Source organism: Homalodisca vitripennis, chromosome 1 (genome assembly GCF_021130785.1).
Source record: "Homalodisca vitripennis isolate AUS2020 chromosome 1, UT_GWSS_2.1, whole genome shotgun sequence".
Classification (NCBI taxonomy): domain Eukaryota; kingdom Metazoa; phylum Arthropoda; class Insecta; order Hemiptera; family Cicadellidae; genus Homalodisca; species Homalodisca vitripennis.
The window spans coordinates 191,092,118-191,236,296 of NC_060207.1; the positions used below are offsets into that span (position 1 = coordinate 191,092,118).

Here is a 144,179-nt window from a genome sequence, read left to right on the forward strand (position 1 = left end):
TGTCACTTTGAATTCAAAAGAAAAATGCTCTAGTACAAACAGTGAGATTGTTGTGCTCGGACCTGCATACGGACATGTGTGGCCTCACGGTAAACCGAGCCGAGCCCGCACCGGACAATCGGCCGACTCACGTGTCGGGCACGGTGCGGTTATGTGTGTCCCAACCTTAAGAAGGAAGAAAAAGAGATTATATCATTAGTTTTTTCTTGAAAGGCATTTATATAATATGTGAACACTTGTTTTACCATTCTCTTACCACATAACAGTTTGGTTCCATCTTGATCTTCGTTGAATTTCATAACTTCATTTGCATACTTACATGTTAATCATATTATTAGAAAGCCAAAAGAACGCAATAGCAAGATTGTTTCAATTACAGTATTTGGAAAAATGTTACTATTCTGCAATAAGGCATTATGCTTTTTTCATAGCAATGTAACAAAATTAAAAATCATATCCAATTTACCAATGTTTTCAAGAATTTGATATATATTCACTTTATGAACAAATTGGTTCATTTTCAATTGAAATATTAATGAAATCCTATTTTTTTTAATTTATTGACACCACAGCAATTCATATTCAAATATTAAATAGTAATGCAATGCCCTGTGGTAGTTTTCTTGCATTTCATTATCAACATAAGCACTTTTATTCTTTATTCTGCAAATATGTTTCATAATGTGTTACACATTTGAAGTAACCTTGCACAATATTAAAATTACATATGATCCAAGAAAACAATTTAATTTGAAAATGTAATCATCATTTTTGTGATATCATATAAATGAAATTGTGTCATAGGAAGGTAGGGTTGAAATAACATAACCAATTTATGATTGTTTAGAATCATGTATTCCTACAATCCAAAGATGTGGCTAATATATACCAATAATGCATGCAAGACATAGCAAACTGTATGTGTTAAATACATGTAGTACAATGTTCTTAATATTATCACTAAAAACAAGTCGGAACAAAATGGAAACAATAAAAACCTTGTAATGACCAGAAAACAGAATAACCATTGGCGGAATAACAATCTTAATGAATAACTGGGGTTGTTTTGCGTTGTGGGTCTCAAACGTCAACAAATTGTGCTCTTGCCTCATTCCCCCGGCCTGTTTTGGTTATGTACGAATGGTCTATGTAGGGCCGTTATCAAATTTCTAAAAAAATCAATTTTTGTGGTTGAAGGCACTTTAGATCGGACGAAGTGGCCCCTTGTGTGTATTTTTGGAATGAATGGATTTCAAAAATCAAACTGGATTTCGTATCACAATTTTTACATCCTGTGAGATTCATGATTTTGAGTTGCCTTCATACTATTGCTGAACTGTAGTGTAATGTGTCCATTATAACGAGAAGATAACCAAATTTACAGGCTATTGCAGAGTTTGAGAACGGGCCGAGGGAATGAGACACGAGACACAATGTCCTTGCATCACTTAACAACTGGAAAACACAACAATAAAAGAGTCTTATACTCAGGAGTATACCCCCCAAGGCTACTCGGATGAACTAAACGGCAGGAATTATGTTCAGTGAAACAACTAAATACATGACACCAGAAATACGTCCGTGTAGCTTTGCTGAGGGGTAAGCCACTAACCCAACGATAACATCTATATTGAGTTGCGATAAAAAAATAAATTATTATTGTGTGTGTGCGCGCGTATTATATTACAAATACACAGTCTTATATGTCCTGTAACAAAAGCGAACTCTCCTATATCGTACGGTTCACTGTAACTTATTCTATCTGTAAAATATAAAATCTATTATGCTAGTTGCTTTGTACAGACCCCCGTGAGAGGGTTACGTATGTCTGGTGTGAAGCCTTGGGAGGTATCGTGTGCCTTAACGAGATAACGTAGGCCTGAGGGGGACCCAAAACGCAGACACGTACCAACAAGGTTACATATACTACATAGTCAACACTCAAAAATGAACTGACTATCTTAATTACGGACTAGAAGTATGCTGAACAAAATGTTGTTACGCTATGTTAACATGACTAATATAGCCCGAGTGGGGGCCATAACCTGTTATATATATCATTGTAATGGTGGATGGCTAAAAACTGAATACACTTACTGACTGGAAATGAAAACATCGATAATAGTAACAGAATATAATAATCATTCCAAAACACGTGAATTTTTGACTACAGCAAATCATTAACACTAAGTAGTTAAAAATTTCATTTTCGTCATATATAAGAAAATATAGAATTTAAGGCAGATTCTGGTTAAAAATTACACACAATTTTCACTTTTGGCTTAACGATACTTTTAATAGATAAGGCGCGAAGGTGCTTCTTTTAATAAGCTTGTACTCTTATGTGAACAGGGACCTTTTAGTCGTCATTTTTGATCAAGGGAATGTCCTAAACAGTGTGCCAAGATGTTGTGATGTCTCGGATCTGTAACTCAAACGGGAAAAGTGAGGACTAACCAAATCCGAAATGCGAGTGAGGACGAGATGAAGAAATAAAGAGGACTTATAAACGGGAGGAAACAAACATAAACAGCACCCTTTGTGTAGTTGGGAAATCCAAAAAATGTTGTGTGCAAACTAAACCTGGTAAACCGTTAAATCTGTGGTAACTGCCTGTAAATAAAAATAGATGTCAGAATTGCCATTGCTATGAACTGCACTAATAATAATTGTACTTAAAGTATCGATACAACAGAAACCATTGTGACAAAAACTGAACATTACAATCTTAGCAATGCCATCTTGAAAAAGAAAAGGGGGCTCAACACCCCTCCCGATTCGCTATACAACAATCATTAAGAATAAGAAACGGTTATACTACGGGGCAACAATTACATGGGAGTGGTTAACAATAAAACTAAGGTTATGGCAGAGGAACAAAACCATTCATGACACAGCTTCGTGGAATGGAAACTAAAACCGTATCTAGAAGTATTTTTATAAAATACAATAATTGTTACGTATATATGAGTGTGAGCCCATCCGTTGTTACTGCCTCACTTCTGAGAGGCAAAACGGCTAGACTTGTCGAGTTAGAGTAACGCATCCCGTCCACCCAGCTCTCTCTCTCACTCTCTGTCTGCTCCTCGACTTCTTTCGAAATCTTCAAAATGGACTTGACACTTGGGGAAAGCACCATTCAGAAAATATTTTGGTGTAAAGTCCATTCCAAATGGTTTCAAAGAGTCTGTTGTATTCAATTCATAGATTTTAAAAACTATTTTCAATATATCAGTTTGTAGAACAAATATATTTCAGGTTTCTGTTTCTTTCGGTATTTTCTTAATTGAACTAATAAAGAATAGGTTTTTAATTGAAACAGTATCCTTACTAAAGCAAAAGATATTACTTTCACGATTTTCCTCCATGGGAATTAGTATTTTATGGTTTCATACCTATCGATCAATTATTATCGGTCAGTATTAATATAACTTATTCTCTTTCTACTATTGTTACTATTTCTCTACTGTTCTTTCCATTGATTCATAGGTAATTAAAAAATTTTTCCATGTTGATATTAGGTTAGTATTAAGAACTACTTTGGAATATTATCTTAGTAGTAAATATACTTGCGTATAACACCAGAATATTTAAAATTAAGTTCCACAATTTTCTTTATTGTCTCATGTTTAGAGTTTATGAAAACTCCAAATCATGGAATCTCATTATCTTTTGTAATTTCCCATTTTTTACACTTTACTATTACAGTACATATACTTACCATCGTGCAAGTGAAATGATGTAACATTCAAGGTCCTATGCATCATTCTATTCTGTTTTGGTTTTCATTATTTTTTCTATTTATACTGGTTATCAAAATTGTTAATGGTATAATTTGTGTACCTTTAATTTATATATTGTTTATTTTTATACTTAGAAATGTAGCAACTGTTCAAAAATATTTGTTGCTCTACTAGGTTTCCTAGTTGTTTAGTTGAGCTTTTTTTGAATTTACGAGGATTCAACACTTTCACCCTTTTGAAGGGACAAACCATTAAATGAGCGCTTTTACAGATACTTAAAAACCTTACATTAAAAAGATTTTTGTTTCAGATGCTGAAAGAATTTATCTAAGCTGGGATTTTTAACCCATTTTTTTAACATGATAATTGTGTTTTGTGTAGTTGATGAAAACTGATACATATCAATATCACGTAAAACACATTCCTTTCCTTCCAAATAATGTTCACTGTTTTTTCTAAAATGAGTATACTTTGTTTTTAAAATTTTAAGCATTTAGAAGGAATACATTACCAAGTTGATTGCAATACAGGTTTGTTTTTTCAATAATCCAAAGAGTAAATAGTTTCAGAATAAATATCACATCATGTTAAAATCTCTCCTTTGATCCGTACTTGATGGGAAAATGCAAGTAATTGAAACTGGTAGCGAATTCCAAAATGCCCCACATTTCAAGGTCACATTCACCCAAGAAGTAAGGACGTCAAGAAGTGATGTCAGATGATGCTCATGCAGACGATGCGAGAGAGCTGCGAGGAGAGGACACTGAGCTGTGTGATCGCGGAGTGGCCAATAGGAGCTCGGTCTGTTGTTTTTGGCTTATCCTTAACTTAAAGGTCACTTTGGTTTCAATCTGTTATGGTACAAAAGTGTCTTTCAAGTGATCGCGACCATGGCCTCGAGGCTCCACGTCACTGTTACGGTGTATTGGGGTCTTCGAACTGCTGTATTGAGTTTACATTGATATTACCTATTTAATGTTGTTCAGGGCAAAATTAAAACTGTGGCGTACAGCGGATGTAGGTGGAGAGGCGAGGAGTATCGGGCGTCACAAGTCGGGGAACAAAAACTTTGACAAATCGAACCGAATTTAATTTTACCCTGAACCGTATAAATTATCGGGCATAGTGGAAAACTATACGAAGGTAATGGAGAAGAGCATCTGTAAACTGTATTCGCTGATTGTAGGGTAGGGAGTCCCTGGGTTCTGTAGCAAGGTGGTCCCGTGCCAGTCCAGTCTCTCACAGAACCGAAAGCACACACACTTCATCGTAGTATATTTATATATCATTAAATTACTTTGTCTTATATATATAAACACATATGCGTCATTTAAATATTAAATTCAATAATTTTTTATTCGCTAACTTCACTGTACAAAATGTTCACAATTTGACACTAAATCAAGGAGCATTCGTTTTAATTTGCGAAAATATCGAAAACCTTTCAATCAAGCTTCTACTCGTAAATTTTACATAAAAACGGGAGTTATTATCTTGTGGATTGCAGGTATCAAAACATCTTCCTTTCGATTTCATTCTCAGCAGTGTAAAACGTATCACAAACTGTCAAGAGGTTCGAGTTGGAGTCGATAGTATGGACTAAGCTAGTAACAACACGTATTGTACTGGAAACAATAGACAATGATAACACACAAAGAATCACTGGTATCGAATAAATGCATGTATTTGACTAGCAAAAACTCACCACTCCACTGATACAAATTATTGTTGATGTACGAAACTAAAATAACAATAAAACTATAATAAATAATAAAATTGATTTGCAATAAGTGAGATCACGTGAAATCAGAACTAAAGCAGTGCGAATGGTGAAAAATAAGGTGCGATAAGATATCGTAACTTAACATACATAAGAAATAAATATAAAATTATACAAAACAAAGAAAATTTCATATAAAAATTTTATTTTTGGTGGTATGTTATCACTATCAACTTTCTACTCCATTCATTTTGTACCAGATTATTGTCAATCCCAAATACACAAAATAAACTTTTTTATACAAATCTTTATACTACAATAATTTTAAAGCCATATTTATAAAAATTTATCTATATATATAAATAGGAACATACGACTTGGCAATTTTGATTCTATGGTATAATTTATATATTAATAATGTGATACAAAATGAATGCCTTTGTAAAAAATTGGCAGTGAACAGGTGTACTTTATACAAGTGGGCTCAAGAAACCGAAGACAGTTTCCGAACTGGACTAACAACGGTCAATATCTACTGCAGTTAACAAACAAATATTAAACAGTCTTTATTCTGTCTGGGACTAGGTCACACCGGGAATAGTGCCATACTTTGAGCCAGGTTTTCAACCAGCTCCAACGCCAACCTCGGTCAAAACAAAGCTGAAAACACATCCGACACAAAGGACGAGAATATTCCAAAAACACCACTTAACAAATAAATACGCTTAACTACATAAATTTTAAATTTAACTTAAAATTAAATAGATTTCTTTTCAACAGGTCCAAAGTAAAACTGCCAAAATTCGGCAATAGCTAGGACATAAATTAAAACAATATATTCCATAACTTTCCAAATGTCATATAAATTTTTAAAATAATATAATTATATTATAATTTTCTTTTTCTTAAAAAATAATAATTTATACAACGTAAATAATGTAACGTCCGGTGGAGAACAGTCCTCGGGGAAAGTGAGAGAGTCAACAATATCACTGAGCGCTCCATGTCTGAAGTCTTTCTGAGCGTTCACGTCTATTTGATAGACCACAATAGAGAACTTTGGCTCACCCCCGTAGTACTTCTCCAGACGACTCTATCTATGTACAAACAACCAAGAGGGGGTCGGGATATTCACAACACATATATACACGGCTTACTCACGCACTACACGAAACAGCTTACAGATTTATCCTGCCGGTAACAGGTTTTCGTTTTGTCTTAATGAAGAATTCGAGAAGGAAGAGAACTTGAGAGTAATGTCTTTGTCAGTTTATTCGAGCTGCTCCAGGAAGTTAGGAGACTTGAAGTACTCAGGTACTGGGTCGTCCATGCGGGAGATGATCTTGTAGATGGATTTCTTCCAGGACTGTTCGCTGTCCTTGCCTCCTTGGATAGCCTTGAAGAACTCCTTCAGCGTTTGTTCCACCACGTACCTGAAGTTCGGTGGAACCTGTGAAAACAACAAACGTTAGAGTACAGTCACCACAATCGTCCTCTCTTAAAAACCAAAGGGAAAATATGTGAAATAGGGATGTATGTAGTTACAAAGTTGAAACAAAATTAGAAAATGTAATAATCCTTGCTGGAGTCAATATTAAAAATGTTTTTAACACTTAGAGTGCTAATCCCGTAATTTTTACGGAACGGCGAAACTTCCGAAGAATGCTAATCCCGTAGTTTTACGTGGTTGTCATTTCAATTGGCATTATATTACATTGTCCGTATTTAAACGGGTTTTGCCTACTCTACAATGTTATTTGGGTTTTTAGTAACACAATTCACCGCTAGAAAGCGTCAGATGTATTGTATGAGCTTAATGACAAAGCAACTTCGGCCGCGTTGTTTACGTGCCGCTGACGTGACGTTCGTTGCAACCGGCAGTCGATGTCGCAATCATGGCTTCTCGCAGCTTGAACGACGTTGCGATCAGTGATGTATTAGATGAAGATAGTTTTATTGGTGTAGATAGTATTTTTGACGATTCTGACATTGATCCTGATTTAATGTAAGAAGATTAGACACATACTTCAGGTAAGAATAAGTAAGTCTATTTATCATATAAACATCAGTCTAAAAGTTTGGTTATGTTATTGTTTTCGTGAATCAAACTATAATTTGTATTATAATAAATTAACTTTATTCAACTAATATTTTATTCTTATGAATAAAATGAAAATATATTCATATTTTACATAGTATATTATTATGTTACAGATGCTGAAAACAGCGCTGACAGCGAAAGTGATGCCGACGCATCAATATGACGGCATAGTTTTTTTGTCAAAAAACTACAAAACATAAAAACATGATTTGTATTATTCAAGGGACAGTTTATATTTGTAAATGGGTCATTGTAAATAATTGTATACATGCTTAGTTTTAGTAAGTTAGATAAAAAAACTGTCTCAAAAAATAATTTTTTTTCCAAAAATATATGTTTTAAAAAAACATTTTTTATGTGTAGTTTTTTAAAAAACCACTAACAATCTCACGTTAAAAGAAAGACGAAAGTAAGCTGAATTAAGGCATGTAAGTATTTTTTTCATACCTTAAATACTTTTTTTTAAATAAATTTTTGAAAACCACCAAAAACGCCCAGCATTCTACAGAGTTACATGTCATTTAGGGCCAGCACTCAAAGTGTTAAAGATAATGTCTTTTTTTACTAAGATTGTTGACAAATACTTTAAAATTTGTTTCGTGGTTTTTTAAATTTAGCATGTATTTAGTGTTAAACCATAGAATCAGTTTAAAACTTATTATACCTTACTCAATAAACAAATAACGTGTTTTAAAAACTGCTGTATAACGTGATAAATGTGATGTTGTAAACAAAAACCAAAACCGATGTTATTCCTTTATAGAGGTAGAAACGGAAATAGATAACTGGAAATGTTGATAAAGCCTGCGTCTCCAGTTCTGACAAGTCTGCAGCCTAGATGAAACTGAGCTGCGATTTTAATTAACGAAATGAGCCTACATGTCGCGTAATCCAGAACACAGCTACTGGAGGCCAATAAACGAAGACTCAAAAGGTGAAATCTTAGTCTAATTATATAATGGAGAGAAATATGAAGAGAGCATGAGCACGGAGCAGGTAGAGAGAGAGCATGCACCTAACCCTTGTTCTGCACATCAAAGCCAAACCACGTTTACAAGCCCACCTCTCCCAAAGATGCATTAATTAAACAGTGCAATCACAGTGTTATGTGTTTGTTTATGCATTTTATATTTTTCCCTCTCATATAATTTCGATGTACAAATTAGCTTTGAATAAAAACACCTGGGGAAAATAGGCTCTCGCTATTTAAGTTGGATACGGTTCTGTGCATGTATAGTTGTTGTTTTGTTTTTTGTCAGGAATGTGGATGGCGGAAGGAGGGTAGACATACATATGTTAACTTTAATAAAACATTTAAAAGCTGAGGAGTTTAGTTGTTTAGTAATAAAGAATCTGTGAGTGAGAAATTGTTCTAACTTGTACTTGTGAAGGATACCATCGGAATTCAAGCATTTTAAAGCATTAAGAGAGGAATTTTCAAACCTATTTTAAAGCAATATCACAGAAGATATATTATATTTATGACAGTATTCTATAAGATTTCTCCTTTTCTAGACTTCAAGGCTCGTTCAGCACTGTACCTTGCACGTTTCCGTGCAAGAAACGGATAGCACACAAGTGGTAGCGAACTCGCGATGATATTTTTATCAATCACGTGATACAGACGATGGGTGCTGAACGGCCAAGAAAGCGAGAGAGGAGAGAGAAGAAAAGTGCGCACCTGAGGCCCCCATACCTCAATGTGGTTGTTCCTGTTATAGTGGAGGTTGAGCACCCTGTAGATCTCGCAGTCACCGCTCACGTGCAGGTCGTCAGCTGATTTGATCCCCTCGCTGACCGCCTGTCTCGCGTACTTCTCCATCTGAATGTAGTAAAACTCCCTGTAACACAAATAACACATTTTTATTACCACGAAATAACTCTCAGTTTCAAATTTGTTTTAATGGTTCATATGGCACATCAAATTTCTAAATTAATGTTACGAGTTAATTTGTAAAATTAATGTACATTTTTATTTATGAATAAACGCATGCAAAGATGATGTAGACAATTTACAAACACAACTGTATTGCAGGACTTGCGTTTTTTTTATTGAAGGCGTTAAAGTTACTACGTGTTTTTTCGATTCAGCGGAAATACGATTATAGAAACTATAACAAATAAAGTAGTAATACATTTAAAAAGTCCCAAGGCAATTGTAGAAACGAGAAATCATTAAAAACGTTCTAACGCAGTAATGAAATGGAAGAATTTATACCCCAGTGGAAGTGCTCTAATAAAACGGGGTTACGAAGACAATAACTGTGACAAGTACAGGAGTCTTGTCCCGTCTGTTCTTCTCAAGCGAGGCAGGGAGCTGCTAAATGAGCGGAATCGTCGAACCGAAGTCGTTACAACGAGTCGCAGCCCCGGCGGAGATTCTATGCGGCGTTGTTTCCGTTTCGCGCCAAACAAGCGAATGAACGTTCTTTTCACAGCGTCGCATTACACGGATGGCTAAGGAACGTCAAGACAAAAGTCGCGCTGTGAAAGACTCCGGAATAAAAACGCTAAACGCATTAGATGAACGGAAAGACGTGTTGAATATTGTGTAAAAAGCGCGGGACCGGTGAGAACAAGAACAAAACGAGTCAGAGCTGGAAAATATGGAGAAAAGGAAGCTTTCATACTCGCACGAGTCGGAGCAGTACGGGTGAGGGGGGGGGGAGCAACAACGGGAGTAGTCTACTAAAAGACGTCACAAAAAGCTCAGTTCCTCGTCACCTTTTTATTAGCGCAGACGGCGACGCCGTAGCGTTCAATGGGATATTGTACCAGTTGCCATTTGGCTGCGAGACGCCACCGGTGGAGGTGTTAACCGCGAATGCAAATCATTACACAGTGGGTGTCAAACGTCGGTTCGGGCACAATATAAGAGAGTCACGGTGGTTGGTTCCGTTCAGAGTCGCGGCCGCAGTCCTGGCCTTCCCGCTCATCCTGTGTACGTACTCACTTTTCACGAGCCACTGCTCTCTAAAGACTCGGTTAATTTGTAATTGGGAGTCGATTGTTTGAACGTGTAGCGGTTTCAGATTATGAAAAACGTATCATACCGAGTCGAGCTCAGTTACTATTATGTATCGTAAGCGGCTCGGAACAGGTTGTCAAGGACTATGTTCTCGGTTTTTGCTTAGGACGCCCTTTTGGATTCTTTACTCCCGAGATCTATGTTTTCTTTAAACTAACTTAACGACTTTACAAAGTTTTCGATTTTTCAAACGTACAATTCAGTATCAACAGACTTACACAAGCACATCTGGCTGTGCCCTTTTATTGACTATTATAAATGCTTATTGTGCACATTATTGAACCAATACAACACAAACGAGCTGGGAGTCGATATCTCGACCCTCCGGAACGAATAAGGGCCCTTATTACTCATTGACATATTTTGGTTCGCGAAACACATAAGGAGACGTTGCCATTTCCACCGTTACGAATTCAATGGCGGCCGAAGAAACGCCCTCGAAGTGAACATTTATCAAGTGTTCATTCAGGTTTCTAAACCGCGCTTGATTTGCGTTTTAAACCCGGATCACGTCTGCTCAAAGACTTTACTAATAAACCGCGGTTTCAATGGCGCAGTTTGAATTGAAAAGGCTGCGAACTTATTTTCGCGAATTATTCGAGCGGGCGGTATATAATAAACAGGCACTCGACTAGAGCTGTTCACACCTCCGAGGCAAAGACAAAAATGGCGCCCGCGGAGTCAGCCAATCATGTCGATTTGCGCGGGCACGGTCTTGGGCCGTGCTCGGCTGGAGATGTATACGCGATATCGGGCCCAATACCATTGATAACATTGTCTCGCGACACCTCTCTCAATGCTGGGCGTAATTGGCAGCGTGAACCTTGCAGTGCGACCTTACACCTTACCCGTAATTAGTAGGGAGCGCTCACCCGGCCGCCAATCATTGCCAATATATTAATTGGGCTTTTTCAATGGGGGAATTTAATTGACTGCGGAACCTCTTGAATAAACGCAATGATTTGGGATTTCGTTTTTAAATATTATTGAAATGAAATGCGGGTGTCTGCATACAGGGAAACCTGGTCGCAGAGGGCCACTGATTTAGTTGTACAGAGGGTTTATTAATTTATTGTTTTTACTTTAGTGTTTTTTTAATTTTATTATTGTTTAAAAAAAGGGTCCTTTTTACGCCAGAGGAAATTTAATAAGTTTTTAAAGCCTAAACCCATTAGCAACTTCCTATTGACCATTACGGGAATCGAACCCTTGACGTGTCGGTTTTAGAGCAGCAGCCCACCCTGCGGTGAATGTGCATGATGATCTACCAGAATAAATGTGCCTGCCGTCTAAACGTATTGATTTCTAACTGTCTAAACCATTTCAAAGTAGGGCTTTATTTATCCGAAGCAAACCCACTCTTTACGACAGCAAGATTAAACTAGTTCTAATCTGGGTGTTGCCCAAGGATGAGTAATTGGAGCGCAAATATTCTAAACTGAAATATTTAAACACCTCCAAATAATATAATATTTTCATACCAAATTTAGGTGAAAATTCCAACGTAAATTTCCTATTGTAGCCCTATTAAGCCCACTGTTTACGAAAGCAAGATTAAACTAGTCCTAATCTGGGAGTTCCCCAAGGGTAAGTACTTGGAGCGCAAATATTCTAAACTGAAATATTTAAACCTCCAAATAATATAATAATATTTCATTCCAAATTTAGGGGGTAGATTTGAAAGTAAATTTCTAATTATACAATTTATTGGGTTACAATTTCAATTAAATTTATTTGTATTTTAGACTTAGAGACAACAGCTCATAATAATTCCGTAACAATACATTATCAGTGTAGCTAAAATGCTAATTTGAATTTATTTGAAATCGCAGTCCCGACAATATTGCAGCGGCAAATCGTAACCTCAGTCGCCAGGTGTGAATAGCGATTGACTTCTTTGTCCCTATTTTAATTAGGTGGTCTATTAATACATTAGCCAATTGAACTATCCGGAGTTTTGCCGGGACCGCGAACGATATTCATTACCCGTGAACCGTGACGATGCTGCCACTGTGATGCTCCGATGCGACGCGATGCGTGCACGGCAAGCCTCCTTGTTGAAGAGATAATTAGCCCGACATCAGCCAATGACGCTCGCTATCTTATTAAAATCAAGTGTAAACAAAATGGTGAATGGAGAGAGGTCCTCGTGTGTTCAAGAAGGTGCGACACCGATTCGCTAATCAGCAGACTTATTGCCTATCGAGGGTCCTCCACCTGACGCCTCATGTGGCAACGCCAACACCGACACTAAATAATTACCCTTTTTCATAACCAACCGATGCGGAACAGCCGATTCAGGATTAGCCTACCTTGATGATGCCACTTTGTCAACGATGCTCATTCCAACCCTCCTTTCCCGCAAGATGGCGCCCGATTGTCTTCTCTGTGTTTCTGTTCACTCGGCTGTTGTATTTGTTCGTTAGGATTCGTTCCTTTATCGGTCTTAAGCCACTGTGAAAATCAACCCATCGACTTCGGGCACTTCGAATTTCTGACAGTGAATTGGCTGGATTTCGAGTTGCCGTGTGTTAATTAGAACTCGCTCTTTTCCAGTTGCGGCCGGGTGAGTTTTTCAAATCTTTTTACGTTCTTTATTAATTACGAGTCTCGTCATTGGAGTACAACCGAAGGAATAAGTGGGAAATCGCAATTTTGTATATTTTATCTAAGAAACAATATCCAAACAATATGTAACACAATTGAATTCTCTCCCATAAATCAAATCAACACGTTTTAAATATTCCCGACAGCACGTGAATTCCAAAATTCCCGAACTAATTCCACTCCCACAAAATGACAATTCGCTTCGCTTCAGCCACTTCAAACTTGAAACACTTCAGCCTGAGGAGCGCCGTGTAACAGGATGTAAGTGTTTTGAAAGATGTGCCTTTCAGAAACAAACGTGCCATTTGCAATTCACATGAAAGAACTCCTCATTGTTTCCGATTCGCTGTGGGTCGTCAATGGCATATTTGAATGTTGTTACACTTATCGGTGGTGAGCGCTGTTAAAAGATGGGGTTACTGGAGTTGTAAGTGAATAAAAGGCATCTGACGAGTCTGTTGAGTGCTTAAATATGATGAATTCTACGTCAGAGTAAATTTAGTGTTGGCCTTGAGATTAAAATTCGTGGAAAAACTTTTGGTTCTGCAGGACCAATCCTTTGTCTCCCGTCAAGGAAGCACCCAGCGGGAAAGTCCGCGAGCCGCCGACACCAAGGCTGTCAAGTAACGGGGCCAGAGAGGATCTCGAGTATGGGGGCAGTGTTCTTTCTGTGGGCGAAATGCGGGCCGTATCACCTGTGGGGAATATTAGTGACATCTTGCGTATGCCCTACTTGCGACATGCTGGCTGCCGATTTCCCTCCGGCCGTTGCGCTGTATTTGCCGATTACATAGCCCCGCGCAGTTGCGTATTCAGATACCAATTCTGGTAGGGGCATTGGTAAACTTACGCCAATTGTAGGAATTCTTTCCAAGACTTGCGCCATGGCTACGGCAGTCACTTTACTAACTTTACGGTCCTGAAGAAGACTCAAGTCAATACTTTCCAGCAACATTATACACAGTAATAACAAAATTGTATTAAACTACAGTATTCATTACAATAAATACAATTTTCCTCCACTCAGTATTTTTATATTAGTCTCAATAGTACATTTATCTCAACCATTAGTTTTAGTGGATAAACTCTCAAAAGTTTATCCACTACGATAAATAATTCACTTATCTCTTATTTATCAGATCTAATCACCTCTCAGTAGACTGTTTATATTAATAAAAACAATCTATGTCCTCAACAAAAGTAAACACATTAATGTTAACAGATAACGGAATTTATTGTTATACTTTACTATGAGAATAGTTACTTTATAATGTTTTATACTTATCAGATTTAATCAACTACCGATAATTTTGGTTTAAACTAAATATTCCATTTATATATCTTATTTCGATTTTATCGACTCTCAAAAGCTGATATACTAATCTAAATGGTCCATTTATCTATGAACTACCAAAAAGGGTACTTTTAATATATTTATATTTTAACCTTCCACATACAATTTTAAATTAATTGAAAGTTAAATTATGGATTTAATAATTGTATCTATATTTTAAAATTATAATTTACTGGATTGTAAGAACAATTTTCGAAACATACCCTTATATTATCGCTTTGAAGTTGCCGTCAATCAAACTGACGACAAATCTTACATGAAGAAGTCTACTTACACTAAACAGATTATAACGCTATAAGGCTTAAAGGATCTTACTACTATTCATGCTGTTAGTACAGGGTCCTAAATTTACTGTTCATTGTAATAATTAAATTTGAAAAAAATTATTCAAATTCTCAATAAATTTACAGCGTGTTGTACGCTGATCAGTTCGATTATGCTGTTGTAACTAGAGCTGTGACTGTTCTAAAACTGTATCTCATTTTACCTACTCTAATCTAATCTAAACGTATACAACTTTTGTGCCCGATACTTAAATGCGATGGTATTCCATGAATATAATATTCTAAACATTATATAGCAATTACGATTTAAATCCGTACTAATTCCAATATATTTAATTCAATATCTACAATAAATATTATTTTTACATATTAAATAGAGTATTTTAAAGTGATGCAATTATTTAAATAATACATTTTAAAATTGGAAATGGGAAGTTTGTTTGAATTAAAAGTTTGATGAGCTTATTTGAAAGTTGAGAGTAAAGGTTTACTATAAGCGTGATAAGCAACCAGCCTTATTTATTCTCCAAAAATATTTTTTCAGAGACTCCACGTGGTCTCTGGTTAATAACTGAGAAGGCTAACATTTCTACCGTCGGCATGTTACAGTCTGAGCGCTACATGGAAGTTCAGCATTGCCATAGTGTTACAACACAAAATAGCCTTAGTGCCGTTCGTCTTCCACTCAGGAGAACCATAATAAATGCCCCCAATTAAAATTCTGGAAATAAAAAAGGCGTTTTTGAATATAATTTCTAAATTAAACTAGAATTTCTATAATAAAGTGAATAACTGAAGTCACAGAGAGTTCGAAATAGTCAACATTATTTAGATGATACGAGGATTTCGGAATATTCAAAACAGCATCTGTCACCTATTCAATCAGTCCTTTTGAGGCGTAACCAAAGTTGTGCCTTAAAATCCCAAACCAACTGAATCCCTGGAGTGCAAAACAAATACACGGCTACTGTATGTAGACCTCGTCCAAGCAATGCAACCTAGATGGAGATAAAGCGTGATGAATAGCTGAAGGGACTTTAAATGCAAACAAAGGTCGCCCGTCATCACGTCATCCGTGCGCGAGTACGCGATGATTCAAACGAAACTGACATCAGCAGTTGGACAAGTGCATCTGCTTTGTTGGACGCGGATGACCACCACATCGTCCAGTGAACACTCTTAATGCTGCATTTACAGTCAGGGGAGGGCCATGTGAACCCGCCCGGATGATTTGATGGAAGAGTATCAATTGGGGAAACGGCCGGTCAAAGGCACATTTAATTGCAGCCGGTCAAACAGATAAAACGGAAAACAAACAGGCTTACCGCCAACATCCGCGGAACTATTTTATTCGCCGGTCGTGTTTGACGGGCTTTGATTATTTGCATGTACGGTACGTTATTACCGCACTAACTCGAGTGTGGAGTGGGAGTTGAGTGCCCAGAGTAAGAAAGTTTTGTCCGGATCAGTTATGCGAACCCATATTTTTTCTGTGGCTAGGAAAGTGCTTTAATATAAATATAAAGGCCGTGTAGAAAATAATTATAAACCAAACCCTGTTTAGCGCGGGTCACCTCCAAAATTGCAGTGTTTCTTAAACGTAATATTGTACGTTTCTTAACATATGTCCCTGATTCCAGGATAATGTGACAGGATCTGTTCGAGACGTACTTGGGAACAATATGCACTGAGAGAAATTTTAATAAAGCTTTCAGCCTTGGAACTTAACATTTTAATGTTTTTCAAAATCATGCTAAATCCATTAAACTGTTTACTGTACTGTACGTCGAGTGTTATAAGGAAGGACTACACGCATCGATGACCAACTTCATTGTACATTTACGATTTAATTAATTCTAAACACAGCCATGTTTCTAATATCGATTTTAACCGTTTTCAGTTTTTATGCGACTTTTGAAACTGATGTAGATGAAACGGTGTTTTGGTTGGTTTACTGAAATAATGTGCAATTATGTATTTTCTGGCGTGTTTGGTGCGAAGACTTAGTCGAACGCAGGAGATCGAATGCGAATTCTAACTAAAGATTAAAATTAAAACTAAACATATTTGTATAATTCATGAGGTAAACTTATTGGAAACACAAAACCTTTAAAGGGCTTTGAAAATACTAAGCTTTTTCAAATATTTGAAAGAAAATTCATTTTAAAGATAGTTTTATGTGTTATATAATGATTTATATTATTATTCTCCCTTCGTTCACAGAAGCATGGTTTTCCCAGTTTGAATCGGAAAACAGCTGATTCAGTGGAACGCTATATCAGCTGATAGAGAAATGCACTTGTTCACCACATCAAACTCACTTAGATGGACGAAATGGACGGAAAAGCCGCCAACTGACTCGCCCGGGCAAAGCGCAATCTCATCGATTCGCTCGGCTGGAATTGCCAACTGTACAGATGCTTCATTAAAAATGACTCAATTACTACGGTCTTCGCCCTAATTAGAAGCCGTGTCAAACCTGACATGACGTATCCCTCACAGTGGCACAGCTTCTCTCTCTCTCTCTCTTGCAAGCATGTTGCCTTTCTGCAATACCTTATGTACTGGTGCATTTGCCCTGTAGTGCCAGCGCGTAATTCCCTTTGAATCATGCGTGTGTGAAGATTGTATATTTCGCTGCGTTGGAAACTCTCGCCAAAATTTCATGCACCATTTTGCTTGTTTTAGTTCACGGTGAAAAACCGATGAAATACTTCTAATCCCAAAACATGTCAATGCAAATTTTAAATTTGGAAGGTATTTATTTAGTTTACGATGGTAAAAGTAAATAAAGGGTCCAGAAAACTTTCAGATAGAACACAGAAAGAGAAGATAGAAATGTAACAAATGTTTATAGCACAGTTTTCTTTCAATTAAAGTGTTGGCTTTCAGTTTAATACTGACCTACTCTTCATACATTAAGGTGTTCTGTTACTGGGTGACCATTTTTGACAATGGAGAAGCATCAATACGTTGCGTCATCATGAAGAAGTTTGTTTATTCCTTTTCCTGCCGTCTCAGTCATTTAAACGAGAAGAGACGAGGTGTTGTCTGACACACATCGAGATATTCTATTAAAAGTTGCCAACTTGGGCTGCGGCGGAGGTGTGGTGTGCGTCACGCCATCGTTGCCCGAGGACCCGGTCTTCGATTGGGCATCGGCCGCTCGGAAATAGACGAGGGCGGGACTTGGTAATAGACTTTGCCAACACCTGCCGGATTCTTAACCCCTTGTTAAACTGGATCACGCGCGAGTCGTGTGGATCGATCAGGTTATCGGGCGGCTCATCGGTACAACCCGCACGAGCCGCCTAGATTTCGTTGACAATGCGGACAAAGACACACGCATCCGTAATGGGTCGCCTCTCAGTAATTATGGAACCAATTAACCCCTCTGGCGTTCTTTATTCCGAAAAGGTGCAAGAAGGAGATTAAATAAAAATAATTCCACTGCACCTCGTTCGCGCGTTAGATTAATTTTCGGACCCTTCCGAGTCCGTATATTGGCAACGAACGCGGATTTTCATTCGGAAACCGATATAACTTGGCGATCCCTCGGCGTCAGTGACCCGAAGTCAATAACCAATATGTTTATTGTGGCAGGACCTGAAGCAAAAGTAATATTTGAGGTTGGTCAGCTCGGCGCGCGCGGTGCACTCTCTATTTTAATTAGCGACTCTCTGTCTCTCTCTCTCTCTCTGTTTCTATCTCTGCCTGTCTGTCTCACGAGGCAGGGATGTCAGTGGGTCGCCCCGAGCCAACATGTCACCGCCGAGTCACAAAGGATGTACTGCGCGCTTTGGGATGCAGTTTACCCCCGTTCGATGTGCCGTTTTTATTTAACTTTTAGAGCTCCGCGACCCGCAGAGCCCGTCGCCATGGTTACGCTCAACTATATGGATGTTCGAGCCTTCCTACGACATTTAATAAAACTGTCGCTACCCCCTCACCGGCAACACACGCGGAACGACCGTGTAGGCCTGGAGTCGTACAGATGCACCCCTCCAGGCTCCAGTGCTGCAGCACGTTCTCCTCTCTACTAGCCTCGACACTACACGCTCACGCTGCACTCGTAGTACAGTTCTTGCTTTTTATCGAGCTGGTGTGCGACAAGGCCTTACCCGTTATTCAGCAACTGTCGAAACTGCATGAACTGAAACACGGGAGTTCACCTTATGCACGCTGCGGTAGCTTTTACTACCACCAGGCACACCCTATTGTGCAGATCCGCCCCAACCGAGGGTGGGCAGGTACATGAGGCATACCACCATATAGTAAAAAAAGATTATTTAAACATTTAATTAAATTAAACATTAAAACTACCATTATAACTGTCCACCAAATCTAAATTACTGCAGGCTGGATCGATTTATTGAGATCGAACTCGCAAAAAATTATTACATGGAAAACTCACGCCAAGGGCGCAAAAAGCCACAAAGTGACTTTTAAAAATTAAACGCGGTTGAAGTGATATTCATCACATTGACATGTTCCACAAATATTTATATTTAATTAAGTGTTGCACAAACCGTGAATTAAAATGACCAGAAGGTGTAGCAGAGGCATCATGGTGTTCTTGAAATATATTTTACAAGCAGTAGCTCAATAAATTGTAAAGGATTTTAGTTTTTGTTTGTAAACTGTACCTTGAGGTAAATTACTTACATTAACAAGGATATCTGTCTATTTGTTGGTACATTATTTTTTATTAAACCGTTGAAATTAAAATGATTAGTGGATTCTGTAGGCTACATTCTTTGTACTCGTGGTTTATTTTTTTAATTTATCAATGACAGAATTAATTTAGATATAAACCAAAAATTATTGCAAAATCTTGAAAAAAGGAATTGCATGAAAGGCAAATAGCTAGTTTTGAACTGTACTAATCTATATTCTTAGATTCAATATGGACGTATGACTTACCTGAAGTTAGAGAACCATTTGACCAGCTGGGCCGTGTTGTTCTTGTTGAACTTGATGTCTGGGAAGTACATCTTGAGGACGGCGGAACTGGGATACCGCACCCAGAAGAACATCAACTTAGCCTTCCGCAGATGCATCGGAGTCAGGGTTGACGAGTGGAGCTCAGTTAAGGAGTCTTTAGGCAAACAGGAAGCGGAGTCATTTGCGTTTGCGACATATCCTAGCTTTTGTAGATAGGCTAAACTAGAAGCTTCGTATGTGAGTCCGTAACTCAGGGTCATAGGATAGCCCCCGTTCCTGGGCGAATCGTGGCGAATGGGTTAAGGAGTTATCGGTCAACTTGAAATTTACATACAGAACCATCAGAGAATTCTCCACCACCATCACCACAAGTGCAAGCAATTAGTACTTTGTGCAAAATTTACTAAATTTTCAATTGAAACTCTAATTTTTATTGTGAATTAAGGCTAAGAACGTTTCTTCCCTCTATGTGATAATCAATTTTTAATGTACATAGGTTATGCTTAGGAACGGTACCCTACAATTAACCAAGCCGCGCTTATTGAATAAACATTATAGTAATAGTCTACATATATTTAGAACTCATGCATTAAAAAGGTGTATTGAATGTCTTTAGAACTAGTTAAATTTATTTCGATATTCAATATAAACGATTATTATTTAGTGTGAACTGAATGAATACCTACTATATTGTCTGTGACAGTCTTTAACCTTAACAATCTCCTAAATTGATCACTGAAACGCTTTAATATTCCTGAATGTGTTTTTAAACAAGCTATAAAATGTATTACATTTCCTTTGATGACAGTTAACGTCAAGACCAGAACAAACAGGTAAAGGTGCGCAATGAAAGGAAGGAATCATCCCAGAACGACAGTGTAGAGAATGACACGCGAGAAAGGTGTCGACATGGGACACCAACAATCCGTAATCAATAAGAGAATCAGACAAGGAAACCAAATCCATTTAAACAAGAGGTCGGACGCCAGGGTCTTCAATAAAATACTTGGCAGAGATCCCAAGACTGTACGGCTTCTAGTACGGTAGGTAACACGCGACGCGCAGAAAACTACCGCCCAATCAAACTATCACCTTACTTTTGGAAAAAAAAACAAATTACATAAAACTGATTGACCGGAGCGAGCTTACAGCAAGATTTTACACCCTTTAAAATTGTTATAATTTTAATGTATTGTTTATTAAGTTGGCAATTCAAATTAAATATTATTTAGGCAAAATTCATCTTACACAAAACAGTTTTTCTTACTTGCAATATTATTTACGATCGCGAAACTTTCTTAATAAGTGATTGATTTTGTATAGGTTTAAAACTCGGTTGAGAAATAAAGCGACTTTTAGGATAAATTAACGTGACTAGCTTCGCGTGGACTAAAGAAAACCTTACGCTATCTATATTAAACAATCGGATTTACTTGTTAGTTTATCGGTAAGGCTTCTGCGGATCCTTGGGAGGGCGGGGAAACCTCTGTGTTTGCGTTAACCAATTGGATTAGGATAAGATGGGTTATCCAAACCTTACAACAACACTGTAGCCATCTACTTCGAGCTTCGCGTACGTTAGTGAGAGGTTTTTTCACAACAAATTGTTCAATTTAACTTTTATCTAGTAACCACTGTGCCGTTATGCTTTACCTCGAATTGTAATATTAATTACGACTGAATTGAATATCATTTAAACGATTAATATTTAAATTAATTTAGATAGTATATTTAACTTCATAAAATGAAGTAGCCTAATTTGACAATAAGTAACTTTTATAATTGGGGTTTGTACTTTCTAGCTGTTTATTTCTGTGAAATATAACATTATAATTCAAATTAAATTTTATTCCAGATATGCTGTAAACTAAACTATAGTTATTTTAGTATATTATTTTAGTTTGTCTACATGCAAAATGTTAATTAATAGTTATGAATAACATGCTATAAATATAATATAATAATTCTGGTAAGTTGGCGGGTTAAAAAATGTATATTCCTACAAAATATACTCAAACATTCCGAGTAGGGTAAATGTTTTATTGGCCAGGCTTTTAAACCCGATGCGTTCCTTTATCTCTCGCAAATTGAGCACATACAGCCCGGAGGTGTTTGCAGTGTTATTACACTAATCTGCGTGAACGCGTGAGATGACCTCATGAATTCCAGATAGCGGGAGGCCAAGAGAAAGAAATCACATCAGCCTACGCAAAGACGGCCGGAGACTGTCTTTCAAGACGCGACTCACAGGATATTGCTCGTGAATAATACAAACAGCTGTTCCTTTGTGAGTCTTCGGCACACTGACCCATTCTTCGCCCTTTAAACCCTCGGGGCTTTTCTATTGTGCACTGAACCGCGCCTATAAACAATTATTGTTGTTGTTTGCCCCATAAGCTGACCCGACTATAATAAAATACAAAGTAAAATTTTGAGAAAACACTAAATGAACTTTCTACTTCGAATAATTACTGTTACTTTTGTTCACGTATAATATTGAATGAACAAATTGTTTAAGAATAGTGTAATTTTATGTTTACCGAACTACGCTGTAAATAAAAATATTTATTATGTCTAATAAAAATGATTAGTCAATAATGCATAAGTGTTACGTTTAAGATAAGATTATGGACTACGAAATTACACACTAAAACTACAATAGTAATGCTAATTTTGTAATTGCCAGAAAAGGATATTGTAGGAGTGATCCCGTCATAGGGGCCGTCTCCGGAGTTGCAGTCGGAGCTCCGGTCGACGCTGTCGTTGCCTCCGAGGCCGGCGGAGGACGTCCTCATGTTGCTATAGTCCGGGGAGCCGTGCTGTGCTGCCGCCAAGAGGGCAGGGTGTAGCAGCGTAGGTGGATGCAGAGGAGGAGATTCCCGGAGCTCTGCCATTCCGGGCGGACTGGCCGAGGGAATGTGGGGTCCTTGATGATGTTGTCCGTAGAAGGGACTGTATGGAGAGAACACCTGAGACTCGTGTAGGCTGGGATTAGGAATGGCTACAGAAGTCGGTAGGGAGACAGGCAACATGGGTGGTGGCGGTGGATGGTATGGTCGAGGAGGCGGGGAGTCACCACCGTTCGAACTGGTCGAGGGAATCATGTTGAACTTAGGTGGTGAGTCCATGTTTCCTTGAGGAGGAGCTCCGATTCCGTCTTGAGCAAGGATGCGGCTAACCGTTCTGGGGGTGATCCTCGTGTCAGTGACCTTATGCCGCTTCTTCTTAGGGGCTACGACAAGACTTAGCGCTTCGTTCTGTTCTGGCGCACCTTCCCTGGAGTCGTTGACACAGAAGGGGTTGGTGTGTGGACCTCCCATGCTGCTCATTGTGTTGTAAAGAGCTGCAGCAGCGACGGAGTTCATACTGCTGGTGGGAGGTTTCGGTGGCTGGAACATAGCTTGGTTGGGAGATGGCCTGACATGGGGCAGGTTTATCGTGTTGATGTTGTTTTCAGGATTGCTGTTATTGTTGTTGTTCGTGCTGCTTTGGTGGTGAGGTGGCACGGCCATGCTGGGGAAGGCCGTCCCGTTGACACGAGGAGGTCCAGAAGGTACTTGAGGAGAACCGCTCATGTTGCCAGAGGGCGTCCTCTCTGGAGGTCCTTGGTTACCCCTGTCAATGACCTTGCTGCGAGGAGACTTCCTGTCCAGAAGCTGTGACGCCAACAGAAGATCCTTGTTGAGTTGTTCTGCCGCAACCGCTGCCGCCTCAGATTGTTTTCCAAAGAACCGTCGTTGTTGAACAAATCTTGACATTATCGAGTCAATCAGGTTTGATAACGAGGACGTTATCTCAGTCTTTAGTACATCAGCTAGGCCTTCCAAATCAGATCCTGAAACGGGTGGAGCCAATGCGTGATTACGTAGCATATTTAGCCTTTCTGTGAATTCGGTAGCAGTCTTAGCGTGTTGGGCCTGTTGAGGAGGCGACTGATTTACTTGAGGATGTTGAGTTTGTTGGGGAGTCGTAGGTTGTGTTTGGGTTGACGATTGACTTGGTGTTTGAGGATGAGGAGTGGAGGGTTGACTGTGGGGTGTCTGGCTGCCCTGCTGTTGTTGTTGTGGCATGGGCTGTTGTTGAGGCGCCTGCTGTTGCTGGTGGCTAGGCTGGGTTTGCTGTTGTTGGTGATGACTCATCATGTGTTGCTGATGACTATGATGTTGTTGGTTCAGATGTTGCTGATGCTGGTGTTGTTGTTCCGCAGCGATCGCCGCCTCCTTAGCTAACCTCGCCTCCTGCTCCATGTATAGCTTGTGGCTAACCCCCAGGTACATTGCCGCCGCATTACTCAGGGCGTGATGGGGAGGGATCTGCGAGTGAGCATGGGGATGAAGGTGGTGGTGAGGAAGTGGACCATGAGGTCCGTGTTGTTCTTGTAGCACCTGTTGTTGAAGAAGGGACAACGCCCCGTTGAAATTAGGAGGAATAGGGAGGTGTTGAGGTGGTAAATGTGAAGGATTCGTGTGGGGATGAAGCTTAGAAGGCATCATCTTGGAAACAGCGGGTGACATGATAGGTTGGCTGACAGGTGTGGTTGCTGAGGTACTGGTAATATTTTCCTTCACAGGAGTCGACACGGATGTTGAGGTAACAGGCTTATCAGGCATCGTCAAATTACTAGCATCTTGTTCCATATCACTAGAAGCGTCATCGTTATCTTGACATTCGGATTCTTGATCCATCCTAGTACACAGCTGCACATACTTTTGTTGCATTTCTGCTAACTGCTCTTGCATAGTTCTAAGCTGATTTTTCAAAGCGTCTTTCTCTACTCTTTTCTGCCTTATCTCATTAGGTTCGATCTCGTCATCGTCATCATCATCCATCAACATATTCATATTCATATTTATACCTAACACGGCATATCTCTCAGCAGCACTATTGTCGTGTTGCTGAGGATGGTATCGCTTACGTTTCTTACAGCCGTTAACTTGAGACGGAAGCGATGGACTAGACCTCATAGACGATACTATATTTTCAACCCTAGCACGTTTTAATTCTAACTGTTCAGTTTTGATTGTATTGTCCTTGTTACCTGGGTTATCATCTGTGTCGTCCTTGTTGTCAGACGACGGTGTAGGCGATGCCGGCTCCGAGTCCGAACCTCCTCCAGCCATCACATCCTCCAGTTCCGTCTGCTGGTGCTTGTCGTTCACCTCCTCCATCGCCGAGGGTGTCGGCTCGTCGTCCCCACTGTCCGACTCGTTTGTGCCGTTCACCATGGACGTCTTGCCCACACCACTTCCACCGTCGTCACTCACATCACCATTGTTATTCACTACACCGTTTTTCAACTCGTTATTGTTATTGTTATTGATGCTGTTATTATTGTCCGGAGAGGAAGGTTCGGTACCTCCTAACGCGTTCACTACACGCAATTCCTGCTCGAGCGCGAGCAACTCCTTCTTGCGGCCCTGTAGAATGTCTCTGAGCATGTGATGCGCGATGTCACCGGGCGGCGGGGATCCGTCCTCCTCGAGACCGCGTCGGATCACAGAAGAAGCGTTCAGACAGTCGAAGTTTACCGATCCGTCGGCACTGGCAGAGTCCACGGTCATCATCGTGTCACCCGGTGTGGCTGCGTCCTTCACTTGTCTGCCGAGTAACTCGTTGAGCATCTTGGGCCCGAAGCCCTGCCCGAAGATCCCGAACTGTTGTTGATTCTGTGAGAAGAAAGCACCGTATAAACCACCAGTGAAGAAACTCGGACGCGAACTGAAATTCGGGATCGAGGAGTAACTGTTCCGGGGCTCACCGGCGTCCACGCGCTGTCTGGCTCTCTTCGCTTTCTTGGATAGTTTGTCGCCGTACAAACCGAAGCAGTCGACCTCCTCCTCTGATGACATCATAAGACACGCGGCCGCTGATTGGCCGGCTGGGCCGGGGGTCCCCCTCTACTCGCCCATACCCGGGCCCGGACCTGCAAGGTGAGAGCAACTGTCAGTACCCGGTATTGTAGGGCCGTGCGTTATGCGGCTCGTGCGGCAGACTTGGAGGGGAGCGACTGGCCACCTGCCCCTCGCCGCAGCTGCTCGCTCCGCTGTCCGCTCAGTCTGCTCCCGCTCCTGTTCGTAGCAGTTAATGATCTACAACTACAAGAATAAACAATCATACTCATCCTTCATTCCTTCCTTCAATCAATACCATATTAGAATTCCTTGAAAAAATTAACATGCGCAGTTTAATAATATGTTCATATCTGAATTGTTGCTGGTACTTCCGGATGCTATAATGTAGTAGGCCTAATCATCTGCTAATTTACACACCATAAAAAACTAAAATGTTGTAAATGCTCTTAAAATATTTTAATCTACCAAAGGAGTCAGGGGTTTCTTCGACTTGCCTAAAATAAAACAAAAATTGTACATAAGAACACATCATGTCAACTTATTTTCTATTGGCACTACACCCAGCTGCTTGAAAATGTAAATGTTGTAATGTAACTTTAGAGAATTAGAACACACTGTAGATACTGATTCTTGCGTCTGCGAGCTCGCCAACCATGAACAAACAGCAGGTGGTCCTGCACAACCAGACGGAAATTAAATTGGGTTTTTGACAAAGTGAGCATATGGTGGACGAAATCTGCCGGTCATCCTGGGATCATCAAGGGCGCGTGGCAAAGCTGGCCAAGTCATCAGAAGACTTCACCTTTCTTAATTTCCGCAAACAATTAATAACCGGGGCAAGTCGAGGCGAGGTATTCTATCAGCTGATGACTGTCTGCACGGCAAGGCAGCCAGGATCGTTGAACCCGAGCTAAGGAGGTGCGCCTGCCCGCATGGCAGCTGTTCTAAGGACAGGCAAGGGAGGCATTTAACTCGCTAACCTGGTGGAATTGATTATGCAAGAATAACAAAACAGAATAACATTGCTATGGCACCAAAACAATGAGCACACCTGGAACGTTTCAAGTGACTTGAGACAAGAGAATTTTAGATATCATTTCTTCCTTATTTTGAAGGAATGATCCTGAATATAGAAATCAACTCAATACATTCCATTATATCCATTAATATGTTATCTGAAACAGGACGTACAAATTATAAAATTCTGCATTATAAATTGGTTGAAAAATCCAAAATGCAAAAGTACCATACATTTTGATTTCATAAGATACCTGTTTAACATAACATCACTGTTAAATAACATTAGTTCTGACAACACACATAATACTTGTTTAACATTCCTGAACTAATCAGAATCAGCTTATGGTCCGCCCTTACGTTTGCCGAGAGCTTATACGTTCGTGGAACCCGTGAGTTTATATTTAACAATTTTTTAAAGATTTGTTTCAACTCACAAACGAGCTACTTCTTGATAATAAATGTTCATTAAAATCGTGTTATCTGTTTGGTCATATGTAGGTCTACGTGCAATTGTTTGTTATTTTCTAAACAACTGAAGAAGTCAGAATGGTATTGTTGCATAGTTTGTACCCTAATGATTAAACCTAATTATTTACCCCTAAAAATTAATTATTTTTGCAGAAATGTGGATTTATATGGAGTGCACAAAGGAGGTTTGGTCAAAAATATGAATTGTGTTGGTGTATCAAAAAGTGATTGCGGTGTCATTTCGCACCTTACGACTTAGACTAAATCGTTGAAGTTTAACAGAATTATGCTGTTATTACATTTTATTTCATAAAAGGTGTAGGTTTGGATGAAAAATTAGCCATTAAATAACATAAAGCGCTTTAAAACTCCATATACAGGAGAGTTATAGACTATCTACAAGAATTATTTACGGAAATAATCCCGGTAATTTATCAATCGTATAATAGACAGACGAAATTCAGACTTATCTCGATGCGTAACCAAACAACTCCCGTAATGAATATAAGATTTAACTTACGGAAGTAGACTTCATCTGTAGGTTTTACAGTAGTATTCTAGGACATTAATGCTAATTACGTAACTTAAAATCATGAGCTAGTATCTTAAACTTATCCTTGATGCAGTAACTGATTAATCCGATTGTAACAGATTAAAAAGTGAAATATTCGATTTGATATTAATCGATGTATAAAACTTGTTCATGCTGTTGAAATAAAAGTTATAGCGAGAACAACAATGGCAAGGGTGGCAAGTGGTACTACATAAATATATGCAAAAGGACTGTGACATCTATCGTTACCTACAGTACAGATAGTACCAGTTGTATCACTCAGACGACAGTCCAACGAAGAGCATCGTTAAACGCACGTTTCAAAAACATCGGCACAAAAAGGATCCGGAAACAACCGACTAACAAATCGGAGAGTTTGCGGGCCAGAAGAAGAGTTGCGTATAGGTGTTCAGCGGAGAAGAGCCTTGCTGACTGTGAATAGCACAAGTGTTCTTGGAGTGCACCTGTGTGTACACGGGATTAGTAGAATTGAGAAAAAACAAGCGGACAAATAATAGGCAAATTTTCCATCACTTAAATTGTTATAACGAGCGGTTTAAGATGATATATGGGAACGTGTCTCGGTGAGAAATGCTGTCTTTAGTGCTAATAACCTGTTCGGAACAGGCACCTCGTGAAAAATTCGGTGACAATTTCAATTCTGCTGGAGGATAACTGAATGATTGCACGTAATCTATAGGCAGAAAATTGTCAGATAACCTATTTACTTCCGTAATGCATACCGAGGGAAATACAGCTAGCTCTGTACGTTCCAAGTCGAGCACTAGTTTCTAGTTTACACAGTACAGTAGTTAGATTTAGTAAATATCAGCCTACTCAGTTCACCTTAGTCCCACTAAACCTACTGCGCCGTTCCGATTGTGATTTTCCGACTTTAATTAACCTTCGTCTTTTCAAATCCCCCGTTTCTTTCGGGGCGAAGTGACTTGTTTGTTTCTGATGCCAGCAACTTGGTTTAATTAATAACTTGAAATTGTGTAATTAAATTGGAACTCGGTCTTCTTTATAAGCTCTCCCGCGAACTTTTGTAAAGTTTGTCTCCAGTGGATTACTACTAACTAACTACCTCGCGACTCCGTTGTTTTGGTTTTGTTTTGTAAGACAAATTAATAATGTTCTGTAACGATCTCGGATTTGACCTCAGTCAAGTTATTTTATCACTATTTTTAAACCCATTTCTACGAAGCCACGAAGACGGTATTTATCTTTATATTTGACCAAGAAACGATCTCAGCTTCGTTATCCAACGATAGTGACTTCTCTTAATTGTAACTGAATAGAACCCGAATTGTGGTAAATTTCCATGCAAGTGTGCGAATTGACAGAGTAACACAATTGGTCCTTGAAAAGCTGGCGCCTGTTGAGTCTTACTAACAATTGAATTGAGTGGAATGTCTATAGAAATGTTATCCCCTTTACAGAACGATTCTGTCAATTTATTTCATCTCGCGAATGAATTGTTGTCGTAGACCGACCACGGGAAGGAGTGAAACCATTCTGGTAACAAGCTTATGATGACTGGGCATTACTTTTTACACGGGAGGAAGTGGGAAAGTGGACTTCCGGAAGTGGCAGAATGACGTCAGACGGCACGCAATAATCCATTGATCACGTGGTGCAGCGCTTCCGGCGCGGCGTTACGGTCCTCGGACACCGCCCGGTCCAGGTGAGGTGACCAGGGCTCGGGCAAGGAAGTCACTAATTGATCATACGGGGGCTACGCCACCGTGGGACATACCGACACATGGCTATCTGATCGCGGTGGTGGGAAACTGGAAAAAGTGATGGCGGCTTTTCACTCGAAAGTTGAGGAGGAACGAAAGGTTTGCCGACGGGAATTTGTATCAAATCTGGCTGATATTGCCATATTTAATTACGAGTATAAGCAGATAATGAAGGCCATAAAATTCCTAAATCAGCTCGAAAAGTTTGGAATTCAAATATTTTATCCTTAGCATTCAGAAAAACTTCCATTTCTTGATTTACAATCAGAAATTGATTTTGTTTAAAACCATCAAAGAAATAAATTGACCACGTCAACACTAAAAAAATCGTTTAACAGCATTTAAAGACCAAACATGAAACTTATTGCGCCCAAGATAACAACATCTTCCCCGTAACCACCAACGCTCCACAAAAGACAAATAAAACGCCTTATCGCCCGAGCTCAAGACTCTACTTGTCGTCGACACTGCCATTACAATCTTATTGCTGCTTGAGTAGAGACACGTCTTACTGCCGAACTTCTCAAGTGCCTCTCTCCCTTCCAACCCTCCCCCTTCTAGTAGACAAACTGACGTAAACTTAATGTAGGTGTTGTTTTAATGTTCTATTACGTTTGCGTATCATTCGGGCAAGATTTGATCTCCGCCAAACTTGAATTAAAACAAGATGTTTGCACATTTGAGGAAATTTGGTCTTTTGGTCAAATTTGCAGTGGAAAATCATAAATCTATTTAGAAAAATCAATCTTAATATCGCAACCAGTTCTTATTTTGCCTACAATGGATGATTACACCGTAGTGAATTTTTAAAATGAAATAAATTGCTAGGTCAGAAAAATGTTAAATCCCAATATCCTCGTTTTCTAAACTCCCAGGCAATAATTTTGCAAGTGCAAAGAAAGAAATACGGAACTCTATTTCACACCAATAAATAATAATAAATGGAACCCAGAAACCGCAAGTTCACTTAGTGTTACATTTCATAGGCAAGAGAGTCATTGATCAGTTCGTTTAGGCATTGAAAAGCTTAGGCATATCGAATTGTTCAAATTTCAAACATATAACTAGGTATGCAACTAGGTTACATAATTACACATATATTCGGAAGTAACTCCATAGCCTGAACGAAGTTTGGGAAGGTAGGTGAAATAAGTTTGTGAGTAAGAGCGATTCTGAAAACACATCTTAGTAGCTAAAAAGTTGAACCCAGATATTTTGATTGCTAAGCGTGAGAAAAACATACTTTCTAATGTCAAAATTGACAACAAATTGAAATAAATAAATTTATTAGCAATACTTGTAAACCACTCACTCCCGCCTTGTTGCTAAGCCGTATTCCATATCTAAGAAAAGGAAAAATAAATGTGCCACTAATATGTGTATGGCCTAATGTAGAAAATCTGAAATAGTTGGATTTTGCCTGAAGTTGGAAGATGGAGAGAGAGGGACAGTTGCGAAAACAAAGGGGCGTCATGAGAATGAGGCAGCAGCGAGTATACACCTAGCTAAGTATGACGGAAGTACGTCTTGGAGACAGGAAGCGACAAATGAGATGACACTGGGTGCTGGGTGCTGTTGTGGGAACAACAATTATCTTAACAAGTTGTAGCGGATGATTTCACCGCGACTTGACAGCGCTAATTCGCCGGCACGCCTCTCCTCTTGTGGGCCATTAGGCGGCGCCTCTCTTCTTCCTCTGTTGAATGAAAGTGGTAAGCTCAAATAGTGAACAAATCTTGGTCGACAACAGTTAAAGAACATAAATAGACTTTTCTGTAGGATTCACTTTGAGTTTTTTCCAATTCCATTGTAGGTTACTAGGTAGACTGTAGTTTTCAAAATGGATTTTGACATTTAATACGAACATAGGGCAGTGCTGGGATAGACAGACTCGTTGGAATTGTTAATTTTTGGTGCTTTATTTGAAGCGGTCTGTATGCTGTGACTGTCAAAATTTTTGTTGAACCCTATAATTTGACTTTAAATGGCTGAAGAATATATTTTAGATAAAATGACTGAAGAACCTAGGGCATTAGGTTAGATTCATGTTAGGTCTTCATTTCTCTTCATTCTTTATATAGAGGTTTTGGAGTTTTTCTACACTGAAATAGATTATTACCTTCAAAGCAACATGAATATTTCGTTTTAAGAAGAGATAAATACTCGTGCCTCCAGATTTAATGACAGTTTTCCTAGTTTCTGAAAGTTTTTTTAGTGAGTAAAATCTTTACGGGCTTACAAGGAGAAGCATCGAACTCACTTGATATGGGTATATGGTTGACGTCAGGGTGAGATAAAACTATTTAAATTAATAAACAAGAGACAAATTCGACCAATTTAGAACGAAGGAAGACTTAATTCACGAGCATGAAGCAATTGAGGCGCTAACTGTATCGCGTTTAAGAACGCAATTAACTTGTCCGGCCTGTTCTGTGTTCTTGTTGGGGACCTAGTTCCTATGTCATCTTCCCGCTTCCTCATTATACTCCCCCTTGTTCCTTTCCCAGCGGTGCTTCCATTGAAGACTTCCTCTCCCAGCCGCTCTGGCTCAGCGCCACAGGATGTGACCTCTGCTTGGCTCTCACAGTCACAGATATGGCTTGGACCATTCGTGCCAAGTAAGGGTTAACAACAGTGAATTGCTGTCAGTATCTCTTTTATAGAGGTAATTCTAATTCGCTTCCTCGTATGTGTTGCTAATCCATTATATATTCCAACATTGACCATTGTGCTGAATGTGTCATGGGACAAAGCGATTCCCATACTTGGGATAATTTTTGTAGAATTCACCAATTACATAGTTAGAATGTTGGCTGCCACCTCCAAAAAGTTAAAAAGGGACTCCTGAACTGCTGGATGATGTGACAGAAAAAATGAACTTGCTAAAGAATGTATTGACCCAAAATCTCTATCTGGTCAAAATAGTACAGTGGCTATACCTAAGTTTGATCAATTGAAATTACTTTAGGGATTAGAAACAACACTAGCCTATATATTCTGTCGTGATCGTATAAAATATATGATACTAGTCTTTTCTATTCAATTCTATTCCAAACTTACAAATTTAGAGCAGACTTGAAAAGGACAGAAGAGCAGTTAAAGTGCAAAAGTGGGACTGTCACAGCAAGAATAAATTTAAGGAAAATAACATCAAAACAAATTTCTTACAAGCGAGTGAACCATAATGGGAGATCTTTAGAGCACTCAACCCACAGAGAGGAAAGAATTGGGAGAAGAGCCGTTGTCGGTGTCGGAGAGGAAGCTGCAGGGGGAGAGAGTGAGGATCCACTCCGCTAGAGGAAGCTGTGATGGACTCTAATAGAGCTGCTGGGATGCGTTTCCTGCTCTAGTTTAACTTTGTTACTACTTAATAGCCTTAACTGCTTCATATGTCGTCGTGAAACGAGGAATTTTTCTCAAGCACTGCAAAAAGTTTCTATAAAAACAGAATTTTGCTCAACAAAGGTTTTGTTTTTACTGATTGAACCACTTTATTAACAACGCAACATATTTATATAAAGTAAACTTGTAGTTCAGAAAGTACACAGTTTACCAAGATAGTTGAAGAGTAACTCATAATAACGATCTTGTAAATTACGATTTTCCATAATAAAATGTTACAATGACCATGAATGTACTTTTAGAGGGATCTATTCATGTCAATAGCATTTTTAATTCATTGCACTAAAACGTTTTCAAAAGAAAACGGTTCGAACCCACTTACAAATTGTTTGACCTCCCTGTTAACAAAATACACTGAATTAAAAATTGCTATTACAATCTTGTGGGATGAAAAAAACAATAATTTGTTCGATTCCCAAATAGATAAGTACACGTCCAGAAAAAATAATCAAAACTTATTTATTTGATAAATTTGAAAACTAATAGAACCATTGTGGACTTGTACGTTTTTGGGTCTTGGGACTCGAAGAAGCTTGACGATAATAGTGTGGTTGGAGTAGACCAACATTACATATTTATAACTTTGCTAGATATGTTCTTGAGAATTCTACTTCGAGAAGGCTGAAAATCCTAAGAGGTGTGACGATACTTTTAAAGAATGAATTGAAGTAGACCAACATTACTTATATATAACTTTGCTGGATACGTTCTTGAAAATTCTACTTCAAACAGATAGCTAGGTAGAATTCTCTTCATAGGCACAGATAGTCTTTCAGTAATATATGATAATGCAAATCGAAAGGCACGAAGCCGATGCTTCAAGACCGGTTGCTCGCCTTGCAACACCCGTCTTGGACCGTTACGCCCCGTCTCGTGCCTTCCCTTCTCTCCCCTAACGTCTTTTTCGTTTCTTAAGACGAAACCAGTCTTGAGATAGACTTCTTGGCTCTTTGTGGTTCTCCCCTAGTACCTGAGCGCGACCGTTACAATCTTGGCGTCTTTTTGCATGAGGGCTCATTGTCAGATCGTTCCTTCCGGTTCTCTCTTGCCCCTGCCCTAGCGGGGGCCCTTTTCTTTCTGACCCTTCTTAAGCAGCTCCCCTTCCTTCCTTACCTTACACCGTTGCCACTTCGCGCACTGTTGTCAGCTTTACTGCTGGATCTTTAATAGCGATCAACTATTTGCGTTTATTATGTTGAAATTGCAGCCAAAGTTATGTAAAAAAAGTTTAAATCCGTGGCTCATCCGTTAAAATAATAGAATTTTATTAATATTTGTCATCGCTTGTAGAAATAGAGTGATATCCACTCATGAGAGATAAATTTTATATTCTAAATTTTCTGAATAATGTGAATACTCATCCATACAGAGACTATGGTCACTAAAAAATAAAAATAAATACAAAAAATAAAAATAAACAAAAAAATAAAAACATGAAGAAATATGAAGAATAAGAACAGTTTACACTTGAGTTGAGTAAATAACTTCCACTAAAACGTTCTGCTTCCTAACCTAAACAACGAACAATCTTACGTCAAATATTTTGCTATGTGCAATAAAAAAATCGTTTCTTCGATTGTTTTCAAACACGATGGAGTGACTGTTAAATCCACGTATCTTGTTATAATTGAGTTTTAATTGCACTCTTTGACGTTTAGGCGGTCGGTGCTAAACATATCAATAAGAGTGGAAACGTCAATTAGATAAAATACTCTGATGGTAAGAAAGTTCCGATGGCGAAAAAGTAGAGGCGGATAAAGGTCGGATCGCGGTTCGGCAGATCTCGAAGATTGGATGACTCAAGTCCTAGCAGATGGCCTACACCTGGTCTACTACTATATATCTAGCTGGGCATTTAATTCTTTAAACGTCTTGCCATATGCCGGCTTCCTTCGCGCCCCTCGGAGATTTAATACCCGTATCTAGGGGCGTCTTGTTGCTAGCTATGCAGGTAAAGGGCCTCAGAGATAGACGGTTTATTACTTAATTCAGATGAAACGACTTTGATTAAAATGAAATTGCCAATGACATCTCAAATTTTAGAAATCCCTCTACTGCCTGTGTAAAGAACATGGGAGCTTAACGTGAATTTAAACAGCGCATTTGAATTCAATGAATACAAAATCTTAACCTTATTAATTTTTGTAAACCCGTCATGAAATCCTACAGAGCCGGCTGTAGTGGCGGCCATCTTGGTTTTTGCTTCATAAAAACAATATTAGACCTAATGCTCGTTTATGACATTATTTTTAGACGTAGAGTTTTAATAAATGTCGCATTTTAAATATATAACTAATACGCATAAAAAGTTGTTCAGTAATTTCAACATTTTTATTGATCTCAAACTTGTTATACAGTACTTCGTTGCTCAAATATAATGAATATATATGCGTTAGAATAAAAACTAAAAAGCGTTCGAATGGATATTAATGAGATATTCAAAATGAGACTTCAACCATACCACTACGATCAAAAACAAGGGCATAAAAGTGCACGAGTTGTAATATTGTTCTTATGGGGATAAGTTGAAGGTCATTTCACTTCAGTCTTAAGGAAAAGTCATCTCTCGGAAAGCCAGAGGACTGAACGACTTGACTTATTCGATGAGTTCAAATAAAATTCTGTTTGGTAGGTGTTGGTGAAGAGAAGTGTTAGAATGAATGACAGACGTATTGGGCGTTTCTTATACCGGATTAGCAATCGACCACTACCCTCGCAAGATTTAGCATTTTAGAGTAAATAAATGAATTTGTGACAGAATAAACAGGTCCACAAATTGTACCGTAAATTAGTTAATTAAATTTCATACAATGTAAATTTCGCAACCTAATCAGCCAGTACAATATAATATTATTTTACATCCAATGTTCCGGAACTAAATTATTGGGCGGAGTAACTACCTAATTGGCACGCGTATGAATTTTTTTCTTCTAACCCTTTGTAGCAGCCCAACTACGTAACCGATCAGACCTCGCGCGCTTTGTCCGTAAGTAAAATTTATCTTTTCGTATTATTAAATTAGCCCTTTGATGCCAAACGTATAAAATGAATGTAACGTAAAGTAAAGATGTGAATAGTAAAGTAACTTACCCTTGAAGATCTTTTATTTGCTTGATGGAGATAGATAAAGGTGGTGGCGTCGTCCTTATGGCGACGAGCACGTTGTTATAAATAGTAATTTGTATCATTAAATGGCTAATACCGTCGCGAATTTGTTTTAGGCGAGTTTACGTAGCTGATGTATCTCACGTGTTGTTTGAATAGATGGCTACCACTTCCCAACTCTACTCCTCTTCTAGAAATAACCGTTCTTAGACTACAGCTTCAATGTCTCGTGCCAAGACGCCGACACCCGGGTTGTGAGTCTACCTATCGCGAAGGGAAGTGAAATATTATTGTTTTGTAAAATAAAACATCGTACGCATAATTCAATAGAACATTGGATATTTTAGGCCCACCTAGAAGATATACTTTTTAGTTATTATATTCTAATTGGCAGCAACGTGGCATTACATAACTTTTCCTTTACCATCTAAAAGTGGTGCTTTTAAGTTTTCGTAATTAAACTGAACTTATAAGTAAACTTTGTATTTCTAGTATTTATTACTACGACCTCAGAAGTCACCACCCCCATGTGTTATCGTCATATGGTACAAAATTATGACGTGAAATCTTATTATAAAATCTGTAAAATGTACAAAATCAATACACCTTAGGTATTGTTTGAAAGGTCAACAAGAAGTAAAACATATTGCGGAACGCTTTATGAAACAGTCCACTTTGCATAACTCTTCAGCCCTGAATCGTACATCTGTATGGAACGACACGTCTACGGTCAGCGAGATTCCCTCATATGACTGACTCACTAGTATCTAGAAGCGAATCTGGGCCGTGTGGAGATCATCCCGAAAAATTCAACCTCTCGGGACCGGCAGCAGACAAAACAGTAGTGCCTATCGAAAGGCAATATCGTACGAGAAGTGTGACGAAGGCTTAAGTCGAGTCAGGGGAGGCCTGCGGAGGCCTAGCATATTGTTTTTGGAGCGGGATATGATGTGCATGTGCAATATACTGCAGAAGATGCACACAGCTCCTCTGTTTACCAACGGCTTACCACCCCTCGACCGGAATATTACTCCTCTGTCCTCCCCTTCCCATCTCACCCCCCTCCCCCCGACTCCTACCGGCGTCTACTCAACCCACAATTTGATTACAAACTTTATTTAGCCCTTCTTTACATACGCAGCGCCCATTTACTAATTAATGCGACTCTAGGGCTCATTTCAGCCGTTGACGTTTACTCCCAGACCGCGATTATGGAATAATAGCGGACCTATTGCAGGCCCTTGAGACATCCCTGATGAAGCAATCGTAGGTTCTGTACTATTGGACTATTCCTGGCGTTGTCGTTTTGTGTTCAGCCGATCGAGGGTTGACGTGAATAGTTTCATAGCTGCAAATAGAAAAGAGTAAGGTTTTCATAATCGTAATTTTATGCGATCTGGACGGATTTGTTCCGAGAAAACAACAGAACACGGTTTTTGAACAGTCCGGAATTGTTTAATTTACAATGTAGTTTCATTTAATTATCACGTTTGTAATAATCTATTCAACAGTTTAAATAATAGATAGAAATGAATTATTGCGTGTTTATCCACTGACTTAATAAGAATTAGTCATATTTATTTGTGTGGCTTTAAACGAGTGAATTAAAGTTGAAGCAAAATTGTGAAAAGTGGGAGTTGATGAAACAACACATAAACGATTTTAAGATAAAGGAATGTTTATAATAGTCCGTTAGATTTTCTACAACTTCTCCATTCTTCTATTCTTTAACTATCCAAATTATAAAAACAATAATAACGTCTACTATAATCACTGAATTATATTTCATGTATTTATTTTGCTCTAAGCACATTAAGAAAGTAACACGGAATAGTTTTATTTTAACATAACTTTTGTTTATATTTATTCTCTCTCTTAAAGAAATTATTCTGTTTATCAGAATTTCAGCACAAAACGTTCACTGGGAGCGAAAGGAAGTAGGAAGGGTTTTTCGTGAATATTATTTTATTATCTAACATAATTTATCTATTTAAAATTATATATCATACTTACATAAACACGAGCTACTATTTAATTCGATGGTTGATATACAAAACAAGAACACGTCTACAAAAACACACGGTCCAGTGAAAAACGTGAGTTTCCTTGCATTAGGTGATTTTTTCTCTTTGGCGTAATAAATTATACTTCTAAATATTTATTAGTAGAATATCAACTTTAAAGAACCTACACAAAGAACCCATACATTTCCTTTTCGAATTGAAATCTCAACGACATTTTAACATGCTACATCTAATACTATTTTTCAGACGACACTTCATATTTGGATTCGCTAGTAAGCCGGATCGATGGAGAGGGGTGTGTGTGGGGAGAAGGGTGACGCGGAGAGAGGATCAGGATAAGGATGACAGGATGTCTTGAGTCAAGAAGACCGCTTCCTGGCCACCGTGAGAGAGGCTGAGCGGTATCAGTCTCAGCGCGTGCCAGGACCACCATACACGCACTTTTATGCAATCTTTGTTTCGTATTTCCTTACAGATGCATCATCTTCAAGGAGTTGTACGTGGTTCTAAAATTCCATAAGGTACTAATCGATATGTAATTAATTCCCAAATTAATGTTTTACAAATGCAAAATTAGTATCCCTCGCCTTGCCTTCACGGACGATTTTCCAAAGAAGTACGGTAAAAACTTTTGGATGTTATTACTTTTGAAAATTCACTGATTTTAAACTTACATATAATTTGAAGGTAAAGCGCAAAACAATGCAATCTGATGATGCGACAGGATACTTGGAGGAAATTTATTTGAAGTGAAATCCTTCGGGGTCATTGAAGCATTTGAATTTAAAAAGAATGGTAAATAATGTTTTTGAATTGATCCAAAGACAAAGTATTCCAGCACTTCTGAAGATGATATAATCTATAAAACTCCTTCTAGAATACATGTCTTTGCTCCTGAGGAGTGGCATTTGTAAATGCTCCTGAGGAGTCCAGTTCGCAGCACCCATACGTGGTATGAGACTACCACACGATACGGCGAAGCGCGACGTCTTCACCAGAGGAGAACCAGGAGGAAGCTTATCAAGTCGTGATTTCCCGACATCACGCCTGGCCCAGGGCCCACCGCTATTTGTTCCCACAGTGCACAAGCTTCCGGCGCTAGCCTACTTCCACACGGATACAGGGCCGAGTGGTCACCGCCTCGCCTGCCTCGCCTCGCCATGCCCTTTAAATTGGTCCGGTGTCGGTGCTGTATGAGAACAGTCCGGAAATGTATCCTGTCGCTCCGGAAGAGGCTTGCTGGATGGAATCAGCTGATTGTCTAGGTGCGGTTTCGTTGACGATCGCGGGCGACCCTCGATGGTGGCAGGAAATGTGGGAGGGCAGGTGCCACGCATTGTTCTTTGTAAATTCCCAAAGGTTCTTGACATTACAGTTGATACTAAAGGATTGCTGCAACCAATTTTAAAAATTGCCACTTGTGTGCGCTTCCAAATGAAATATTTTTCTACTTCAATGAAAAACAATTTATTTTTGAACAAAAATTCTTAAGGAAATATAATAACTAAAAATAGAAAAGATAGATGTTTCTATGGAATAATGCTCAAAGCTATATCCAACTATCAGATATAGTGCTACAACTGACGGAATTTAGCAGAAGCACATCCTTTAGTCTGGTACTAGTCAGTAACATCAGTGAAAAGTCTACGTTTGAATTGTTTTTACTTTAACTAATTAGTGTTTTGCAGTTTGAGTAATAATATGTAACAATGATACAATAGAAAAGTATTGTTTGTATCGAGGCAGAAAACATACATGATAGTGTTCCCACCTTAGTCAGTCAGTCCTCTCCAACAAGAATCGCAAAAACAGCTGCGATATTGATCATTCGGAAAACGATCAACACGGTAGGATAAACTCTTGATGCACTCACATCACTGTCACGATTACACATGTCACAGATGCACGTCGACTGCGGGACTGCGGGAACTGTCAAAAGTGTCGTGAAAGGAAGCGGCCGGGCAGCAAACGTAAAAGAAGTAAGAAATTAACGCACCTCTCGGATCCGTCTCATCTTCAAACGCACGGGGATGCGTGGGGCTGAAACGTTCCTTTAATGACACAAGGAAAGGAACGGTGACGGATGTAAGATGTAAGAAGTCGCTGATTACAAGGCACGGAAGCGTGAGGGCGTCTTTGAGACCGGACAAAGCGTGAGCGCACAAACAGTAAGGAGCGACAAAGGCAGAGAACTGAGTAGTGCATCTAAACAGACACCTCGCACAATAATTAACACCGAATGAAAGGGGTAGGCTATCACGTGTGAGAAGAATGTGTGAGCACTCTTGCCTCGCCTTACTTTGACGCTTGCCGAAACAGTTGCGACGAACATTTCAGGACTCATAAACTCGGTTAATTGACGCCCACTCAGGCAGGAATAACTCAATTTTATGCACCTATTTAATATGAATAAACAATGTGTATTTACTTTTGAAATAGAATAATTTTTAAGATACACGTAAAATATTTTCAACCCGATGTGTGACTAGAAAATAACGAAGATGACCTCGACACGTGTTTAATTAATAAATGGATCCCATCTTTATTTTTGAAAAGTCACAGCTCGTTCGTCGTAATTAAAACATCAACAAGAGAATCAGCCAAGAAGGCATTTAGGGACAAAGCGCCCAATCGACAGTGGCGCCCCAGGGTTTACAAACTGCGCCTAATTATTGTAGGCGGAAGTGGCAAGTGGCAATATAGCTCGTGGCGTATTACTCAATTGCCATTTGGGATTGGAATTCAAGGTGATAAATAATCGGAGCGGGAAGGTGGCGAGGGCCATTAAGGCAGATTAACGTTTTTTGTTGAAAATACGAGGCTGTTTAGAAAAGTTAAGTGACTGCGAGTTGTGGTGAGCACTGGGGGCTGATTGGCAAGAAGCGAGTTGCACGCCGTCCCCCGTGTATTCCGTAATATGCATTACCCCCTCCTGCCGATCTCCCACACCCAGGTGAAAGACATTTTTCTCCCCCGAGTTCGCCTCCCCCACAACATAGCTCCGCCCGCCAAGTCGACTCGAGTCCTCGGGGGTTCGCTGCTGGGGGCTGTCGTCATCCCGTACAAGACAACGCTCAAGAATCATCATCGTCAAATCCCAAAGGTCACTCTAATTATCCACAACAATGAGAAGGGTGGAGACGTCCACGACAATGGTCTACTCCCGACCTAATAAGGAATCTCGGCTAATAAAGTAGTGAGGCGATCACAGCAGTACGATGAATTCTATCATCGCTTCACGATAAAAACACAATTAAATAAAAACAGGAACCCGAAAACGAATTAATTCAAATGAAATCAGCACCGACACAGTCATCGTGTGCACGAATCTCCAGAGATTTGTAACGACTGACGCTGTTTGTCGAAATCAGCAGGAAATTTTAGCACAAGTGAAATTGGCCGAAACAATAGTTTCTCATTTGTTGCCATATTTTTTAAAATCGAACACCAGTCTAAGCTTGGTGTCAGTTCTTTCACAGCGCATTCAAAAGCTATCGCATCTCACAGACTAGAAGTAAAAAGAATTTTTTTAATAAAAAAAAACATTGTATATCTCATGTGTTTATTTGTGATGAAAACAGGTTAAAACGAGGAGTTTCCACGTTGTACACGTTTTTTAAGATTTGAAAACGTTATTTTTCAGAATTTCCTTTTCAACCGGTGGTATTTGTTCTTTTTATCGGAATGCAGGCTACATTTCCCCAGTGCAACAGCTCTTCACGACTCGGCTCTCCCAGGCGACCTCATGCCTCATACAAAACCGTGGCGCAGCATTGCTTCACAACGAGGCAGTTAGAAATATTGCTCTTTTGGGGTGCTTGTCTTCTTTTTATCGTTCGCAATATTCCAACGCTCATCGCGGCGCATTGTCTTATTGGCAGTCCGCGAACCGGCGAAATCATTATAAACCGTTATATATAAAAAGTGTAAGTGGCGGCGACAAAAAGGCGATAAAATAAAGCGAATCTACAGTACGGGCAAAAACGGCAACAGTTAAAATTCCGCAAAGAGGACTGAATTTGATGTTTTGATTATCACAACTCCATATTTACCTTTGTTTTCAATCCCACAGAGGGCCCGTGAGAGTAAATTAACAGCTACTGAAATAATAACGCGGTTAATTTCGTTATTATTATTTTAAATAAATAAAACTCGCCACTAAAACTAATTACAATAATTGGTTGGAGGCCTCGGACCGCAAGTTCTCTTTGTAATCGATACCGCAGGAGTGTATTTTGTGTAGTATAACTGCAGCGGAGAGGTATTTAATTAAAATATAAGTGATGATAGAGGGCGGGGGGATAGGTGGAAATGTCATTTAGCGAGGCAGATGGATGTAGTGGTGCGGGGTCGGGCGGCGCGGCGCGCGGCACCCGTGGTACAGTGCGCACTCACCCACAAAACATGAATAAAAACTGAGTAGCCCTGAGTGCAGAGCTGCAAAAATGTTGTGTGAAGCTTTATCGATCCTCTCATTGTGGAGGACACGTTTGTGGTCCGGATCGTCACCTCGCCTTCTTCATGACCTCGAGTCCTCCGGATCGTTGGAGGAAGCTTACGTAAGGTGGATGGCCAGATCTTCGGCATTGAGAATCGTATCGCTCCTTTCTTACATCCCTTACCATCCCTTCTCTACACTAGGTGGTATATTGAAAATTATGATTCAGGAGTTCAGGGTTTCTGTTCCCAGATGAGAACATTCGTTCTCGCCTTTCTTCGCAAAGTTCTTGCCACCACAAATTATGTGACCTACGTTTTAAAAATGTGTTGGCTGCACGTCCACAAATTCCTAAATGTGTCCGATCTGTCATAAACTACCGGCTGGTGATGTAAATATTATTATTTTATGTATGATTAAATATATAAATAAATAAAATGTTAAGTCATTCGAAAAACAAAACTGGTGAAAACAAGAATAAACTTGGTTGAAAACCGGAGGAATCTAGTAATAACGTCTACTTTTACAAGTAGGTACATAAACCTCCAAAATGGATCTATATGGCTTAATGGGAATGTGAAAACGAATGTCTGTCAATCATACACTATAATTTAGAGAATTCATACAGTGAAAAAGTGAATTTACCAAGGTTTGAGATTTTTCTGATTTGAAGCTTCATACATAATCAATTAATAAACATCACCGGGGTACACTAAATTCAAAATCCTGTATCGAAGAACAATAAAATGGGGATGTTAATGACACCCGTAGGAGATCCGTACTGAAACAATCCGCAGGTACGTGATCCATACCGGATCGAAGGCGGTTAAAACTCCGACGTAACGTGTTGCGGGACTCATAATCCGGCATCAATGCGGAAGTCGTGCTCATCAAACCCTTTCAATACTCTGCTCATTTCCGGTGAAGAAGACGAAGTAATCTGGTGAAACAAAAGAAAGGGGAAGTAAGTAATAATTAGATGGCGGTAATGGAAATGTTGTAAGAGCCCACAGACAATAAAGCCGGGGCTGGGATGAGAGCCGGAGAGCGGAGAGCCAGCCGGTGATGGTCGGACATCATTATTTGTTGGGATGAGAGCAATTAAAAGTTGTGGGGAGTCAAGAAATGCACATATCTTAGGCATGAGTTCCCATTGCTTGCATGGCCCGACCGTCTGTCTCTCTCTCTGCCGCGCGGCGTCTCACTGAGTCGTTCGCTGCTCAGTACAACCCTTCTACTCTCCTTACTCTTTGTGGGGGGATAAGGAGTCCGCGAGGGTTTGATTCGTGATGGCAGCAAGGAGAGTAAAAATCAATACCGTCTAGGCCTATGACTTCTTGATACCCTGTGATACCCGAATTATTACTAACTTAGCTCTATAGTTACTCTGCCCACTCTTTATTCTGTTAATTCACCCTTCTTTCATTGTGAGGTTTTTTGTTTTGTATCAAATTTATTTTGATCACAACTTAAATCCCAATAAGTATAATTATTTTACTTCGACAAAAAAGGTGAAATCCTATACCTAATCCCAAAAAGAACCAATCATTTTTTTACTGTCTTAATAGACGGAATAGTTAATTTTCGAAGCATTTCAAGTTAATATATATGTGTAATCCAGTTTAGTGCTGAAAAGGAACGATTTCTGGCCGATCAACAATATGACGTTCAAAATTCAATTAGGCCATATTTTTCGAGTGGTGATGGAATAATTCTGAAGAGTAATAATAATCCTAGTTGCAGGAGCGATGTCGTTGAATGTGATGTGAAACGTCGAAACAGCGAGGAATTCAATGGGTTTAAAGGATCGAGGGATGCTCGGAACCGAACAAAACCAGACATCGATGGAGCCGAGTTTCTGCATCAATAGTGGCAGTTGGTGTATTGCTTGCAGTTGGAGTTGGAGCGTCTTGCGCGGGTAGCGGAGAGTACCTCGGAGAGCCAATAAATGCACTCCAGCTTGAGCCGCTGATCGGCCGCCAGCCACTTGAAATTTGTGGCTGTTTTAGTTTGTTAATCACAACTTCCTTGAGTAGCCTGGGTATTGCTTTTGGTTCACAGTTCTCCACTTTTTCATCGGTACTCCTGTTCTATATGGGAATAGAGTTTAAAACAGTTAGTTTGAAACATCGATAAAAATAGCATTAAGTTAATTAACTCATAAGAGGAAGTTTAGTAGTATATTACACACTGTAATGGATTACATTGCTGGACAACTAAACATACTGGTGAGAAACAATAAATTACTCAGAGGGACCTTGTATATTATTTAAATACCTGTGGTGAAATCAAACTGAAATTGAAAGTATTTATTATTTATCTACTTACAACATATTTGGGTGTAAATATATCTTATAATTTGCTGAGCGTTAGCGAAGCCTATCATTTAGAGGGCTGGAAAAATTAAACCTCGATAAAACTAACAATAAGTTAATCAACTCATAAGAGGAAGTTTAGTAGTATATTAAACATTGTAATGGGTCCCATTGCTGGATAACTAACATACTTTTGAGAAACAACAAATTACAAAAGTATGTTTGTTGTATATATGTCTCAGAGGAACCTTATATTTTATTTTAAATACCTGTGGTGATATTAAACTAAAATGAAAGTATTTATTATTTATCTACTTACAATATAATTGGGTGTATACATTACTTATAATTTGCTGAGCGATAGCGAAGCCTATAACTTAGAGTGCTGGAAAAATTAATCTTCTGTTTGTATGTTTGTGGGATATTTCAAGAACAAATTGACCTATGAACTGTTGGATAAACATTAGAAACATTTATACTTAGGACAGATCAAGTTCGAAGATGATGCATGTCCCTCATTTTATCTTTAGTGTTACGCAACGCATAGTGTGTATTACAAATTTCTAAAGATATTAGCTACTCGAATAAAAATGTTTTTATTTATTTAAGTGTTTGAAAATGAGAATGGAACATATTGCACTTGTCCGCCATGAAATGTCATGGAACACAGGGTGACAAAGTGTGAGGTGCAAAAATTGAACTAACGAATAAAAACAGTGCTCAGTGCAATGTGCAGCGGTAACGCTAGCACAATGCAGGAAATGAAAGTGTAGTATTATCCAGCTCAGTGTTAATGTGGGCGTAAAATCGCGATTAAAGTTGTCACCGAAGTTTTGGGCAGCTTTTGTGCTTTCGAGCTGAAGTTTAAAGCCCTCTGTCCGAACTGTCCCAAATTATTTATTCAAGTGATATCGGGCCGGAGCGCCGCCGGTATAATCCCCTCGCTGCAACCACCGGGGAGCGGGGCGATGCAGTTTTGCATCCGGGCGCATTAAAAAATTAGGTACCGGTGCAGTATTATGATTTCTGTTTGAAGCGGCAGCACATTAGAGCGTGTGGGTAATTCATGGGACGGTAGTGCGGGTCAATACCGGCTCGTTTTACCATCACTACTTTCGCTTCAATCAGCCAGCCACATTTACTATCACGGCCCTCTAATTATACATAAATAGTTCATTTGGTAGTCTTTGTGTGACGCGTGATACGGCACGGACCGTTATCCGCGACCCCACGTGCAAACAAAAATAGTTAAAAATGCGATTCGACGGCTCACGTCACCACTAAAATGGGTGCATTGAATATTTTAGCGTTTTCTAGCGGAGCATTCCATAAAACGCGTCACGCTTCGGAAACAAGAGTGCGAGGAGAATTTTAAAATGCTACAACAGTGACGAATTCATGTTCACCAGAATTTATCATTGTAAAATATGTTTACTCTTTGAAGCACAATGGCAGACAGACGGAGCTTGCACTTTCCCTCCGCGAAATACACCTCAGGTAGGTAGAGATAATTTCATTGTTTAAATCACCTTTATCCTAGGCAGATCAGAGGTCGCCTTTGAAGCGAACGGTCCGAATCGATATGTCAAACGCATTCATTCCGCTCGTCAAACGAAATTACGAGCTTTTCTGTCACAATTCCTCCTGCACGCTCTGGGCCGCAGGGTACTGAAAACAAAACATCTCTCTCTATCTAGTCGCTCTCTAGATTCTGCTGCTTCGATTGGTCGTTGCCATGTCAAGGTATGATGGAAGCTGTAGAAATTGTAACGGTTATGGGTATATCAGGTGGTCTGCGCACGCGCGAGCCCCCAAGAATGCCGCGCCAGGCGTCACGCTCCTTAGCGACGGCCGTTGGTCCTCACTTGGGTCATATGGCTTCACCAGAGCAGCGAACTGATGGCCGGTGGCTACTGGTGGTTCCTCGACCGCCTGGATGGCCACAGGACATCTGGTGTCAGTGCAGAAACATCCGGCTCGATATGCCCTAGCGTTCAATTCCATCCAATGTCAATATTAGTATCAAACACTTTCATCTTATCCTATATTTTTGCTTTTATTACATTATAGTCACTGTTCAAGGTAGATAAATTTGTCTTCACCCGTATCTCAAACTTTGATCTATCCATCTGTCTAACACAAACATTATTCCATTCTGTTACCGACCAATAAGAATCTGTGTTTGGCGTTATCAGTGAGCTATCAGATTCAAACGTCTTATCGCTGTAAAGATAACAGACTTGGCGCTGACCAGCCGTGCTTGGTAGTGCAAATTTTCTGCAGAAGTACTTCTATGCAAACGAATTAATAATAATTTATAACTCTCTCAGTCATTTGTGATCAGACCCAATTTCATTCTGTTACGTGAAACACAATCCAGAAGGATATTTTATTTTCGGTTTTGTCGCCATGAGGAAAGCTGTCCATAGACTAATAACCCTACACACACTACTTAAATACTTACTTTTACTTTAATTTAATTCCTGCTAACATCTAATAATCAGTCAGTGGAAATGGAGAACGCCGTAAAAAAACAAATGACAAAATAATAATACGAAAGGGAATAGTGTTTTAAGATATACAAGTAAGACAGGAAAGTCTGCGGAGAATCTTAATGAAACGGAGGTTAAACACAATCTCAGAAGACTTAGCGAAGTTTTACCTACTTAACAGAGTAATTTTCCAATGATCCGTCTTCTTTAGGGTCTGTTATTGAAAAAGAGTTTGCAATTAAGGAGGGGTGTTGTGGAAGTTCTCTGAGGCAGGTGGCAGACAGGCACGGGAGTCCTGTAGTTATTAGTCAGCCACGATAACCTGTCAAGACCTATCTTAATCTCCCCAACAGTTCTGCCAAGGAGGACGTTTGACTCGGATCAGCACCACCTGCAAAGTCCCACACACTCAGACGTGGGCGTGAACGCGATCCGTCACTCAGGGGCAGTTTTGGGAATCGTATGTCGCTGTAAAAATCCTTCTACGAGTCTGTAACAAGTCAAGCGGAAGACCGATAGGAAATATGCAGATGACCCACGCCAACCAGGGTCTATCTTTGTTCTATGACAACGGCTCCAATTTGCATTGAAGTATCCCTCTTGACGTTTCACAAAGGTCGAACTACCAGACCACTTGCCATCACAAATGAAGGAAAAATAGCGAAACCCGACTTCGATGGTACTTCAGGTGTTTATATATGCCACCACTACATCAAATAGCGAAGGGGATCATAGTTCCATCATTAAGGCCTCCATCTCCCTGACAACCGGAGTGGAAAAGCAAGCGAATTAGTTTTCTACAACGTCCTCTTACGAATAATAACACATCTTTGATACCGGTTCGCGTTTGTGCCACGGTCGTTTATTAACGCTCAACTGCCGGATCGACGATCGATATTTGCATTATCGAGCATCTCCTCGCAAATCAAACGGGGATTCAGAAAACAAAGAAAGTATCCACTGTACCGCACGCGTTAACTGTCCCCGGGAACATTAACTATTTATTTATTATGCATTCGATTTAGGTTTTATTGACCGGTGCCCGGTGACCGGTAAATGGCATAGTTGAGACCACGCATTCATTTACAACGGGCTTGAGAGAATTTAGATAGAAAATTATACGAATGTAAATCAATGTGCAGGATAGGTTCAATGTTTTCATTACACGGAATACCCGATGCACTATTTACAACAGCCGCGGGATGGAGGGTTGATCGAAAACAATGAATTAAATTTAGCACTTTGGCAAACATACAAAATTGGTGTTTAATGCTGAAGATCTCGCCTTCTTTATAAAGCAACCACTGCACTACAAGAAAGATATGTTATGCAAAGTCTCACGTTAACAAAATTGAGGAAGCTCGGCTAAAAAAAATTACAGGGTGTACGAACAGTTCAGCACCACAATTATTGTGTATTAAATCAAGAATTCTAATCTATAAATCGAATTTCTACTGTTTGAATTCACTTATATTCCCTATAGTGCCGGGGTTTTCAGGCACCAAACGAGTCCCACAGCTGCAGTCAAAACCATTGCAGTTTTGTTATAAAAAGGGTTTGCTTTATAGGATACCTCACTTTTTAGGATATTAGAGTACACATAAATTCCACACTTTCAACGGTTTCAAAATTGCATAATTCTACGGATAAAAAATGCTGCCGACTGCACTGGTCCACAAGAATTTAGAGAATTTGCAGAAAGCTTCCTAGATATTGGATGGCAATCAATATCTCCATCAGATAATTCCATATCTAGTAACAACGAATGGGTCCGTAGAGTTTTGTGCGGGTTCTAGGCACGGATGCGGCGCGGCGCGGAGATTAGCGAACGGATAACGCGATTACCGGATAAAGTGCGTGTGTCTGTCCGGTAAAGACGTTAGTGACCAGGCCGGCCCGCCTGCGCGTACCGTACGTAATCCGTTCAACGACTGCTGATTGCAGGGGCTTAATTGGAGCTGATTTGCGGGAGATGATTGCACGGCACGCTGCACTCCTGACGGTAAATAAATCCCGCGCTGCACTTTCTGATAATGCACTGTACAATGCAGCCCCACCCTTTCCTACCACCCCCGCCCCCATATTTCAGATAGGCTCCTACACTAGCGCTTTGATTCTGTACTATCAAATCATGCCCAATTACGACGTTGGGGTGTTTTTGGAGGTAAAAACGGAACGCAAAAAATTTTAATATAATTTAATTTTGGTTGGGCTTATTAAATAATTCTATGAATCGCCTCCATCTCCCTTTGCAATGAAAAACCCGTTCGTTGCCAGGTTGTGTCTAACAATAATCATTTCTCTTGAATAGTCTTCCACATATAATTCTTACACTACCCCATAAATAGAAGTATAAATACTAGTTCCGAAGATATGTTTCGTATTATCAATACTGTGTTTTGAGGTTGTTGTAATATTATTGCAGATATTGCGTTAGCTTGCTACATTTTAATTCAGACGTTACTTTGGCCAATTTAAGACAGCTAAAAGGCTTTATTTGTGTAGCGTTAGAGGCACAAAAAGAACCAATTATATCGCTTTATGAACGTATAACTTAATAAAGTAATAATTTAGAGTAATTAATTTTAATAAAAACCAATAAAGTATTAATAATTATAAGTTAATTTTATTAACTTATAATATATTTATATAGTTACGGTTTAAAACCAAGTGTAAAATAACGATTGTTTGATATTGTAACAGTAGTGGGTGGTCTAAAAGTACTAATACTGTTCCTTGAAGTGCTAAATAATTTACAATAATACTAACTATGAGAACATGAGCTGAACTGGTGTGTTGGAATCTATTCCTGATGAGTCACGAATAAAAGGAATTCAGGTTGTATATAAAGACTGGCCATTTTGTATTGACAAGACGTATGCAACGCTGCACAATACATCACGTCTGGCGTGTATTACAACTAAACACGATGTGCTCGATAAATTCGTGTATTTAAACACAAAACAGAGCGCACTCGACATAAAAACGTCTTGAGTTAATGCAAGATCGATGGCAATCGGGCTGACAAAGTTTGCGAGTGGACAATCATTGTCCGCTTACAATGGGAACAATGCCGTGAAGGGTCTACGGACTACGCATCTTCGTGCAGTACCAGGTCTGTGTACAACCAGCGCTGGGAAAGACAAACGGAAAACCTGCCATTATCTATCCGTGATTACTGTAGATACAGTTTAATTGTGTAGGGGGAGTACATACACGGGAATAAAACCGGTGCAGTGAATAGGGTTGGCCGATGCACCGCATCTCCATTCACATCAGCCCGGATAACTCTCCGCCAAATGAGCCAACTTTCGAGGGGGGGCGGTGGAGGGGTGGAGGGGGATGGTCAGTCCACGGTCCGCTCTACTTGAGTACTCAATCGATATTAACTTTACAAACTCCGCGGATCTGCCCTCCTAAAGGAACGAACAAACAGGGATAATCTGCCTACCCTTTGCTGCGATTTTAGAAACACCCCCTCCGCCACCCCCCCCCCCCCACCATCACTAGCCTCTTTACGTCATGAACGCTATTTCTTCGTCTAGTATTATCGCAGAAATATTACCTGTCCCTCATTAGTATGAATTCAAAACTAAGGAAACTAAGGGATGTTGAAGTAATGACGTAGTCTGTTACAAATGTCTTACTTAACAAATTTGAAAAAAGGTCAGTACCTTCAATGCTAATATAATAATATCAATTAGCTAATATATAAATGTACATTAGAATTTTGCTGATGCTTCCTACAGAGAAACCGGAAGTTTTTGCTAGCAACAAATTACGTGCAGAATAAAAAATTCAATTAAATTTACTTCCAAAATAACATAACTTAAACTGCATAAACTGCACATCCTTTCTTGAGAAAGGAACAACCATTGGTATTCTATTTATTACAGTATGTTCATTAACCCAACAGAAGTTACAACAAGTACATCACATAATTAATTACCATGTCGTAAAATATGTCACGATTTTTACTTCTAAATTACCACGTCATTCGCCTGAGTATTTGTATAATTTAGAAATACTGTAAAAATACAATAGGCAAAACACCGTACATTTTGATATTTGTCCGAAGTGAACAGTGGTACAATTTCAAACACGTTACTGTACTCTCAGGTTTTTGGGTCGCAAGTTTTTTGCGATATACCTGATTTCAATGCATAACTCATATGCATCCAACTAGTTTTTTAATGTTTCCTCCATCATTATTGGCACACAACAAAAGTTAAAAAGCCTTTTCGTTGAAACATTTAATTATGAACACAACCGTTGATAATACTAGTCACAAAAAACAACACCACAGGCGTTCCAATTGCAAATGGATATTAAACATACCTATAAGTTGAGATAGATAAGAAGTAGGCCTATTTAAAAGACATTTACGATGAAAAATAAGAGAGAAAAAATGGTTTAGGGTATAACATCCTTGAAGCGTCAGGATGCACGAAGTTGTCAGCCAATATGTTACAAGGAATTCAATGCTTCACTAATTGATCTGTTAGAGTCAGTGCAAGATTTATCGTAGTTCAATATCGTTGACGAGGGTATACATTATTCGGTTTATAATAATCGTTTAACTGGTCGTAGATGCCTGCCGGGGGTCTGTGCTCTGGCATGCCGGACGGAACAAACATGATCACTGATCAATACGAGACGTATCGAAGCCGTACTTTGATTCAGAGACGCAGATACGATCGTGTGACATGCAGGACGTCCAAGACAATAGATGCAGGAAGTATTGAAGCTGCGTGGTTGGAGGGGGGAGGGGGCTTCTGATCAAATATGTGTTGATTATTTGCAGGAACGCCGGAAGATATCCTACAAGACAGACGGACGCACGGGCGGCCATTTTTAATCATCTGTGTAACCGAAACATCACAACTAAACATTACGCACGCACTCGCGTACGGGTAGGTCTACACACCTAATCATGCCGCACCCTCCTTGTCGGTTAAGGTTTAATCTTCCTCTTCGATTACTACTTACTCGGCGCCTTTGGGACTACCCCAGGCGATACTTGGAGCAGCAGTGACAGGTAGAAGCAGTCCGTGCGTTTATTTGGGAGGTTAGCGATCTGATTACGTAAAGAAGTACACTTATAAGAAATAAGCTTTAAAGAAACCTTACAACATTAATTCTATTCATTACTGATTCAGCAGAGAAGGTGCTTATTCCTAATATAACATTATCATTAGAGTCGTCCAGATATTTTGTACCTGTCTGTATACTAGTGATTACTGATTTATGGAAAAAAAGAAGTACTGTCGTTAATAGAACTAACTATTCACACCTTCTGAAATTGCTCAATTGAGGCTTATTGAGTTTTTTCTACTAAACAGTAGATTCAAATTAAGTACTTTTAGTTGTGTATGATGTCGGTCTCTAATTTGACTATAGTAGCGATGCCATTTAGGTAAAACATATCAATATGAAAACAACAAATATTTTTTTAGTATTAGTATTTTTATTGATAAAATCGTTTTAAATAATTAGAGAGTACAGAAATACAATGGATGAGAGGCTGAGGTGGTGGTTTCATCTTCACAACATTCAAGACCTCATTTGTGTAAACTGGTTAATTGTGTCCTGGTGATTTCAATTCCTTCAAGATAAAAGGATCTCCTCTCAATTTGATGCCAGCTGACAAAATATAAACACGATGAGTACAGACAGGATACGGGGCACGTATCCAAAACCAATAGGCTTAGCCCGGGACCCTGAAGGACGGGGGGGAAGAGAGGGGTAAGGACACCCCACATTTGGGAGAGGATTTAAAAAGACCGTGGCAGATGACGAGACGGCCAAATGTCATTCAAACCGAATAATGGAACCTCCCTTAGAAATGGTAATAAGGCGCGTGCACCCTTCCACTCCGGGCCGCCGGGCGAGGCGCACCTTCCGCGATTTATTGGCTGTTTTAGCGGAGTTCATTCACCAGATTTACCCTTATTCATCATATTTTACTCCGCCATTTCAATATCAATACTGGAGGATTCTTGCTACGCGAAATAAATTGTTTCCGGTCCAAGAACCCTTTGTCGATCCGACCCTGGGTCGCGCCTTTGGCCCTCATAAGTCGCGGCGGAAACCTGAATATCTGCCGGTGTCAGAAGCGTGCCAAAAGGAAGATTGTGGCTGAGCAGGAGATATAGTGTGGAATACATTAAAATAATGTTTGAATTAATACGAATTTGTGTGACAACAGAACTAATTTTTCTTCTGTATTGAGGCGCGTATTAATCAATGTGATCTAAACCTTGTGGAAGGAAAGCCTATTTGAAATTTTAAATATTAACTCAAATTTTATCAAAAGCTTATTAATCTTCTACAGTGGGTCGTATGGTTAAATTTCCACAAATCAATAACAACATCAGTCAAAGACCATTGTATGCTGTCAAGACTAAAACCTTTTCTATAAAGTCATATACCATTAACACCATGGATTGAGTTTGATAATATATGCGGTGAAAGTTGAGTTTATTTATGAAGACACTTTGTAATCAGTAATGGCGAATGGTCTGATAACTTTTGTAGGCTTATAACTGAGCACAAGCGCTGCACCTGTATTCAGAGGCATTCTGGACCTATCATCTCCTTGGTTGGCGTATTAATGGATTGATATTACTAAAATCGTGTTACAAGAATTGTTTTTTGAATTTCATGTTATAGAATATTTTTCCTCTCCTTATATCTCACCCCGTTTCGAGGGCATTGTATTGATTTTTGATGGCCTATATTTACTATATTGGACAAGTGGAAAATCGTAGAAACAGAGGATCTTATAGCAGGGGACATCTGTCTGGGACTTATCGCTAATGAAATTAATGGAACCTGGGGTCTGGGGTCTGGGGACAGCCAGACAGATGCGAGGGGTTTGTAAGTTACTGGGGCGTCTGACGTCACCGACAATGTAGGCCGGGACCCTTCTTGCCTTACAATCAATAGAGGGCAGACAAAGATGGAAATTGGCAACTTACAGCACGGCAGCTGCCGTGGCTTTGTCCCACAGATGCGATATCACCCCCAGACCAGGGGAGACCCCATCGCCCCTTCCCTTCACGGGCGTAACGGACGCACGGCCTCAGCGTTAGTCTCCGCTCTATTAATAAGGGCTCAACCAGTTGCGCGCTTTTTAACTTTTAATTTGCTCTTATCAATTGTCTCGATGGAGATCTGTTTTGGGCGGAGGATTGCAAATTAGCCCGCCTATCCTGACATACTAATAAGACCAAGCCTACAGCACCTGTATAACATTATATTTATTGCTGAAGCCTTTAATTATTTTAACGGTCTTGACATACGGTGTATAAGAAAAAGAAGAAAAAGAAATGGTTGCAATAAGATATTTTAGTTTGAGGGATGGATTTTAAAATATGCCTCTTTCCTTGAAGAGGTACAAAAAATGTAAGGAAACATTCAACAGTTAAAGTACACTTCATGAGTTTAAATTCAAAAGCAACACTAAAAAATTTAAAACAATCTATTTCCTAAAATTTGAATGTTTCTATTATTAGATAGTACGTCCCTGAAAACCAAAGTAAACAATTAAAATAGTGGCTTTATAAAGAAACTAAATAAGACAAGAAAACAAACAGACAATAAAACAACAATAAAGACACAATATAAGACACGCAGAACAAGCCTTTCATCTCAGTGTAGTGCCCACAAAGGAAGGGGAACGTTAAATGCTCGGTCATTGAATCGCCGCTTCTTGAGATGAATGGGACCCGTCTTACTACTACGTCACGGCCGCGTCACACTTCTTACGTCAGAGGGGAGGGGCCGTAGTAGACCCAAGGCAGCCGGAAGGAAGGGGCAGGTAGATGTCTTGTGGGAGGGGGACGGGATTGTAAAGAAGGTCCCTCGCTTCTGCTGACAGGTGGTACAGAAATACAAGGTCAGATTCTTTTCTGCGATACCCTGCTTTAACACTGGGTCTCCGGAAAGGTTCTTTTGAATGTGGAACAATAATAGACACTGAGGTCTTACAGGTGAGTTAGGGATTTTCTTTTTGCCACGCACTACCCTTTGCACTAATAGTTTAATCCTGATTCAAAATTATTTAGATTAATTACTTTTGCACTTCTTTCTTCTAGATTATTCTTGAGTACATGAATGAACGTGTTTTATTACCGTGCTTTTACAGTTAAGTGCTTGTAGACTTATTCATATTCTGTAGGTGCTGGTAAACTTCAGTGTTCTGAACTTTCCTTGTCATTTTTTACAGAGCTCAAGAGTGAGTTGTTACAATAATTTCTTTGTCTGCTTCGCGCCGACTGAGCGGCTGGTCTGGTGGCCTAACGGACGCGGTATCTCCAGATGTGCAAGGCAGAGGCAGATGGCAGGGTACGTTATGGTCGGTAGTTACGATAAGACCGGTGGTCGAGTCGAACCCCCCTTCTTCCCGCCCCGCGGAGAGGCGGTGAGGAACGCGGGAAAACGCAATAGAGCAATACGGCAAAGGGAACGAGAAGGAATTTTATGCACGAAAGAACACAATAGAATATTCAAAGAACAATGTGGCATTCTAAAATGCCTAACAGTCTAGATGTCTTCAGTTACGCTTCTGTAAATTTAAAATTATGAATTTTAAACTATTACAGCATAACATACATCCAATTCTCGATCAGTGTCTTGAATGTCTTGTATACGATGGTACAAATCGAGTAGCAATTTCTAGTCCAGACCTCAAATCGGCTTCAGAATGATGCCGCTCTTCTGCCAAAAACAATAAAACTTGTTGCTGTCACCGAGCTGTCAAGGGTGTCAACAAACGGCACTAAAGGGCGGCGTTGGTGGACTTGCAGGGGTAGTCTTGACTAGTGCTCAGCTGCCCTTTTGTGTCCAGAAGGGAGGGGAGGGGGAGACGACGCGTGGTAAGCACGTGCCCCTCCCCCTCCGACTCTTTTCAAAAACTGGCTCCATGGATTCTTGTTCCTTTTTATTATAATATTTGAATAAAGAACGAGACCTCCACTCCCTCCATTGTCCTGGGAACACCGGGCTCAGAGATGGAGGGTGGACAACGTACGTGGAGAGTACGCAGGCGTTACGCCCCTCTCTGATAACCTTTATCTCAGACCCTATGTGACTAAACGGCTTACCCTGACCTGGATTCTATCTTAAATCCTAGTTTCCCCTCGCGCGTAAGCCCTGGGAAAGAGTGCTCTGGCTAAATCCAGCATTAGAGTAAGGAAGGGTTCAGTAATATCAGCCTATCAAGCGGAACGTGCTAAAAATCTAAGAATTATGTTTTCATACTAAACACAATATTTTTAAATATAGCTTTCAGTAATTTATAAAAGCATTTGAAGTAAATCGTTCCTTATATTAAATTTGAATGATTTGTTAGATTAAAAACTCCAATCCAAGGTTAAGAAAAAGGTTTCACCGAAACAGAAATATTCACACATATTCTAGAATTAGTATTATAACTGTTTTCAAGCACTAATAAGAGGAGTTCTCAACTTAATGTGTATTAGAAGGCCATAACAAAGACGTTCTTAAACATAATGCACCTGCCACTGTAACATCTTTTACCACTGTAATTTCTTCCCTAACTGAATCAAGTGATGTAATTTTCAAGAGAAACTAAGTATAAGAAACCGTTTATTTGACTTGAAAATCGGAAACATACTTTTCATAAAAGAACGAACCACAAGACCTCAAGTGATTAGTTACAAGCACTACTGATAGTATTAAGGAACGAGATGACGACGATTCACTGCGGTGCAGAAGGCAGTGGCGTGAAGACCGCCAACAACGAACAGCTGTTGGCCAAGGTGAACGTCTTACGTCACGACAACCCCAGCTGGTCTCAAGGCCGACTAGTTCCCTCCTTGTCCTTACGTCACAAGTATTTCCGCATTCTACTCCCCGCCGCCGCGCCTTACTACGTACGCCCTCTTCATTCATTCTTATTCATGACTCGGGATCCTTAGAGGGTCCGTGGGTCACGGGTGATCGCCGTCGCTCCTTTATCCTCTCTCACCGATCCATGCATGACGACTCTCGTAATGATGGATCGTTCTGCATAATGCTATTTTGACACTCCGCTGTTTTGGGCTCGCCCGACAGCCGACTTCTTTTCAAAACAGAGCTTGTTTACGTAGATTTCGACCTTCGTCTAAGATCCCGACAGCTGGAAGAGGTCCATGAAAAGCTTGTTTGCTTAAAATATACATTGTCAAAATTTAATAATAAAAAGAATAGAACCCGGTAATTGTAACGGCCCTTTGCAGAGTTATACGAAACGAAGTTTCAACAGAAATAGTTTTTTCAATTGCATTAGTACTTTCGATAGGTCTCATTTAAAACGGTTTACGGTTGTAAAAATCATGGGTGTTATTTACACATTTCTAAATATATTCATATCCATATAATGGATGATTATCAAAATAATGACAGTTTAGGAGAGCATATATACATTTTTAAATTTATCGATGATAAGAAAAATAGCACTAAAACATTTATTCAGCATCACGCTGAAAAAATAAATCTCATGAATGTGGTAAATTAAGATGAAACAAAACAAGAAAATGGAATAATCTAATTTAAAAAAGCATGACTTTCTCGCTGGAAGGTTTGTATGCACGTGTTAGAACTGCCACTACCTTTGGAATATTATTATTTTATTTTCCTAGTTGTCTTCTTTATGAAAATAGTTCTTAATATTTCAATTACAGTGAAAAGTGTTTAAATTGTTAAAACCTTAAGATTTGGTGTTTTTGAGTGATCCGAAGCAGTTGTGGTCTAGGAAGTATACAGAAGTAGGCGCAAGAAGTTTTCCTGAACGAATGTCCCTTCTGCAACAGACTATTTTTCTACCCCTAGACCAACCCCCGTTAGCGGTTGCCGGACAACAGATGGTCTCTGGTCGCGGACATCTGTTCCGTCGCTAGTCGCCGGCAGAGTACCGTGGCCGCGAAGTGCAAGGGTTCCGGTGTGTGAACATCGACCCTGGAGATAATTGGAAGTTTGTTGCCCGTCACCCTCGACAGTTAATATGGGACAGTTCGGTGGACAGAGCTGAATGGCGGAAAACAATTGATCGATATGAGTCCTCAAAGTTGTCTCATCATGGAGACAACTCAAGCTTACATTGATACCTTTAGGGATCTTGAGACAGGATTCGAGACACCGAGGCTTATCTATCAACGAGATAAGATTGTGTATTGAATGAAATGTAGGCTGCTAAGAAAGAGCCCTAGAGTATATTCTAGCTAAACCTACATATCTAGCTAAATCTGCCTATAAGTGCATACATACCACAGAAATTCAGCTTGAAATATTGAGTTCATGGTGTAGAGATTCTTTGATAAGAAATTCTTGTAATAAAGGTATTCCATAAAAATACAGAACTTAAATTAAATAACTAATACTTTGAACCAGAATAACTTTTACAGAGGCAAATGGCCAATTATTACGAGATTGAGTTATTTATATCGATTTATTGAGACTGAAAAAGTTACGACGTCTTGCCGATACTCTAACTCATATAAATTATTTGCTATTATTATTTACACAATTTGAAATTATTCTCATAATTATTCAGGTCAACACTGAAGTAAGTAACAAAAATGAAATTTATTGATTTCAACAAATTGGTAAAATTTAGGTGGATGCTGAAGTAATATATATAGACTTTTAAAATACAATTCTAAATAAATGAGTGATTTCATGAATTTGGACTGTAGAAAAGCGTTTCTTTTTAATCTTTAATTTTGTTTGAATGTAGGAAAGCACTGTTAACATCTTATGAACAGCAAACAATTGCATCCCACACGTTTTTATAGACATGTAAGAAAATTATATTAGCTATTTTGGAGCTATATTTATGAAATTGAAAGTTTCAGTTTTTATTAAACAGCGAAAGTTCGCGGAAGCGTTTGAAACCGGATTATAACCAAAGACAAGGGAAGTGCGATAATTAGCTGCGACAATTAGTGATAAGGAGTCGATTGTAAGGGATGGCAGGGTGGGAGGGAGGGGGAAGGGTAAGCCGGTTATTATCACCAGGACATCACACCTTGAGTAATCAACGAGTACAGAAGATTATCCTGAAGACTTCCTCTGAAAATTACCAGATTTCAGTCTTTGTTCTGTTATTAGCAGGATCAAAGTCGTGATTTCTTCGGGGTAATTAACTAATTTTTTAATCGACGGAGTGATGCTGGAAGTTGATAAATTCACTTTCGCCAAATTCCTTCTGAGCAACTCGAGATCATCATTTTATAACATCTTCGTGGATCTGTTTATTCCTAAGAAGGGAACAGCTGTGACATTATGGCACATCCTGTACTCCGAGGCCTCAAAACATTTCCAGATGTGTCCGCTTGAAAGGGCCAAGACGTTCGCAAAAGTCATCTGCGCGATCGAATGACACAAACACCTCTGATCGACCCTCGCCTTAACCCTTGGTCGCAACCCTTCACTGCAGCTGGACCAAGGGTGTAAACAGCATTTGTCGCTTCCCGCCCTTCCGCACGCGATCTTGCAGATGCGAGCGCCGCGGCGAGCGGCAAGCAAGGGTTGAGGGTGAACGACACCTGGCGGTGAAGGGTGAGGTACTATTGTACCGTACTTGCAGCTGCCTAACTTATTCTTGTTATACCAACTTGTTTGCCGGCCACTGCCTCGTAGACGATACAGCTGTTTGCGCACAAGTATCAAGGTGGCCCTGCCATTGTTTCTCTCCATCTGCTTAGTTTTCACGCTCCGCTCGTCTAGGATAATACCCCTCGTTATCTCCACGACAATGGAATTTCTTATTCAAATTCGACGACCACTTTGTCTCCTCTTCAATGAGGCTTGTTTCAAACCTGTCCGATTTCTCCTAGTGTGTTCAATTTTTGAAGAGGCCCCACCCGAGAGGAGCTAAAACCTCATTATGACTATCAGAAGTGGAATTGACAAAAAAATTAAAATAAACTAGGAATACTTACAGATCAGTAAAAAACAAAATAATTTTCATAGTATATACAAAATACCATTCAACATTGATTAGTTTTACATAGGTATCTAATTAATAGTCATTATACACAAGAATAGTAATAAAAGTTGGAGCAAAATCTGTAAAGGACAACTTGTATGAATTTACTGCCCAGTATCTCGAACATTGATTGTATACGTTTTAGTGATGATAATTCTTTTTAAAATTTGGCACATTACTTTAAATAAAATCATCCCTTCTTGTAAAATTGTTTTTAATAAACTTTTTTCCTAATACCCCCATTCGCACCTGACGTACTCTCATGTTCCAACCCCTCTCTTGGAACACTGACAATAATGACTCCTTGGCATCGTACTTAAAGATTTTTTGCGGCGGTTGGGGGAGGACCTCCCGCCGTCTCAATCAGCGTAGTGGCGGCGGTGGCGGGGGTGTCTTGGGCCAGAAGGGTTGTCTTACCCGGGGGCCGCGCTGAGCATGCATGTCATCAGCGAAATTCAATCCTTTCTTCTCCCGAGATGGGAGGAGCAAAGCTTTTGTAAATCACATTGTTCGCAATCTTCGAATTCAAAGAATGCCGAAACGAGGAAAGGAGGTTCTCGCGCCTTTGTTGCTGCAGTTGCTTAGCTTGTCGACTTGTGTTCTATTTTATTTCACTAGAGTTTCCGTTTTTCAAGTACGGGGGAGGACTAGACGAATATTTTTTTCGTGCAACTTAAGTGTCAAATCTCTTTGTTGCATTATTTACTTCCGTCTTTTTTCCTTGTAAATAAGTAAATAAACATCACGTCGTAACCTGCTAGAACACAAATTACTATAGTATAATTTTATTGTTTTATAAATTACTGAAACAAAATTTAATTGATACTCAATTCACTGCAAGATTTGGTTTGGAATAAATCAAACGAAACACAACATTTACGCAGTAATTAACAAAAAATTTAATGTGTTAAATTTCAAATTATGATACAGTTAAATCTAAAGCATAAACAAAACTTGAAATGCTGGATTCGTGTGAAACGCGTGTTTCAAGCTGTACTACTAAGCAAGACAGTGCCGATAAATTGTTGATGCATTAAGTACGACAACGCGATGCGTGGGGGTATACCGTATACCTTGCAGCTGGCACTCCACGTAAATTATGATAAGACCGGGAAGAAAGCGCGGGAAGGCTCGACAAATGAGAGGCATCTCGGACAATGAGTGGGAGGCAGGGGAGTGTGGATTCGCGTGTCAGCAATCTGATTTTAATGCAATTCCCTTGCGCCAGTAATTAAAAAGATGAAACGGGCGATTTGTTAAGCGGAGAAGAATTCTGTGAAATGCGCTAAGATTTGTTTTTAATCAGGGCTGTGTGCATTAAACGGCGCGAAGAATGAAGATGAAGACACGTCCCACAATGGCGGGGAGGGACTTCAAAGAATGCAATCAGCCTAAAGGAGTCCCGCATCTTGCGGTGCATCCCTAATGCAAGATGCACTTGCACCGTCTTGTCGTGCACTTTGTTTTCTTTGTCATACGAGTAAGTATTTTCACCTTTGTTTGATGACGATGAGCAGTGTTTGTTTGTCGGGGCGCGGACTACGTTCTTTAAGAAACTCTCAGTTGTTCTCAATTTTATTTTATAATGCAAGTAAAATATACAATATTCTCGTAATAAATTACGAAGAAAGCAGTTATTGGATTCATATCAAGTTCTAAAAATTGGTTTAGGTAATTTAATATTAAAATTTACAAATAATGCACGACACATGATACTCCACAAAAATTTGGAATCAAATCAAATCAAATTGATTTCAGAATTTACAAGCAAACATAGTACACTTAATATACACGAAATTAGTCCCACATGGGCCACAAAGGCTTGTGCGTGGTGGTGAGTCTGTTTCTTGTTGCTGTGCACAGCGATATTATAATAGTTTACTTATTAGTACTAATAATAAACTATTTTGTATCAAAATTTGAAACAAAAACCAATTGAATTAATTTTTTGTATCGATTTAATTGATTTATATTTTTTATTTTGTTTCGTTTATTTTATATTTTGAAATAAATCATTAGTACAAATTTAAGATTTAATAAAAACTTTGAAACTAAAACGGTTCTTAAACAATTTCATAACCTACAAGCATACAGAAACACAATAACACAAAATAAATGAATATTCATTTCATTATAAAAACACTCCCAGCTCGCTGCCGCGTAAAAATGTCTTTCCTTGCCAAGCAGAACCGTGGGGCGCAGGAGAGAGAGGGCAGATGATATATATTTCTGGGGGGAATTAAATTTGAGCAGTTAATGAAATGTCAGCGCACGCGCCGCCTGTTATTTTTGTGGTTCCGTTGGTTGGTCTTGGCAAAAACTGTTTCTAATGTTTGTGCGGCGTCTTTGAGTGTGAGTTATGATCCAGAGTGTGACCGATCGCGGGTGTCGAGGATGGAGCGATTATACCCCCCGAGCCCGCCACATAGTCCGCATGACGCTCTAGCCCTCTCGCTCTCCCACTTGCCATTTCCTTTAATGGCTTTCTTCCACTCGTTCCTCCCTCTAAGGTCATCTTTGTTTCTCAAATGACTCTCGACGCGTTCGCACTTTAATCCGCCACCTTGTGCTGGTGTCGCGTGAAGGGTGAGAAGTTATTCTACTTGAGAATTCGCTCGGTGTTTCATCAGAAAGAAAAGTTCCTTCAATTTCTTTTCTTTTTTTAAGGAGAGGCCGATCCCTTTTAAGCCTTATTCTGCCCGTCCTCGTGGGCCACTGACCTGTGCGAAGATATCATCAAACAGAATAAGGGGGAGAGTCGATACAGTACAAGATCGACGGTACATGATTTACCTGTGGTATCTCTAACTCAGACCCAAAGTACATATTAGACCTCGCATCCACCCTATTGGTTTTATTTCAAAAGAACTCCAAATTCCTTCGTTTTGGTACAGTTTGTTATTGGATTCCACTGATTAATCTATGAAAAGGTATTCTCGAATGCCTAATCCTTAACAAGTCTTCGACAGACTTGACTTTCTGCCACCCCCATTGTGGATGTTCAAATACCCTGTTGTAAGCTGAGGCATCAATCCTGTCCGAGGTCTTTTCACCTGAACCGAAGACACCTCCTGGTGACCGTGACTAAACCGCTAACTCCACTGTACACATCCCTCCCTGAGCTTCTGTTCTGGAGTCGAAACGTCCTGTAAGTGGCCACGCCGAGGAATAAAGCCGTAAAGGAAAGAACCGCACTAAATCTCACAGATACAGATGTTCCGCGACCAGAGGACCGGAGTCACCGTACAAAGTGAGCTATTTGTCTTCTTCGACTCACGCCCGCAGATTTATGCCTTCGGCTTTTTGTGCGCCCACGTTCTCCTTTGTGGCCCTCTCTGCCGATTAGTCGGCTCGTAGCACCACTAAGTGTGCCGTTGTCTATTGTCTTGTTTCCTGTGTGTTTCTTCTCTCCGGGGCCGGAAGCTACCTGACCATCTGTCGAGTGCGAGATTGAGAGCCCCAATCGCTCCTATGTATCTGTAAGAGTGCGGGTGGAGATGACCACAGCTGCCTCTTTGTCCCGCTGTATCGTGGTGATCAGACGACCCCCATGCCACACACCACCCTTATCCACTCGCCCAGAGCCGTGCCCTCCGAGGAACGGACCCCGGGGGGTCAGATGGATCGGCCACTCTAAAATTAACTGCTGGCTCCGGCCCCGTAAAATCGGACTTATTTATGGTCCGGCGAATGCGGTGTGTTGAATTTGTTGAGCGCACTCGAGAGAAAAATTGAAATTAAATAGCGATTATAAGATGTTGGTTCCAAACTGTATTCCAATAAAAGTGACTTTTAAAAACAACCCTTTTATATAAGTGATGCAGCAAATATTTTCCGATAAATCATTTAGAATCAAATCTTTCAATAGAATTCTCCAGTCCCATCATCCTCCGACAAATTTTCGGGTCTTCAGTTAGAGTATGGGCAGTTTTTAGTATTTCCAGGCAACTGTCTTGCCAAGAATCCTTAAACTTTCCCCTGCACTAATTCGTTTACTGATCTCGTGCAACTCAGCTGGCGGTCCTGATCAAGACTTAAATCACGATCAATGTTTTTTTTTTATATTATGCTGATAAAATACTCAATGATTAATTAAAAAGTATTGATAGTATAGGTGTTATAAGGGGAGTTTTGATCATTCTGTCTGGATAAGATGGTTAATTCATTGCTCGTTTCTGTTCAAGCCGCAAAGATAATGAACAATTTGAGAGTTAGCCCATCCTTACTCAAGCGGTTTTATATAAAAGCGTTGCTTACTTCAACCGATGCTGATTTCATTATTGCAATGCTCTCAGCAATCTTTAACTACCAAATTTTTTCAAGATCAGTCAGTGGTGAACGTTTCTTTTTCGGGAGTTTGTGTACTAATGAAACAACACTTCACAATCTCGACTATAGGAATGCTGTAAATGCTTATACCAATTAATTTATGAATAATAGGGTTGCAATAAAATAATTAATCACGCTCATATCAATGAATATTTAAGTAAAATAGCTTTTGTATACAAAATATATTTTCTTATTTTTTTAGAATAGCCTACTCAAGAATCTAAAGAGTCTGAAATGGATTACACTCCATAAGTCGAAGTAGATGTAGTATCATTTAAACTTTTACTTGAATGTAAAGTGTAATATGTCATTGTTTTGACAATCAAGCGACACGTGAAAAGCTCTCTAGAAAAAGGATTGCTTCTTGCTCCATTGTCAGCAAGATGTCCCTTTGTTTCTTCGATACCTAAGGATTTTCATGAGGAGGAGACGCCTCTAATGGTATGCCCACAAGGCAAGGGTGGCTTGAGTTACGATCGAGTCTAGAGGAAGTACGCATTGTGGGGGTGGAGGGGGGGGACAAGGCGTGACACCACACACTCTAGCCAAGTCTAGGGAGATAGATGCATTCACGTCGGACAATAAGAGACTAACAATGCAACCTACTTAAGATGCAAGTCCATTGTAGCAGACAAAAGCTCCTCGGCAACTCCTTAATTAATTGCTATGGCTGCCGATAACTTTGCCGTAAATCCCCCTCCCCCTTGGAACATCAAGATTAAGTTCATTCTTCGGTTTGAAAGGAGCTGACTTTTCAGCTGGACTAGATTCTTTCTAGAACTTTTAGATGTGTTTATTTGTGTTTAAAACATTGGTTTTCCATTACGCTTTCAATGATAAATTTGGATTTTAGTGCGATTCTATCTGGATCTCTAAATACGGATTAGTATTTAGAATAGCGGTTTTACTGGTTGGAAAATAATTAAATACCATCTGACTTTAATGCAAAAATGTTCAAATCAAAGACTAGAATGATATTGTAATATGAGAATATCTCATATCAGACTAGTCTCATTTAACATTGAAAAACTTATACTGATTGACGTTTCTTCACTTTAAATTTGACGGATAAACCGAACTTGAAATGTTGTAGCCCACTGTAATTGTGTATAGAGAGACCCACAAGCATTTAATTTTCTATTGTTCACCCATTTTGATATATTACAAACTCCTCATTATATGTACAAGCAGACTGTGTGAAAACTACAAATACTCTCTGACGTTTACAGAAAATAATATACTCATATAAGAACAATAATTAAAATGAATTATAGTATTAATTTTATTACTTTTTGAAAATAAGTATTAATTGTAAAAATATAAGTTTGCTACGCTTTATGTTTGGGAAGAAAAGGAATCAACAATCATAATTTTTACTATAAAACTATTTTAATCTGAAACTCGCCACACTTACTTATACGCTAATACACATGACTGGTAGATTGTTAAAGATAAATTCATAGGTATCTGAAGGGATTTTCAATAGCGAGAAAAGTGATTTTCTATTGCTGTTTTGCCATAACAAAAATGGAAAAGTTGCAATTTTCACAGAATATTTCGGATAAACTATTAAAACACTTGTCAATAAAAGGATCGGTGGAGAAATGCGCGACTACGAAATAGGTTCACAGAGAAAACGTATCAAGTCGATAATACATCCACAACCAGATGTAGTCTGAGACAGATGGGCGATATCATCGATATAACGAAGAACGACGGGAGAGTGCCAAGAAGGGGACAAATCGCGTGTAAGACGGTCCAACAAGTGGATAAGTTAGTTCGGCCCATTTCCTGCCCCCAGCAAGGATGTAAACTCCTTACAAGGGGAAGCAACAGGTCTCCCCCCACCCACCCAAGGAAACGGCTTATTTAAGAATCCCTCCTTCGGGGGGAGATCGTATCTCCCAAATCAACACTCGGTCTAAACGATCCTTTCGCGCCATTCTATCAGACACCGGACTCGCGGATTTAATTACGCTTAATGATGCAGGTGCGGATTTCTAAAGTCTTTTCTTGGGGCGACAAAAAGGCGTGAATGACCTTTATACGCCGCGACCCTCCTTACATTTACCAGTCACTGTGACGTGAACAGTCCCTTTCAGAGGTGTTAAAAGCGTCGTAATGACGACCACAAAAATAATTGACTCGCGTAATGCCAATTTTCTTGGTCACAAATGACTCTCGACAGTAATTTGGTAATTTGGGTGTGAAAGGTGTGACGGAGACCTTTGTGTCAGGCCATTCGAGGACGGGTATAAATAAGATGTGTTTAATGATATGAATGTGTATAGAGTCGTATAATGGACCGAGGCGAGCGGGGCGACCGACTCAATGAAGATCCGCTCGGATGAAGCGGTAGAATCGCATTTGTCTGCAAGTCTGAACAGTCGGTATTTTTAATTATTTCTAAGGATCCCTGACTGCCCGTTTGTGTTATTGGGTTTCTGTCGCAACGCTTTACAACTCTGAATGGACTCTTTTTCAACTTGTCATTGATACTTTCTCTAAACCGAACCTTTGTTAAATGTTTTTCCTTTTGTCAACATTTTTCTTCCTGTAGACCTCTCGACCGCTCAAATGTTTTATACTCCGACTCGTATAAAAGTCCGTTTTCTATGTCGTCCTGAATAACTTTATAACATTTCCGCGCAAAGGTATTCACTGTATCGTTTCCACAAATTGGCGACACTTCAGTCATTATAATAATACAGTGTATGCGGATCGGCTGAATAATGGTGGGAGGGGGGTGGGAATCTCGGAAACCCATCACCTACTTTTTGTAAACATGAGAAGAATAAAAGTATTTTAATTCAGGACTGTTTAATTCAACAAGAAGTATCAATCATTGTCCTAAAGAGTTTCTTCAGGACCCCGGTTGTATGCGCTCTCTACGATACTATGACGTTATCGCTGTAACATAATGGAACAACAGCTTAAAAAACTATTAAAAAGGAATAAATTGCAATATTTTAGTTAATAGATAAAGGGATAAATAGGGTTACAAAATGTTATACATTTTGACAAACATCATATTAATAAACCATTTCCAAGAACAGCTATTAAAAAACCAAAATATAATGAAGTGTACCATATACGGTTTTGTTATTGAATATAGCTTAAAGAATATCACATGAACTTAAATAATCGCATTGGATTAAAGTCCAAAACAAACCAATTAGAATAACTAAAATGTCTAATAACCATATGTAAGTAATCAATTACATTTTATTTCTTCCTCTAATACAAGATGCAGGATGTATATACATAGTTTTTACTATAGCTTTATAAATCAAGTTTAATAAAGACTCTTGAAGTAATTGAAAAAAAAAACTTATAAATACTACTAAATGTAAATAATGCAAATTAATTAGGAAAAGTATTATGTTATTTACATTTAGTAGTATTTACAAGTTTAATAGTTTTAAATTGCAATTATTTCCTATTTCCGATTGGGAATGGAAACTACTATTATTGTTGGGGCTATTTCCAGTGGAGCATCCCTAATAGGCGTTTCTAATACCTTAAGAGTCTTTTCAGAGGGATATGTTTCAACCGGGGTAACGTTGTGGCCAAACAAACCTCCCAGGGTCGGTGTACACCTGGATGGTTCGCTTGGTCCTAACGTGCCGGATACTGGCCTTGTTCTCCACATTTTGGGGCTGTAGCGGTCACTATGTGGGCCACACGACGTGTAGATGAGGGCGGCTGGATAAGGGATGGAAAAACAACTGCCACCTTCGCCCTCCTGGTGGTTTATGTGCCTGGCACGTGTTTCGAGGCAGACAAAAACACACAGATGAGGCTTTACTGATAAATAAAAAAAACCGTTGGAATAAGCAGACGTTTTATAATGAAATATGCCCAAGGAAAATCGCCAGATTTCTTGCAACGGTATATATCCCATTTGAAAAAAGTTAAGTTTTTTAATTTTCTTATAACGAGATGAGAGTAGAATTGAATTTTGAATAGGCCCGTCTTCATTATTGATGTTTTCCTTGATTTGTGTTAATGTAAAATGTTTCCCAAACATTCAAGTGTATTGTGTTAGTAACTTCTTTCAATAATCGTAAATTTTTATAAGAGATGGTGTGTAGATTCAATACAATGATCTGAAATATCAGATTTCTCATTTCTTCCAAATTGTCTTTAAATATGTTTGTGTCATTACTAGATCTGTTTTAAACCTAAAATGTGTTAAGAGACTTCCAATATTGTAGAAGGTTTTGATGAAAATCCTTATAAGGGATTAGTTTACCTAAAATAAAACAGTTTTAGAAAATAAAAGTTCAATTTTACAATTTTGAATGTTTTTTAATTTTATGGAATATACAAAGTATTTGAAAAAAGCGTCGATTGCATTTTGAATTTAGAGTTGAAAGTGACCATATTTGTAATCTTCTTTTTTGGGAATGGTGTTCATAAGTTGGAATAGTAGGATAACAGTAAGTATATATACAAACACTAAGAGTATCAATAAACTTTAAAATCCTAATTTAAAATCAAATTTATTGTAATAACTCGAGGAAAACGAGACTGCAATTCAAAATTAATAACATTTAATGATGTAACTAAGCAAAGGCTGGACAATTTCTAGGACTAATCAATAACTGCTGAACATCGTGTTTTTATTGTTGACATTGTAAAGTATTTAAACAAGGATATGCGTTTCGGCTGATGTGTTTGCTGATACACATGTGAAAATCATGTCGTAATAACTACATGAAACTTACACAATACACATTGTTTGTCTATTCGTAACACGATATATTAAAGTACAGAAAATTAAACATACAAGGAAGAAATACAAGTATGCAATAACTAATCCGTACTGGCGTCGGATGTAAAAACAAACTTTTACCCGATAAATCGCTTTAAATAAAATATAATGCAGCCTTCACTGTTATCGGAACGAAGCGCCATGTTATTTGATTGGCAAACATTAAATTGCTTATCGCAAAGCATATTAAAGAGTTATAATATTTGGGTATTTTTCGACCATTACACTGTGCAAATATTTGTAGTTATTGGATTCCAGGTTAACGGTGATGGGAAAAATACGGTTTCCAATCAACCTTCCCCGCGTAGTAAGGGGACTTTTAATTTTTTTAAACAAGCACACATTTAATATGCATTATAATTTCCACACGAAAGTCGAATGTAGTTCAAATTGAGCCGAGAACCTATTTGAGATCATGGAACGGAGAAGGTTCTAACTTACAAAAAAACTTGATATATCGATTTTACTAATAATTTTTCATTAGTGTTTTTTTGTGTTTTAATTAACTTTCCACTAAAGTGCAAGTGTTTATTAATTTATATCCTGATAACATGTTAAAAATTCACGTTAGTTGGCATTCATAGTGTATTTAACAAACTTTTTTGGCATTTTTAAAAGTTTGCTTTTTTGTATTTTTTTTTCATTCGAATTGAAAAAGGTAAAACGGTATCGATTAAAGATCGTTGGACGGGAGCATTTAATGAAATATTTGACCAGAGCGGTGAGGTGGAGGGGGTAATGAGGGCGGGAGGGGGAGGGGTGGTCCAGTTGTATGTATCGACAGCACAAAGGGGAGCGTTTGTGGCACGGTTCATCCTTCTTTCATAGGCACTGAAACAATAGGGGCCATAGGGACGCTTTTCCACCGAGTTTGTAGGGAAAATTTAATTTGCTTGTACAAACATGGGCGGGCCTAGAGACCTTATTACGTGCACCATGCTGGCTTTGTCATGTCATCTTTGCACGGTGCACTTATGCGCTGGTGCACGGCTGCGTGCGCGTGGTGCATAATGCACGAGATGCACGGTGGACACCCCCCCCCCCACATCCCCCTGGGGGTGAGCTGTGTAGTTATATTATTACAACTGCTATTACAGCGTATCTCGTCGTATAAATAATACACTACTGTAAGTGTATTGCTTCATTCAGGGACCCTACCAGAAAAAAGTTACTCTCCATTCCATTCGTAGTAATTTACTTTGATTTGCTAAAATAATTAACTGGTGAACAAAATAATTATTCTGTCCAAGAATGTCATCTTATGGAGGTAAATTTATCAAATATCAGGAAATTACCTACGTTGTCAAATTAAATTTTCTAGACAACTTAAATTCTCTGAAAATACATAGAAAATGTTCCATAAACATGCATTTATTCTCTCACAAGTGAAAGTGCAGAATAATTGATTAATGTGTGTTCGAATCGTAAAAATATACCAGTGATCTATTTGAGACAAAGTGGTAAAAGATCACTGACTTGATAAATATTCGAGACTGAAGTGTTGTCAGGTATTAGAAAGGAAAGGGTGTAAAAGTACAAAACTACCCCAATAACCCACGTCCGTGAAAAGTCCACTGTTGGTTCGGGCAAAGGGGTAGTAGACCGATGGTACTATCGCATCTGAGTTCCATCTCATCTCCACAAAATAGCTCTTCAGCCCTAAAGAAACCCGGGATGGAAAGATGGTTGTTGATTATGCTGCTGAAAGGAGACCAAGATTCTAAATAGTTTGATATAAAGATAACCATCCAGATAAGGCGAGATGGAGCTACTCTGCTTTGTGAGAACCGAGCAAATATTTATCTTATCATGGCAGCTAATAAATGGCGAGTCCTCGAAGAAAGCGGGGCGGATAAGGGAAGAGCACTCAAGATGGAGGGAGGATAAGGTTCTGTGGGGCAAGGATATGACGCTAACCCCTACGCGGCTAACTAGCCTACTTCAGCGCACCAGACTGTCTTGTAGCTACGGTCGTCCACATTGGTTTTGTCCCAGGCTAATTTTAATACAGCGCTTTGACGGCTACTAAAGGGCATTATTAATAAGTAAATGTTTCTAGGGCTCCAGAGCAGCTGCTTGGTATTTTTAAGATATGGCTAAAAGGTGATCTGTGCCCTTTGAAGTGTTTGATGTTTGATATGTCGTACATTGTTTTCCACACATCATTACGAGCAGCGTTCCAATAGGAAACTTTAAAGCGAGAAAAACCAACTAACAGTAATATCCAGGGCACAAATTAATTCTTATGTTCAATGATTTTATCGATACAGTTTTCTGTTTCAAAATGTGCTAATTAATTTGCAAACTGAGTCATGCGTATGCAGCAACAACCTCATAGAAATCTAAGGATAATTTATTTGACTATGTACTTAACGACGCAATAAATCAATGACCTTTGATTACGGCTTCTGAATAATTTTTGTTAAATATAAAATTATGCGATTCAATCAGAACCAAACATGTAATTGTTTTACCGGATTTGATGATTTGGTGAATTGGTTCTGAACTGTGAGAAATCTGCAGTGAAAGAAAAGATCCCAGAGAAACACTTAATTCCCTCCCCTTTCTCCAAATAACCGAGTGAAATTCAACCCCTCCCTTTTCAGAGAACAGTTTGCAAACCTGGAAATCTGTGCCAAGCAAGCAGCTGATGGCAGAACGGACTCGAGCCACGACACATGTCCAGTATCCGGTTTCCGTCTTTGTCTCCGGACCAATTATCCTGGGAATTGCACAAGACCGGTAAAAAGTGCAAACATTCCGCCCGTCCTGCCCACGACCGGCAGCGCCAGCTTGCGGTGTGGTTTTAACAGAAAAAGAAGAGGCTCTTTTTGATCTTTTCAGAGTCCATTCATCGCGCAGGATTAGGCCGGCCGGAGGCCCGGCAATAAATGAATCCTGCTTTAGAACTAAACCTCAATATGGCTGTATTAGACGGCTGAGATGGACTGCATTTGTGAGCGGCTGCACCTTTTGTGGCGGCGGTCATTCATGCATCATTTCATCAAGGGTTGGCTCACTCCGTCCGGATTGCATCGCAACAACCAACAACGGTATTACCGGAGTCATTATTAGATCCGGCCGTGAGCTCTGCTTCAAGGAGGGATGAAGCGAGCTTCTAAAGCTCGTTCCAGAGATAGGAAGTTTACTAAAACATCTATACACATTTTATAGTTTCAATATACCCGTTTCATATGTTCCTTATCCTGTTTATGATTGGTAAACGTCATAACATTAGATCAGTTGATAGATTTTAAACATACAGTTAAAATTAGAGTTAACGCTTACTATCAGAAATATTTGATTAAATTTAATTTTTATGGCTTTCCAAATAAAAACTAGAATTTTATAAGTTATTTGTTTCATCCCAAAGTTGTAACAGATAACACACCTAAAGCCTTATTTGCAATGGCTCTACTTCTTCAATGACCTTTATTTTAATGTCCTTATATTCTATAAGATAAATAAAGAATTTTAATTTGAATGAAAGGAAATATTAAATTAAAGATTTCAGAATTGGATATTAGTTCAAAAATTAATTAATATACACAGTAACGAATACCATTAAGTCATTTAATATCATAGTTATTTTATTCTTTGAATACATGTAGTTGTTAAAATCATATTCCAAACAAAAATGTTGGCATGGTTACGTTTACCAACATTATTAGGGGATGTTTTAAACCGTATTTGTACAGTATATTTGTAATATGTTTAATTAAATATTATTCAATAATTAGCCTTCCTTACATTCCGTTTCCTTGGGCAATATTGACCGTACTCAAAACTTACAAATTCACACTCTCTTTAGAATCACGTAACAATGATTTGTCTGGTAACTCACAAGAATGTCACAAACCCGTAACCGCTGATGTCACATGCCTTGTTAGTCATGCAAGAATCAGCAACAAGGCATCTGTTGATGGATAGGGGCTAAGGATAGTAGTGGGCGGCGAATGGTAAGATATGGATGGGGCGCGTGCCCGCGTGCGTGCATGTGTGCGTGTATATAATCAGCTGTCGCAGGTGATGTCACACCTGTAGCCTGTAGTCACACCTCTGTCGCCCAGCTCTTCACCCCCTATCGGCGACAAGACATCTGCAAGTCGGTCCGCAACGGTTCGATCCAATTTTGACCCCAGAGTCATCGGATGATAATTTGTCTCCACACGCAATGTCTCTGATGTGATTGCTTACCGGGTCAATCTACAAAGGAGACAAACTCAGCCTAGTGTTTACTAGGAAATCCAAATTTGTGCCTGTCAAAATTTTGACGAGTCAGATGGTGTAAAAGAGGGTTCACCTAATTGTCACCTACCTACCTGTGAAATTGGTTTCTTCGACAGCAAAAGAGACCATAGTAGAGTGGACAGTTGCACTAGGAGTGATTCTTTTTAATTGACAAAATAAGGTCAAATTATAATACAGTACGTCCCCCCCCCAATTATACTACTTATAGTTATCTTAGTTCTGTAACAATAATTAGTTACGGTGCTGTCCGTAACAAAGCCTTGTCTGAAAGACTGCTCTGCTCGGAGTTACAACAGCCAAACGAAGTCTGCTGGCCAAGAAAGCTAATTTATGCAGCATTGAGGGGCAAGTTGGCGATTGGAAGCCAATGGAAATTAATGGAATCGGACGAGTAACAGGCAAGTTGTAATGGAAGAGCGACCACGCGGCAAGATTCCTTCTCTTCGCAGTCAATTAAACTTCTTGTCTTAGCTGTAACTATTCTAGATTGGTTCGATGTCTCAGCGGTCGCCCACCCCCAGGAATGTGGTCTGACGGGCGAAATCTGGGATAACAGTAGGTATCCAAGTCACATTTTTATTCCGTAAGTTTTAATAATTTATGGCAAACTAACATTAAACCCAGAATCAATTATAATGGTGGTATTTATAAAAACGAAGGATATCCTTCAAAGCATAAGATAGACGTACATGTATAAGTTTATGATTATAAATAAAAGGTAGAAGTATACGCATTTTCTTTTTCTGTTTTTATAATGATCACCTTATACTTGCAGGATATACTCATAGCGCTAGTAAAAGGTTAGTCCGTCTGAGACGGTATAACATTTTGAAATCTAGAACAAGTGTACTTAAACGGGGCTTGTAATGTTTCACGTACGCACATTCAAAACATCTGCCATCAGTCTGAAAATCGTGGAAACAACCGTTCAACATAGAGGTGAGTTTGATACTGATCTCAGTTTTTCTGTAGGATGTGCTTTTTAGTGAAATAAAAGAGAGAGTTTAACCATTTACTTTTTCAACGGCAAAAGGATATGCTTCGACTCTACAAATATAAGATTATACTTGAAATTGTTATGAATACAAACAGAAGGATATCATTGAGATTATGCAAGTATAAGCATATGCTTTTCTTTATGAATACGACCCAATGGCTCCAAGGTTTGCCTACAAAACTTGATATATTTTACTCTAGTTAAAAGATTTTTAAGAATACGATGTTTGAGAACGATAAATCTTTGTATCCGGTTCAGATCCCAAAATAAGTTGAAAAGGTTTCGTAAGGTTGTTTCTCCTAACAAGTGCTCAGGTAGAGGTTGGACTTTGCATCAGATTTAGGATACTTCAGCTTACATTTGTTCTAGTTAGGTTTATATACACCTCACTTCTTTTGTTCATAAAGTCTAAAATATTATTTTTTCTACTTTCAGAGTTTCAAAACACATGAAAGGCAAAGGGTATGAAATGTCTAGAAAAGTTTGTACCACCAACAATGACTTTTGGTAACCTGTTAGAATAGATTCATTTTGTTTACTGATGCAAATTATCTAACAAAAATTAATACGATTTCCTTCTTCTAGTTAACTAAAAATATATTTCCAGGCATAAACACTTTTCTCAATCCGAAAATGCCAAATCCTCCCTTTGGACCGGCAAAAACCTCCCCTAATATCCTCCCTATTCCTCAGAAACCTCTAGGCCCACTTGAAAACTAACCGAACGAAGATCCTCGTTGGCTGGAAGGATACCATCTAACGACACAGATGTGCCGGAAGCCTGCCAGGTTCAATTGTACAGCTGCGGTAACAGTTAGGCTAGCAGGAGTCTTGTGTTTGCTCGCCTGAGTACGCGAGACATCGGCCTGTAATTAGACACCACTTCTTGCTCCCTGCATATCTTGGCCATAGCCTCTGCCCTTGTTGACTTTGGAGAAACCCTGAGTGGCACAGCTGTCTGGAAAGTTATTCCAAACAGGCTCGTGAGTTCTGGTACATCGATTTCCGCTCATTTTATGTTGTATCTGCCATGGCTATTCCAATGGGTTGTGGAGAGGGTAAGGTCAAATAATCTACAATTTTGTGAATGTGACACGAGTCGTTAAAGAACAATCTGCAAATAAAACTATGTCAATTAAGTACGGTTGTGATTTGCTGAAAATATTGAGATCTGGATTGTTTTGCCAGCAGCCTACGAGGATTTGATTGTGAAATCTATCTAGAATATTTTGGGATAGCCAACACATATCCGTAACGGAAAAGTGATGACCAAAACTAGATTTCTACATCCGAAATGTCCTTGAGGAAGGAAGATTTTCCCATGAGAGGAAGCGATACTCAGCACGCGATTCCCCGACACAAAAAGTCTTTGATGTACCAATCACGAATGAAGGATGACTTCCTGCCCTGAATGGCCACTCACTCATTAGACCATGAGATCGGCACAATCTGCGAGATAGACCGTTGGACATGCAAAAGTCGGCCTTGGGCAGTCACCAGTCTTCTGGTGCGATGACACCGACGGAAGTGCTGATTGAGAGATGTGCCCCATGGCCCGTAGATCCTGAGGAATGTATTGTTCCACTTCCGGTTGCAACATCCTGGTCAAGTGACGCCTCCCATCTCCTACTTCCACTGACCAATCCGTGGGCCACAATGGCGCCGGAGGCGAGGACATCGCGGGTTGAATGGAGGGCAGCCGTCCGTGCATCCGATGGAACACTCACAATGGAGGGCTTGACTTTGGTCTCAATTGGACGGTGAGGAATACATTACCTTGCGTGGTTACGAGGCTAAGTTTGGTTCTGGGAAAAGTACACGCGGAAACGGTAATCATACGTTTATGGTCACTGACACCACGGACAATTTAGTTGTGGACAATGAATGCTCGATATTCTTCAAATCCGTTGAATTAAGTTATCGTGAAACGTATTTATGGCTTAAGTATTTAAATTGATAAGTATTCTGAGATAAATTGGGTCTATGACTTGAACGCCTTCTCTATGTGAATTGCTACACTTTTAAACTTACCTATTAAAAGTAAACTTACTCTATTGCGGGTCTAGGCACGGTGTCACGAAGACGACATTAAAACAATGGCGACAACAGCCACTCAACGAAGAGCACACTCATAATGTGCTTTTATGGAAGAAAACCACCAGTTAACCCACGGAAACAAATAAGTTGGCAACTTTAAAGGTGGCGATAATAACTTTAAAACGGAAATCACTCTATAAACTCCGTTGAGCAAATAAGTTTCTTAATTTTTAACCTAAACAACTCTGAAATGACTGTTCGACGGGTTCGCATGTGGCCAGTGTGCAGGGGTGGGAGGGGGGCTACAATTACCGCTCGACTCGTTGCAATCAGCAAAGACATACAGCAATTATAAGAGACTTAGCGGACGGTTGATGCGCTCAGTCGATCGATCGCTGCGACTCGCTGGGTATGGATATGCTAGGCGCTTGGCTGCAACCGTCAATTATATCCGACTTCCCGATGCGATGCTCTTTCGCATTTCCCCGCACTTCCTTCCCGATCTCGGGACACGAGTGCTTGTGTTAAACCAAAGTTCGTTTCGGTTACGAGTTACTTTTACACTTAAAGACCAAAGTGCTAGTTTTCTACTAATTAACTGTTGCTGTCGCAAGAAACAGAGCCTTATTTAATTAAGGCTCGCTGTTCCTTGAGCACTCGCTCCACTTCGGAAAACCTCCGGTTCCTTTGGCTTGGCTCCTTCAAGTTCTTCAAACCTCACATAAATTTCATATTAAGTGAAATAATTATGTCCTCTGTTCAATTAAATAGGTTCCTGTTTAATGTATTCTAAGACTTCTCAGACGTTTTTCTTTTGCTAGTTTTTTACAGATTAAAACGTAGAAAATGAATTTAAATCGCGTATAATTTCAAAATTTGTGGTACATTAAAATAAAAATTGCTTCTGTCGAGTAGTACAAAGTAGTGGGCCAAAATTGTAACAATGTTGTTAAAATTGGATTTTTATTCTACTTATCGGTGTTTAGTGACTTGACAGTAAAAAAAAAAAAAATCAATTGATAACATTATCAACTAAGGTATTTAGTAGTACTTATTCCGATTATCGTGTTTTTCACGTTGCCTACCTAATACAACAAATAACTTACAAAATATTTTTATTGTACTTATGGTTTAATGAGAATAAAACATGCAATTGGTAAAGATAGATCTAGTCAAATTCACTCTTGTGTTTTTCTATGCACTATATCAGAAAACGCTACAACTTTTAACATTTAATATGCTTATAAATCTGTGTCAAATTGTTCAGTAAAAGAGAGGCCATTACACGATCAGTTCAAATGTAATTGTACGATTAAAATTGGTATTTAAACAGTGATAATGTTCCCTACACGTCTTTAAAGAGTTTGTGTTTTATTCTGGCGCACTTAAATTTGTACAATGTCCTTAACTCAAATTTAAAATTGAAGAAATGTTGATATGTTTTCCTACCTTCCGTAGTTTTTTTTTTCAAAAAATATAAAAATTCTAAACAAAGAAAAAATTACGTTTTTCTAATAACGATTCCTACAGTAGCAAAGAAAATTATCGACCGATGTACTTTTTTCTCTGCCGTTTTGGGTCTTTTTCGTTTAAGGACCAGCACAAAAGACCGTAGCTTGCCTATTCAAAACTCAGATCACGCGATGCTTGCCCGCTGCGCAGCGCTTTGCGCTGCTTGCTCTTTTAGAAAAAAAAAAAATTAACTCGAGCTTGCAAAGTTCAAGCCCTGATGAACTCACCACGCTTTATTGATACAAAACTCAGAACTAACGCAGGTTTCATTACAGGCAAAAGATAAGCGGCGCGCGTTTATCACTGATAAGATAAGACGAGTTTATACTAGAAGTAGTACCTGGACTAGGCCTACTGGCCTACGAACTAATAACACAAAAAAAAAAAAAAAAAAAAAAAAACGATTAAATGCACTGTCAGTCAGGTATAGTATGTTTGTAAGGTGCTGGCCCTTAAACGAAAAAGACCCGCCGTTTTAACTAATGATAGAAACACAAACCAAGGAAATAATCTTTATTGTTTTAAGGAAGAAAATAAAGAAATATAGTTCAAAACCGGGCTTCGCCTATCAATGCGAGGTCTAGACAGTTTGTTCACGAGTGCCCTAGTGAGTAACAAGTATTTAACAGCTTCTCAACTCTGAAAAGATTAAATCGCAAAGGATCAAATCCTTTTGGATCAGATCGTTCCATGAGAACCTGGAATCGCGGATTCTTATTGACTTGGACAAACAATGAAGTAACCACAAAGAAGGAGACAGGGAAGAAATTAAACATAGGCAAGAAATGTGAGTGACCCCATGGTTCACGCTCGCCCAGAGAAGTTCTGTTTGCCGAAGGAAATGTTCTGCCCTAACCGATAATTATCAGAAACTTTCGCCGCCGCTGAGTCTACAACTGTTGCCTAACGTCTGCCGACTGCGGCATTATTGATGGAATGGTCAGACCTTGAGGCCAACATTAAGGTACGAATGAGCCAAGTTCTACACTTGACGCTGTGTTTATAGAACAAGTCTATCTGGCCCGTCACAACTTTCCAAGAAGTCAGTTACCGTTATCTTATCATGAAGATTATCGCGCCAGCAATGATAGTGCGGGTAGCTCTTCGTACTTTAGGGAACAAGCACATACCGATCAATACTGGATTGTGATAATTCTATTTCTGTAAATATAGAGCATTTTAGTGTTCGGAGGGGTTCTCTACAGTGTTCTCTCTCGCTTAAAATCTGTGAAGTAAAATGTAAGGTGTTTTAAAACTTTGTACTGTTCCGAGAATATATTTCTATACTTTATACACAGTGGTTATACTTACCAAATTTAAGTGCAATATTTAATCAAACTTCTTGTCATTTGTCCCAGAATTAGTTCATTATAAAAGATTTAGGTTATGTTCACATTGTGACTATGAACAATTTGCACGTTCATAATTGATTGATACGGGAAAAATTCTACGATAAGATAAAATATCCACCCTTTCATATCTTGATCTATAAGTTAACGTACTTATAATGGTAACTTCGTGAACAGATGTTAGGTTATAATATTGTATATTATAACCCTTAATAGCCCAAAACTATTCACAGTGGTAGTGACATTAACAGCTGATCGAAGCGCGATTTAATTACTTATGGATTCATCTCCGCATTATATCTAATAAAGTGACCGCAGTTTTATGCTATTTTTCACATGATAACACCCAAAACTCATAGAAATATAGTGTGTTATACTATCCGGGAATTGAATTCTATACGAGAGAGAGCTTTGAAGAGAGCGCCTGTAAGTAAATTAGTATTTGACAGTACATAAACGTGTATGCCCATCTTATTATTAGTTAATTCGTATATTAGGTTTCTAAAACATGTAAAACCAACTAATTCTACATTAATGCAATAACGTTATATTGCAAAAATTATATTTAAGTTTTTTTGTTTCAATTCTGTGAAACTATGCTGTGAAAGATTGATTAGGTTACTACAACGATTTCTTCCGTTACACCTGCCAGCCTGAGACTAAGAGATAGCCAGCCAGAAGTCCATTGCCTTCTGGTTCTTCCACTGCCACTTCCACTGCCACCGGATGAACGGCAATCACAGAGCGGAAGTGGTCCTCTACTCACCTACCATTGGCTACAGTCAGCTATCTCTTATTGGCCAACCGGTTCGTGCCTTTTCTCTCCTTTTTGTTTCCCACTGTAAGCGGCTGACCGCCATTTTGGCTCGCAACAGGCCGCCAATTACTCCGCCGGTGTTACCAACTGTTGAGCAATGAATACCCGATGTTATCCGGCTCGGGGCCATATCCCACACTACAGCACAGGTGGCGATGCTATCAGACTTCTTCCGGCACGCGAAACGTCCACTACCTTAATTGCACCCATTATTTTTTCCCAGGCGGTGGAAAGCATGTTAAAGTAGGAGATAATGTGTATTGAGGGGGGTAGGGGAGGAGGTGTTCTTGGAATTATTACAAAAACAAGCTCTTGCCACAAAGTATTTAGGATTGCAATACATTAATTACGAGGAGAATAAGTTTTGAAATCGGTGTAAAATTAAATAATTTTACATTATTTAACAACTAGTTCTTAAAATCGACCAAAATGTTTCCTCTTCTATGGAAGATCCTTAATTGAAAACAGATAACTTGAATTCTTGTATAAAACAGACAATTCAGTTTTCTTTTCTCCACTTTCTTGTTTGCTACGATTAATATGCGGTCAGGAACCTCTATTATCACTCATTAAACTTGGTCTACAAATATGTCTTCGTTATTTTGTTAACAATATACCCGACGAGTTTTCACAGATATCTGAACTTTACATGATGCTTGCTTTCCAGCCCGGAAACGGTCATCAATATACTTCTGATTAACATAATGACTTATATTTTATTTTTTACATCGTAATTTGACTTCTGCCTAACAACAACTTTATAATGCTTTATAATGGATTTCAAAAATGGTTCTAAAACATTTTAGGTTGAATACGTGAGCAGTAGTCAATACTTCTTACAATGGCAAATACTCTAAAGAAAATCAATAGCAAAATGTCAAGATTAATATTGAACAATATTTTTTTCAGCTATTTTCCAGTGACAGGCAATTAATTCTTTGCGTAGTAGGTGTTTTATGTTCACGACATACCAAATGTTAAATTGCATAACGCACTAAAGCCTTGAAAGAAGTCAAGGAAGGTGTAATTAAATGTCTTTGAGTTCCACTTTGAGTATTGAATAGTAATCTTAAGGAATCTCATAAGTCATCCTATGAAACGTTGATACTAATCTTATAACAACAGGATTTGCTGCCTGCTAAACAGATAATCCATCCTTCTTGTGGCTTGAAGACAGATGATATAGTAAGTAAGTTATTTTTACGTTTGTTGGTTTAAAATTAAATTCAAAATAAGATTATTTGTTCATATTACAAATGTAACTAAACTACTGTTAATCTTTTTCGGGTGTCCTTAGGATTATGCAGAGCTGTGTAGAAGGATCGGGCGTCCCCAGTTATCAGTGCGAATGTCCTCTCCTTATCAAGACCGCGTGCCAATTATTTTTATCTCTTATCAGCATCCGATGCGCCACTCCTTGTCTTGTCCCGTTTCTTCTTCTTCCTCCCCTAATCTCCTCCAGCCCACAGTATCCGCTTCCTTTGTCAGTGCTACAGGCTGTAGATAAGTTAAGCCTTGCACTTAACTGGACTTTGGCGATTATGGTCGTGGCAAAACTTCCTGGTATTCCGGTTATAAATATATGGGCTCTATGGTATAATTATAGCACATTCTCCCGGCAAGTGACAGATTCGGGTTCGAGTCCCGGCGGAACAAGTACTTTTTGTGATTCAATGTTTATTGAAATTAAATTGCCACTTATACAAATTTAACAAATACATATATATCTGTAATTTTTATTTTTTTAATGACTTAAAAGACAACAGAGTTGGTTTTGGTTTGGTCCAAGTAAAAAAAAAAACTAAATTTTAGAATTAGCAAGGTTACACATTTCATTTGAGTAATTAATAAATCAAAATCGTCGCATGATTTTGAATAATAGCGTTTTAGTTTATGTGAAAGGAAAACACTTCTAATTTGACCCCGAAAAACATGATTGAGAATTAGTGCACAAAGCGATCAGAATATTGAAAAGTTAAAAAAAAACGACAATTTAATAAAATAGTATAATAATCTACACGTATCTTTCGGAACGGGAGTTGATTAAATGAAGATACGTGGAGCAGAGGATGCACGCTTTTTTGAGAACACAAGGCCGACTGGCAAGCACCTTGATGAGGGGAGGTCGGTCTTGATTACGGAGGCCGTGGATAGCAAAGTGCGTCTTGAGTACATGCCACGCACTCACGCACAAATCATTACAACTGCCACAATGATCGCGCCTGCACTCGTCTCGTATCTGGTCGCTCGTTATAGCCATCTCCTTGCTCTGACACTTCCTCATCATCGCCACGAGTACTCTAGGTAAATCTCCAGTGAAATCGGAGTAATGCAGGGTTTAATCCTGATTTTATAAGGGCTTCTTTTATTAAAAAAGTACTTACTGACTTCTACTCTTATTATATTAGTCTGTAAATTTAATCTCAGTTAACTATAATGCGGGTATTAATTAATGACGAATATCCCACACTGGGAAAGGGCACGTGAATATACTGTAGTTGAAAGTGAACATTCGGCAAACAACATATGCGCCAATTAATAGAGGAAAGTTTTTACAAATATATACGAAATGAAAGTAAATTGATAAACGCGGCTGCGAGAAGCAGGAAGGGCTGGGAAACGTCAGCTGAAAGGTAACACGTAAAATGGCCGTACCCATTCAGTAAATATAACACGTCGCTGGTCGTTTACAAAATATTAATGAAATGAGGAGATAATTGACGCAGAAACTCGGCAACTGAAAACCTTATCATGCGAACTGTGAAAACCACCGCAAGTTAGCGTGAGCAAGGCGGAGCAACGCTGCAAAGCAACGTATCTGGTTGCCACAAAAGACGTGAAATTGTAAAACGGAACGGATAAAAATCAAGCGGATCCGCACGAATACGGAAAGTGTTTAATTAGAATGATTTAATTGCGTCCTAATTAAGACATACGGTGAAAGAAAGCGTTTATTGTCGCGTGATTCATAGCGCGCGAACGTGTGTAACCGGGAACAAAGAAACGCCTGCAACCCTGAGCTAGGCATTTTGTCATACGGAACTGTAAAGCGTGAAATGGGAAGCGAGTTGAAGGGGCCTTTTAAATTTAGGGCCGATGTCGTATCTTAAATGGCAATCCTTCGTTATTCGCGGGGCAAAGCAAGACCCACTGTTAATTAGTAGTTAAGCAATTAACATTTTTAAGGACATCATTATAATTTTACCATTTGTCTAATTTTCTTTGAAGTCTGGAGTGAGGTTGACGCTCGAGGCGCCTTAATTAGCGCGCTGCGTGGTTCGCGATCCCGGCCCACACCCTTCTTCGCGCCTTCTTGGTCGGGTGACTGGGTTACTACTCGACCCGACGCCTCTCAAAGAACGGACTGCCTGCGCTACTGTTGCGAGGTGTTAAAGACTCGAGAGAATGGCGCCTTCCCGGAGTGACTAAAGCGACAAAAGCTACAGTCGCTGGCAGGGAGGGAGGCCGCCAAGGTGGAAATTATCTTTTTGAATCGAGGCGAAGAAGTAGAAGACTTTTGTAGTCAAAAACCTCTCAGATGTGATCAACAATTATAAACAAAGTTATACGAACAAACAAATCCCGGTCTACACCCGGTCTAATTGAAAAAACTATGCAATCAAAAATGTTGTTATGTTCAAATCAGATACATTAACATTGTCCAAGACAACATATCAAAATGTCCTGGGAATTTTGGGTCTAAATGGCACAAGGTCCAGTTAACAATAAGAATTATTTGAAGATATGAAAGAATGGGTTTAATATGAAATGTTAAAACTTTTAGTGAGGTTTTTTAGTGGATTATAGGGTAGATACATTTTTCTAAGTTAAAACCCCTGGTTAAGATTTAGACTAATTTATTATTAAGCCTATTAAACTATCTACGTTAATTCTTGAAACTCTTTAACGGGCTCTGAGGAAGACGTGAAAAACATTAACATTTAATTTCAGAATTAGTCAACAAGACAACATATTAACATTTCCTGGGCATTTTTATTATTGATGGCATGAGGTTCAATTAACAGTAATAAGAATCATTTGAAAATATGAAAGAATGTGTCAAATATGAAACGTAAAAATCTTTTAGTAAGGGTTTTTTTTAATTTAGTGTATTATAGGGTACATATCTTAGGAAATTTTACTAAGTGTCTGAAAAAAACCCAGGTCAAGTATTGAGCCTTTTAAAATAATTTTCAAAATTAAGCCTCGAAACTCTTTAACGGGTTTTGAGGAAAACGTGAAAAACACTTAAAATGAAATATGTGTTGACATTTTTAATTTGAGAATTAGTTGGTGTATTCTTCATAGACTACAACGAACAGGGCCATCCTAATAAGCATTATTATTCACCACGAATACCCCTTGCATATTCGGGTACTTAGCCATGAATGTCGGACTTTCTTTCACAGCAATAATTGTAAAGAAGAAGAAGGGGGAGGCGGAGGTGTCCGTGCCCGGGGCCTCGGCATTGTTCTATCACAGCGGCTCTTGGCTAATGCTACGATATTGGCGCGGAAGACGCTATTCACTATTATAATCCGCGATATTGAAATCTTCCATTCTTGGAGTGAAAGGGGCACTGCAACAGTGGCGTCTTACCGATTGTCTTTCTCGCAATTAAAGTGTTCACCCTCCCCTCCCCCCTCCCACCGTAATGCCCCCTCCACGCCACCGGGGCCAATCAGATCTTTTGTTAAGTGCTGCTAATTGCCAGTTACCCAGTCGCTCCGGGTTAAGTTTACCAGAAGATTTCCGCATTTTAGGGACAGCTAGATTACTCATATAATGTGTAATTAATTTAAAATAATGACAATTTATTAGTAGTCGTTACGTTAACGATACGGTATTTAGCTTTAGTGTTGGTTAACCGTGCAGTAAAAATATTTAATGTGTGTTATTTACAGGACCCAATGTCGAGGAACGTAAGTGCATCTGGGAGGTGTGAAATTGGGAAACCGAGTTACTGAATCAGTGTAGACTGACACAATTGTGGTACTTCTGTCTAACACGTAGCCGTGGTACGATGTATTTCAATGTCGAGGAACGTAAGTGCATCTGGGAGGTGTGAAATTGGGAAACCGAGTTACTGAATCAGTGTAGACTGACACAATTGTGGTACTTCTCTCTAACACGTAGATGTGGTACGATGTATTTCAATGTCGAGGAACGTAAGTGCATCTGGGAGGTGTGAAATTGGGAAACCGAGTTACTGAATCAGTGTAGACCGACACAATTGTAGTACTTCTGTCTAACACGTAGCCGTGGTACGATGTATTTCAATGTCGAGGAACGTAAGTGCATCTGGGAGGTGTGAAATTGGGAAACCGAGTTACTGAATCAGTGTAGACTGACACAATTGTGGTACTTCTCTCTAACACGTAGCCGTGGTACGATGTATTTCAATGTCGAGGAACGTAAGTGCATCTGGGAGGTGTGAAATTGGGAAACCGAGTTACTGAATCAGTGTAGACTGACACAATTGTGGTACTTCTCTCTAACACGTAGCCGTGGTACGATGTATTTCAATGTCGAGGAACGTAAGTGCATCTGGGAGGTGTGTGAAATCGGGAAACCGAGTTACTGAATCAGTGTAGACCGACACAATTGTGGTACTTCTCTCTAACACGTAGCCGTGGTACGATGTATTTCAATGTCGAGGAACGTAAGTGCATCTGGGAGGTGTGAAATTGGGAAACCGAGTTACTGAATCAGTGTAGACCGACACAATTGTAGTACTTCTGTCTAACACGTAGCCGTGGTACGATGTATTTCAATGTCGAGGAACGTAAGTGCATCTGGGAGGTGTGAAATTGGGAAACCGAGTTACTGAATCAGTGTAGACCGACACAATTGTAGTACTTCTGTCTAACACGTAGCCGTGGTACGATGTATTTCAATGTCGAGGAACGTAAGTGCATCTGGGAGGTGTGAAATTGGGAAACCGAGTTACTGAATCAGTGTAGACCGACACAATTGTGGTACTTCTCTCTAACACGTAGCCGTGGTACGATGTATTTCAATGTCGAGGAACGTAAGTGCATCTGGGAGGTGTGAAATTGGGAAACCGAGTTACTAAATCAGTGTAGACCGACACAATTGTAGTACTTCTGTCTAACACGTAGCCGTGGTACGATGTATTTCAATGTCGAGGAACGTAAGTGCATCTGGGAGGTGTGAAATTGGGAAACCGAGTTACTGAATCAGTGTAGACCGACACAATTGTAGTACTTCTCTCTAACACGTAGCCGTGGTACGATGTATTTCAATGTCGAGGAACGTAAGTGCATCTGGGAGGTGTGAAATTGGGAAACCGAGTTACTGAATCAGTGTAGACTGACACAATTGTGGTACTTCTCTCTAACACGTAGCCGTGGTACGATGTATTTCAATTTGCTGGCAGGTGTATACAAACTATGTACGTAGATAATAGTAGTATAGTACACTGCAAACTAAAATATTCGTTAAAAGATTCAAATTACTATTAATTTTTTATCCAAACATCTCTTTCTTGCGGGAATTTTAATGAGACCGGATTTAAAATTAAGAACAAGCACATATGAATCAAGTTTAAAATGTACATTTTCTAGATGTTCAAAGTTCAAAAAGTCTTTATTCAATAATTGTATAACATGCATTTATGCATTTCATGTGCTTCGCAAAGCACGTCTGAAATGAGAAAGAAATTAATTTTAGTCTATCTCTCTCTCTCTCTCTCTCTCTCTCTCTCTCTCTCTCTTCTCTCTCTCTCTCTGTCCGAGTGATGGCTAAGGCTTTACATTCCGATTTTCAATTCAGATATAAGTATTATAACAACAAAAATTAACAACAAATGTTTAGATATTTTTAAAGTTTTAAACATTTTCATTTTTTCCACAATCATTTCAAAGAAAATATCATGGGGCGTAACTTCAGGAAGAGTACTCTACAACTGACTGAGACCATTAAGTTGATTATTTATCAGCGCAAACAATCCTAATTATAACAAAACAAGTCTGTGTCCCTTACCGACTGGTAACCCTTCTAGGCCCACGCCAGATCGTTAAGGGAAGCAGGACTGCATTCTAAGATGTAGTCCTTGAGTGCCAGCGAGGGCTCTCCGATCCCTTCACGCGCGCTTTGTATGCAACCCAACCCTTTCCTCAAGTGATCGCACCGGACTCAAAAATTGCCCCCCTCCCCCGCTTCCCCACCCACTATTTGTGCCCGCAATAATCATCCCCCAAGAAAGCCCGTACGTCACACGTCTTCGAGTGGCGGGGAGAGTTATAATTGCGTCTGCAGTCGGGTGTCAGCGGGCAATGGTTGTGATTGCACGCGATCAGCCGGTGCAAGCTTGCATACAATCGTATGGTATGGTTCTTGCAGTCTGCAATCATTTATATTCTGACATAGTTTTCAGTTGCTTCTGTTATGTCCTTCACAGGTTTCAAACATTAGACTATTTCTCTGAGCGCTGAAATATCCGAATGCTCAGAGGCCTTGAAATAACGGCCGATGCATAGAATTTAACGGGTTTTAATTTTGAAATCAAGTTTCCATTTCTGCCCGTAAACTGTCAACGGTATACACGAACAGTGATAATTAATGACACCTTTTAAATAAAATTCAATACAAAGATATTAACCAGACGAATTTCAGTATTACATATTAAAAACGCTAACAAATAGTTTGAACGCTGCTCGTACAGTTCTAACAAAACATTACATCACAAGTAAAGTAAACAATATACATCAAAAGTAGGCCTAACTGCATTGCATATTTATTACTGCGTTAAACATACTACATTTGTAATATGTAGTATATTAGTTGAATAAGTAATATGTAAAAGTTCAAATAATATTATGAATTGTATTGTTAAAGGAAAGAAAAACAATTGTGATGGGGATAAAATAAAGTGAAGAAGAACAGTTATTACTTAGGGTGTACATTTTTGGTTTCCAAGCAATCAAATTGATATATGGTTTTTTCTGTAAATACGTAAAGGAAATAACTTTGCAGTAAATCCGTATTACTGCAGTTTCAAGTAAATCCTCATTACATATCTTCCAGTATCTGCAAAAGAAATTGTGCTAATGATTGATTATACTCAGTCGTTAATAAAGTATCATACATAAGTTCCAAACAGAAGCTTGTTAAAATATATATGATAAATGATTATCATATTTCCTGACGTTTAAAATGAAAATAATTTTTTAATATTCATGTTTATTGGAATAATACTAATAAATTTTCTATGATCCTAAGTAGATATTAAAAATAAAAATACTCAACATTAATTTTGCACCTGCTAACAGAAAAAGATACGAATTTAATCCAAAAGAAAAATGCGCAGTTTTTTTTAGATATTTGAATACGTTTTAAAGCTTAATTTATTTAATTATCTTACAAAAAGATGTGTAAAAGTACTAATATATTACCTTGAACTTAGCGATGGTGACTCCGTTCTTTAATACTTAGAAGTGAAAGTTACAATTTGAAGGAAGAGGTGTGCTGAAACAGAAAGAATTCAATTAATAGAGACTCCAGGTGAGTTTTAAAACTAACAGATTATTAAATGATGATTATATTTCACTCGATGTCAAAGAATTATTCGTTTTAAAGGCAATTCAAAACTAGGTACGTTATAATTTCACACAGTACGTACATCTTTTCTTTTACATTTACATTTGGTTGGCTTCATAAATTGAAAGAATTTATAAGGAAACTAATGGAAATTGCGATTTAAAGTTTAAACCAAACGATCAGTTCCCGAGTTAGAGAGATAACGGGGCATCTGCTGATACCTTATCAGTAAAAGGAGATAAGAGGACAGCTGAGGTGTCGCATCTGTTCCTTGTTATAAATAAATAGAGGACTGATGTCATTGTTTTTAACAATAAGATACAGGAACATGGACATTCAGTACTTTTATAAAATCACATTCATATACTAAATTATATCTAAAAAAACAGTAGACCCACATATAAGATCATCATTATTTGTATGTTTATACATTTTAAATATATTTAGATTTGTTGAAACTACTTAAAATCTGTTTAAAACTAGACGGAATGCAGAGATAAAGAGTTTCGATTTACAAGTGGAAAACATACCAAATTATTTCTACTTAATATTAAACAATACTACACTACTATTATAAACCCATGCAGTTTAATAACTTAAATATGCTGCTACTGGTTTCGTTCAGGATGAAATTTCAAAACATATTACACCTATTTAGTTAGCGGTATTCCGTTTTAAACGCATGGTAGTCATAGAAACCCCACTTAGCCAGGTTATGAATGTACTGAACTGATTGAATCACTGGTTTTGAATATACTTACTTTATAAATTTACAAATATTGGGCGTTTACTATCTCGTATCTCTAATTCTGTGCACCCCACATAATGATTTATAAATTAAAAGCCCACATCTTGACAGGAGAAAAACCGCTAGGATAGTTTTAAAATATTTATTATTGTTCTGACCATCTCACTGCACGTTTATGTTCCTTTTTAAAAATAAAATATAACTAAAAATCTTTTGATAGTAGGCTATCTATAAGGTATAACAATGTTTAATATATCCTCAAACAGCTTCAAAGTCAATAATTGTTATCAAAAGCAAATAAGGAGTCCCTACATCTCTCGGGAAATCTCGTAATTGTGTCCTACCAACAGGGCCGTACTCAGATTGGCGGACCCCGGAAAAAGATATTTGGCCGGGCCCCGTCATGCACCGCCATCCGCCCCTGAACAAGTGTTCCGGGGCTTCCCGGCAAAATTGTCCGAAAGAACCGGTCTGGATACGAACCTGTCACCAACCCAAATCTGCTAAAATAACTTCTATACGCTTTTCCCTTGACTCCTTTGAACAAAATTCATGATTTAGAAACATTAGAGTCGTGCCTAGTGTTGTCTTGTCCTTCAGATGTTTTAACAATTAGTGAATATTGTCCAGATGAGAATTTTAAAGATCGATTTGAAATATTCAAAAAGCAATTTCTATGGTGTTTGCTAACTGAAATACATCTATTTCAAAATGTACAACTAAAAGCCCTGAGAAGTTTATAAGAAACCAGTTCTACGGAGTGGCTCAAATCGATCGATAAAGTTCCATCGACGAGTCCATAGATCGCAGCACCGTCCGAGGGCTGATAGTTCACCGTTTCGCCACGTGGAGCGCCCACCCTCACGCATGTTTCAGCAAATATTTTGATGAAGCGAACGCCTGGCACCCGCAATTACCGATTATTGACATAATTATTCCACGACAAACACGTACTCCCGCACAGTACCGCTGTAGCGGCCGGCGGCAGAATATTTTTGTAAAAATTGTTTCTAATTACGCTAACGCCACAAGCAAGGTTGCGAGGGCCGAAATTGATTACGGCAATTTGCAATTTTACCACAACAACGCGGCTTGGGCCGAAGCAAGCGAGGGTGACTGTCGCAGCGGAATTACAATAGATTCCGTAGTTGTCAACTAGTCAGTGCAGTGATTGCGTGCAGTATTCATCTATCCTGAGTCAGCATTGTCAGCTGCTACGGCTCGTGTTTAATTTATCATACCGGCAGTTTTCAAACGTGAAACACTCTGAATCGGCGACGAAAATAGGTGAAAATGGTTCGAAAAATTGTTACATTGCATGGAACCCACGATACTTCCCTTCCAAACGCAATCATAGTGGGCGTTAACTACGTTTTTCACACAATAACGGCCTTAAAGGGTTGAAATTGCGGTTCCAAGAATCACAAAGTTTTTTCCGTGACTTCCAACATAATTCTCATCAACATCACAGGATTTGTTTGCGTACTGTTCTTTAATAACATGCGCAGTGATAAGTATTATTTTTTTTCAACAAACAGTAATTATCATCGCTTATACTCCTATCCCTATCTTTTACCAGTCCAATATCAATTTTCATTTATTTAATTTCCACCGAAACAGAATTTACAATATGAAATATCATATTATCTGCAAATATATTCTACAATCCATAGGTCATTCGAATCCGGTTTCAACCATAACAGGTATTAAGTGACAACAATTAAAGTACGTTGTTACGTAACACCATAGATCCTGATGAATCCTATTGTGGTTTTAATGTAAAAGTTAAGGAATTATTTACATGACCGGGAAGATAAAAATATCTAATTGTGACATTAAAGTAACTGCAGTGAAATAAAGCCTGAGGGTCGGGTCAATCAAGGGTTGAGAACGCGGGGAGTTGGGAGTAAATGTCTTGTTTTACCGAAGGGGATCATCCCAGGCCAGATTTGCATAACACATGCTTGCCGTCTCATTAAGTTGCATGTTGGCACACAAGAAAACATTGACAGGCTAAACAACCGTTCTTAATGTTGTCTGTTCTCAGATAGCCGTCTCCTGTCTCGTCTGAACTGCCGCAGTCGCCATGCTCCTCCCGCCCTCTGAGACAATATCCGCTCTCAGGATCAGTAAGAGACTACTTTGTACTAATCCGGAGTCTCTCTTATGTTACAACTTTGTCAGTAAATACTAAATATGTTTTATTACAGATTGAGAATAAAAAAACAAAAACAAAACAATTACATTTAACCGACGTTTACAATACTGTAAACGTTAGTCCAATCGCAGTTAGAGTAATAACGTTGATCCTTATACAAGTTTGTATATTATTTCTCTGAAGAGGTTATACTTGGTTTGCACTTATAAACTATCATTGCATGAGTGTACTAATTCTGTTTCTAATAATTTTTGTGATAACATATGATCGTTAACTAATTCCCACTTTTTGGCAGTTTAAAACACGAATAATTAAAAAAGAAGAAAGTTGTTAGCTTTGAAAAATTGACCTTGTGGCGAATAACAAAATCCATTAAATTCTTGCCTTATTGACTCTTGAAGATATCGCTAGGAAAAGAGGTGAATCTCTAAGAATGGTGACTTGGTTTTCAACATCAAGAACAGCGTCTCATGCGGTGAGAAAGTCTGATTAGGCTGTCCGGATGACAAAACAAAACAATCTGTTGACTCAGTATTGGGGTTTGGATGAAATTAAATTAGTACTAACTTAAATTATAAGATCTTACTTCTATAATTTCTCTGCAAAGTAAAGAAAAGATTACATTTTAGTAACAAAGTAAAGCGTGTTTTAGAATTACGCGGAAAAAGTGGTAATATTGTACTTGTTTCAAGTTAACCACATGTTGTTGGATTTTACATATTAATGTGAATCTGAAATGAACCAAACAATTGACGATAAATTAACAAAACGGTCCGGCCAGATTGGGTCCTAGTGATGCGTTTCCTCGATCAGTCCGCGAAGATCACCTGTTTCATTTCAGATAAAAGAGGAAAATTTGCCAGTTGAAGAGGCTAGAGCGAAGCGACACGCATGCATATTTGAGGGAAAGAGAGCGGGGTTAACGTAGTCCGGGGAATTCCATTGTGGAAGGGTTGTCCGAACTGTCCAAATAGCGATGGAAGTGCATTGGGACGACTGAATAACTAATAAGTGCATCCTATAGGGGCGCAAAAACCACGCGGACATCCAGGGACTGCACTCTCCGACGCAATCAACATACCGCGTTTGCATTTTGAATAACACAGGGGGAGGACAAAGAGTTCAACTCGAAACAATTGGACTGCATAGAGAATGCTATGCTTGTCGTGTATTATTGAAAAAGCTGTGGGCATATTCCCGCGGGTCTGTGGTTCGCGGGGCGGCCACGCGACGGCAGCGCTACACCTGTGGTTCCGGCAGCCGCCGCCACGACACTAGCGCTCGTTGCCGACACTAGCGCCGTGCGGAATCCTCTTGCACTACTGCGCCCCCTTCTTTCCCTTGTCGATCTCCCTTTTACTTCCTTTCGCACCGAACAGCCCGCCGCACCACCGCCACTCGAGCTAACTAGCCCGCGCCAAAATGAGCAAAGTACTAAATTAGGTGCTTTACTAAGCGGCAGTATTTTTTACAGCTTCCGGTCTTTCTTTGGGGTGGTTTCTACTTAATTATTCATAACGAAGAAGTTAAGATGTTGTCTCACACATTCTGGAGACGCAAAGGAATGTTTCTAACCGCAAAAAATAAGAGTAGTATTTTATTTCGAATATTTTACGTCAAATTTTCACGAATAAGCTATATACACCCTTTTTTCGCTTTCATTACGTTAAGTTTAATACTTTTATTTAACTTGTTGTTATGCGTAACATTAAAGTTTCAATTTCCTCTTTCCTATTTTAGTATTAAAACACGGAAGAAAGGTCTTATTTACATAATGAATATTTTGAAAAGAATAAATAAAAAAGCCAATTCTAAGTAGATTCGTTCATACAAGATCGAGTTATATTAACGACTTAATGTAACGTTACTTTACTAACAAGTTAAACTTAATCTAATTACTAAGAAATATACACGAGCCAAATTCCTAGAAACATGTATTTGGATACACAATATGTTTCACAGGTAATATAAATAGTGTTCTCTTCTTCAAATAGATGACATAGATTCCTAGCCATTACTTTTTATATAATTATATTTGTATTCAATAACCGGCAAACAAATTCTCGCAAAGAGTATGGGCTCGCGATCACCATTCTAACTCCCTCTATTGTCTATCGGAAGGTAGTAATATTACACTTTCAAGATTAACTAACACGTTTCACAACATTGCTCAGTCGATAACGCTGTACCAAACTTACACTTTCTAAAATCACAATCCAACTGTAACAGATTATTTTAGATAACATATCATACTTAACTAGAATTTGCCTTATTTGTAATTAAGGAGCACAATTTACAGTTTTTAATACTTTTTACAAATAACTTCTTAAAAAGGTATAAATTAGTAATCGTAATCTTAAACTGATCTCAATCTGGAATAAAATTTAATTTTATGTATTTTGAGTTTGGCCACGGACGAAAAACTAGTTACCATCGACGTAAACTTAGTATCTAAATGGCAAATACAAATAGTTTGCATGTACTAAAAGTATTCCATTGGTTCAAGTCTGCGGTATGAATAATAAAGTGAATACATGAACCCAAACAATTTATTTTCATATAAAATTAAAGTAAAAGTGATTTTTGTTTTCGACAGATGTAACATAATCGTAAAATGCGTGTACACTTATTGTAACTTGTATTGAGAAGTTGCGCCGTGGGGATTTAGTCTGCAATATGTTTAAATTACGTAAAGAAGTAAATTGGGATTTGATTAGTTGTTTCACAATTGAATATATTTTTTCATTTGGTTTTTTACGAACCATACTGGCTCTTATTTTATTTGAATACGTATATATTAGGTTAGGTATGGCGATTATTCGATTATTAAGGTTATTATCAAAGTTCAGCCACATGAGATTATATCTCTGTTACTGCTTTTTGAAGTTGAAAATCTCTATTTGTGCCCAGTATATACACAGTAGAAGTAGATTTTACACACAAAATTTTTACATCTTTGAATTTTCGTTTTTGTGAACGTTCCATTAATATTTTGAACCACTGATTCGAACCACTGATGGCGACTAAGGGTTCACAACGGTTACCAAGCCACTGTAGGCAAAATAGTGTCAATTGTGGTAAAACAGAAGGTAAACACTGTTGTTTTGTTAATATGTTTCGCGACAAACAAAGGAGCGCTCCACACGGCAGTCAGTACGCCCGAGGTCACTGAGATTTTATAGAGTCGAGTTTACCTTAAAACAACATGCCTCGAATTGGATAAACTGAACGAAGCATAGACCAACGAAGCCGCTCATCGTTTCCTCCTTGTTGATGTTAATGTTGCGAGCGTAAATTTACAGTGTATAGTATCATTAGAGCTCTTTGGTTTTCATTTTACAATCGATTGCTTTGCACTAGAGAGAAGTTTGCACATTTTGGAAATTTTGTGCCCACACTGTTTTGGACTCGAAATTTGTACCTGTTAATGAATTTTTAAGCAACCTCGTTTTGTAGGATAACGAGACGATTATGGCCTGTTTCCATAATAGGTCAGTTATGTACTTGACAAATGAAAATGCAAAGTTTGTACAATTTTACACGACCAACGATTCTATTTTGCAAGATTTCTTTTAAGGATTGAAATTTACATAAAACTTCTGAAAACCCCTCTTTACAAAGTTGCAACACTAATAATGCTCGTTAAGGTATTGTTATTGTTATATTTGCTATGCGTGAATTTCGTTATAAGATTTCTACCACTCTCGCTTTAGCTTAAATTGGTGCCAAAATGTAGTGTTCAGTTCAGAAAATTAGAACACGAAGATATTACAATTACACTCTCTAAAACACAATACAAAACACCAAAACCGATTTCCTCTAACGAACGCTTAACGAGTGTTCGAACACTGGAATGATATCGAACAATTAGTTAAGTCGTATTTAATTGAACGGCAAATGATGAAGCCCGGGAGAATTTAATCGGTTAGAGACACTTAACGCAACATAACAAACATCATTAACTGCAACAACAAAGAGGACGTGTAAGACTATTAGAATGGCGTTGTAATTAAAATGGCACTGTTATCTCTAATTTCGAAATGAAACATAGTTACATCGGGGCTCAGGGCTAGTTTTAAAGCTGGACATCAAAGGGCAATCTATTGCCGATATGCTTTGCCGCTTTCGCATTTCATATTGTATCATCTCTTCCCGTTTATTTAGTTATCGACCCGACTGACAAAGGGCAGGCTATTTTGTTGCCATGCTCTTCAACCACACATCAAAGATCGCGGTGCTGCCGAACGCCCTATAATCCTTCTATTAGGTTTTTAAACGATTGCTACGTTTTACTCGATATACGTTTTTACACTTGAATTGCTTTTATGTTTTATTACGCACTATTAAAAATGGTTGTGTTGTTTAATCATCACACTTAAAACGTTTTAACGTTTTCATTAAAAACTTAATTCGCTGACACTAGAGTTAACATTTTTTATGTTAGTCATTATTGTTCTAAACTATTTGTATTTAAATTAAAATGTACACACGTTTCAAATGTATAGATAAGTGATAGTAAAGTATTTTTTGGTTGTAATTTCTCTTTTATAACAATTTAGAAATAACAGTAAACTTACATTAAATTTAAAAATATTTAAAATTTCAACTGTTAAACATGTCAGTACGTTAAAACAATCGTACTTTCTGTACAGTTATCGGTATCTTCGTTACTCTACTTCGTTCATTTACTAACTTCGAGTTTTATTATTTAGAGTTGTATATTTTAACAGACATATACAGTCTTATTTGATTTAAAACTTGAAACTGTTAAGAAGCTGTTGTAGATAGAATTGCAAAAGTCTATTTTTTAAACAGTGTCATTGTACGCGAAAGTACTATACCTACTGTGTTTAGTAGAATTCGGAAAAAAATCTAAACATGGTATTGTTAGTTACTAGTTATAATCCAGCAAAAAGTTGTACACAGCAATAAAAAATAAAACCTCAGATAACGAATACGAATGAAATTGAATTGTGGAAATGGAATGTAATAACGAGTGAATAAACGAGTCAACTTTCGCATACGAAAAAATCTAAGTCCTTATCACCAAACAGGGTTATCGTAATTTTCGAAAAAAAAAAAAAAAATTTAAATACTAAGATTTGTGAAAGAAGTCGATTATTAAATAAAAGAATGAGTTAAGCGACTCACCTGTTCGCACACACACCTACACACGCGTGAACACCCGCACACACAACAGTCTCCTGAGTCCCATCTCCTTATCCCGCGCGACAGCGAGCATCTACTGTCTACTGTAGCCACTTGGACTTGCAAGCCGACTTGGACTACGAGAAAAAACGACGCGGATACGCCGGCGCCGCCCCCAGCTCCCACCCCCACCAGTCTTCGCCTTCATTATTTTTACCGCCCCTCCGCCACCCCCGCGCTCCGCCTCCTCCGAGTGGGGAGTCGAGAGGAAAAACTGATAAAAAGGGTAAAAGATTTGATAAGAGATCGCTGCCGCTTTCTTTTCTTACCCCTTCCACCGAGCCCGAGACGATGACGCCGGAAAGTTTTCCGGAGGTTTAATAACCCATTTTCCGGTCCAAATGGAAGCGGAAAAACGGTACGGCCTGGAAAAGGCAGAAGACACCGTTCCGACCCCCGACTGTTCGGCCGCGGTCGTCGCTTCTCCATGAATCGATCATTTTGGACCCCCCACCCCCCACAATTGCATCTGACCCCTCGCACCGCTGCATTTTTCCTCTGAAGGTTAATTACATTACTCGTATTTTTCCAATTGGCGTTTTTCACAACACGGCTTCACTATAAATATGAAACTGTTTATCAATGAACTCACCTGATTTTTATCGAGTCCACTGTTTGTTTATAACTTTACATGTGCTCGACTCTAGCAGCTTTGTTCGCACAAACGATTCGGTTTTTTTACCCACTTGTAACGGGTCCGGGCACCTATAGTGTTTGTCGCTCAGTGAAAACGTTACCCACCCTTATATTATAACACTATTTTGTACTTGACGCTTTACAAAACTCACTGCTCTTTCCAGCTATCATTTTGTATTGTAAACACTCCATTATAAATATGTATCCTACAAGAATGTCATTTTGAGGGAAAAACTTACAACCGTTTATATGACTATTCTAAGCGCCACTGTTTTATACCATTGTATCCATAACACAACACAATAACACAACTATACAAACAATGGTTATTATTAGATTCTTGATCAATATGGCTTCTATTTGTTAATTTTTTGTAATATTATTCCTTTTTTTGTATTATTCCTTTTTTTGTATTATTCTATAAAACTTGTATTATTCTATAAAACTTGTATTATTCTATACACTAACTTAGAACTTAGCACACACTTTGCCACGAAATGTTAACGAAACTTAGGTACCGTATTGAATAAAGTTAATTACACATTTAAATCGGTCCGGATATAACCTCTTTATGGGACAATTATTTGGCAACTTTAAATACAAATTACAAACAAGATAAAATAACGCGTTATATAACATAACGGAGAGGACTATTGATCAGTGTGGAACTGATGGACGAGCACACACTCACACACACGCACGCACACAGCTGATCAATAACGCACTATGCCATTCACGGCCGTACTACAGCATCACGTCAGTTTGCGGTAGCGGGGCTGAGATTCATCCTTGGCGGGCGTCGCGACGCCTCGTCCCCGCATCGATACTCGCCGCCTCCCGTACTTCTCGCGCTCTTCTGAGATATATTCTATTTCGCAGGCTTTTATACACGGATTTAAACGGCTTTAATGTTACTATACACGCACTTTTCTTACTTTAATTATTACAAGAAACTATTATACTTGTTCTGTAAGAACAAATATTTTAATATTACTGAAAAAAGAGTATTGATAAGTGATTTCACTGATAAAATAGCTGACACAACTTTAATAGTTTTTATTCATAATTGATTATATGTACTTAGATTTTACTAAAATACAACGTTGATTTCTCTTGGAACCTCAGTTCAAATCCTTATATTTATATAAGAGATTTTATTTCAACTCAAAGTTATATTCCACTGAATGCTATTGAAATACTGTAATAATTTAGTTTTTCATTGTGTATTTCATTTGTTGTAGGCACAAAACCGTTTAATTTAAAACAAATTTCTCTTTAATATGCGTGCGTGCTTCAAATTCGCTCGCATTTTGCACAAATTCCAGACATACATTGAGTGACAGTTAACAAATTATACGATAATCAAGGCACCACGTACCAACGATTGACATAGAGAATACGTCCGTATTATAATAAGAGAAAAAAGTTATCTTAATCACTTTTTTAATTGACTGGTGTTAAATTTACAAGTATGAAATAAGTATAAGAACTAGTCATTACAAATACTTAAACATTTACTTTTCAGTAATATTCTGACTTGAGATTCGGTAAAGACAATTTTGAAAAGCGTTTAATGGCCTAAATAAACAGTTATTGATATTTCCACTGGAGAGATAACAATCATGATTTACAGCCAGAGAAAATTAAACATTACTGTTTAATAGGTGTACTATTGAAACAGTCCTACGATTAAATTTTGGAAAACTGTCCCAAACGCAACACAGTTAAAAAATATTTAAAATGCGAAAAAACAGCTTGGACAATTGTAAAACCATGATATAAAAGGAAAATATTGAAAATAGTTTATAACATTCAAGGGCTTGATAAGAGTTATCAGTAGGGCTAACAATATAGTAAAAGACAGTTAAACGTGAAAAATAGAAATAAACATTAAGTGTTGTTTAAAAGTACAGTGTTAATTTATAGTTATTATTAATTTGGAAATATATAAATTTAATTTATTTTTAGTTAGACTTGTACTTTGCTTTACCAGATAAACTGAACAATTTTGTATGAAATATAAAAAATATTTGAAAAAAAGATTAAAATATTTTTAAAAGTTATAATTTATTGTACTGTAATATAACACACTTATTACAAATTATTATCGTTAAGAGACTTACCAGAAGTAAGAGGGTAATCCGTAAGTGAGAGGACACGTAAGGGCACACGAGGCGGTCGCGACTCCCGCCCACCGTTACACTAAGAAGATCCCGAGCGTCGGACCTCGACGTCGCGGCGCCTGCGCGTCGGCCACGCGCGCATGAGTAAAAACGGCCGCTAAGGAACCGCCCTCTTCACAAGGTTTCGGGCGGCATCTTTTGGCCAAAACGAGAATTACACCGTTACACTTGAGCTGAACGAGTGAAGGGGGTGGCAGGGGGCGTCGGGACGCCCGTTCGGTGGCGCTTTCCCTGGCGGCGGCGACTGGCTGAACTACGCTCCTTCTCCTTACGTCAGTCGCCAAGACGCCTTGGAGACGTCTGGACGTGCGGTAGAGAAACCGCAGCGCGTGAAACATAACCTCAACATCCGTCCCTCATTGATAACCGCTGCACTATCAAACAGAACGATATCTACTCTACCCCTCCCCCTCCCACCGACTATGTAATTGACCATTGCACATAATAAGTAATAGTACCCATTGAACCGCATACTGGTTACTATGGCCATATGATTAGCCCCAATTGTTTGTTACGCTTACACATTTTTCACGTTCGCTTTCACTTCCAATAATGTCATTGGCTTGTGCGGTAAACTAATAGGAGATTTTTTATTGTAAATGCAGTAAATTCATAAAACGTTTTCTAACCAAATGTAATTACTTTAAAAAATTAGATACCTATAAAATAAAAAATAATACGTCAATAAAAATAACGTTTTAACTTCATTTTTGTAAAACGGACATGTATTAACAATAACTAGGAAAAATAAGAGTAATTTAAGTAATTTTAGAGGAGTTATGTCAATGGTTCACAGTTAAATATAGTATTAACTTTCCGATTATAAACAATTATCAAGAGAGCGTTCTATATTTTTGAAAAATAATAATGTGAATTCAGTTACACGTTGAAAACCTAACTTAAGACTACCTAAATCACTGAACTAAGCACGTAAAAAAACTGCCGATTCAGTTATCTCAATATTGAAAAAATCTGTGATGATAACGGAACCGTTCCCTTTGTTGACTTCCGGGCATTATGTATATTATTATAGCCTACTCATCAAAAGTAAAGTTCCTGCATTGTAACCACAGTTGCGCGTTAAGGCTATTCGATTAAATACTGCCGGTCATATTGATTGAAGTGTCGACACATGTTAGCCGGCCGTTGAATTAACTAATATAAGAATGAAACAAGAGAAAGATAATAGGGTTAAAGGCATATCCTTGAGGAATTCATCTATTAGGGGTGATCTTAAAGTGCGTATTAATGCCAGGCAACTGGTGGTACCCACACAGTATGCAAAACTACAATATTTGTGTTTGCGAAGGCCATTTTTATCACCGAACAGTATCCAGACCAGCTATCCTCGTGGTTGTGAGGGCCACATTTATCACCACACAGTATCACAACTACCTGTCATCTTGGTTGGGAGGGCTAGTTTTACCACCGAACAGTATCTAGACCAGCTATCCTCGTGGTTGGGAGGGCCATTTTTAACACCGCACAGTATCCAGACCAGCTATCCTCGTGGTTGCGAGGGCCACTTTTATCACCAAACCGTATCCAGACCAGCTATCCTCGAGGTTGTGAGGGCCACATTTATCACCACACAGTATCACAACTACCTGTCATCTTGGTTGCGAGGGCCACTTTTATCACCGAACCGTATCCAGACCAGCCACCTCGAGGTTGTGAGGGCCACTTTTATCACCACACAGTATCAAAACTACCTGTCATCTTGGTTGCGAGGGCTAGTTTTACCACCGAACAGTATCCAGACCAGCTATCCTCGTGGTTGTGAGGGCCACATTTATCACCACACAGTATCACAACTACCTGTCATCTTGGTTGCGAGGGCCACTTTTATCACCGAACCGTATCCAGACCAGCCACCTCGAGGTTGTGAGGGCCACTTTTATCACCACACAGTATCAAAACTATCTGTCATCTTGGTTGCGAGGGCTAGTTTTACCACCGAACAGTATCTAGACCAGCTATCCTCGTGGTTGCGAGGGCCACTTTTATCACCGATCCGTATCCAGACCAGCTATCCTCGAGGTTGTGAGGGCCACTTTTATCACCGCACAGTATCATAACTAGCTGTCATTGTGGTTGCGTGGACCACTTTTATCACCGATCCGTATCCAGACCAGCTATCCTCAAGGTTGTGAGGGCCACTTTTATCACCACACAGTATCATAACTATCTGTCATCTTGGTTGCGAGGGCTAGTTTTACCACCGAACAGTATCTAGACCAGCTATCCTCGTGGTTGCGAGAGCCACTTTTATCACCGATCCGTATCCAGACCAGCTATCCTCGAGGTTGTGAGGGCCACTTTTATCACCGCACAGTATCATTACCAGCTATCCTCGTGGTTGCGAGGGCCACTTTTATCACCGATCCGTATCCAGACCAGCTATCCTCGAGGTTGTGAGGGCCACTTTTATCACCACACAGTATCAAAACTACCTGTCATCTTGGTTGCGAGGGCTAGTTTTACCACCGAACAGTATCCAGACCAGCTATCCTCGTGGTTGTGAGGGCCACATTTATCACCACACAGTATCACAACTACCTGTCATCTTGGTTGCGAGGGCCACTTTTATCACCGAACCGTATCCAGACCAGCCACCTCGAGGTTGTGAGGGCCACTTTTATCACCACACAGTATCAAAACTATCTGTCATCTTGGTTGCGAGGGCTAGTTTTACCACCGAACAGTATCCAGACCAGCTATCCTCGTGGTTGTGAGGGCCACATTTATCACCACACAGTATCACAACTACCTGTCATCTTGGTTGCGAGGGCCACTTTTATCACCGAACCGTATCCAGACCAGCCACCTCGAGGTTGTGAGGGCCACTTTTATCACCACACAGTATCAAAACTATCTGTCATCTTGGTTGCGAGGGCTAGTTTTACCACCGAACAGTATCCAGACCAGCTATCCTCGTGGTTGTGAGGGCCACATTTATCACCACACAGTATCACAACTACCTGTCATCTTGGTTGCGAGGGCCACTTTTATCACCGAACCGTATCCAGACCAGCCACCTCGAGGTTGTGAGGGCCACTTTTATCACCACACAGTATCAAAACTATCTGTCATCTTGGTTGCGAGGGCTAGTTTTACCACCGAACAGTATCTAGACCAGCTATCCTCGTGGTTGCGAGGGCCACTTTTATCACCGATCCGTATCCAGACCAGCTATCCTCGAGGTTGTGAGGGCCACTTTTATCATCGCACAGTATCATAACTAGCTGTCATTGTGGTTGTGAGGGCCACTTTTATCACTGCACAGTCTCATAACTACCTGTCATCGTGCTTGTGAGGGCTTACCACTGAACAGTATCCAGACCAGCAATCCTCGAGGTTGTGAGGGCCACTTTTATCACCGCACAGTATCATTACTAGCTGTCATTGTGGTTGCGTGGACCACTTTTATCACCGCACAGTATCATAACTACCTGTCATCGTGCTTGTGAGGGCTTACCACTGAACAGTATCCAGAACAGCTATTATCGTCGTTGCGAGAGCTACTGTCATCACTGCACAGTATTCCAATTAATTATCTTCCCGGAGTACGCTCATGAAGGACTTGCGAGGAACGATAGAGGTAAATGACTAGAGGTTCGTGGATTGGAGAATTGTGAGAAGAGATAGAGCTAAAGTAAAAGATGCAATTGTGAACATGGCAATTTATTGGGCTTACCTGTTCAAATGGGCAAGTTTGTAGACTTTAATAGCCATTAGGGTATTCTTAACACTGCAACGTTGAATACACCTTCTTTCAGTAGAATTTGGGAAGAAGAATGAAATTACCTCTAGATCAGTACCAGTTAAATCTCAGTGACCAAGTCCACAATCCGGTGCGAAAATACTTCCTGATTAAGAAGTTGTCATTATTAGAGATGCTAAAACTAAGAAAGCAGAAAAAGCCTCGGTTTTGCCCATCATGATTGAACGAACCGCAGTAAGTTACTTTCGTATTTCTATAAAACTACCTGGCTGAACTGACCAGTTCATTATCATTGTGCGTGGTTGTATGTTTATATGGGTTACGTTGGCATTAAAACATGATTGGTGATAAATGTTTTCACCCTGTTAAACCGTCTGAATATTTGACTATTCATTCCATTTAAGATCTTGTAAAACATCTATTCTTCACATTTTTTTCAGTTCGCCGAAGAATATTTTTTACTTTTTTACACCTCTTAGCTGGCAGTAAAGAATTGAATTCCGCACCTCGGCAAACGTTTCAGCTGCTTTGCAACAATTTGTAAGTCCTTTTTTTATTTTCTCAGTTATTCCTAACTGTTTTCAAGAAGCACTGCAATCGTCAGCAAATAAATATTTATTTTGGAGCGTGTCTGATTTTACATTTATCCCCACCAAAACCTTATTTTGGAATAGCCTACTAGCGTAATAGAAATGAGAGCAGATATTTTATTTCTTGGCGTAGTTGCCTTACAACTTTATTGTAAGTTGAAATAAGAGTAATAATTGAAATACAGCTTAAAACAGGCAAAAGATAAACTTTACAGTCAACAAAAAATCATGTGTAGTTGACAACAAATTATGTCTTTCTTTACAGCTTATATTTAATTCTACAGATACATCTCTTAAACCTTGTCAACTAGGCAAGTTTTCTCTTCTCAAACAGATACTCATTGATCAAGTTTTAAAATACATTTATTTCTGTGATATCATTTACGGAAACAATGTAATGCTACATTTAAGTTAAATACAGTCATAATGTACGTATTTTATGAGTTTTGTTTGACAGTATATTGGATTCCAAAATATTCAGTACCCATCGCAACTGCCTGGAACAGTTTTTAATAAAATTGATGTTTACCTATAAAACTTATAAAAACACGTTTTATACGTATCTTTTCAGTATTAGTTATGATGGTATCAATGATATAGATGACTCTAATTTCAAGTTTGATTTCTTTTTTATCATCAACCTTATATTTAATGACAGTTGATCTGTTTTTAAAATATCTAGTGGTACTTAGAGAGATGTTTTGCTTAAATTATATCGTAATATAGAACACAGCCCATGATTATATATTAGGTCTCAGGTGATAAAAGTTTCATTTACTTTCAATCGCATCCCAAAGAAAATTTTAGAATCACATATTTAAGACATTTTCAGATGTATAAACCGATTAATTGTTTTAATTTCGGCGCCCTTTGAATGCAAGGTTACAAGGAATCGGTTATTTCTGCCTTCAAAAGTGTCTTAAAAGATACCGTGCATCTAGGTGCATCTCTTTCGATAATTTTCTTCACAACATGATTATTGTTCACGATACTGCAAGTCAAACACTAATTAAATGTTATGTGTGATGATTTATCCTCTTTAAATCTTTTTCTTAATCAACCAATTAGCTATTAAAACAACAAAACTGGTTTTAAATTTTAGATGTGACCGTTTCACAAATGATAAAGCTCATGATAAAGCTCACTTTCAAGGAATATTTGAATTTTCTGAAACAAGCCCGTTAGGTCTACATGGTTGCTCAACCTAATGTTATGTCTTTCTTTAATAACACTTTACACTACAAGGTAGTAGCACGCAGCATATTCGTGCAATCATGAAAACAGCATGACGTGTAATATACCTGACAATCATCCTTGATAGCTGACCATGGATGATCCCTCACAACTTACGATCGCTCAGATGTACTCTATCGACTGTCTAATTCTAGCCGACCTTTTATGTTCCTTGCACATTTATATTATTTAGAGTATAGGCAGTAATAGGACAAACTAATATCAACTACTCCTCAAAATAAAAAAGGGATTACAATTCTTTCTTTGTTGATTTCATGTCTACATTCTACAGTAAAAACAATTACACTTTATAAACAATCGAGGCACCGGCAGGCTAAGTGAAACAATTAAGTGAAGGAACATCTTGTTGACGTGTTTCTTAATTTACGCAGGTCAATTAGTGGCTTAATAAAGTAGGCCGCTGTTTCCCCGGAAGCAGAAGCTCGCGTGACGTCATGACTACAACACTCCCCCCACCCCTCTTCCGGTCTAATCAGCTGGTTATTGTTAGCAGCCTGCCGTGTCTCCGATTGTTCCGCTTCTTTATGTCGCTGTTTGCGAAATGCATACGGATTGACGCGTCGTTGTTATTGGAGAGAAAGTGACAGAGAGAAAGGGAGGAGAAGAGTGAGAGAGAATGAGGGCAGGGAGTGAGAGAGGTGGATAGAAGAGGAAAGGGAAGGAGAAGAGACGAGGAAGAAGGCTATTGTTAATTATAAATTACTATCGTTTATATTGTTTAATCCATACAGTGATAGCTCATCACTATATCTTATAATTGCTACCACTGGATTACACTATATCCACTCCAATGATTGCGAGTTCCAAACAAACAAGAAACACCAACAATACATCAGTTATACAAATAGAGTTCTTGTAAGATGCAATTTCTTTCTTGTAATATGTTTTATTTTCTGTCTGTTTGGAAAACAGTATTAAATATGTTGACGTTCCATATAATTTTAATCAATGTGGACCCTCTTGATTAAATTAAGAAATGCTTTTGCAAAGTGTCTGCCAAAATTTCTTATCATATAGACGCATTTGCAAAATTATATGCATTTAACGCCTAAAATATGAAGTATAATTGCAATTGAGTCCACAGAGCATTGAGCCAATTTATTTAAGTTTTTCTTCTCAGTATCAAAAATATTTATAATGAATTTTTTGTTAAATTCAATTTGTGTATATTTTTAGTTCATTAATTTATTTAATATTATAAGACGTTTGAATTAGGAATTGACTTCTCCAGCATTCCAACATTTTCGTGGGTGCCATTTTTATTACAGATTGGCCGTAATAAGACTTAATGTAATAAGAATTGAATGAATTGGTGTAATAAGTCAATGTATGCATTGTATATGATAAGATAAATAAATTTGATTTTGAGAAAATATTATGGTAAAACATCAATTCTGCCCAGACATGAGAGTTGGACAGACACAAGTTGCAGGTTCTGGGACTTTAAGGGTCACCAACAAGAGATATTTCTATACATATTCTAAATGTTTTCTATATAACTGTGAAATTTGTTTTCGATTATTGGTAAATAATATTGCTTCACTAACCGAAGTATTTTCTCTTAGCTTTAGTTTTTAACAAAATTATTTACTTTCCTAGAGAAGATAAAAATAGAATTACTTAGGATAATTTATTGACTTTGATCAGACTTAACCCCATAATGGTGAATAAATATTCTATAAAGAAGATGAAGAAGGCTATCCCAGAGAATTCTCAGTTGTACACCGACTTCTTCAATGAGGATGTGATGATGCTGAATGCGAATTTTGCTAACGCATCAAAGAAGAGCATTTAAAACCGGATAGTGAATAAGGAGATAAAGTTCTTTTGAGAAAACACATAAGCACCAAAGATTGCTTAACATCTCCGTTATCTCAATAATATGGCAGTCTATGACAAGGGGAATCATTGCGAATGATTTTAGTACAGAGAAATAAAGAACACAATTGAAGTAAAAAGGTAAAGAAGGATACTTATATAATCAGTACCAAGCGCAGTTAGGGTTCAGAAGCCCTACGTAACAATCAACCTGGGGACTAACGACTATAAGGTGACTTCCAATGCCCGGACAGACGAACTGCTTGCAGACAGGATCGCTCAGCGCAGCGGTTACAAATCCAAACAGCAGTCACGCACGCTCTACGTTGCTTAACTCGGTTATCTTATGATAAACACAGTTCCCGCTAGAACGCGTCATTGGAAATATATAAAAGAAATTAAAAATAGCAACAGTGACGTCAGGTTCATACTTTCAAACAGTAGGAAGTCAGTATAAAGAAGAAGAGTATAAAAGTACAAATTAAAAATGTCCACAACAGAGAGAAATATTGTTTTCAGATAAAGATTAACGATCAAAAGGTTCTTCGTTTTGCCTTTCATTTCCTTAGTAGAATATCGGTTTGTTTTAAGAAACTATTTGAATGTTACAGGAACATTGGAAGGTCACGTATGACCGAATAATAGGTTGAGACGCAAAACAGGTGAATACTTTATCAGTATGAGAAGCCTACTTCATTCAATAGTGCCTACTTCCGCCCATTGAAATTTAATTCCAGTCTTAGGTGTTCTCAGTGCTGCAATAGCGTTTGCATTGCTGCCCCGATCAAGAACATATACATATAAATAGGTCTGAAAAATCTTCGGGCAAAAGGCGTCTACTTCCAGTCATTCTGATCTACTTCCAGTGCCTTAGTGGCGTTTGTATTGCATCCCCGATCAAGGACATTTATGTATAAATAGGTCTTCGGGCAAAAAGCGTCCCTGTTGTAGTCATTCACCTGTTGGAATTAAAATAATTATGTAAATTATTGTTAGGAAGAGAAAACCCACTGGATTGTTGCAGAAGAGAGGCAAGAAAACAACGGGGAAACTTTTATTGACATTTTTTGATTTTCGCATATCGTGGTAGAAATATAGAAAACTAAAATAATTTAACAGCTAAAACCAAAATGCGCGTAATATTATTAACAGTTAATGGATAATATGGTTCTAATAATGAAGAGTGACAACAATTAATGATGTATAATGTTAAATGCTGTTACATAGTAGACAATTTAAGTGCATTTCCCAACTCTTGAAATAATTAATTAGATTCTTTCGTGGATATACTAAATGAAAATAACTGTTCCCGATGTGCACATATTATAAAAGTATTGTATATTTAAAGCACAATTGGTTAAACCCCAAAACCCTTTCAGGAAGGTCATTTTCTAGTTTTACTTTCTTTAGTTAATTTCCATTAGTTTGTAGATTTTTGGGGGGGGGATGGAAGTGTGATATTTACTGATGGTTCCTCATACCCCTGTAAGTCATCAGTCTTCCCACTGCACAGTAAAACTTAATCAGAAGAACTGTCGAGGATGTTGAGTCCAAAACATCTGTGGCCCGAAAATACAACTGAAAAATAAGGCCATAATTTAAAACAAGATGGTGTTAAGTAGAGCTCATATGTAATTTTTATTTTTTTTAACACTTGAAAAATAGTTACAGAGAAATCTCAAATCCTTGCAATTGTTTACGATGCAAGTACACCCCATTGGTTACTCAAAAAAGTAAGAGCAAACGAATAAGTCTAAGAATAAGGAAGATGTAAGAGAGTAACCTTGGAACTATTAGACCTATATTTTCTCTTTATAAACCATAGGAAATCATAACTGTATAATAGTAAAGCAATAAATCTTTCAACCCCAAAAATGGATTTCTATTTCCAATCTAAAATACCACAATACACCACATACAAGAGGATGCATCAGCTGCCCAGCAAAAATTACGTATGTTAAGGTGGTACAATTGGTTTTGGGTAGAAAAATATTCCAATTCATAACCCTTTACGATAACTTCAATGGATATTGATAGGGAATACATTTTAGCTAGAGGGAAAGATAGATGTTTTATTTGTGAAAATATTTCCATTGATGATTTCATAGAAGACGAAGCAGATTATGTCAATAAGTAACTGGTTAGGCATTGGTCTATGCCAGAAACTGTTTATTTCATGATGTCACGCGCAAATGGATTTCATACGTATCTAAAGTGTTACAGATTATGTCAATAAGTAACTTGTTAGGCATTGGTCTATGCCAGAAACTGTTTATTTCATGATGTCACGCGCAGATGGATTTCATACGTATCTAAAGTGTTAACAGATTATGTCAATAAGTAACTTGTTAGGCATTGGTCTATGCCAGAAACTGTTTATTTCATGATGTCACACGCAAATGGATTTCATACGTATCTAAAGTGTTACAGATTATGTCAATAAGTAACTTGTTAGGCATTGGTCTATGCCAGAAACTGTTTATTTCATGATGTCACGCGCAGATGGATTTCATACGTATCTAAAGTGTTACAGATTATGTCAATAAGTAACTTGTTAGGCATTGGTCTATGCCAGAAACTGTTTATTTCATGATGTCACGCGCAAATTGATTTCATACGTATCTAAATTGTTACAGATTATGTATGATGAAATTCATCAATATAGAAAAAGCTGAAGGAAAAAGTAAATAACGGCTTAAAAGTGATAGGCCTACACAAGATGCAAAATTAATGATTAGGGTATGTAAAAGTAGCTGTGATTAATTAATGTGCTTATTTATAAAAAGCTAGTTGTTATATCTTACGTGGTATACTTATTATGTTTACTACACTGTAATTCGTATTGAAAAATTAGAATTTCACTAAAATGATTCAACACCATTTTTAATGATTTTAATATGTTTTGTTTTTATAAATTTGGTTTTAAGACAGTTAAAATAAAAGCAATGAAACATTGATGGGCTACGACATACACTGTGTTGTAATTTATACAATACTTACTCCAAATATAACCAATTTATAAGTATAAGAAGTGTATCAGGAAAGAGGAAACTTAGATTCGCTATGCTATACATTAACTCAAAGAGTTGTTTTATTTAGGTAACACTAAATGAGGTTTTGTGGGTAATGTCATAACTCTAACATATGTTCCATAAAATAAAAACTTTACCAAATATACCCCCAACGTGTTATTCTGAAGCATGTAATGAAAATTCGTTGCGAACATTCCAAAGTAACAAAATTATAAACTCAAATTGAGAAAACATAGACAATGCCTCTAAGCCTCTCCAGTTTCCCTACATAAACTGGGACTACAGGATTCATCTTAAGGTGAAATAGAATACCAGAAACAATTTAAAACTTGTTCAATTTAAACCACTTTATAAAGCTATAGATCACTGAAATTTGTCCTGATGAATTTATTATATTAAAATAGTTAAATTAATCACTTGCACATGTGATTGTATTATTTAAAGAATGATAGATTTCTGGCATTTGGCAATGTTATATGTTAAAAATGTACAACACAAAGTTTCGAGGATTGAAATAAATCCTCTTCATGATGTGAATAGTTATTCCATCACAAAGGAAAGTAAAAAAAGAAGAAAAAGGAAATGGGTCAAACTTACCCGATATTGCCTCAGTGTCCCGACAAGAGAAAATTAACCCAGGCGTTGTCATTGCACGGGATGCAAGTCACGGACATGCGAGTTCAAGAGCAAGCGAAAATGGGATACTAACAAGAAAAAAATCCTCGAAACGATGACGTATTATACATTTAGTAAAATATAACGATGGCAAATGTCCGAAATCCAGTTATCCTTTCAAACCTTCCATCGCCGTTAACAAACTTTTAATAAAGAAGTGATTATATTGATATTGTACGTAGGCCCTATACCATACAAATATTTAGTTAAATAATCATGCGGGGCACTCGGAAACAGTTAGTAATAAATTAAATTAAAAAATTCAAATATAAAACAATTTCAGTCAAGAAGCTAATTAACACTTAATTTAACAATTCTACGAGGAATTGAAGGTATATAAAAATAATAGTTGAGATCAACTTGACACCACACCATGAAAAAGGACTGAATGTAATAATATGAATCGTGTAAAATTTCCATACTGTCCCCAATTACCAAAGCTTTTCTGTAGCCACATAACGATTTAAAGTATTGAAATTAATTATTCAAAACATTGTTAATTGTGTTTGAACAAGATTAGAAAGTATTTCTAGTTTCCGTACGGCCTGACACTGAAAATCCGCAATGATGGCGACGAACCAAAAACATTCCTCAAGATAGCGTGTATCACACACCAGAGTTAAATTATAGAGGATCTAATTTAAAATTCCTGAGAGAACTATCAAATCGGGAGCAATGAAACTCGATCATTTTTACCAATAAAGCCTTAAATCTGAGTATTAGTAGTTGTCAACAGTTTAGAATGATAATAATAAAATAAAGCTCCGTATTTGTCTATAGAAAAGGGTTTGGGGAATTGGTCATATATAACGCAATTATCGGTGAACTATAAAATACTTTAAAAATATGAGTATTTTTTCAAAATGTACATAACTTGAAAAGTTTTTTAATTAATTTTCTGTCTTCAGAGAAAGCATTTTAATGGTGTGTTTATGAAATTTTCTAAATGTATATTTTAATACATGAGTTTAGCTGTGTTACCATAAACTATCCAACTTTTAAACGTTTTTGAATCACGAAACATAAGGTACCGACAGGGTTTTCCAAAATGAAAGGGGTGTGAGGTACTTCACCTAAACTCTGCCCCTTGAACGGAGCCTGATTATGCTCTACGGAGACGTAGGAATGCTAGATAATAAACGTGTTGTAAACAAGGCTGGAGGGCGGAGAGCAAGTAAACATGTCTCCAGCTCTGCCGCTTATCGTGTAATTAGCCCGAGTGTCGAGTATCTTGGTAGGCGAGGCGAGGCCATCAATAAGGTGGGCGTTTGTCCCCAGAGGCCTGGTCTTCGCCAAGGACAGTCCCGCGAGTGTCCCAGACATGCACCACACCACACCCTCATTCATTTCCAAGTCTTTCATTATTCACCCTATCTTCGTATACTAAATAAGGGGGAGGAATATGTACCACGCGAGCACACGAACTGTGCTTTCACCGTACTTGTTGACCGCGAACTCCAACCTCTTGTTTGGTGGGCTGCAATCTTCTGAGTTCCACAAGCCGCTCTGATAGGTTACTTAACACACTGACAAGCAAATTTGGCCTGTCAACCATGACCGTAACAAGTGTAATGGCATGGGGAATATTGTCTTAAGAAAATTAATTTATAAATTTTTATAAATTACAATAAAGTCCACAATATTGTATATTTTGAAACGATTTATTTAGGCATTATAATAATTCATAACACCCATCGTTGTATGAAAGAAATACGAAAATATTCTCAGTCATATGTTATACTTGTACATTTAATGGTTACAGTTGTATTACGAGGATTTCACATAAGTCTTTGGATAGCGGTCATCCTCGTGACGGAACATTCAGAAAATTGTTTACATTTTCGATTGTTTATGTCGATAATGGTCTCTAGAACCGAAAACCACCATGACCCACATTAAAAAAAAGATAGAAGTACTTCACATCAATTGTATCAGGCTTCGCTGTGGTTGTACGCAAAATTTTGTCTATAGCTCATTTCACTTTCAACATTTTCTACGGATACATAAACAATCACACAAAAGAGAGGTTGACACGAAAACGACGTATCATAGAAATTATTCTTTTAGAAATGAAGTTGCGTGACGTTTTCTGCAAATTTTAAAATGTATATGTGCATTCTTTCTCGACATATCTTCCCTGATAATACATTCACATTTTTGTTCATTAAATTGATTTTTCAGTGTTTAAATTATAAAAGTGTACACAACAAGTCACTATACAATTATATATGTGTTGGGATAGATAGGCTGCATGTGTTAAAATTTCATATGTTTGAATCTCTTATGGGTGTATTGAGTTGTTTACAAATTGATTGATTCTGATATTTTCTCGTAGCCATCACAGTTACCCACAAGACCAATGTGAACATATTGGTCATTAACACTGCGTCAAATCCCGTGAAATGATGTACCATCATCTAACTCAATGTTCTTTATATGGAAATTAGGATTCATGCACAATTTCAAGTTCAGTTCGTTTTTCTAGATATGGTGGGACGGACCGACATAATATGGACACACAGACAGACAAACAGAAATGCTTTTTCCAGCCTCACGTGTAATAGGCTTCGCCAAAGCTCAGCCAATAAATAAATACCTAATAAAAAAGCAAGGAGATTTCCCATACGAATAATTTTTTAGTTGTAAAAGGGAACTGGAAAATTGTGTATACAGTGATTAGAAAAATGGTCTCATCAATTAAGAAGCGTTTTAGATCGGCAATCGATTGCTCTTTTTAGGCTATATATGATACTCTATCATTTGTTACAATGTCATATAATTATATTCAGTTCTGTTTGCAAATTAAGTTATTCTGCGATTTGCTCGTCTACACAATGGTTATCCATAAGACCGATTTAAACATGTTTGTTTACGCTTCGCCAAATCCTATGGACTCGCATGCGCCACCATCACATCGAGATAATTATAGTGCGGACAGATAGACAGGCAGATTAAAATTAGAATTTTCCAGCCCCTCGAGTGATAGGTATCGCTAACGCTCAGCCAAAATATGTGGAATTCAGAGTTTATAAGACTATGCACAGTATGGTCCAGAACGGGAACATTGATGTCATGTTATGTCTTCTATTTCCTTTGTATCAAAGTTACATTCACCACAAGACCGTCAATATCTAATCTCTTCATAATCATCACCATCAATCACCAATCATCACATCGTCACGTAGGTACATTGAGATGCGGTTGGCCCTTCATAACACGGTATCTCACTCTTGTTACCTCAATCTCCACATCTCACTCTCTACTAGAGATTTTGTGTGCCTTTACTGGACAACCCATTCTTCCAGAAACGTAAAATAATACTGTCTCGCTTAACGTTTGTCATCATTAGCATGAATCATCAACACGTGATGCCTTCACTTCTGTTTCTTTTATTTTAGCAGGACACTCTCTCCTGGAAATGGTCTAAGCGAGCTCAAAGTTCCATTTTCGTGCAAAGACGTACAGTTTTCATGTTATATCCTAATCATAGCATACGTCATCATTTGGGTTCGCGATTATTTGCTATGTTCTTTGATAATTGTTTCTCCAGGTATTTTATAGATTCGATTGTGAAGATTGTACCTTCAAATGGAACAGACTTTGTTCTACGTACATGTTTACAGTTTTATTTTCTTGCAAGTGGGAGGAAAGAGAATACAATTAAATATAGTAAAAGTTATGATATAATTTTTTATTTCTTCAAACATGTTACTATTCCTAAAAGAAATATTAATAATAAAATAATGAAATCAAGCTCATAAATTTGTATACACTAATATGTTTTCAACAACAAATCATTTTCAAATTGGATACAGTAATGGAAGATACTTGTAAGAATATTTAATTTGTTTAATTTTAATGAGTTAAATAAGTGAACAAAGCAAGATGATCTGAAGTATAATGCCAACTAATATAAGTAAAAATAATCCTAGGTAAACATATGTACTGCGAATGCTAACTTTAAATTAATTTGGGATTGAAACGTAATAATCCTTTATTTTAATTGAGTTTTAACCTTCATAACGGAAAATTTAGTCAAAATATTTTTCTCATAGCTACATCCCTGATTTATTAATAGCTGATTTTGGCAGTCTTGTATTCACCAATGTGAAATTTATAACTTAAATGAACGTAAAAAATAATATAATAAGTTACAACGGATATGAATACTGAATTGCTGTCCAGATATAATATAGAAGTGATATTTGTATTTGTTGAACCTCAAAATAGTTTTGATTGCTTTAACTGACGATCATATGAAACAAAAGACGTTTTATTAGGGCCAAGTAAATAAAATATTGGAGTCCTCCTAATTTGATTCCCGAATTCTTTAAATAAGGACGAATCCTTAAAGTAAGATTAAAAATTAAAATGTTAACATTGAATTGTAAAATTTAACATGACAAGTGAAATGACCAATATAAACTTTAAAAACATTGTCTTGGTAAAAAATAACGTTATTTAATTTATTTTGAAAAATACATATTATGCATAGAGCAATCAACAAATTTAGATAATTAACTAAGTTTTCCTAAAGTTTGCAGTCCATCATCTCTACTCCTGAGGGGGGACTTGAAGCTGACCAGACGGCAGGGACTGGACCTCTCGGCAAGACGCTTCATTAGGCGCTTCAAGTGACAACTTGGTCAATTAAGTGTCCACAAACTTGTGGCCTAATTGACAATTCACTAGCCTCTCTTGCCACTTGAGTCCAAACATTGGTTTGTTCACTTCCACTCAGATTTCTCCGGTACTTGAATGTTATAGTTGATGATGAAGAACTGTCAGGGTTAATTTATTAATTTTTTAAATCTTGACGGTCGAGTTATTTAATCACTAGAAATAAAGTTAGTCATCACGTTCGTAATCTAGGCGAGCAAGGAACCTTTAATCCAGTGACGCCTTCAATCACCAAAACGTAATCCCAAAAATTTGTAGGCTACAATATTGTATCTTCACAAATTGAAGGCGTCAATCCCACACAATAGGGCTTTGGCTTAGTGAGAGCAAACGTCCGTAAATTCTGACTGAATATAGACTTTAAGAAAAAGTACTCATAACGGTGAATGTCACTCTATGAGATTTGGCTGAGCTTTAGTAAATATGTTTACATTGGTATTACGGATACCTACAATGGCAACGAGTAAGTAGTGGAATAACATTGTGTAAACAAATTTAGTGCACCGATAAGAGATTTAAACATGTGATATATTAACACGTTCAGTCTCACTATCTCAAATCATACGAAATCATCACGATATCTCGAAAACTAACTGACCTATAGAATTAATTTACTTAATTTCGTTACATGAACTTAATTTATATGTAACGAACAATGAGTTATATTATGGTACATGTCACTCCATTCGACTTGGCTGTGTTTGCCAAATTCTTATATTGGTCTTAATAGTAACCGTGATGGCAACGAGAAAATCACAGAATAGATAAATATGCAAACAAACTCAGTACACCAATAAGAGATTTAAAAATGCGACATATTAACACATGTAGCCTAACTATCTCAAATCATACAACATAATTTTATAGTTACTTAGTGTGTAGTTTAAACACTGATATGAAACCCAATTTAATGAACAAAACTGTGAATGTATCATGTGGCTAGATATGGTGAGAGAAATTTTATTTGTTGACTAAATTTTGCATGAAACTTCAATTGTGGAAGAATGACTTCTATGATGCGTATTTTAGTGTTAACGTCTTTTTTATATGATTTTCTTTCTGTCTATCTGTCCGCAGAAATCTCGGGAATGAATTGAGCTGTAGATTTGAAATGTTGCATGGAGTATCAGCGAATTCTGTTAAAAGTGGTGTGACGTATTTCTGCCTATTATTTATATAGTCTGTTTACTATTTATAACACTGCAGTATCACTATATGAAAACATATCAGTGAAGGCCTTTAAGTCCTGCGGAACGTGGAAGTCTCCATGAGGTTACTTCGAGTAATATAACTATGTAGATCGATTTTGATTTGTAACTGTCAACATATGATACAAGTATAAAAATTGTTTACGTTTAAGGATTTAAAAAATAAATATATAAAGGAAAGTGTCCAGACAGACAGTTTCTAGATTTGTTCATTCCCGTTGAAAGTAATATTTACCTTTTTATAATAAAAAGTGGGTAGATTGCAAATACAATGGTTGTTTCGCTTCGACGCTTCTATCCCAGACTCTAACTCCAATCCAGATCTCAAGGGTTTATGGAGTATTTGTTTAACCAATAGTTGAATTTCGACTTCAGCAGAAAACAGTGCTTGGCTTAGACATGCATAATAGACACTGCTGTGTTATCTGTAGTGTACATTCTTGGTCCGATACTGTTTATGAACTTCATTGATGGCCTACCCGAATTGAAAAGTAGATTATGACGCAAACCTCTATTTTGAAGCAAAATAATGATTCGCTCGTTATAAATAACAATTATTGTTGAGCTGGATAATTCTTCTCGTACCAAACATTTTTGCATCAAACTTCTTACGACCTTCAACGAAGTGTAGGGGTAAAACTGTTATCCGACAGGTCACGGGTCCCAAGAAGCCCATACAAATTTAGAGATGGGTTTCGACATTTTTTTCCTTAAAAGATTTTACAATAGTAAATTTAAACGTCACTGAAGTTGCGTTAAAATCTTTAAGCACATTATGAGCAAACAGTAGAAATTGTACGGTGTGACCTAAAAATATAAGCTAGAATATTTAATATTTGTGATCACAATGAACAAAAAGCCACACAACGATTATATCTGGTACTTATGGTTTATGAAACCTGGCGGTTCCTTTTTTTTGTACGTAATATTTTGAATTTGTGTATATAAAAAACCTGTCATAAATAATAAGTCTACTGAGATGTGCTACCATCGAATTTAATTGAAGATTTATTGCTTCAACAGAAAACGATAAAAATCTGTACAAGATCAAAACCGAGCGGGATATCAACAGTGGTTTGATGATTTTACCTTGCCTCTTCATCCTGGAGATGACTTTGTACTGGTGAAGTATATTGTACCAGAGAAATAACGTGCATGGGTACAAGAACAATTAATGCAGAGTTATAGAGAGCTTATCAGCTATGAAGTATGTAACATTTTAAATTGACCTTGTTCGATTTTATCTCTTCTCGAACAAATTTAATGGATTCCGAGAACACATTAAATCGCCAGAATTCGATTCAAATGTTAATTGAATTTTACCATTTGATATTTCACCTATAAATAAAATAATATAGTGACATAATTGACATTAGCGAACTTTAACGAGATCGAATTGCGATTCTAAGTTAACCTTTGTTAGTTAATAAAATAAGCTACAACTTGACAGTAGCTCGATGTGATGTGGTATCATCGAGCACCACAACAGAGTCGAAATCACTCTGCTCCTTACAAGAAGAAAGTCGCGTCTTATGGCACATAGCTTACATACCTTATAACATGTCTTCTATACAGTCTGTTCCCCGGGAAATCGTGTTTTAAGAGGCGATTACAATATAAAATTAACCAATAAATCAAAGTAACGCATGCCTCAAAGCCATTAGTTTGCTAGTTAGAGGCATAGATTTTACAAAAATCTTAACTAAAAGAGTGAGATAAATCTAAACAGAAATTCCAGTGACGGTATTTCGTGCAAATTTTAATGATTTTGTAGTTTCTATTTTTGTTAGGTACTTTTCGAATATTGACACAACACATCTTTGCGAAAACTACTTTGTTCAGTTATTTTAAGTACAATAACTTGTAAGCTTGCGACTTACGAATAAACAATGTAGAATTTTATTTTGAACAAATTTATGTAAAATGAATTAATAGAAAACAAAAAACCACCTAACTAATATGATTTGTTTCAAACCAAAACTAGAATTCGTTAAATAAAAGAAAGACAGCCATTGGTTTTATTCTATAAATTTGCTAAACTTTGTTAACACAAATAACAAGTTTGCTGAGAATTCCTTAGCGGTGAGGCGGTAATTGACTTACCGTTGATGAATGTCTTCGCAGGTAGCTGAATGGTTAGTGACGGTTTATCAGCTCCCGACCCGGGTTCGATCCTCGACTTAGTCATGGTATTTTTACACACTGAGAAATATTTACCTGTCTAGCATGAATTAACAAAGTAGAGGTTTCTTGAAGTAGGGCTTCTATCAGAAACAAATAAAAAATGATGACTGAGACTTTAATTCTGTAATGCATTTAATTAAACGCAAGAAAATATATTCCAGTGGGAGAACTGGACTGTGAGTGGACGCTTCTTGGGACACATGGCAGTCTCCGGACTAACACCATTACCGGCATCTGGCCGTCTTTATGTGGGAAATCGAATTAGAGCGGGAGGAGCGAGATGTCGACTTGGCACAAGGGTTGCTACCAATTGGGGTTTATGGGGTCACTTGTTTCATCACCCTTTCCTCTTAGTGTCTGGATATTCTTTTCGCCTAAGACACTAAGTAAATAAGTAAGTTATAAATAAAAGCCGTTTTAATTAATTACATTAAGATTGGTAACTTAGATTTAAATTAAAACTAAGAGACGACAGATTTAATACTTTTCTCTTTAACATTTTCAAAATTCCAGGTATGAGCAAAATATTACTTTTAATGGAATATTTTTATTGGATACATTACTTAAATTCGTTAGTACAGTGACAGCCTTGTAATATAGCTTGAACCCGTAAATATAAAATGTGCTCTATCATAAAACTCACGAGACTGTTTTGAGATTTTTTTAAATTTCATGGAATGAGTTGTTTAGCTGACGCAGCCAAATAAATTAAATCAGTTTTATAGAATTTGTATTCATAAATATTGCTTTTTCCCCATTGCCTCACTATTTATTGTGACCATTGAAATAACATTTTGAATTAATTAATAATTAAAACTTTCCACCGCTAATATTACACGAATTTTGTGTACGTTGACAAATTTGCACATTTCCGAAAACTGGTTATTCTTTAAAATTGTCAGTTTTCATTAATACATTTTAAACAAAGAATACTAAGTCCTAGCAAAACAGAGGTGGAATGGTCAAAATGCCTAGATCGCAAAAGCGTAAAAATGTACTTTTAATGAAATGAGTTTGTATTTTTAGAAATTCAAAATGTATTAGTTTAGCACTTAACACCAATCACACTATCACAAAACTAATTAAAGAAGCTACTTATTACAAATTGTTAGGGTTTAAGGATCATAAATAGCGTATTGAAACGGTTTCTTTCCATGAATTCTTTTGCTGCTAAATAATTATTCTTTAACTGGCGTGTGCTACAGTTTTGAAAACATTTATTCAACAATTGAAATCATCCAAGTATATAAAATTCGAAGTGTTTTGAATATACATTGATATCACCTCACATGTATGATGCTCCTTCTCATTCGTGTTTGAAATAGTCAATAGAAATTACTGAAATCTCAGAAAGACCTAGTTTTGCAATACTACGTTTCCTCGAGGAAATCACAGCTCTCAAACTTCACAGCTCAACTGTCTAAAGTTAGAAATTACAGAATTGTGTAACATTGATGATGTAAATACACGATACTTCCCACAGACATTTACGCTATGAGATAATCTCTAACTGTAGGACTCTTTAGCAATGGACATATAAACCTTTCACTAGTGACTACTAAAACCTTATGAATTACTAAAACACATACCAAGGAATATGGTTACTGCTAACCATTGCGTGGTTCTGGTTTCAGAAAGAAATATATGTTCTAATTACTATAACGTATCTCAACAATGCTCATAGTCCAGGAGAAGATAGTTTACACTGTATAAGCACATAATCAGGTTGTTCCTGAAATCGACATAAGAGTTTTACCTACGAGAGAAATAGATCCGCGCTATTTAATTTTGGCGCGAGTTGAAATGGGAGAGTATCTTAAAGATTAAAAATGTTCTGATAAAAAGATTACAAGCGGTCATTTAATAGTAGTTATGTAGTTATTTATTCTACAGAGTTCAAGAAAATTACAAGAATTTTTGCTTATGCTAAGCAAGTTGACTCTTGGGTCGTGGACTTTTAAGAACTAATGAAAAAAAAAATCGCGCATGATGCACCCTTATACTACTGCACAATTGTGCGAAACGGTTTGTACCAACTATTAATCGAATGTTTAAAGATTCGATAGAATCATGCTACTTAGCTTTAGTGCCAGGAATTCGGTGAAGAAAATAAAACGATTGTGGTCCTAATATTTTTGTTTTGTTTTTTTTTTTAAACCGCAAAATGAGAATGGAATTTATCCTTCCACGAATGCACATACAGAGGGCGGCAAATTTCATATCCACTCTTCATATGCTACATGAAATTCGGGAAACATATTTGGATTTCTAAACGTTAAAAGCTAATTTATATATAAAATATTATGAAAAAAGTTGTGAAAGGATTAAAAGATTTATTAAATTTGCAATTGCTATGTTACGAGAAAAAAATTGAAAGATTATGTTGTTTGACATGTAGCCTACATTTTTCTATGCAATGTTAAATTATCATCGGAGGAATTGGTTTGACGCCTAAATAAACGGGTTAGTTCTCAAAATGTAATCTTTCATTTTTTGTAAATGTTCAAAATTGTGTCAAAACGTGTATTGTCAAATGTTAGACGTCAATTTTATTCAATTGTTCGTACACTGACAGGAATATAAATGAAAGAGATGGATATAAATAAAAGAGTGTATAAGGTTATAAGGAACACATGAATCCCACAGCTCCGACTATTTTTCCCCAAGGACCTACGAGGACCTACGATGGAAAGTGTAGCCCCAGTCTAAAATTTATAAGTTTTTCGGAGTTTTAACTATTATTTTAATTTGAGGGCTTAAATTCTCTTAGCTAAACTCTTTAAACATATTAGATGTTATTAGAGTATTGCAATCGTACGCAATGTTGTTTTACAACATGGAAATAGCAACCAACAATAGTTACAAAATATTGGCAGTTATATATGAACCAGCGTTGTAGGGTTTTCGAAAAATGTTGTACAGAGTTCATCAGTGAAATGAGAAGTTTGTAAAACCCAGTCTTAATAATGCGTATTATAAATTATTTAAAACTTATGTAATGAGCAAGAATGTAAGCCACTTTTGTTCGTGAACACATTAATATTAGACACTTATTAACATAATCAAACTTATGGGCGTTTCAGTAATACAGTAAACTACGTACCAAGGTTAGCGGTTAATTTTTAGTGTTTGCGAATATAATAAGTTTGCCCAAATAATCAGAAGTGGATCATAGGTTAGGACCCAGAAAGAGGCGAAGAAGAGGTCAACGACGAGTCAAAGGGCTCTCACTGGGAGACAAACGATTCGTAAGTATTCAAGAACAATATTTTACTGCACCATCATAAAATAAGTTTCTAACGAAAGTAATTATAACCATTTTAAATCTATAATAATTATACCAATTGATTCTTTTGCATTACATTTTATGGTTCACTTGAGACAAGATCCTTTTAAGATAACTGTTAGATGTTTATTTATGATCTGAAGATGTCTCTTAGGAACCTCTTATTTTACTTAAACCTATGACTCATATGAGGAGATTTTCGATGCTTTGGACTGCACAGTCAAGACGGGTAACGGTGGGTGTTAAAGCAACCTCTTAAGATCTTATGTTACAATAACAATGAGGGGGATATCAAGCATTATCTCAGTCATGCTCCTTTGGAAGAATACATGTTAGCTCATATTCAGCATCCTCCGGTCAGAGCAGGCAGAAGAAAGGACCATTCGGTTACCCTAATGTAAGTGACACATCGGTTCATACTAAATCTGATGTACATTCTTGGGAAAGTATAACCCAGCTATAATATTAAATATTATACAATTCATCAGTATAAATGCGTTTAACAATAATTTTACTCTGGCGATTATTTTAGACTTCCTGATTGGCGATTAAGTCTGGTGTATTGTAAAATTGATTAAGTATATAATTCAGGGTTATTCCTATTTCTGTTTTATTGGAAATTCATTAAAAAGATGGATAAAAACAATTAGTCCAAATCAATTTATGAACAATTAATTATGAAAATAAGAAACTAAATCCCTTTTTAAACATGTAATATATTGTAGACTAGTATTTCGGCATTGAGACAGTTTCAGTGTAGAACGTAATAGCCTCAAAACCAAAAAATAAATAGATATACACATTTGGAACATTTAAACGTTAAATTTATAGTGAAATGGTTGTAACTTATACCTGTTTTCTCTTAGCAATATTTTATCTTTTACGTTTATATTTTATCATATACTTAAAAAATGTTAAATGTTAACTTTTATCATTTATATTTTTGTTGATTTTTTATGTTAATGTTTAATAGTTGTATGTATGGTTGACGGTTCAGTATTTCGATCGTTTCTTGATAATTTAACCAAAATAGAATTGTATTCAAAATAAATGTATAAAAATGTTCTTTCTAGAGTTTTTAGACTTTGCAAGGGTTTTTGGAGTTTAAAACCCTTGAGAAATACACGTATTAAACAATTCACCATTGGCACACGTAAATATAACTACAGAGTATAAAAAGACAGAGTGTGAATTAAAAATGGTGTTCCTCATGAACATTATTAAGATAAAAAATTTGATCAACACTCAACAACATATATTATGAAATACATGGTGGAAAAAACACGTATTAGTAAAAGTGAAAATCTTTGTATAAATATCTTATTATTTACATACATAAATAATTGATTATATGTTACAAAAATCGCCACTTAACGTTAATAACTTGGTTCATTGTTTAATCGTAATACTGAAAACACGAGCTGGTGTACAGAGAGAAAGACAACGTAACGGGATGACGTAACACTGTCCTCTTCTCTCAGAAGCTGATAAAGTTGACAACGCCATTGTTTACTTTATTATTTCATTAAAAATGGGCAGCGTTAGGTAATCAATAACGGAATATAAACAAAGCTGGTGGAGTGGCGGTGCACGCTGGCTCGTCGAACCTGGATAGAGCAGATGAAATGGATGTATGGCTAGAGAAAGGCAAAGTATAGGCCTCAAATAGTAGTTTGTTTGCCAACTATACTATCGATCGTCAACCCTAGCCCCACCCTCCCCCTCGACACACAACTGCCCCATCCGCGCCAAGCGAGAGCTCTTTTAATTACGCGTTTTGCTAAAAACACAGCCGGTGTTCCTAGCTGCAATTTTCCTATTCCACGGTATTGGATTCCGCCGACGCACCGGCCCGGATATTATGATGGCCGACTAAAATTTGCTCCTATTTTCGCATGAGTCAACTCACGTCTGCTAATAAAGTTTCGCTAATGCGGCTCTACTGCATATTGCGTTTTGTGTCCGACACAAGTGGTGGAGGTAGTTTGCGAAGGGAGGGAGGATTGGCGATTTTGGAATTTCTCTTTCATTTTAGCTGCAATATGCCACATCCACTGACTAAGCCATGCAAGACCAAATGTCATCGTGGTGTCTGATGCAAAACCAAGTAACGAAGCTCTTCATATACATTCAGAATTACTGGAAATTCAGTAAGGGTTCTCTCTGCACATTTCGGAACAATAAATGCTCTAGGAAGAAAATATAAATAATTTGTGTAAATCAGTTCATAACCAAGGAATTGAAAGTAGTCCATCACCATTGTTAAACTCAAATGTAAATTTCTATAAGGGAAATGCACTGTTTGAACCGCAACCATAGCTGCGTCCAATAGGACAGCGACATGTGAACCGGTATTAACCTTCAGAACAAGCGTTAAGCGTTTTATCAAAATTACCAAACGCCATAATTCACCCAAAATTTCTAACCTCAAATTAAAGTAAAAAATGTCTTTTCAACTTATAACTTACTTAATTAATGAATTCAGGAAAACCATGTTCCAATTATGGTTTAGGAACATATACTAGAGATTCTTATTTACTTTCAGTTTCTGAAACATTTGTTAGGACAGCTATCTTCAAAGAGATAAAATTAGATATGTTTGGACTTTAATTACATTAAACGATTTTCTATAAAGCTGAAAAGATTAAAGTTTGAACTTTAAATATTTCAAGATTTTACAGTTCAAATAATACTGATTCAGAAAACTTATCAGTTAATTGCAAAAACTACATTAGGTTCCGTATATCTACTTCTATCGTGAAGTACAGTATAACTTGAAAACTAATCCAAGTAGTTCATTAATACATGAAGTTCTAGGATACAAGTTTAGAAATTTCTGTAGCATAAAGGTGAAATGCTTTTTAGATGAGATTTATTTCCATCTGCTCCATTACTAAAAACTTATATAATTTTAAGCCATGCGTCTACGAGTTGATCGAACTGTTTACAGTTGAACTGGACATGTGCTTTATTAATTAATAAAAGTACTACAACATTTTTACTCATAAAAATACAACGATTTTGTATTTTAATGTACATTAATAACATATCTAAATAACATAGAATTAAAAAAAATGAGAGCTTTGTTGATAAATATATTGTGGTGTAGTTAAGGAAAAAAACTATATCAATTAGTTTTAGTAAATGTAAATTAACCAATTATTTTGACATGTATAATTTTTATATAATGATTAAGAAATGTTTATATCATAATATACGAGCATGATTTATGAATTTCTCAACGATGCAGAATGTCTTGCTACCAACAAGCTTGTAGATTTTTCTAAAATAAATTTTATAATTTCTAATTTTACAAATTCAAGTCAAGATGATAGGTTAAATTGGAAATTGTGTATATAAATTCAATCTATATTATTGGGGTCTAGGAATTCGATCATATCTTGTACTATAAATATGCCATTTCTGTACTTTTAAAACTAAAGTATGTAATAGTATTTAAATGAACGTTCTAGGTAGAGTCAGTATCTATAATTCACTAAAAGTATTTTGACATGATTCTCTTGGCTGCAGTTTCTTAAATTGTCTCTTAGTGTATAAATAATTTTTGAAATTCATTATTAGTCTGGTTTACCCATACTTTAATTATTTCATAAGATAAGTGGGCGTTTATTTGCTGTATTACCAAAACCCTTTTCAGGAAATAATCGCTAAGGTTTCTTAGCATTTGTAAGCAAGCCGAATCAATGGATTGAATCAGGTAACGAGCAAAGACTAGAAGTAGTAAAAACGATGGTGTGCACTAGACACTGTGATCTGAGAGTGACAGGGGTGCCAGGATGTGATCCATGTCCAAGTGTCAACTTCACACCACCTGCTCGTCACTGGACATTAGTTCGGCCAACTTCCGTAAGACTGGACATGATAGTGAGACCTGTCAACCCAACCGGTGTGGTGTACAGGTTTGGGGACCTCAGCTTCACGCTTGGCCTGTAATCAGATAGATTCTGAAATCACGGTGGCTCAACAGTTGCTATTAAAAGTCATAGTCAGGATAGAGTCTGCTTTAATAAGTGGCTTCAGACTCAAGACAGACTTTTGTTGCGGTATGAATTTATAAAGATTCAAAGTAAAAACATGAACACCTAGTTTGAGCTACTTACAGTATTAGTTATTATAAATGCAGCATTTATCAGATGTGTGTAGCGATTGTTAGATCAGGTACTCACATATATATATACAGATAGATCAAATTAAATATATGGAATTTTACACCAAAATAACTGTGGCTATGTCTACAGGGTGTTTTATATAACGTGCATCAAATCTACTGTGAGATAATGGATTATTACTACATATTGAAATAAACATTTCTCCATAAAACCAGCCTGTTCGGAAAATTGTAAACTATAAGCTAAGCCCAACTCCGTAGGTCTAGGTTTCGATTATCGAGATAAATCACTGGTTATTAGTACAAAAATCTATTGGTTTACAAAGTTATACAAAATGATGTGCATTGTGCTTTTTATAAGCATTTGAACATGCTCAGATATGTTGGTTTTCAAATCAGCACATTTTGTCCTTCAAGCGCGATTCCTTTGAGACAACCTACATGTTACATATCAGAATAACTCTGAGTTTATTGCGGAAGTAGAAAACTATTTTATCTTCACACCAGCAGTAGTCAATATGTGGCGTTGCACGTTACAATGGTTTTCAACCAACATTTGTAACGAAACAAAATAATTAAGTTGTTTCCTCATCAAAATATCGTGATTATAAAACGATTTAAAATAATCTATAACATAATATATACATATGTCATAGTTGAGAGGTATTAGTTTTTTGTTGCTCCTGGCTTGAGCAAGCATATATTTAAAGTGAACGTGCTCACTTTTGCAAAGAAAATGTTCGATTAGTTGATGTATAGTAAATGTGTATATCTATACTAGTTTTTTTTACTGTTAAACAACAGGCGCCATTTAAAAAAAATCTACCTATTAGGATTTTGCCACTCCCTGTGTTTTACAATTCATACAAATATTTGTCACTGATTTTCAACCATTTGCAAGGGTGTTAGGGGAAAATCGATTTCTTGCAATCCGATATTTTCATAACAATGACAAAGCCCTGCATAACTGTTATCTTACTAGTATGCCTATGCCCTATGTTGTTGAAAAATTTATCATTTAGGAGACATTGCGGTACTTTTAGAAATCCATCATATCAACAGATGGACGGTAAGGACTTTTAGCTTGTTACATAATCTCATTTGTTTTATTTATTAAAAATAGTTGATAATAAACCACTTTAGATCATCATTTTGTTGTTAATTTCGGTGACAAGAATTTAACAATAACAACAATGCAACTCAGTTAACTACCCATATTGTTTTATAGTCCATAACAGACACAATTTTCGTTTAGCTAAGAAGCAGTTCGAAATCTAATAATTAATTATTTTAAAGCTATTTGCTACTAAATGGAGCCGCATGGTAGTGAACCCATGTTTCTTTTTTTCAGTTTAAAATTGATTTCCTGTATAACTAATCACACTGAAAAGCCGTTTGAGGGCGTAAAACTACAAAATTGTTAAATGGCGCCATATCCCTTTTTGTCTATTTTGTGTTTGTTTTGTCAATACAATAAGGATAAATGAAAAAAGTACACTGCATGGCAGGTGAGCGCTCGTCTTCGGGCCATCGGAATTTTTTCTGTTCTATCACAGTTTACATTCTCAACTTATCCGCTGCATCATTTCCTAATTAATTGCTAAATTGTCTCATAAAACCCTGTTAAATGCTGAGCCCTTCTGGTGGCGCTAGTAAATAGTGTCGTTGAACATAAATTGCGCGATGGTTAAGAGTGAATTTCTCACCCCCGCTGCATTTTACAGACGGGCATGAAAAGTAGCTTTTAACTCAATAGTTGACTAGTTTACTTTAAGTTAAAACAACATTTTTATGTAGTAGAACTTATAATAACTTCAACATAGTTATTTTCTCATCCCTCGGTTTTGTTTAAGCTATGCCTTTCTCTGCAATTTACCCTCTGAATATTATTTACACGACTTTGGGAATGTGTTTTTATTCTCAACGGAAAGATAATACAAAACTAATCTTTTATTAATTTTAATATTTGTTATGCTACTTACTTCTTTATTATGGAGAGTTAGAAAAATTGTAAAATTTGTGTCATTCATGAATATTTATTTTCTTACAGAATCGTACTAAAACCATTTTTGGACGACAACTCTTTGGAGAATGTTTAAAACGTCCTCTTATACAGCACTTCATTATCCAAATTTTGGTTTTAATCTAAAAATAAATATAAAGTGGAAAGCTAAACACTGCATTCATTCCTTATTTTAATTCCAAAAGGAATAATACACAACTGCATAATAGTTTGCAAATTAATCAATACTTGATTGGCCAAAACGTGTTCAAAATATAAAACGCCACAAAAGCAAACGAGAGATGAAAGTCGAGTGGTTATCGTAGTGAACACGAGGGTCGGGGGAGGGGGTGGATCGTAACGGAAGAGCACTGGTAGGCAGAATCTATTATAGAGGGTCGGTACAACTATAATCCCGGGTGTCAATGTTTCATGATGCCTTCACCGAGCCACTGCCTGCTGTAGCTGCCCCATTGATTTCGGATAAACTTCATCAGGCTTTCGAGTCCAGAATAACCGGTGTCGTGTCGGGCCACTGTCATCGGGCTTAACAGCGCCCCCCGGGCTTCATGGTGTACTGGTGCCTCCTAGGATCAGCTTACCGTGTGTGCAGTTATTCATAGTGAAAATATTAAATATCATTATCTCTTCATATTCGTTACCATTCTTCAATACACTTCAGTATTAATTTATATGTTCTCGTGAAATGAATGTAAACTTAACAATTACGTAACTTGTACATTCAAGTTACTTTTTCTGCCCTTCTTTTCTAAAAGAATATGAAACTAAATAGGAGCAGTGTGGGCGTAAAAGTAAAAAATGGTGTACCTGCTTGAGGGTACCGGTAGGGTTTCTCAAAGCAACTATGAAGACAGTTATTACATGGACAAGACCATGGGCGTATATAAGGGTGGCTCAGCCCCCAAAAATTTAAAATGAACATTGAAATAAAATTGCACCCATTAGTTTGTTTTGAGCTAGAACACATTTTATGGGGTTTATGGTCATGTAATTTCCCGGGAAAAGATTCCAGAGCCCCCGTGTTTGGAGGGATTTTTATAACAGGTCATAAACCACTCTGTGTCAGCCCCCTCAGAAATGGTTTAGTATATACGACACTGGAAACGAGAGGCCAATGAAGTACATTTCCACCGATGTAAACTTTGTGTACAATCTTGTATGTTCTGATAGACTTGTGACGTAAAATCTGAAAATTATTTCAAACCTTATCCCTTTTACTTATTATCCTTTGTCTTAGAGATTTGCGACATGGTAATGGCACAGTGTAGCGAGTGTGGTGGTTATCGCAAGAAACCCCAGTAAAGCAATGTCGTAGAGCGTGGACTGATAGATTAAAGGCCCTGTCCTTGCAAGCAGCCCGCCTCCCCCGGCTATAGGTGGTGGTTGGGAAGTCACCTATAAACCGTTGGTCTCCAGGTTGGGTTAGAGAGGCTTCCACCCCTAACTTCGCCTTGTAGAGTAAGGCATCCTTTACCATTCAACGTTACATATATCTTTTTAAAGATTTGACATCACACATCCAATTACTATTGTAGATATATTTCAAAACAAAGGTATTTTAAAATATTAATTTACACCTTCTGTAACCCAAAACCCACAATGGAGTATAGAGCTCTGTTAACACCAAGCAAATGTACTTTAAAACAACATTTTAATGGATTATTTATTAAATGAAAATCCGTACACAAATTTAGGGCCTAAAATCTTTTTTTGCTCAACCAGTTATTTTTCAATTCCTTTAGAGCACGACCAAAACGTGCGAGTCATGAAAACTTTCTCATTAAAACATAGATTAAACTGGAATTAGTTAAACTTTGGTGACACTACAGCAATTATACACATATAAAAATAAGACAGCACCTTAAAAAGCAAAAGCATAAAGCCTTATTGTTTTTGTTAAACAGGCCACATAATTTAATGCTCGAATTTATAAAAATGGAATAGTATAAATATACCATAGAGTTAATAAGGGGATGTTATAAATCAGTTTAAACTATATTTTGTACGCTTTGGTAATGAAGGATTCTATGCAGTTAGGAGTTTGAATTTAAAATCACCTATTTAAGAAACACCAATTATAAAACACTAGCTGTTTCCCGCGGCTTCGCACGCGTCTCTTAAGCTTTGCCCGTATATTTCTTTGCCTTCAAATAGTGTTTGGATATTTTAATATACGTAACTACTGTGTTGTAATTGCAGTTTATAATGTGCAGGCGCTTTGATAACTTTTATATCTTGCAGTACAGCCTGGTGGTTAGTTACATCAATGGGCATTGCGTATAAAACCTTCTACATAGAAAATACAAATACAAATTTTCATAGTGATCGGTCCAATAGTTTCTGAGTCTATAAAGGACAAACACACAAACATTCATTTTTATATATTATGATTGCAGAAACAGTTTAAACAAAATTTGTCGTTTCTCTTAAGCTTACTCTATGCTTTAAAAACTATAAGTGTAAAGAAATTTATATATAAATATATTTTTTGTCGCATTATATATGTTTACAAAGAACAGCTGATTAAAAATTTGAAAAGACTCTTTCACTTAATAACATATGTTTGCTGCAATGCATTTCTTACGGGTATTTCTGTAACCAGTGGGGCGGAATCCTGAATCGGGAAAGGGATAAAAAGTATCCTATAACCTTCTACAGATCAAGACGAACAAATTAAAAAAAAAATTAGGCGAATCCGTCCAGCCGTTTGTGAGTGATGCTGTTACACACGAACAGTTTCATTTTTATATAATATAGATTAATTAGCCATCTTTTACTTGGATTCATTATTTAAGTCAGTTTCTATATTTGTTATCATTCTCATGCTTGGAATAATAAGCCTTTTCAATGTTTGCTACAGAAATCTTTAATTTCTTAATGTCAAATTAAGACATTTACAATCATACTTAAATTTGCCTGCGGGTTACATTTAAGATTTACAATTTATAAGATTTAAGATTATAGAGCACTCCTCTCTGATCACATGAAATAATTAATGAAAAATCTCCAAAGATTTAAAATTTGTCTAAGACTTGAATATTTATAGACAGTTTAACTCATAAATTGAATCAATGGCAAAGCTATACCGATTTAATACTCATCAGCTTGTCTGTACAGTAAATCTAAAATAGTAAAATAATAAAAAACATCGCTCGTTAAAACATCACCGGAACGTCAGTTTGGCAGAACTATTAAAAATGAGAAGTGACAGAGAAGACGTTGGAGACGGAGATAATCATGAGAGACAACAATAGCAATTATGTGATTGAAAGCGGAACTAGGGGTGCCTGACACACGCGCGCGCGCGCCCACGCACACAAGGCCGCCCCTTCCTTCCTACACTGTAATCAACTCCTTGAGATCTTCTCCCTTGCACTCTCAGATTTGTTGTACAGTTTATTCGGTTTAATAACTTACTGAATTTAACGAGTTTATAACAACAACGTAGGAGCGTAATTGGATCTCAATTTCTAATTGCATATACGTGTTAATTATTCCAGTATAACCTTGGATAATTGTTATTACAATAATAACTTCTATTATATCTGTAACGTGTAAGTAGCTTTCTTTGATATTGTATTCATTTGTATAGCAATTCCATAAAATAGTATTTTACGCAATGTACTACAACAATAAAATAATTAATATTTAATAATAAAAATATTAAACTAATACTTTTTTATTTAACTTTATGTACAATTTTAGAAGGAATATGTTCTAAAAACTTCGGGGAGATGTCTGGATTTGTATGTGTTAAGTGGTACTAGAAAAACAATAAATTTGCAAATGAATATTAGCATGTAGAGAATTTGATTTTTGTCAAATAAAATTTTATAAAGTGTCCAAAATTTGGTTTAAATAATTAGAAATATAATTCTTTATTCATAGCATTTTAAGTTACCTTTTTATCTAAGTTAACTTTTTCCTTTTTTCTAAATACTCACTCAGAATACTCAGTTTTATAATAAAATTTAAAACCAAATAACTTGTGTCATTACATAAATATAACACTTAATATAAGATAAATAATCACAAATCTCAAAATGTTTATAACTTCAAACATTACGAAATTACTGTTACAACAAATGCTGAACACTGGTCAAACTCTCATATTATATTCAGAAATCAACTACTTTCAAGCTATAATTATCTAATACAACAATTTAAAATATATTTCATTAAGTGAGGTTGGTTAGTAAATAGTCGTTTTTTCTAAATCTCGAAGACCGCTAAGAGTGCGGTAATGGTGGCGCGCGCGCGCGGCCGCTTGATAACTTCAGCCCTAACTCAACTGTCACTGATTCAAAATTCTTATCTCTCCATATGCTAAAACATTTTTTTACATAAAAAAATAAATTTATAATAATCTAAACAGACTAACACATTACGTATTTAAATAAAAAATATTAGTCTTACTGTTATCATATTTTCTATTTGTATAATTAATTTTTTTATTGTTAACAAATTTCAATTGTATCTTTCCACAGTGAATATTTGAAAAAAAAAACATTTTATTAAAATAATTTATACACGTTTTAAGTGAACTACCGGTAGATAAAAAAATATCTTTTTTAAATGTAAATTTATAATTCAAAATATATATTTTTCTAATTATGATTAAAAAGATATATTAATAAGAAACGTATTCAGAGGCGAACAACTTTTCAGGGGTAAAGTTTTTGCAAAATCCACTTACCCGGCTAGTCGTGTATATCCAAGAGTTTGACAGTCACCACAACAAACACAGAGTCGCGGGGAGACTGGCCAACAGTAACGGCTATACCTGAGACGTTTAAACCTCTCCCGGGAGGGGGAGGGGGGCGTCTTGACCGTTGAGATGACTTTACGCTCGGAGGGGCCGGGCCGGCCCGCTTGTGGAGACCTGTTCACAGTTGAGCAGTGAGCACCCCTCGCTAGGCTAGGGCGATATAGTTTTTACGATCCTTACGTATTGACCTATTGACCTTATGACCTATGGTAACCCCCTCTCATAAAGGTGATGCATTCGAGTTTAGGTTGTAAAATATTTTTATGTTGTATTCATAGACCTTTAAGAAAACTTTTCTAAATACACAAAAAAAAATCTTCACCCCACGTGAATCCCAAGGAGTGACATGTTTCTGTTTATTCACGTTTTAAGGAACTGATATTGGTTTTATGAAACATAATATCTTTTCGTAACCAAAATAATTTTTTGAAAACAACTTGACACTCCATGAAACTAGAACTCACGTAGACTACATACTGTAAAGCTCTCACACTTTTATGTTCAGCCGTTCTTTTTTGGGCTTGATATTAAAATTGCCCAACTTCCACTTTAGACTCCTTCAATTTCACGTTGAGTGATCAAAAACATTTTTCAACTTTTCCTGTTTTGGGGAGGGTAATTTAAAGGGGAATTTAATATAAATTCCAAACCAAAACTCGATTGGACCACGTAAATGTCGAATTGAGTACGTTTTCAAAATTGCTCGTGTGTGTGTGTGTGTGTGTGTGTGTGTGTGTGTGTGTGTGTGTGTGTGTGAAGGAATAAGTTTTCTTGTAAATGCTGGTTTATAAAAGTTACATTAATTTAGAATGATGTTTAAATTTAGTTATGGCGCTTGTTTCACCGCTGAGAAGCGGTCTTAATATTAGCACTGGACATGTTTAATATAATCTAATCTATCTATACAATTAATTAGTACTACTTGTTATATTCAAATTCATAGATTGAACTACCTTATACTATGCTCATTTGGCAGGAATCTAGTAATAAAAACAGCTGTTTAAAGTTATGATATTTTCCAATTTCCAAACATTCCTGTCGTAAATAGTCAGAGTATAACCCCCCCCCTATTTTGTGGCCAAGGAATTCGATAAAGTTATTTTGAACACCCACAAAATATGTAAGAAATAGTTTGGGAGCGGGTGACTGTTTGGATTTTTTAAATGTAAATATGGGGCGTATGGTACTTGTGTCTTCAGATAAAGCGGTTAAATTATTTATTCGGATTACATTTAAAAAAATTGCAAATAATAAAATATTTGTTACTGCAGATTGAAAAGTGGAATTTTTGATTCTTACACTTATTATTATTACAGTGCAAGTAAAAGCAAAACTGGATACAAGAATAAATAGGTCGAGGTCACCTGGATTTCCAAAGTGGGACGCAAAAACGAGTTCTCTTCCTCTACTACCTGTATTCACCCTTGAGGAAGGGGAGAGAAAAAAGCAATGACAGTGAGAACCAGGCTGGCTGTGTAGGTCATCACTTCTCCATTGTTATTTAGATAGCACACGAAAGGGAAGGTTGTATTCTATGACCTTTGCCCCTTGAGAAGAAATCAGTTTCGTAGGGTCACTGTGCAGATCTTATATTATATCTTTTTGCAGTACTCATTACCATCTGTATACGGTCTGAGAATAGCCTAATAGGCTAGACGAAGATAGGGTTCTACCACTTTTCGCCAGCTTTGTTAAATTCTGATATTGGTATAACCATAACCTATACGCACTAGTTGTACGTATTCTTCAAAGACCAGGGTATTGATAGTTGTTTCAAACAAGGGTGTAGCCTCATTAACTTCTTTTATCCGAGAGCTCTGCGTTTTTGAATTCAATTGGGCTGTTTAACGAACCTATATTTAATTTTTATAAAATATATGTTTGTACCAAATATAGCGGAAACCCTACAAAACATACGCCCTCTTTAGTGTTTAAAGATAGACAGACAAACACTGAAAATATTCACTCTTTGTTGAAAGATGTATTTCCCTCCGTTCAGCCATTATAATCAATTGAACTTGAAATACTCCTAGTTAACTCTAAATTGTTACTGGATTAAATATAATTTGGTTAATACTTTTCAATAAGTTGTATAATATTACAAGGTAAGAAATTATAACAAGACTTGGCTTGCAAACAGGAATTGATTCTGCAGCAAGTTTTAAGAGATGGAAACTCACTTAACCAATGAGTTAACGGATTATTTTTAGATGTGTCTACATTTCCTCACCTCCACAAATACAACAACCGATTCTTGTTTTGCTCAGGACCCTTGGAAGAGATTTACCAAGCCCACTCTGCGAGGGGTCAATAAGCTGAAGGGTATGTGTATGGAAAAATGTGTGAAGTATTTGATCAGAGGGGCATATGAAAGGCACCATCTCTCTGGATCGCTGTGGTAATTCTCACAGTATCCACTCACAGCCAAAGGTGAAACAAGGTTCACTGCTGGTATATTTTGAAAAACTTCAGTGATAGCTAGGTAGACCATCCTCTGAATGCTGACCATCTCCACCTATCGATCTGCAGACCTCATCAGCTCTGAACATAACAAAAAACTTGAAAACTTGGGGACAGGGTCACCAAAGTACAAAAGTCTTTTGTTAATTTTCAAACATCTGCGGTTTACCTATGTCCTTTTATTCTTTTTGATAATCGCGTCTAGATGTGTGCCAAAGATGTGCTCTTTGTCTACAATGAAGTCCAGATACCCAATTTCAGATTCTATTTGCAGAGCTTTTCAGCAAGTAAGAAGCAACGCCTCTCAGCTGACGCCTAGTAAAGACAGCTTCGATCAGATGTTAAGGTCAACCATACTCAAGGCAGTCTACTCTCGCTTTTGGTGTACCCGTGGATATCTCCACCCAACATAGATATATCTACGGGTACATTACGAGAGGTGGAACAAATTAATGGTTATCACCCAAGACAATCAAAACATTAAATAATTAAAAAACGTTCAAAATTAATTTGTAACTCAACTTTGTGTTACAACCGTTCTATTCTGTTGAGGAATTGATGGTAAACTGCTTGATTATTTAGCGATTAGAATGACGAAAACACTGGAGCTAAAGCGTTACATTAAGTGAGAGTGGACGTTATGTGGATATGAATGGGACGAATGTGGCTTGGAAGGGTAGGATCGATAACTATCAGTTACATTTTTAAAATACCTTTTGCAATACAATGAAACTGTACAACTGCAATAATACAATCTTATTTCATTCATGATGAAACGTAAAATATTCAGTGAGTTCGTCAACAAACCTATTCACAAGGACGTAGCCAGCAAAGGGGTTCAAGAGGTCCGGACCCTCTCCAAATTTTTAATTTTTCAATTACTTTTTTAGTAAAAGACTATTATTTAAAATTCAGTATTACTGACATTTACTAGTGAAAGATCGTTCTCAACAAAGAAACGGGTCAAGAACTGTTTGAGGAACAAAATGGGGCCTTACTGTCCACTAAGGGAAAATATCATTTGTCTGGACCCAGACTCCCTCCAAATCTTTTCCTAGCTACGTTCTTGCCTATATACAAAAACGTTCATACCGTAACTCATGGCATATAATTATTATTATACAATAGGTCCGTCAGAAAACATATTTACAAGTAACTTTCAAATAGTAAACCGTTAAAATTACTTATTATTATACAATATGTACGTCAACAAACATATATATGAAAAACAAGCACAATAAACTGTGACACTTAATTATTATTATACAATAGGTACGTAAGCAAACACATATACAAGAAACTTTCACACAGTAAACCGTGACACGTAATTACCTATAACAATTATAAAAAAAAAACTAAAGAGCGTTTGAAAGAATAATTAACGTAGTTTTTTTAAATGTCGACTGATAGTGCGTGATGCTTAACAATTTTTTGGGGCGACAGTGAAGATGGACCTTACTACTCAGTACAGTCGGTTCTTAGACAGTTTGTGGAAAGTACGCAAGTACACTAATTAAAAAGTAGTTCTCCCATTGTTTGATACCCCAAGCGTTGCAAAAATATAATAAAAAAAAACAAAGAATGGTACAATTGTGATTGTAACTCTCACACACCCAAAATAGAATCAGGGTAATTGTTTGATTTCGCAATCAAGACTTAATGTAAAATATTAACACACCAGTAACAAAAATAGGAATTTTGATGACATCAATAAAAACTGACATCGCTTTAGCAAGCAGTCAGAACTGTGAACAGGGCTGGCGCGTGGCGGGAGGATGTCTTATCTTCTTGCGAGACGGACCATGACGTCTTGAAGACGTTAGGGCAGCTGGAGCGGCACGGCACACGCCCGCACGCGTGTTGCACCCCTCCTCCTCCCCCTCACCGTCACGCTCATCTCCCCGACCCGACACGACAAGGGACTTTTAATTACCTGTTGCTTTTATAGATCAATAAAAGCTTTCAACTGGTCGCCGATAGCCAGGAAGTCGTCGGTAATGAGTTTGTAAAACTTCTTAGAAGAAAAGAGCAGCAGAGTCAACTGCCCTAAAAAGTCCAATTTAAGAAGGGAAGTAAGGTGTAATTTGAAACGAGCCCAGGAGTTGACGTTTGGAGTAACGGCTGTTTGGATTACTCGATGTCCACCACTCTTTAAAATATGCTCAGTCGGCAGGAGTAGGTAGATTTTGTGACATCTGGAATATTATTAACTTATTATTATGAGATTTACATGTACTCAATATCTCGAAAATCTTTCAAAATACAGATTGTTTATAATGCAAGATGATGTAATGTTATAAATATTACAGAACGTTTTGTATTTTCTCTAAGTGAAATAACGGATCGTGATATGTTTAGTTTAAATGGCCACCGTATTGGAACGAATTGCTTTGCCAAGCTACCGAGACTTGATATGTTCATAAGGTAAATTTTTGTACCAAGTTTGAACTTATTTAGGGATTTATTGGCACAATTATCGTTTCCACAATAGGCATTATATAGCTTATAGCATACAGCATGCCCAATATACTGTAGCCTATATAAAAGTATATATATATATATGTATATATATATATATATATATATGTATATATATATATATATATATATATATATATATATATATATATATATATATATATTGAAGAGAGATGATTCTTAGCATGGGTGAAATTATATTCGGTAAGTCCTACCATAAAAGCAATTGCAATAGGCTAGTTTTGCATGTACCATCTACCTAAGCGTTATATACAAACATTGCAATATATACAATAAATAAATACAAATAATAAATAATTGATACACAATACATAAATTATAACAGACTGAGTGTAACAACATTATGGAAAAAAAAAACAACTGAATCACACGATTTTGGTGAGTATTGTTTGTGGAGAGGCCGACCTTTGTATGGAGGTTTAAAATATTGGATTCTTTTGTATAAAACAGAATATTTGGAATAATACAATTTTTTAGCCCAAACACATATGTTTAATAGAAGTGCTTTATTGCAATATTAAAAATTATACGCAAAAAAAATTAAAAATATTCGTAGCTGTAGGAAACTTTTAATTCCAAATTAATAAACAGACATAGGAAAAAACATTATATCAATAATAGGGATCAAATAGATAATCCATTTAATTAACTTTAGCAGTTAGGTGAAATCTGGACAATGGTCTTTTGTTAAATACAATACAAAAGTAAAAATATTAATGCTAAATATGAAAAGGAACCAAATTTAGTTGATAAATCTCTGCATTTGTAATTGTGTAGCCATTATTTAAAAAGAATGAACTAAACGGAACTATATGTAAGTGGTTAATTATTAGAACCAAATTTTATTTCGCATAAATATTAAATTTAACGATTAATCGAGTCATAATAACGGATTATTTTTTCAATAATTAAAAATGTTTGTTATTTTTGTCCTGCATACTTTGTTTAGCAACATTTTAAAGGTACAATGACAGATAATGTGGGATAAAAGACAACGGACAAAGCAGTCTGTCTGTCTACGGACAGGTGTGATGCCGGCGCGACGCCCTGTCCGTCTCACCATCGTCCGGACGACGCCGACGCCGACGCCGAGCGCCGAGTGGCCTCTTTATGTCCTTCTCTTAATTTGTCTTGTGTTACGACTCCAGAGCCATTCAATAAACCCAAGACAACAACACTTGATGGGACCTAAACTTTTACATCTGCGGACAGAGACGCGCCGACCACCAACAACTCTGACCCAGCCCGGCACTTCAGTTTATAAGGCTGACGAAGTGTCCACTGTCATAACAATAAACTGTCCACTGTCATACTCACAACCGAGATCTGGAACAATCTAACTCCGGGGTCCGAATGGGTGCTACGTACATTATTGGGGCGTTTGTCATGTCGTCATCACAACAAGCTGCAAACAACGTTTCGAGATCTTAATCTGATGTCGTCATCAGTTTAATTCATAGTACTACTGATATGAAGACACATCAATATTCAGAGTACAGGTACATATATGAATTGAGAACTTGAATTTGTTGAGTGAAAAGATTACACACACGTGCTGACTTATGAGGTTACCTTTTGTCGGAACCTTCAATACTCTGTTGCATCGATTTATTGCTGTATAGATAAGATAGAGTTCGATGATAGCACACGTACGTCCATGGGATTTGTCTGAGCGTCAGCAAAGCCTATATATTAAGGTGACATATCAAGAATGAATTGAGATATAAACTTTGTTTATTTTATTTCTACATGTTAGCAAGGATTCAGGAAAAACTATGGACTTTTGCATGTAAATTCATTTTTATATATGCAATGTCGAGGTTGGTGATGAGCATGTGGCTGACCTTTACACAGCCTAGTTATCTGCTGTGTATCTCAAGAACAATTTTATCTCAAACTCAATTTCTTCAAAGATGAGAATGAGTTCGATGATAGTGCTTGTGTTTCCATGGGATTTGGCTAACTTCGTAAAACCTCTCTTCTGTCATATTATATGTTTGTTCTCAGGACATCTCAAGAATGATGCTTTGGCTCTACATGTAATCTGGCGTTTTTCTACCTTGTTTTATTAAGAAGTAATTAATTTGTTTTCATTACACAAACTGAGCCAGTGAACACTTATACACTTTGATATAAATACGCTACTTAAGGAATATTATTTTAAAAAATTGTTAAAGTGTGCTCGAGTCTTAACACGTAGTGAGAACAAATAATATAGTAACGCAATTTTTTATTAATTGTTTTAGAAACATCTGAAAATTTTTATGCTGGCTGCGAAAGTTTTGATTTCGCAATTCAGGATCGCAACAATTCTGTCACAGTTTTACAATGATTATACAACAATTATACTGATTTAAGTAGCATTGTAAGCTAGTTCAGCCATAACACTCAATATTCAGTTCTATACATTGTTCAAATCATACCTTAACGGGGATATAGTATCAGTAGTATTTATATCGAAGACAACACAAAGCAGATGTATCACTGAGGATAATATCAGTAACTAGGTACAGTCTAGTGAAGCGTCGTCTTGCAAATTATAGTTCGAAAGACTGTCCGACAGAAGGCGCTGTTATCAGTGTTCCAGTAATACTCATGTGTTTTATCTTTACTGTGCCTTATATGCTAAAGATACTCGTTTATTTATATTAAGTTTTTATTGGGATGGAAAAGGGAATAAAATATGTAACTATGACAATAGTCTTTTGTTTTATTTTACTCCAGGAAATTGTTAAAGGATGGCGCAGCTACGTCATGTAGTACTGAGATACATGAGTTGGATATATTTGTTAGCTAGTCTGAAACGATGAAAGGTTTAAAGAAGGCGGCCATTCACATTCGTGCAGTATTAATTTCGTTTACTTAACATAACAAATGAAACTTGTGAAACATCTGAAACAAATTGCGAGCAGCTTTTACACTAACTAATTTTTCGAGGCCTCTTAAGTTTTAAGTTTGCGGTTATTCAAATTTTGGAAACAGGAATGCTCAGTTATTATGCATCTGAGAGAAAAACGGAGACATTTTTAGAATGTTCGGGTCGTTAGCAGCATTGTTTGTATTTACATCGGTGTTGATATCTCGGATGGTTTCGGATAATGGTCATACAATGATTTTAGAAGTATGAGATAACATATCATAGTAATAATTGAATAGTAGTATATTTTTAAAAATATTTAAAATATGAAAGTCCACGATTTATAAAGCCATTATATGCTTGTGAAGATTTTTGTTTTTCAAGAAAAATCGTGGTGATTCTAAATTTCAAAAGAGTGAAGAGTTTTTTTTATAGTAAAAATTAGAGTGGGGTTTTGTATACCATCATTATTGAACGACTTAATCTTCAAAATTAGTACTGAAAAAAACTAATATGAGTTTGAAATTTCAAAATCACAGCCGCACAATAGTTCTACATTTTTCAAAACTGTGCCGGAAAAGATTTTTCAACTATAAATGTCAAAATTAATTTTCGTAAGCAATCTGTTTCATATTTGATTCATTTGTACATAACCACGGTATTCATTACTATAGTTTATTAAGTTAAACATTTGCTCCCATTTTCTTTGTAATTTTAACACTTCCTTTTGGCTCACCAACGACTGGAAAGTAGATTTAATCTATTTGTCTTCAATGGTGTAAATTTAAAAGAAGTTAAAATGTTTCACTTAACGTTTTTACACAATATTGTTTTTTTTATTATTATGGCAACTCATAAAATATTTTAAATGGCACATTTTTATCCACTGAAAAAGAATTACTCTTGAAATTGTAGAAACTTTACGTAAGACTTTGCCTCGAGATATTATTATACAGTTACATAATGTTCAACATAAATATTGCTGTCACATTCCTATATATTATTGATCAGACAGATTTGTTCGTGTAAAAGATTTTGAGGGATCAGTTCCTACTATTTTATACAGAGAGTTAATTGATATTTGGGATTTAATTATTAACAAACGTTTACTTACAAGTATACTATACTGTCTATTGTTTAACCTTATGATAAATCTGTTTCACCCCGTGACAGTTCTGAAAACAACTATTGGATTTATCTAGAAAAAGTGGATGAAAACGAAAAATCTGAATTCTATGCTGACATTACAACTGCCCACGACTCGTTTACATTCATAATTTAATGCTTTCACGTAATTAAAATGAATGTGCATTAAAAACAAATCAGATTAAATATATTTATAAATGTAGAAGTAGTACGAGCATTAATGGAAGTGCATTTTCGTTTTAAGTTTTTGGAATGTTTTAAAGTAATTACTCGACTTATATTTAACCACTAAATAATTTACCTTCCAAACACTATTTCCATGCTAAGGAATGATACGAGGTTTTTTATGATAAATCTGTCGTACATATTTGAATAAATAAAGTAACTAGGACTACAGAACATTATTGAAAGTAGTCTTTTGTTGAACAGCGAACATGTTTTGTCATAATAGTAATAAAATTAAAACAGTTAGATATGAAGTTTGTACTTATTCTTGAGCGAAAGTTTTTTTTCTTCTTCTTTGGATACTCCATTGAATTCATTAACTAGTAAAAAAAACTGTCCTCGTTGATTATTTAAATCTTAAACAATGATAAATGTTGGCGACCAATCTTTACGACCTACCACGATATTTTGGTTGCATTGTATCAACCAAGACACCAAAAGAATGAGGGTGAATTCATCCATTGGTATGCTTTGGACAGATAGTTCTTTCTTTAAAATATACAGGGTGTCCAGCAACCATTCGAACAAACTTTGCCACATTGTTCAGCAGGCCAAAACTAACAAATAATGCAATATAACAGGTGCCCTATTTCGCTTCGTTTAGCGTCTGTCTGTCTGTATGTGTTTTTTGGGAAAAAAATTACTACTCAAAAACCACTTAAGATACAGAATTCTAAATTAACAGTTATGTTAACCTAGTGTTGGTCCTTGTCAGTGAAAAAAAATAAAACAAATATCTCATTGCATTTCAAAATGGCGGCCGTTCAAAATTTTCAAATTGTATTAGCTTTGAAACGGCTACTTTGACAACAAATTCACCAGGATAAACTTTTTTAGCGTATTTTATTACCAATTCAACAATGTTTGTTTCAAAAAGATTGAATAACAAATAACTGAGTTACAGCACCAAACGTGAAAAACAGGTTAAATCCATGCATTGCAAGTACATACAACAATGTAGTGGATTTTTACGAATACACTTTTTAAGGTTCTTTATTAAAATACTGAACAATTATTATAACCTAAAAAAATATTACTATCATTTTTGTTCCATTTACAGTAATCAATGTGTTACACACACACAAATAAAAAAGAAACAAACTATTCACAATGCTCTTAAAAAAACAATAGCATAATATTACATGAAAACAGCTGACCAACAATCAGCAACCAAATCAGGTGTTTTAAATGAAGAAAAACTAATAAACAAACTATCAAGACATTGTTGAGCAAGTCTATGTTTTCAACGTGATTGTCACTGTTTGAATGTTCTGTTCTTCTTTGTAATTCCTGTTAGTTTTTCCTGTTAATTTAAATTTCTTTTATTACTTTGTTTCTTGTACGATATGAACAGTTTTACTTTTGAAGAGTATGCTGATATTCACTTTGTGTACGGACTTGCTGGAGGCAATGCCAGATTAGCTAGCAGATTGTACAGAGAGCGCTTTCCAGATAGGCTGCACCCAGTTCATAGCGTCTTCAGTGCCGTTCGTATTCGTCTTAGGGAAACTGGACATTTGAAAAATAATGTTGTAGAACGGGTAAAATCCGTACGGACTGTTGATTTTGAAGAAGAGGTTTTATTATTCGTAGAAGAAAACCCCTCCACCAGCGTTCGCGCTATTGCTCATAATTTGGATGTATGCAAAAGTTCTGTGTGGAAAGTGTTAAATGAAGAACGTTTGTGCCCTTACAGACATCAGAAAGTACAAGCCTTAGAACCTGCAGATTTTCCTCTCAGGGTAGACTGCTCTCGTTGGTCCTTCACAAATTAGTTGATGAACCCGATTTTTTAAGGTATGTTCTCTTTACTGACGAAGCGTCATTTACTCGAGATGGCATATTTAATAGCCGAAACAGCCATTTAT

General features: G+C 37.4%; 1 protein-coding gene across 5 annotated transcripts; it reads right to left on the reverse strand.

Annotated features, from left to right (window-relative positions):
- Positions 1-832: 832 nt before the first annotated feature.
- On the reverse strand, positions 833-99,785 carry LOC124352955 (homeobox protein prospero-like). 5 transcript variants are annotated; one of them, XM_046802706.1, is made up of 6 exons: positions 99,694-99,785; positions 88,676-88,748; positions 22,478-25,704; positions 19,761-19,915; positions 9,261-9,405; positions 833-6,913 (listed from the first exon to the last, which is right to left on the reverse strand). In XM_046802706.1, the coding sequence occupies exons 3-6, from the start codon at positions 25,631-25,633 to the stop codon at positions 6,734-6,736; spliced, it is 3,636 nt and encodes a 1,211-aa protein (XP_046658662.1). In that variant the 5' UTR covers positions 25,634-25,704; positions 88,676-88,748; positions 99,694-99,785; the 3' UTR covers positions 833-6,733. The 5 variants fall into 5 exon arrangements, with proteins under 5 accessions (XP_046658662.1, XP_046658661.1, XP_046658660.1 ...); XM_046802705.1 differs by having other exon boundaries at positions 9,246-9,405; XM_046802704.1 differs by having other exon boundaries at positions 19,761-20,068.
- Between the last annotated feature and the right edge of the window lie 44,394 nt (positions 99,786-144,179).

Bases quoted from the DNA above. Each gene is read 5' to 3' on its own strand.
- LOC124352955 (XM_046802701.1), bottom strand. From the start codon at position 25,633: ATGATGTCATCAGAGGAGGAGGTCGACTGCTTCGGTTTGTACGGCGAC. The intron at 20,069-22,477 runs ATATCCTTTTCT...CCCATTCGCCAC, and splicing joins ATGACGGGATCACTCCTACA to GATTCGCCCAGGAACGGGGG. The intron at 6,914-9,245 runs GTGCGCACTTTT...TTGTTTTCACAG, and splicing joins TTGAGGTATGGGGGCCTCAG to GTTCCACCGAACTTCAGGTA.